The sequence below is a fragment of the Hibiscus syriacus genome, unplaced genomic scaffold (assembly GCF_006381635.1).
Source record: "Hibiscus syriacus cultivar Baekdansim isolate YM2019G1 unplaced genomic scaffold, ASM638163v2 tig00001674_pilon, whole genome shotgun sequence".
In the NCBI taxonomy this organism is placed as follows: domain Eukaryota; kingdom Viridiplantae; phylum Streptophyta; class Magnoliopsida; order Malvales; family Malvaceae; genus Hibiscus; species Hibiscus syriacus.
In genome coordinates, this window is record NW_024061880.1 from 82,717 (window position 1) to 223,984 (window position 141,268).

Sequence of the window (141,268 nt, forward strand, 5' to 3'; positions counted from 1 at the left end):
AGATGATCAAAGAAGCAGCCGATTCATGGAGGAAAGTATTCCGGATGGATGTTGTAGCTGCCAGAAGCATGCTCACCTCGGATTATGAGGAGTGAAGAAGGTTGAGGAAAAATGACAATATTCCAATGCCAGACTATGAGGACACCCGTACCATGGAGGAACATCTCAGGCATGTCCATTCTGAACTCGAGATAGCCAAGACCGAGTTTGAAGCTGTGAATAATGAGCTAAAGCAGAGGATAAGGGAACTTGAAGCTGAACGTTATCAGTGGAAACTTGATGCTGACTCTCAGAAAGACCGGGCAGATAAACTGGAAAAAGAGCTAAAAAGAGTCCGTTTTGAGCTCGAAGACTTGAGAAAAGGGTATCAAGATAAGGTCAAGGATAACTCCAAGTTGAAGGTAACCTCTGAATACTGGAAAGACGAAGTTCATAGCCTGAAAAGGAAGTTCGAGGGGCCTGATGAGAGAGCTTGGAAAGAACAAGCGAAGACTGCCCAAAGACGCTTGGCAGATAGTCAATATCAGAACCAGCGCTTGAGAGTTCGGGTAGCTGACTTAGAGAAACAGTATGAGAAAGATGGTAAGATGATAGCTGAGTTAGAAGCTATTGTAGATGGGTTTAAGAGGCAAGCAAACGAGCTTCAAATGGTGCCCTTCGACGGAGGATTACAATGGTGTTTCCGTTGGGAACAAGCACAGCGAAGGGTGAGGGCCCGAGATGCAACCATCCGAGATTTCCTGGATCAAGTGCAAAAAGCAGCCCGTCATCTTCACGGCCTAGCAAGGGAAGCTGGAGTGGTTCGACAGGGCATTCAACCAGTGACAGATGAAGGCAGAAGACTTGTCAACCTACTTGAAGCTGTTCGGGGTCTAGAGGATTTAGTCCGAATGTACCTTTAATTTGTTTTTATGTCTCTTAAAAGATAAAACATTTTTGTCTGAATAAGGGTTATTTATAATAATGAACACTTTTCTGGATCAATGCCTCCAATTGCATACATCATGCATTGCATTTCTTGCATTTTATATTTCATGTTTGTTTATTTTATATTTTCCATGTTTTTACATTCGTATTAACTAACAGAACATGTCTCAGACACCAAGCTTACCACCGCAAGCTTCAGATACGCATCACCCTCACAACACTCGTGCAAAAAAGAAACAAATGGATGTCAGAATGGAAAAACTCGAGGAGAACATGGCAAGACTTCAAAAGGAATTGGAGGACAATATGGCTCAGAACAGTCAACGTACCATGGAGTCCATAAAGAAAAGCACGGAGTCCCTAGTCGACCAGATCGTGGCTAAGTTATCTGGTTTACAACAACAGACAAGTACATCCGAAGAAGGTGCATCTGAGGGGATAACCATACCACCGACCCCACAAGTGGTTGCCTCATCCGGGACCTTACCTGGACCGCAAGATGACTCATCTGCCGCTAGAGGGAAAGCTGTATCAGCGGCAAATTTACATACTTCTGCGGCAAAGCCTGACAGTCATCTGGACGACTGCCCTATCCCTGATTTTGACGAGGAAGATAAGGCGAAGAAGATGGAAGAAAAGATCAGGATGTTAGAATACCAAATGAAGATGGTCCAGGGAGACCATGATTATTATGGTATTGATGCAATGAAACTAAGCTTGGTTCCCGATTTGGTGCTTCCACCAAAATTTAAGGTTCCTGAGGGAACAGCTGCCCTTCGGCCCATATCACTATGTTCTGTCGGAAGATGACAGGGTACGGGGGAAATGACCAACTCCTGATCCATTGCTTTCAGGAGAGCCTGTCCGGTTCAGCTATTCGGTGGTACAACCAGCTTAGCCGAACTCATATCAAGACGTGGAAAGACTTAGCCAAGTCTTTCTTGGAGCAGTATAAGCATATCAACGATATGAGACCCGACCGGGTCATGTTACAAAGCCTAGAGAAGAAACACAATGAGAATTTCCGACAGTACGCACAGAGATGGAAGGATTTATCTGTACAAGTTCATCCACCCTTGGATGAAAAGGAAACAAGAAAGCTGTTTGTACAGACCTTGAAGACACCTTACTTTGGGCACTTGGTAGCAATGACGTCGGGAAGTTTCTCAGATTTAGTCATGGCGGGTGAAATGATCGAGTTGGCCATTAAACAAGGAAAAGATTGAGGGAGGAGACTCTAGTAAAAAACCTCCCATGAAAAACAAAGAGCGAGAGATCAACAATGTAAACACCTACAGCGTCAGCAAGGGGGTTACGATCTCAAGCTCAAATTCCACAGCAGCTGTACCATCCGGTACTTCTAGACAGAACCAGAGAGAACCAAGAAAGGAAAGGGAAAGGGAGCAGTTCGAACCCATTCCCATGACATATAAAGAATTATATCAACAGCTCTTCGACACTCATGCAGTGTCGCCTTATCCTATTAATCCAATAAATCCCCCTTACCCGAAATGGTATGACGAGAGCGCTCACTGCGAATACCATGGCGGTGTGCAGGGGCATTCGATTGAAAGTTGTCTCGCATTCAAGAGACTTGTGCAACGAATGCGGAACAAGAATTGGATCACTTTCAACTCCGGAGCACCAAACGTCGCCCAGAACCCCTTGTCCAATCATCAGGAGACAGGAATCAATGCCATTACTACTGAAGGGGGCAGGAGAATTAAATTGAGTGTTTCGAAAAATTAAATCTCCTTTGGCTTGGGTATGGAGCCAAATGGTAAAGGCATAATTTCTTTCACCATATCCAGATACGACAGAAAATGAATATGGTAACCATTGTTGTTACCACAACAAAGAAGGGCATAAAGTGCAAGATTGCCCAGAGTTTAGATTGTTAGTCCAGCTCATGATGGACCAGAAAGAGCTGGAGTTTTACAAAGAAATTCAGAATTCTTTGGAAGCAGATGTTTGTGCCACCGGAGAATCATCAGACAGAAGATTTGGTAGGGGTAGTCCTTTGATAATTACCCCTAAGGCAAGCATGACAGTAACAACACCAGCCAAGGTGGTAATCTCAGCACCTCGGCCTTTTCAATATAAGGACAATCGGCAAGTGCCATGGAAGTACGAATGTCAGGTGAGTACTTCCGGAGGATGTAATAGCAAAGTGGGGCAAAGACCACTTGAGCCGTTCAAAGAAGATGTGCTAGTTGTCAATGAACCTATAAAGGAGGAAGAAGCTAAAGAGTTCCTCAAGATCTTGAAGCACAGCGAGTACAACATTGTAGAACAGCTCCGTAACTTACCTACACGTACTTCAATGCTAGCACTATTTTTAAGCTCGGAAGCACACCGAGAAGCGTTTTTGAATGTCCTTAATCAAACGTTCGTGCCACAAGACATACCAGTCAGCAAGATGGATCGACTGGTGAATAATATTCAAGCTGATAATCTCATCTCGTTTTCAGATGATGAGATTCCATCAGGAGGAAGAGGCCGAACAAAGGCGTTACACATTACTACCTAATGTAAGGGGCACGCTTTACCAAGTGTCTTAATCGATAATGGTTCGGCCCTGAACGTGATACCTTTGGTTACATTGAAGAGGCTACCAATAGATACCTCTCATATGAGAGCTTGTCAGAATGTGCTCCGAGCATTTGATGGGACCAAAAGGGAGATAATCGGAAAGATCGAGGTACCATTGACCATCGGACCAGCCACCTATGATGTTGAGTTCCTTGTGATGGATATCATGCCGTCCTATAACTGTCTTTTGGGAAGGCCATGGATTCATCAAGCCGGTGCAGTACCCTCCACGTTGCACCAAAAAGTTAAATTTGTTATTGACGGGGCCTTTGTAATTATCAACGCTGAGGAAGATATCGTGGCAAGCGTGACCACGGAGGCTCCATACATCGAAGTAGACGAAGAAGCGGTAGAATATTCGTTCCGCTCCTTGGAGTTTGTGAATGCCACATTCGTGGCAGAAGGAAAGAAGATTCCAAGACCCCGACTCTCCAAATGCATAAAGATGGAGATCAAGCAAACCTTGGGTCGAGGCGCCAGGACTGGAAGAGGTTTTGGGAAATATTTGCAAGGAATGATTAATCATGTCCTTCCGATTTCAAAATTAGACCAGTTTGGGATCGGTTTCCAGCCCAGTTATCATGAAAAGATAAAGGAGATCCAAAGGAACCGGGAGAGAAGATTGGCCAGGTTGACTGGAAACGAACTCCAATGGAAGCCTATGACATTCCCGCCTCTTTTCAGAACATTCAAGTCAGGTGGTTATGTGTTTGAGACCACCATATCCGAGTTAGAAGTAGCTTTGGAAGATCTGAACATCAATGCCGTGACCACAGAAGATGTTGGCAACGGAGATAGATCCGGGATATGCCCTCTGCCACGTGGGTTCGTGCCTAGCAGTTGGTCGGTGGAAGAACTACCTGTGGTTTACAAGAATCTTTCAGAGTAATATTCGAACTATCCCTATTTGACTATACCCGGGGCAATAAGTGATCTTTTGTAAGGGTGAATAAACATTTTGTTTAAATTTAATAAAAGATGCATTTTTCTTTTCCATGGCAAACAAATTTTTCTTTTATTTTTTGAATTCATTGTCTATCTCCTTCATTCCAGTACTTCATTTTCAGTTACTCTCAAAGTTAGTTCTTGACCGTGTTCTTGACCGTTCCATGTGGGATATTATCCTCTCACACATGCATATTTTTCTCCTTTCAGGTTCCCAGATAACGATAATGTGGGCACTGATGATCCTGATCCGGAGGTGGATTTTGAATCAACCATTTGTCTTGGGGAATTTGATGATTGTGATAATGAAGAGGAGTACAACTTGCCTACCGAATTGTTGAGAATGATAGAAAGAGAAGAAAAACAAATACTACCACATGAGGAGGCGATCGAAATATTAAATTTGGGCACTGAGGAAGATCGAAAGGAGGTTAAAATCGGCACAACTCTTTCGACTGAAGCAAGAAAAAACTTGATAGTCTTACTTCAGGAGTACGGAGATGTGTTCGCTTGGTCGTATCAAGACATGTCAGGACTAGACACAGATATGGTAGTTCACAAACTACTAATCAAACCAGAATTCAAACCTGTGCAGCAAAAACTGAGAAGAATGCGACCAGAAATGCTCCTTAAGATCAAGGAAGAAGTCAAGAAGCAATTTGATGCCGGTTTTCTCCAAGTAGCCAAATACCCGGAGTGGGTGGCCAACATAGTACCTGTGCCGAAAAAGGATGGGAAAGTACGCATGTGTGTCGATTACCGGGACCTTAACAAGGCAAGTCCCAAGGACAACTTTCCTCTGCCACACATAGAGACTCTGGTGGACAATACGGCCGGGAACACCTACTTTTCATTCATGGATGGATTTTCGGGGTACAATCAGATCAAGATGCATCCCGAAGACATGGAGAATACCATTTTCGTCACGATGTGAGGAACTTTCTGTTACAAAGTAATGCCTTTCGGATTAAAGAATGCTGGGGCAACATATCAGAGAGCTATGGTGACCCTGTTCCACGACATGATGCACAAAGAGATCGAGGTTTATGTCGACGACATGATTGTCAAGGCACAGACCTAGAATGAACATGTTGAGAATCTGAGAAAGCTCTTCCAGAGATTGAGGAAATTTCAGTTACGGCTGAACCCCAGTAAGTGTACTTTCGGGGTGACATCCGGGAAGCTATTAGGCTTTGTAGTCAGCAGAAAAGGCATTGAGGTTGATCATGATAAAGTCAAGGCTATCCAGAGTCTACCTCCACCACGAACACAAAAGGAGGTCCGAGGTTTTTTAGGAAGATTGAATTACATAGCTCGGTTTATATCTCAGTTAACCGACAAGTGTGATCCAATCTTTCACCTTCTTCGAAAAAACAGCCCTGGAGCATGGGATGAAAACTGTCAGATTGCATTCGAGAAGGTAAAAGAGTACTTATCTCACACTCCTATCCTGATGTCACCTATCCCAGGCAAACCTCTGTTCTTGTATCTCTCCATATTCGAGAGCTCCATGGGGTATGTCCTGGGTCAACATGACGAGTCCGGAAAGAAGGAAAGAGCCATCTATTATCTAAGTAAGAAATTCACTGATGGCGAGGTCCGGTATCCTCCTATTGAGAAGGTTTGTTGTGCTCTGGTCTGGGCTATAAAAAGACTCCGGCAATACATGTTGTATCACACTACTTGGCTGATTTCCAAGTTAGATCCATTAAAATACATGATGGGTGTACCTGCTCTATCCGGAAGGTTAGCCCGATGGCAGATGCTTTTGTCTGAATTCGACCTCGAATATGTGAGCCAAAAAGCGGTAAAAGGCAGTGCCATATCCAATTTTTTGGCAAGCAGAACTGATGAGAGCTATGAGCCGCTGGACTTTGATTTCCCAGACGAAGACTTAATGGCCATATCTTTAGAAGAAACAAGCATTTCAGCGGATAGTTCCTGGAGAATGCACTTCGATGGGGCATCAAATGCACTAGGACATGGCATCGGGGCAATCTTAATCTCCCCAGAAGGGAATAACTACCCATTTACCAGCAGACTGAACTTCGATTGCACCAATAACATGGCAGAATATGAAGCATGTGTCATGGGAATTCGGGCTGCACTGGGGCAAAATATAAAGACTTTGTGGGTGTATGGAGACTCAGGCTTAGTAATCTATCAGCTCCGAGGAGAGTGGGAAACCAAAGATATAAAGCTGTTAGAGTACCGAAAACTAGTGTTGGATCTGCTCGAAGAGTTCGACGAAGTCACCTTCCACTACGCGCCTAGAGAAGAAAATCAAATGGCTGACGCTTTAGCTACCTTGGCAGCCACATTCAAGGCTGGCGGGGAGTCTGAAATGATGCCAATTAACATGCAGTCGTATGAGTACCCAGCTCATTGTTACCAAATTGAAGAAGTGAAAGACACTAAGCCTTGGTACTACGACATTCTGCAGTATATCAAGCACCGGAGTTATCCAGAAAAAACCACCGAAATCGAGAAGAGAACCCTTAGAAGGTTGGCAGCTGGATATGTCCTTGACGGAGAGGTTTTATACAAGAAAAGCTATAACCAAGTTCTGTTAAGGTGCGTCGATGCTGAAGAGGCAAAAATGATAGTGGAAGAAGTACATGATGGAGTTTGTGGAGCACATGCAAATGGGCATATGATGTCAAGACAAATAATGAGATGCGGATATTTTTGGTCCACACTGGAAAGCGATTGCATCAACTATGCTAGGAGATGTCATAAATGTCAGATTTATGGAGACAAGATAAATGTTCCACCCCATCCACTTCATGTAATGACGTCACCATGGCCTTTCTCTGTGTGGGGCATGGACGTTATCGGGCAAATCCATTCGAAGGCTTCGAATGGTCACCGTTTCATTCTCGTAGCAATTGACTATTTCACGAAATGGGTAGAGGCTGCGTCATATGCCAGTGTCACTCAGTCCACTATATGCAAGTTTCTGAAGAAAGAGATCATATGTCGGTATGGCCTACCTGAAAGGATCATCACCGATAATGCTACAAACTTGAACAACAAAATGATGAAGGCTGCCTGTGAGCAATTTAACATAAAGCATCACAATTCTACTACCTATAGACCAAAGATGAATGGAGCTGTAGAAGCAGCAAACAAGAATATTAAAAAGATAGTGGAGAAGATGACTAAAACCTACAAAGACTGGCATGAGAAGTTGCCTTTTGCTTTGTTCGCCTACCGAACCTCGGTACGAACTTCGACTGGGGCAACTCCATTTTCACTAGCATATGGAATGGAAGCAGTGCTACCCATTGAAGTCGAGATTCCGTCTCTCCGGGTCTTGACAGAAGTCAAACTGGACGATGCAGAGTGGGTACAATCCAGATATGATCAGCTTAATCTGATAGATGAAAAAAGACTGAAAGCCATTCATTATGGTCAAATCTATCAGAAACGAATGATCCGGGCATATGACAAAAAGGTGCGCCCGAGAATATTCCGCGAAGGAGATCTAGTGCTAAAAAGAGTTTGGCCAGTCCAAAAGGATTTCCGAGGAAAATGGACGCCAAATTGGGAAGGACCTTATGTCGTGAAAAAAGCTTTCTCCGGAGGAGCTCTCGTCCTAGCTGAAATGGACGGACCTGAACTGTCGCATCCCATCAACTCGGACGCAGTCAAGAAATACTTCACTTAGGATGAAAATCCGAAAGGGCGTCCTAAGTTGAAAAAAAGGAAAAAAGAAACGTTTAGGGTGAAAACCCGAAAGGGCGCCCTGAATTAAAAAAAAAAAGTGGGTTCAAGATGAAAACCCGCAAAGGGCGTCTTGCAACCAAGGATGGGTCCAAGTTGAAAACCCAGAAAGGGTGATTTGGATATTAACAGTGGAAACACCCCGGCACATGAATCTTCTACGAACTCAACAAATCGGAGAAATGTTGCACTCTCCCAAACGTTATCGCATTTTCAAGGATCCTTTGGGCAAAGGCTGCATTCAAGATCATCAAACGACTTTTCAGCTCAGAAGTACCCACATTATCAAGGTCTAAGACATTCATTTACACATCACCGTGTATTCGTTTTCTAGAATGTTTTCGATGTATTGTTTGTTCTTCTCCTCCCTTATGAATAAAGACCATCTTTCCTCTAATTCCTTTTGAGCATCTTGAATTAGATTTAAACGTAATGATTTATTTATTTTTATGAAAGATAATCGCATATTACTGTACAAAGATTCATTGAAAAGTACAGGTACCCAAAAGCCGATCAAGATCAGAGATCGGAACTTCAAGCTTTCAAAATCAAGAGTCAACAACGACAGGCCACCGGAGATCAAGATTTATCTCCAGAGCCCAGAATAACATATGTTGCCTATACATTTTAGGCATACCTAAGAGCATGACATCCCTAACATCGTATATATGCATATCTTTGCAGGTTTTACCCAGAGTCAATTTCAACTTCACAACGAAGGATATTGGACTCCAGACAACGCAAGTTCAACTTCACGACGAAGGGACCGCTGGTTGTCAACAAACATTTCTCAATTTCAGAGCCAATTTCAACTTCACAACGAAGGTTATTGGACTCCAGACAACGCAAGTTCAACTTCACGACGAAGGGACCGCTGGTTGTCAACAAACATTTCTCAATTTCAGAGCCAATTTCAACTTCCCAACGAAGGATATTGGACTCCAGACAACGCAAGTTCAACTTCACGACGAAGGGACCGCTGGTTGTCAACAAACATTTCTTAATTTCAGAGCCAATTTCAACTTCACAACGAAGGATTTGGACTCCAGACAACGCAAGTTCAACTTCACGATGAAAGGACCGCTGGTTGTCAACAAACATTTCTCAATTTTAGAGCCAATTTCAACTTCACAACGAAGGATATTGGACTCCAGACAACGCAAGTTCAACTTCACGACGAAAAGACCGCTGGTTGTCAACAAATATTTCTCAATTTCAGAGCCAATTTCAACTTCACAACGAAGGATATTGGACTCCAGACAACGCAAGTTCAACTTCACGACGAAAGGACCGCTGGTTGTCAACAAACATTTCTCAATTTTAGAGCCAATTTCAACTTCACAACGAAGGATATTGGACTCCAGACAACGCAAGTTCAACTTCACGACGAAAGGACCGCTGGTTGTCAACAAACATTTCTCAATTTCAGAGCCAATTTCAACTTCACAACGAAGGATATTGGACTCCAGACAACGCAAGTTTAACTTCACGACGAAGGGACCGCTGGTTGTCAACAAACATTTCTCAAATTCAGAGCCAATTTCAACTTCACAACGAAGGATATTGGACTCCAGACAACTCAAGTTCAACTTCACGACGAAGGGACCGCTGGTTGTCAACAAACATTTCTCAATGTCAGAGCCAATTTTAACTTCACAACGAAGGATATTGGACTCGGAACAATACTTGGATTTCAACTTCACGACGAAGGATATCCAATTCTCAAGCTCAACTTCACGACGAATGAGTCATATACAAATTCCAACTTAACAAACAGATTGACTCAACTTCGCGACGAAGGAGTCATCTGTAACACCACAACGCCACAGTCTTCAGATCAAGGGTCACCTTCACGACGAAGTACCTTGAACCAGAAGATGATTCAGAGGCCACTTGCCCAAAGCTCCGAGTTCAATTTCGACTTCACAATGAAGGATTTTCGGGCTCAGTTTGAACTCAACCTCACGACGATGAAGTCATTTTGTGATTGACAAACCAGTCTCAACATCGGATTTCAACTCTACGACAGAGGATATTCGATAAGGACGGAATTCGTGTCTTTTAATCTTTGATCTATTTTCGTTATACGACAATGAGCAAAGAGGGGCAGCTGAAGACACTCAATTTTGACTTTTGTATTAATATTATTATATTATACAATTATACATATATAATTACTAATTTTATTATTTAAATGGTACATGCCCAATACCCCAGAAATAAGCAGGCCCAGCTGTACACAACCCAAACACGTGAGTCCAAACGTGTAGGGTTTCCAGAAACCCTAAACTTATGCTCCCAACCGCCAGTAACTGTGACCGTTGGATCTAGATGAGATCCAACGGTCCACAACAAAAGATGCCTAGGGTTGTCTCAAACCCTAGCCTCATCAGCGCCGCATGGCCGAGAGTCCCACGCCTCCCGACTCTCTCTCCGAGTTTCTCGGTGCACGTCTCTCACCTCCAACAGCTCCGAAGCATCCGGCGAACGAAACCCATTCATCACCAACAAACACAAACAGATTGCATTAGTGTTTTATTCGGTTGTAAATACCTAAAATAGGATTTTTATTCCTATAAATATATGTAATCAGAACCCAAAGGGGGGGATATACACGAAATACGCACAGAAATTCACAATAGCAACCAAAAAGAAGGTCCAAGCACTTGTAGAACATTTCGAAAAGGAAATAAAGGAGGTAGTTTTTTTTTTACCTTGTTCTTTTCTTCTACTCCCTTGCATGTTGTTTTTCATTGTCATTTGGTGCGAATCGAACCCAAAAATCACTTTTTGGCCGATGAACAGGGAGGGCCAACGAGATCTACCTTTTTAGATCTAGCCTTCCCGAGGCCGTTTTTGAAAAGATCTTTCGTGGGGGAAGGAAAAGCTTTTAAAAAAAACCAAAAAATTCAAGGTTCGCCGCCGATGAACGGTGGCCGGTGTGGTGGCCAATGGCCGGTTTCTGGGAATTTCGGCCGTTGTTCTTCATTTCGAAGAACATGGGAGAGAAGCAGAGAGAAAGAGTTTAGCGTTTTTAAAAAAAATGAGAGCAAATGAAAAATCAAAAAATTGTTTGGCTTAAATACTGAAACCATTTGACCTGCGCGACCCGACCCAGTAACTCCCAGGGTCCGCGTGTTTTCATGAAAAGAGAGGAAATTCTGTTTTGGTCGTCATAGTTCCGAAAACTTTTATTTTGGCCCCAATTTCTCTGCAAATCGAACTCTAATTCCGATTTTCTTTCAATTTTGCCACCTAACATTATGTTTCGGCTTTATTTTAGTCTTTCTTTTATATTTGGTATAATTATCGTGTGTTCCTTTATATTTATGTTCAATTCATTTTAGTCCTAAGCTTTATTTAAGGGTTATTTACATTTAGGGTATCTGAATTATTTAACATTTGTGATCTGGCTTTAGTTTATGTTATAATTAATGTTTGATCCTTCTATTTTCTCTTAATACCATTTTAGTCCTTGAATTTCTATTTTTGACATTTGAGTCCTCTATCATTTTTGTTTTTGCTATTTTGATCTTTTACATTTTTATTTATTCATTTATTTATTTCATATATTTTCTTTAATTTTAATATTTTTTATTTCTTTTAAATTTGTTATATATATATATATATATATATAGTTTTTTTTACACTCTTTTATTTTTTTTTAAAAAGACTGAATATTTTTCAATTTTATTTATTTATTTTTATTAACATTTTTATTTATTTTCTCACTTCAAGTTATTTAATATTTATTTATCATTTGTTATCTAGCGTTCTTACTCATTTTTAGAGAAATTTCAACCAATCAGGGGTAAGTTTTGGATCGTTATTTTACCTTTCAATTTAAACTTTCAACTTTCTTATTTAAAGACAATTGGAAATTACATAGTACCGAAAGGGCGGTTCAAGGGTGCTAATCCTTCCTTGACCGTAACCGACTCCCGAATTTGACATATCACTGGTAAGACGCAGATCAGGTAAGAAATAAGGTATCCGATCAACCCACTTTTCGTAAAGTAAATGATCGGTGGCGACTCCCAATCCATTTTTCACGTCGAAGCCCAATTCCGGGGCCCAACCCGAAAGACGGTTGCGACACTCTTCAAACGTCTGAGCGAGCTCTCCTTGGTGCAGACATGGTTTTATTTCTTCAAAGGTCTTCAAACATCTTCAAGAATAATTATAAAATATAGCTATTTATTAAAATAATTTTAAATAATTTAATAAGGTTATTTATTTTAAAATAATTTATTTTGAAATAATTTATTATAAAATAATTTATTTTAAAATAATTTATTATAAAATAATTTATTTTAAAATAAATTATTATAAAATATGGATTGATTTATTTTAAAATAATTTATTTTAAATAATTTATTAGTATGGATTGATTTATGTTAAAATGAATTGATTTATTTTAATAATTTATTAGTATGAATTGATTTATTTTAAACAATTTATTAGTATGGATTGATTTATTTTAAAATATGGATTGATTTATTATTGTAGTTTATGGATTGATTTATTTTAAATAATTTATTATTATGGATTGATTTATTTTAAAATATGGATTGATTTATTTTAAATAATTTATTAGTATATATTGATTTATTTTAAAATATGGATTGATTTATTTTAAATAATTTATTAGTATGGATTGATTTATTTTAAAATATAGATTGATTATTGTAGTTGTATAGTTTGATTTATTTTAAATAATTTATTAGTATGGATTGATTTATTTTAAAATATAGATTGATTTATTTTAAATAATTTATTAGTATTGATTGATTTATTTTAAAATATAGATTGATTTATTTTAAATAATTTATTATTATAGATTGATTTATTTTAAATAATTTATTTATAGATTTATTTATTTTAAAATATAGATGATTTATTATTGTAATTGTATGGATTGATTTATTTTAAATAATTTATTAGTATGGATTGATTTATTTTAAAATATTAATTGATTTATTTTAATAATTTTATTGTAGTTGTATGTATTATTTAAATTTCAGTATTGTAAAACTAAAATTATTTAAATCTCAGTATTGCAAAACTCTTTTAAGTTTAAAAAATCAGTTTATTTATATTTCAGTTCATTTTAACAGTCTGCAAACGTTAAAAAACAAGCAGACGTTAAAAAACAAACAGTCTTCTTCTTGTAGACTGCAGACTTTTGGTCCACCTCTTCTGCTACAGATGCCTACGGATATGACCTGCAGACTGCAGATCTTTTACCTCTACAAAAATAAACACCACCTTAGCTAGGGATGGCAATGGGTCGGGTCGGGTCGGGTTTTTGGGCCACCCGACCCGACCCGAGAAGAAAGGGTTTTTCACCCGTGACCCGACCCGACCCGACGAAATTAAGGTTTCACCCGACCCGACCCGACCCGAATATATGACTTAGAAACCCGACCCGACCCGACCCGACCCGAATAATAATAAAAAATTTATTCAATGAAACAGTGACTTAATTGAAAAAATTATATATGGAGGGATATTATTGTAATTATCCATAAATATATAGGATAAAATTATATATATTTTTCGGGTCGGGTCGGGTCGGATTTTTTTCACCCTAAACCCGACCCGACCCGAACCCGAAATTTTTTAAAAAAATCCGACCCAATCGGATCAGATCGGATCGGAACCCGTCGGATTCAGGTTGAGTTGCCATCCCTAACCTTAGCGTTATCCATCGCCCAATTACGCTTCTGATTAACAGAACAGTATGATATCGACACGTGGAGGTAATCAGATAAACGTCTCTCGCATGTGCTTACGTGTCTCTCCTGGTTTATTCAAAACGAACTTAGAAAATATATTTAAAATAGGATGATTCTATTTTTAAGATATTATAAAATCCAACCTGTAAAGATTTAAATTATAAATGAAAGTGAAATCATACAAATTGTGTTAAGAATCCCTCTCGTGATCCGAAAAATAATCTATCTCAATGATTAAAATAATTATAATTATAATTTTTAAAAATTAAGAGTTTTAACGCTAACAATTATAACATAAAGATTGAATATTTATTATTAAATAATTAAAAATATTTAAAATAAATATTATTTTATAATCATCTTAATTTAATAATAATAATAATAAGTAATCGTTGTCGTGGATCTCTGGGTATTTTTACAATAGATGTATCATATCGCATAGGGAAATGGAAGGTCGAGGAATCAAATCTAGGGAAGAACAAATTGATTTAATATATCCTAGTTGATAGAAACTGTTATAAGTTTTAGTGCGTTGGGCATATATAATTAATATATTTAAAATAGTTAGAATCTAGTTACACGATTTACAAATTTTTTATTTTTATATAAATTTGAAATAATTTGATAGATGAAAATAGATGTCTGTAATTAACTCGTTATTTTTCAATAAATATCTTTTCATTCCTTATGTTAATTTCAATTATATATTTTCACTCATCTAATAATACTTAATCTATATAAAATTAAAAAAGTACACTATGCAATAGAATCATTCTATTTTAAATATATTTTCTAAAATTTAAAAGCGTGGTTATAGTGAAATTAGAATATTTTATTTTAATAGAACTAGCATCTTTATATCAAAAAAATATTTTATAAAGTAATTTTTAACTTATTAAATACAATTTAAAATAAAACGTTTAAAAATAAAAATAAAAAATTAATTAAGTAATTAAAAAATAAAAAATAAAATATTATCTTTTTAATTTTCCAAAAACAACGAATTTTACACACTAATTCATTCTAAATAAAATGTTATAAGCGGCACAGTAATATGTACGACTGTATACCGACACGTAGAGAATTTGTAGAACATCTAGGGATGGCAAATAACATGCCCAATTGACAAATTGCTTCACTTGAGATTCTATGCTATTTTGGATATAGTGTGGAAAATATGGAAACGAAAATGACAGATTAACATCCAACTCAGATTGCCATTAATTTTTTTAACAGAAAATTACGAGTTTGGAATATAATGAATAATCAATTGACAATTTTATAAATTTTAATAGTCGAAGGACTCAACAAAGCATCATTCTATGGTCGAGTTAACATTTTGTAACTTTTAATAATCGAGGAATTCAACAAAGTAATGTCCTATAGTTGGTGACCATTAATATATTCGACTTTTTATTATTAATATAAGATGATTACAAAGTAGTATATGTTATAAATTTTTTTAATTATTTGAAAATAAAAGTTCAAACACCCTCGTAAGTTTTGGTGCTCAAACCTGAGACTTCTAAAATAACAATCATCCTTTTAACTATTGAGGTAATATGATTAATTGTATTATTTATACTACTTGCATCATTATTTTAAGTATTCTTATCTTTGGGAGGAAAGTCGAGAAATTTTTTATAATAAAAAATTTAAAAATTAAAATATATTTTTATTACTATTTTAGTTTATGATTTAAAGTAATGAAATTAAAACATTATCATTTATTGGAGGATTAAAATCAAAATTTACCAATCATGAGGGATCAAGGCTTTTTTCATGATTAAATAATTTAAATTAGTTAACGGGTCAGATTGCTTACTGGTCGAATTAATTATAGATTAAATACATTTTTTAAATATAAAATCAATATTATGATAGAGAATGTTTGCAAGAGTTGAAGGATTGAAGATGTAAATAAACCCAAGTATCAAGTAGAATCACTTAAAAAATCAATGCCATGTGCTTAATATATGAGACTAAATATATTTGATTTTTATTTTTGGAAAAATATAGTACCGTCCTTTTTCTCAACATGTGAGGCCAAGTTAATTATTTCCTGTCCAGCAATAGCCGGTCTTCACGTTTTTTCTGTGTAGAAAGGTCATCATTGTGTAGAAAGGTGTTCACGTTTTTTTCACTCTAATTTTATTGTTTTGATTAATTTAGATCGATTCAGATCGTACATTTGATTTTAGTAGGTAAATCTCTCAGCAGATATTTTCTACATACATAAGAATTCGAATCCAATACATTGCGTAAGCGATATCAAACTGTTTACCACTTAAATCAAACTCATTGATAAAAATAGATAATTTTTTTATAAAATAAACTCGATTTTTTTAGATAAAATTCGAAATCGATCTGACCCGACCCAAAATAATAAAAAAATATTATTTTTATTTAATAAAAACAATTATTTAATTAAAAAAATAATATATAGATAGGTATTATTGTAATTATACCTAAATATATTAGATAACATTATTTTTTTGGGTTAAGTCAGGTATTTTTTACCCTAAAATCAAATCTAACCCAACCCGAACCTAATTAAAAAATCTGACCCGATCGGGTCAGAACTCATCGGCTTCGGGTCCCATGCCCATGCCTAGCGATCGTCACCTAAAAATTTAAAATTACTATATATTTTAGATTTTTAATATATTTTTTTATTAAAAATCTATTTTCACCATCTGAAATTTTATAACTTTAAATTCATCTACTATAATTTTATAAATTCAAATTCACCCCCTTAATATATAAAATTATATGTACGTTCCTTCCTGCTACCCTTGTCATGTTATACATAACTTCGTTTCCGTAAATTAATTTTTCAAACTATAAATGTGAACCCCAAAATTTGCATTTATTTCAAGTTTGATCCAATGGGTCAAGGTTTATTTTTCTTTCTATAATACATATTTCAACTTTATAAACGAAGCATGTAAAAGCCAGCTTTTGCATTAAGTTGTTTTGAGGGTTCCTAATTTTGGAAACATTGCAAGTTGGTCCTTGCTGGAAGGCAAAAGTGGTCCCTAAAGCTCCCATTTGCATTGTCATGCAGTTGGGACCACTGTCCCGTTTACTTTTCAAGGAATGGGGCAATAATCATCATCTAGAAGAGCACTGTGTTTTTTTATTCATGGAAAAATATATAATCATATATAAATCTTAGGTCTTTCTAACCAATAATAATAATAAAACACTTAGAAATAATAAGTACGATATTATGGATCGAAAAAATAATATCATATATAAATCAATTTATTTACGATAAATTATCTGTAGTGTAGGATCTATAAATATGGGGATAAATATTAATATTTTTTATAATAAATGATTTTATTGATGATGTTTATTTTAAAATTATTACAATTAGAATAAATATATAATTGCACCGGTTTAGTACACCCTAAAATTTCCCTTATCTTAATTACTATGACAAAGTTCCTGCCCGAATGTAATAATAGTATTAAACATGTTACACCGATCGGTTTAATGATGAATTTAGTCCTTCCATTATACTGAAATGTGAGATTCAACCTATTCTTTTGTATTTTTTTCATAAATACAATGAATTATTTTGTTTGAAGCATTTTGTCAATAATTTATCTCCATGAATATCACCATCACTTTTGACTTGCTTCATCAAAGCCCTTTAAGGCTGCAAGGCCTCATTTTCGATGCCCCGAAGATGCCACGAGAACACCAACAGCTACAATAAACATAAATAGCATCCCGGAAAGCAATACATATGTTCTCCGCGACGATTTCCGGTATCCTCCGAACAAATTACGCCCCAAAATGTGCTCACAAGTGGAAGTGACTAATACCATCACCAGCAATACATATAAAGATTGATGTCATGTTATGTTCTTTTGCAGTTGTTGTATGGTCTTTAAGATGAGACTACAACTACAAGTACCTGAACAGAATCTGCAGCCGCATACCCTGCCTGGCCTCTCATGAACTAGAGACTGTTCCCGAACCCACACAAAATCCAGGCTAGAAAGGCCCAGCCTCTGCCGTTCCCGTCATTGAGATAAGCCTTGAATGATGATCTCGGTGCACCTAACACGGGGCGGTAGAGGAAGGTGACGTTAAGGATGAGGGCCAGCGCGAAGCAAGACATCGGAAAGTAGAAAAACGCGGTGTAGACAACCAAGTGTGGAACTCCTTTCAAAGTGTGCCATTGATCATTTGTTGCCAAGTTGAAAGCTGGTGAGAAGAGAGAAAAGCAGATACAGGCGAAGAACGTTATCGATAAATCGATTAAAGTGCTCTTCCCGAACACCTAAATGAGGTTCAAACCAATATCAATATATATAATATATGCAAAGTGGCATCTAGAACCTCGAAGGTCCGACCTTCATCGCTCTCCGGTTCTCGAGATCTAAAAGGAATTCTGCGGTGCCGACCTTTGCCTTCTCTGTAGTGCCGTTCCCGGTCTCCAGATTATTTAGTTCTGCTTGCTTAACTAAAGGAGTCTCAGAAAAAGACGTGAGCGGCAAGTAACAAGGCAAAATGCAATAGAGCTTTGTACCCTAATTTGTGTTTGCATCTTTCAAATTTCAATATGGTGGAATATCCAGCCCTGCCAAAGGGACAGATATAACAAAGTACCGTGTATGGTTAGTCGTCAACATTCGAACTTATCGGATGTAGGAAACAATAAGCCAGTCGAAAAGGCAATACCCACTTAAAGTTTTTCTTTATTATCTGTAGCATTGGATGAGTGAACAGCTGATCCGAGATCAACAGCAATCAAGAAGCAACCTACGCCTGGGAAAAGGACTTCAGCTCGATTGATCTTGCCATCCAAGAAGTAATTCAAGGTCGAACCTGTTTAATCAATACAAAGCGACTAAAATCGAGAATTTCAAACATCGAGCTTCGTTAGCAGGCAAAATATGTGGAATAATGTGTTGAAATTTATTTTTGCTCAGATGATGCAGTCGAAGGATTATTTTCCCATTTGGGGCGAATGCTACAGTTTTTCATAGGTCGTCATGTCTTCCAAACGACCTATGTTGGTCGTCATGTGCTCCGAACAACGATTACCTAAATTTCCCTAAGTAACAAATATTACCTACATCGGTAATTAGACTTTCACGCGATTACCTAAATTTTCCTAAGTAACAACGATTACCTACATCGGTAATTAGGTTTTTTAACTACGCTGAAATGAAGGTCGCCATGTATGCCGGGCGACCTTATAGGTCGTCATGTGATGAGATGCCTAATTACCGATATAGGTAATGAAGCAGCTCACCACAGCTCGCAGGGACGGCATGGCGACCTCGTTAGCATAAGATTAACGACACGCTGATTGAAATGCGAACCTATAACAACAGTAATGCTAGCAGTGATCACTTCAGTCACTGATAAACCAACAAAAGCCCATGCTGTGAAGATAAATTACCAACCGAGAGAACCACCCCGCCTCTCAGAGGGTTAGTATTTGATTTCCTCCACTATTAGTTTGAGTTTTTTTTAAGTTTATTCCCATGAGGTGATGATATATCAACATTTTATTATTTAAATAAATCAACTAAAAAATTATTTGTTTATAGAAGAAAAGATAATGTAAACATTAAAAATAGTAGTCATAAAAATGCAACATCAAAATTATATTTTTAAACGATGAATTATCAAAATAAAAACAAAACGTAATATTATATATAGTTTTATTAGTGACTAAATAGAAACACGAAGATAAGTGAGTGATAAAAAAATATAGTTTATCAAATTCAAATTCATATATATATTTAAAAACTAAGATAACATATGATTTAAAAATATATATAATTCATATGAATTATCAAAGTGGTCGATGGTGACTTTTTTTTATCTAAACAAACTCATTATACCATGAAAATATTTTTTTAAAAAAAGATTTCAACAATAATTATAGATATTTACTAGTCGAACTAACTAATACATTATAGTGCAGAACCGAATAGTGCCAAATTCAAATACAATAACTAAATATTCCAAATTTAAAAATAAAGGACCAAAACCAAAATTTGACACTTTTTATTAAACTTAGACCACTTAAATCAACAATAAAAATGGAAAAAAAGTGATTAGACCCTACACTATTTAAATAATATTAGAAATTTCAATTTTAATATTATAACTAAAGTAAAATGAATTAAAAAATTTATCCTTATAATAGATTTTTATAATAATTGATCCAAATTATTGGATTAAAAAATTATGAATAAATCTTATTACATAAAAGAAACTTAGACAAAACAATAGCCTTTAATAATGGGTTTGAACTTTCTATTTATACATATTCTCAAGCAGCTTACTCACTATTAGTGTTTGATCCAAAACCATATTGGCTGCCTGCAAAATAAGATAATATTCATATGCAAATAAATATGTTATTATAATTAAAAAGATATTGATGAGAAAAACAAGTATAAAAAAAAAAACAAATAACAATAACATTTACATGAAAAATTTAAAAAGAAAGAATCACTCGTAAATTAAAAAAAAATCATTATAATGTTGATTATAAAACAATGATAAATTCAATGACTATTTATATACTTTACCTTATTTATAGGATTAGTTATTTGATGTGAAATAATTTAAAAAATGAGTATTTTTCAATCATACCAGTTCATCAACAAGTATGGCATGTGATACGTTATAGGGCCTCAAAATCTGAGGAACGCACACTTTATTAAAATATCATGATTTTGTTTCTAAGAGCGTACGAATGATGATACTTTTAAAATAAATGTCACAATCGTAGAGTTATTGTGTGACATTGTCTTAGTTTAATATGTTTGGTTTTTTATTTTATTTTATAAGAAACAATCGTAGTATAGTAAATTTCGATATTTTACAATTTCTTCTAATTATAAAGTATTTTAAGGGTCTCATTTTGAAACATAGTACAAAGATCCACATTTTTTAGGACGGACATATCTTCAATATAAGTTTCTATTCTTTTTGAATATATCATTGATATCTGATTTATTGATCGACTAATTAAAATTGAGTACTGCAGAGGTGAGTGCCTCCCAATCCAGTTTTTCCTATTCACAAACTTCAAGATTCGAACCCCTCACCTTACTTAAAAAATCTAGTGCTTAGTCCTACTAGACCAACTAGTTGTCAGCACAAATCTTCATTTTTTTTATTTCACCAAATAGGATTATATTAAGATTTTTTTGTATCAAATCAAAATGAAATTTGAGTCACAAACTCTGACGGAATATGTGTTTATGAGAAAACTAAGTGTCAATATAATGGTATAAAAGGGAGCAGACCTTATCACCAAAGAAAATCTTGGTGTTATTAGCAATGGCCTCCGTAAACTTGAGATGGAGAAATTCACGGCTCAGCTTCGATTTGTTCGCTTCAGCTTCTTTCATGGCACTGAAGAAAACGGAAGTGAAGAAGATCGATCCTCGGAGTTATTCGTCGGAGTTTTTTTAATCTCAAAACCAGATTAAAAATCTTAGTCGATCGACGTTTACTTACCGATATAATTCAGCATCTGCTCGACTTTTTTCACGAGCAACGAACATCTGATTCTCGATTTCCTGCAATTTCATGGAACTCTCCCTCTCCACTAACTTGTGTTCCATTAGTATCTTGCTAACAGTAGCATCTTTCTCAGCTTCACTAATAGCCATTATTTTCTGGGTTTCTGATTCTTTCTCAGCCACCTTTTGTCTCTCCATTGATATTAAAACCTACACAATAATAGTACAATTGAATATAATACATGGACTAAAATCATAATTTAACCTAAAAGTACGTGCATGAAAGATAAGAAGAAGAAAAAGACCATGATACCTTGGTGCGTTCTTCTTCCATTTGTTCATAATTTCTTCTGATGCTTTCGGGTATGGTTGGCTTTGTAACCCTAACACTGAGAATTTCAATCCCAGGTGCATACTTTGTGCAATCACCTTGGAGTGCATCTTTCATCTTTTCATCTATCTAAAAGACGAAATAATAATATTTAGGGTAATTATACAGTTAGTATCTAAACTATCAGTTTTGATTCGTTTTAGTACCTAAATTACACAATTAGTATCTACACTATCAGTTTTTGTTGCATTCTAATATCCCGCCATTAAAAATTTTAGTTTTTGTTTCATTTCAGTATCTCGTTCAAAATTTAACGTTAAGGTTTAAAAAGATTGAAAGTTTAGGTACTAAACGCAATAAGTTTTTAAAGAAGATGTACTAAAATGAAATTAAACTAAACATTAAGTATAATTTTGAAAAATTAAAAGTTTAGGTACAACAATGGATCAAAACTGATAGTTTAAGTGTTAAATACGTAATTTACCCGATATTTATAACTTAATTATATATATTAAACTACGAGTAAAGTGATCAATAGTTTATGTCAAATCACACTAATATCAAATTTAATCCTTCAACTTTTAACGGCATACATGTGTGTCTTCATCCTTATTATAGATGTAGTACCTGATCAAATACATCAATGTACACTTGTTGAAGAGTATGTGAGCTGCAAAATTGATTGATCTCGTGATGAATCTTATCGTATATCCATGTGTTGTCGTAATGTACCCCGTAATTGAGCAATGTCTCGTACACGTACTCTTTTCGAAGCTTATTCACGACCTGAAATAATAGATGTAATTAAAATGTCTTCAAAATTTTTTGATGATAAATTATAAAAGAGACGTAAAATATACAAATGGTACCATTTTAATCATACAAAAAATACTAAATGTATATGTATAATGTAAGCAATAAAATTTTAGACACGAGACTTGTACTATGCTACAAGAACTCCATTTTTAATGTACCAATTTTTATGGTCGAACTGAACAAAATTCGAGTACTAATCGTTTACGATTATGAAATAAATAAATAATTAAAAGCCTTAAATACCTCAATCTTTTCAAAGTTGATCATCACGCCCCCTTTTGTCCCACATGGAATATCCCTCACCTGCGATTAATACATATTTCTTTTGATTAGACAAGGTAGAGAATACTCAGCTAAAAACGACAATCAGCATATATTTCATTATAGGGTAAACTATGTATTTAGTACCTAAACTATTAGTTTTGGTATGTTTTAGTACCTTAGCTTTTAATTTTTTCAAAATCATACCTAACGTTTAATTTTTGTTTCATTTTAGTATCATACCGTTAAAAATTTAACGCATTTAGCACATAACCCATCAGTTTTGGCCCATTTAGTACCTAAACTTTTAATTTTTTTAAAAAAAATGTTAAATTTTGAACAATGGTACTAAAATGAAATAAAAACTAAATTTTAGGTATGATTCTAAAAAATTGAAAGTTTAGGTACTAAAATGGACCAGAACTGATAGTTTAGGTACTAAATGCATAGTTTACCCTTCATTATAATAGGAACAATAATTTGTTCATAATTATGGCAAACGAATAGAAAAAGAAACTACCTGATCGGTTTGAAGAGTAACTAGAACAGGCTCATACCGAGTTATCAAAGGCATCTTCAAATGGAAACCTGATTATAGTAAATTAAGAGGACCGAAATGTACTGAATTATATGACATAAGGACTAGACCGTAAATTTAACGGCATATTATTGAATTGTGAAACAAGGATTGGAGCCTAACCTGGCTCGGTTATGGTTTTAAGAAGAGCCCCACCCTTCCAATACACACCAACATGACCTTCAGGGACTTGATGCAAAACGGATAAAGTGTTCTTAGGGTTGCAACATGTCGGAGCCATTGCCTGAAAATTATGGTCTAATTTGTTTAATTTATCCAGTTTAAAGCTAAGAGGGACCTAAAAGAAATTATACCAAAAAATGGGGGCTAACCTAATTCAACTAGTATCAAAACAAAGAATACTTGAAAGAAGAACAATTAAACCCAAAATTTTGGTCCGTACATACCAGGAAATCGATAACCATGAAAATGAAGACGACCACGAACAGGATTGGAAAATAACGGCAGCCTTGAGCTGGAGGAGGAGACGGCGGTGCTGCTCTATGTGGCGGAGGATCCATGGCGGTTGAATATAACGATGTAGTTTTTATTATGTGTATATACATGTGTGTTAATGCACGTATATATATTTATTGATTTATTCCCATTCTTCTAAGGAACGAAGTTTAGAGGAAAGTTCTAATGCAACAACGCAGAAACATGCATTGGGAATTGGTTTTTGACACTGAAATGAAAATTTCAGATCTTAGTTAATTCATGCCGTTAATATTCATCAATTATTTAAGTTATTTTTTATCGCTACATTATTAAATAATTAAGAATATAATAGTATAACAAACGTCATCATTTAAAAAAATAATTTTACACTAAAACTATATTGTTTTTCTCATGTAAACTTTAATTCTATTATTTTTCATTTTTTTTTCTCTTCAACTGCGTTAACGACTATTATTGATCTCAAAATTTTCTCAAACTCTTTCAGTATCCTTCTTCCCCCCCTCTCTCTTCTATGTTCGATGTTTTCTGAGTTTCTTTGATGTCCATTTCAAATCGTTAATCAAATCATCAGACGAATAAGTAACACCGTTGTAATTAAAACCTAAATTTGGATCTAATGATTATCGATGCGGTTGAAATTTGAGTTGGTGTCTACCAGTGGCAGGTCCAAAAATTTAAGAATGATGGCCCAAAATTTTAATTTTTTTTTCTTAAAAATAATGGGTATGCGAAAATTGTAATTTTTTCCCTTAACACATTAAGCTAAATTTAACCATTTTTCCACAATAATGGGGATACACTTGGCCCCTATGGGTCGTAGTGCATCCGCCAATGGTGTCTACGTGAGTAAAAAAAAAGTTAAACCAGGACAAAATGAGATCGATAAACAATAGATGGATTAAAATAGAAATAATCCAAAAAAAAATTTAGTAATTAAATTGAAAATTTAAATTTTAATAATCAAAATAAGATTGAAAATAAAGTTGAATTATAAAAATTTGTAACAAAACCATTAAATTAAGATACATTTTCCGATCTTTATTCAATAAATTGGACAGTCCACATCACAATCGCATGGAAGTAACGTTGTAGAAAATAAAATAGAGTGGTTGCCGAAATGATTTGTCAACCTAACAAAGACTCCTAATATATTTGATTTTCTCTTAAATGGGGCAGGAAACAAATGCATAATGAAATTCAGGGAAATTTCCACCTTTCTATTTCTAATATTTTTGTTTATATACTCGAAAATACAATTAAAACTAGACTTATTTCTTCTTAGGTATTGACCTCAATTTGAGTTAACGTGGTCTACTTAGATTATAACTCTGAATTTATAACTCATCAATTGTCTATTAATAAAGTTAATTGTATCGTTGATGAGTGTTTAAAATCGTTAATCTTTGCTTGTTATTTCTTCGATTTTGTCGAATTATTGCTGATGAATTAGTCGTGTTATACTTGTTTTTGTGCAGATCCTTGCTTTCCAGAATTTGTGACAAAATGGGAGATTTCAGCATTTTTTTTTATTATTTGGTCACTGCTTGAGATATGGGCACGACTCTGGGCACGACGCGGTCTAATGTGGCAGTTTCTAGAAGGTCCACAGTTTCTAGAAGGTCCAGTCAGTGGCAGTTTCTAGAAGACTTCGTCCGCACGCCTTCTGGAAGATTGACGAGCAGAGTTGCATTAGGAGACTAGTTTAAGTTTGAATTTAAATTTAAAAACTATTATTTTTGTATTATTTTATTATTTTCTTTGTTTATCCTTTAGTCATTGAGAGTCTATAAATACCCACTTGGGGTAAGCCTAAACTCATCATTCGGAATACATTCTTCTTTTCTCTTTAGTTTTTATAAAAGTTTTCTCTTTTCCTTTTCAAGTTCTTTTTATTTTATTTTCAAGTTTTATTTTTATGCTAAGTATGACAAAAGTCATGCTTAGCTAAACTTTTCTTAAGCCGAGAGTTATCGTGATGATTCAATTCCAACGGGAGAATTGAAACGGTCCCTTAATATCTTCGGAATATCTCTCTCAATCTTTGCGCTTATTTTTCAAATATCAAAACAGTTTTCAAAATCAAATATTAACTTTGACCAAGAGGTTGTTGCGATTAAACGTGTGGGAGGAAGATTCGGCTTATAGAAAGCAATTCGACTTCCTGGGAACACACTTGGCGAGATAACTTCGCCAAGAGGGAATTAAGATCGGAATTGACGGTTATAGAAACAACAATCCGAGTTGGTCGCCACGAACTTAAACGGTATTTGATCTACGACAATAGATGTTGTTAGAATCAATTACCGAAGCCGGAATCAAAGATTGCCTTGGGTATTCGGTATACAAGATAGAGTCACAAGGATAGTCCTTGTAGACAAAGTAACCGACGTGAATCCCGAAGAGAAAATCTTATTCGATGATCTAAAGGAAATTGAATCAAAGCGAAGCTTGAGGCTACTTTTACCGTATTTATTCACAATCTTCATACTCTTATTTTTATTTAAATTGTTTTTATTTATTTTTACCATTTTAATCTCATATTATAAACCCCCTTTTTACTATTTTCGCCTGGTTAGAACCATTCAAACATTAAATTGTGATTTTCTAAGTTCCTGAGGATTCGACCCTTATTTCTCTATACTACGTATTTCCTTTATTTATTTATTGAGAATAAGGAATTATTTTGACATCGAAACGATAGTTGTCAATCGTATATCCCTGAACTATAACATTCATTTTAAATTGATCCTTAAACTTTTAAATATTATAATAGCATCCCCAAACTATGACTCTTATTCTAAGTTAGTCCTTAAACTTTTGAACATTCTAATTCAATCCCTAAACTATGAGTCTCTTTCTAAACTAGTCCCTAAACTTTTGAATCTTCCAGTTTCATCCAAATATTAATTAGTTTCAACCATAGTTTAACCTAATTTTTTTTCAAACATATAGATTTTATTAACAAGGGATGCGATTAATATACATGTATGGTTTGGGATAAATTTGGAATGTTCAAAAAGTTTAGGGACCAATTCAAAATGAATGTAATTGTTTGGGGATGAAATTGAAATGTTGAAAAGTTCAAAGACCAATTCAAACTTCGTCGGGGGATGGTCGATCACAGAAATTTTTGGAGATATTGTTCGGTCAAGATTAGCCGATGCGATATTTGGAGATATTGTTCGGTCAAGATTAGCCATTGCATCGGCTACACAATTGGCTTCGCGGAGAGTATGGGAGTTTCGTATGTTCCACTGTCATTGAGATCACGAATTCGGCGGGAAAGAGCAGGCTCAAAGCAGTTGTGGTGTAAGATAAGATCGACAGTTTCATTATTGTCTATCTCGACTTCAATGTGTCTAAATCCACAGTTCCAAGCTATATTCAAACCATGAAAGAGAGACCACATCTCTGTATGAAGAGTAGGACACAGGTCAATGCTGCGATAATAGCCAGCTAACCAGTTACGAATATCTCATATATATTAGGCATGAGTGCTGGATACGAATATCTTATACAAATTGTTACAAGTTTTTAATTCTTTAATAATGTTTGATTGCAGCAATCAAGAGTGCAGCAACCAGTTGAAGCTCTAAAGCCTCGGTTCACTAGCACACCGTTGAAAGTGACCGGTACACAACCTCCGCCGCCACCTCCGGTGCAATCAAAATGGTTAAAATCTGATGATAAATAGTTGTACATTTTTATGATTAAACAAATTTCCATTAAAAAAACGAAAAAAGTGGACTCATTATATATACAAAAAAGAAGGAAAAAAGTAGTGGTGGGGGATTGTCATTGCCACTGATAGATGCTCCTCCCATCATGGACCCACAGGCCACACACACCAATGGTTAATACTATTACACAAACCACCCCAAAATCTGATCAAAATCCCCCAAAATATTACCGCCGTCCGATTCAAAGCCAAAGGGTTGTCAATACAACAAAGCAAAGATCAATTGTTGTAGGTGATGAGACCCACAGCATTGCCTGGATCATTGATCCCCGTTGTTGGCCCCAGTGTTGTCCCTGCACCACCAAACTCGGTGGTTGGAGTAGTCCCTGGGATTGTCCCTGTGGTGGTTGAGCCGGAGGTTGTCCCGGTTGGTGTGGTGTGCCTATGGTGTGTGCCCGTGCTACTGCAAAAACAAAAATAAAAAAGTAATAACTTTAGAAAGAAAGATCAAACATGAAAACATCATGGAGAAACTTGCATGAAATTTTATGAAAATGACGAATACCTTGAGGGAAAGCTGCAAGTTGAAGCAATATCTACAAATAAAAAAATGGTCAGGGAAACCCAGAAATGGAATAAGAAGAAGAAAACAAAACAGGGGTTTTGAAGGCACATACTTGGAGGAGGAGTGGCGCTAACAGTAGCGGCGCCTGAGAAATCACAGCTTCCTTGAGCTTGACCTTTCCTTTGGAAATAGCTATTGACAGCGTAGTTGCAGTGATCTTTCAACGTGTCGGGTTAAAGCAACCACCTTTCTGGAGAATAGCAGACAATCAGCTCCAGCTCCACACGCATAATCCAGTGTCTTCTGAAGCATTTGATCGCCAACTCCATCTTTACATAAGCAATAAGTAGCACCTACACAAAAAACCCAACAAAAAAATGTCAAATTTCCGGTAAAAATATGATCTTTAAGATGCTATCTGTGAGTTTTCTCGTAAATCTTTAAGAGAAAAACCCAAATAACTTACTAGAACGGCCAGTCATGGCTAAGAAGAGCACCAGACAAATTAAAAGGCCATGATTTGTGCAAGATTCTGAGGAAATTAAAGAGAAACAGAAGACAGCTAGCTGCAGGAAAGAAGAAAGAGAGCAAATGGAGACTTGTTGTAGACAAATACAAAGGAAGGAAGACGGTGGGTATATAAGCAATAATGTTGTCTTCAAACCACCCCCTGATACTGCTCTCGAGTGTTATGGGAAAATGGGAAACTGAGCAATGTCTTAGAAAAAGGTGGTGTTGGTATGTAATTTGGCCTGTTAAAATATTCACGTAATTGCATTTGCATATGCTTATTATATATCTATGATATTCTCAAACGGTCGTAAACTCGAGTGAAGGGTCAACACTTAACCTGGTTTAGGTTAATAAGAATAAAAAGTGTCATTGTGAAGATGCAGCCCGAGGGTTCTACATTTGGGACCCTTTTACAGATCCTTTATTCGTGCTGTCACCACTCGACCCTTTTATAATTAATTTATTTGATGAGAAATAAATATGTTTTTTTATTAATATAGAGTAAGCGTAATATTATTAAAAATAACTCTTCATTATTTGATATAAATATATATACTCTTGACATTTCGAAGCTAGGACCATGGCGGACCTGAGTCGTGTCATTGGTATCCCAGACAACTAAAAGTCTATGTAGAAACCCCAAAATTAATATAAGTGACACTCTTAATACAAGTGTCACTCCTGTGATTCTTGTAACCCCTGAATTTTTGTCTTGGGTTCACCTCTGGCTATGACATAAAAAAAAATATATTTTTACTACTGATGTCACTTGGTTTGTATTATATAAATTATGACTAAATTTATATAATCAAATTTAAAATTATTTCGTTTCTTGGTTCGATTAGATTTATAGTGACAATTATGTTAGGAGTCATAGTAATTGATGTATCGTTAGTTCTCAGTTATTATGAGACGGTTAGGTGATTAGGAGTTTGTTAGATCACCGACTCAAGGAGCTGCTTTGTATATACAACGTCTGGTCTCGTTTGAGATATTACAAACTTGTTAATGTGTGAGAGTGGTGCCTCTCTTTCCTCTCTTCTTCTTCACTTGTCTGCTTCAGCTATTTTCTACAGAATTATAACATGGTATCAATATATATATTTTGATTTTGATTAATACTAACTCCTAACAATTATTATATTTAATTTTAATTATTATATTTTACTTGTGGAATCAATCAATATATATATATATATATATATTATATATAATTTTAAAACGATAAAATAATTATAAATATTAATATTATTTCTTCTTTTACCCGTTGATGCTCATGGTTGTGCATTGATGGTAGACCATTGGCCTCCATTTTGGTTCCTTAATTCTTTTTGAATAATTTATCATGAAATAAGTCGTAATAAAGTAAAGTTTTAATATTTTTTAATTATCTAAACTATATTCCGAAATACGATTTGATATCTTAGATAATTTTTCGTTAAAAATATATGTCTACTTTTATTAGTTACATTTTTAAATGCCTATCTTTATATTATTTATTTTTTATTTTTTAAATATAAAAATATGTGTGTACATATATATAAACTTTCCCTCCCCGTCCCCTTCCCCATTTCCCTCCCTCTCTTGTCTTGTTTACCCCCACCTCACCTCACTATGCAATTTCTTAAAATCTTGCAAATCACCTATTGCAAATCGTCGAACGGTTTAAATGTCTTTGAATGATTTACAAATTACACTACCGACGATGGGTTTTTGGAATTAGGGCTAGAGATTTGAGGTTAGGGGTTAGAGATTCAAGTTTTGGGATTTATGAATTTAGGGGGATTTTGACAATGGCAAGACCGGTTGGCAGTGAAGGTCTGCAGATGGGTGGGTGACCGTTCGATGGTGGTGAAGACGACCGGTGATGGTTGGCGACGGCCAACGTGGGTTGAAATGAGAAACAATAATATTCTTAATTTTGTAAAAAAAAATGAGAATGACACGTGTCACTTGCACCTAAAAATAACGTTGAAAACAAGACACTTGTTTTTAGCGAAAAATTATTTAAACTCCAACCGTATTTGAGGTATAGTTAAGATATTTATTTTTTTATTAACCCTAAAGTAAATGGTATGACTTAAGAAGTCAAATTTTTAAGGGGAAAAACACTACTACATCGAGTGAATGCGACAGTCCAATATTTAATTAAGTAATTAGAATATGCTTTTAGAATGATGAATTCATTAGGATGCTTTGGCAATGAAATATTGGACCTTATTTCTTGAAACTGTGACATCAGTTTATAGTGTATTACTATTATTTAGAGTGATAATTGATATCATAGATTCAATATTTATCGATATTTAATATTTTGCGAATTTAAATGTTATATTAAAATAATATTCAGATTCAAATATTAGATTGTTACATATTATGTATTCAGAGCATATATAACACACTATCGTATACTTATTATTAGTATTCATAAGGATCAACCTTCACCTTCACCTTCACTCTTAATTTCAAGGATAAATTACGTGTTCAATATCTAAACTATCAGTTTTGGCTCGGGAGTGTTCGGCACGGTTCACGCGCCGGTAAGAGCTGAAAGATGAAGTCCACGCGCGGCTAGGAACTGGCTTCGATGGCTAGAGGCGGCGGCTGCTGACTCTGATATTTTGTAAATCCTAATATGTTTTAGGGTTTTGGGTTGCTGAGTAGGGTTGGGTTGAACCTGGGTCATCCGAGTTTGAATCGGGTTTCCCTCCGGGTCGGGCTCCAGTGGGATGGCATATGGGTTATGCTTGTATTTGGGCTTCAATGTGCACTGGGCCTCGGGTGATGGGTCAACTGGTCTGTTGTAGTTGGGCTTGGGGATTGGCCTGCAAAAAATATAATTTGTATTAATAATAATAATAATTAATAAACATAAACATAATAATTATTAATAATAATTTAATAATATTTTTGTAGACCCAGACACAAATGGGTGTCTACATGTACTAAATACATAATTTACTCTAATTTCAATTGCCACTCATGACTCATTAACTTTTGCTACTTTCAAGTTAGCTAAAGTAGCAAATGCATTATATATATGCTAGAGTGGTGTATATGTTAGAGAAAGAAGATGAAGAACAAGACTGTGTGGGGAAAAGGGGAATGGAAGAAGTATTTGTATGGAAATAGAGTTGGTGGCTTTTAGGCCACCTTTTAATGGGTCTATAAAGGTGTTGATCGGGGGTATTGAGATTCCTTACTCGTTTCAAAATGGAATAATTGAACCACCTCATTGTTACACACTTTCTACCCTATACCTTAGAGGGGTAATTAATACTTGACTAGATTTAAAAATAATTTTTTTTAATTTGTAGTTATTCGAGTCAACTCGAACTATCAATGCGGTTTAATCTTGATATTAACTATACAATTTTTTTTATTATGTATACGAAATGTTAAGAGACGTCAAAGCATGTGATGATATTCTCAAAAGTAATATTTGTGCATTATTTCCCAACTTTTCGTGTCCAAAAATAATGACAAAACATAGCTCGGGTTGTAGTGAAAAAGTTGGCCAAATTAAGCTGTACCCACTAATCGTACAGCTAATTCCCTTTATTGCTTTGTTCTATATATCCGATTTATAACCCTTAAAAAGATGGGTTTAAAGTTTAACTTTAGGTTTTTTTTTGGGGTAAACTATGCATTATTGATCCGTTTTAGTATCTAGACTTTTAATTTTTACAAAATCATGTCTAACGTTTAGTTTTCATTTCATTTTAGTACTCGCTGTTAAAAACTAAACGTGTTTAGTACCTAAACTATTAGTTTTGATCAGGTTTAGTACTTAAATTTTCAATCTTTTCGAAACTTAACATTAAATTTTTAACGAATGTACTAAAATGAAACAAAAACAAAACCTTGGGTGGTTTTGAAAAATTAAAAGTTTAGGTACTAAAACGGATAAAACTATAGTTTAGGCGCTAAACTGAAATTTACCCAATTCTTTTTATTGTACTATGGGTATAGGCCTTGGATGGCAGCCCAAAGTGTTTTTCATCCATGGAATACATATGAGATCCAGCCCAAGAAGAATCTGAAAAAGATAGTTAATTAGTTTTTCAAAGTCCAAGTTTAATCTGAAAAAAAAGTTGGAAATAATTTCACCTACTAGAGAGTGGTTTCAGTTTCTACGACTGCAGAAAGGAATAATTTAAGAGGTGATGGAGGGTGGAAAAGACAAAGAAGATGAACAAGATGGCGTTTCCGTACATTCCCCTTGCAAAGCTCCGCCGTCCTCCGCCTCTTCTCTTCCTAAGTTCTTCGCCGGCGTTCGTCTTTCTCCGTTTTATATAATTATTAATTGTTTTCGTTGATTTTATTTATTTTTTTTTTGTTGATTTAACAGGAGCAACAGGAGGTAGAATTGGAGTTGAGGCTATTGGAAGCACTTGAAATTTATCCTCCCGTCAAATTACGAGGTATATATATATATAATATATATATAGAGAGAGAGAGAGAGAGAAGTAATATTATTGGAAATTTGAATCACTTTGATTCCTTTGATTTTTCTCACTGCTGTGGCGAGAAATGGTAAAGCTATATTTTCAGTTGGCAATTTAATAAATGCCTTTTGTGCTGGTATTTGCAGTGAAAGGTTGCTTTATATTGTGTGTTGTTTTGGTAGTTTTAGAATCTAATGGTGCATTTTCATGTTTATTGTTTATGGATCAATTTGAAGCTTTGAATCCTTTGAGCTTGCTGAAATAACTTATATATGGTAAAGAAATCAGTGCATCTAGCAGTTCATGCACATGTTATGGTAAAACAATTAGGCTTGATTTGGTCTTCAACAGTGTTTGAAAGCATTACTTCGAATCGAATTTACTTCCCTGCAGGCATGCATCGCCACTTTGTACTCTATGGTCTGATGGAATTCCTGCAGAAAAGGTTTGTTCCACCTCCTGTTCTTCGTGCTCCGTATCGATACCCTCTTCTGATCCCAGTGTTGTGGTGGGTCATTGTTTCTTTTGCATTCTCTTATCGTTTGCTAAATGTTGTCGCAGCCTTGACCGGCAATTTTCTCCAGATGAGGTTTTGCAATTGCTTGATCGTTTCTACAACTTAGAAGTGCTGGTAACCTTGTTCAATTTTTTTTCGTTTCGGTTAATACTTTGATATTCCATTGAAGATGAATTTTTGCATTGAATACTGTCTTGGATGTTTCCATGTCTGTATAAATAGACAAAAAATGATAAATGGCTGGCTTGAATTCTATGCGTTCACCCATTGTGGTTGGATAGGGAGACTTGCAAGTCAATCTGGTTCACATGGTGATGATGGATTGGAAACAGAAAAAGTTGTTGCAAATGATTCTTTGTTTCCATTTTCAACATAAGAAATCGATAGCTGTATCGTATACTCTTAGATGAGCAAATCTTTGCTGCCCATACTCTTCATTTTTTTAAAAGTACCCATCTATTTCATGCACTTATGAATAGATCACAAACATCGAAATATATGACAACTTAGTCCATGTCATATCCATGTCCACACCACCCTCGGTCCAGGTAATATAAAAGGATAGTACCTGCTGAAAATTGGACACTATAAACCCTAAATGGTGCTACTGCTTTTTGGTTATCTTGAAAGGTAGTATTCCTGAGCTAATTTTTTTTTTTTTTTTGTAAATTTCAGAAACCAGATGATGAAGAGATTGATATCCTAAATCACGAGGAAGATTTGCTTGCCACAAAGCTATTTTGTCAGGAAGAACCCTAAATCTCTTTTGGGGGATTTGGGGCATGCAAATATCTACACTAGATTTGTTTTTTCTTACTTGAGATCTGATGATATCCAACTGTGAACTCATAATGTTCCTTGATCACGTTGCACAATATTATTGTAAATATTAGTTTGCGATTTTGATGGAAAGTGATTTGTTTGTTGACAGCTTCTTGTTCCTTAGAATTTCCCCTTTTTAAGTAAATTTCTAAAGGACATGCTATATTTTTTTTGGTATTTGACCAATTGATTGACTAATTTGAATTGAAATTACAGAGACTCGTTACGAGATGACTTTTTTTAATAAGTTTCCTGTATATTGCTTTTGCACGAACCAAGAGAACTCAATGGTAAAAAGAATTATTGTTATTCATTGAGGTCATGTCAAGCACCAAAATGTCAAGGGTGTGAGCGATTAATGTCAGAAGATGGAGAATTATCTATGAACAAAGTATTAAATTAGAAATTATAAATTAAGATTTAAATAATGCTTTTAGAACTCAATGGTAAAAGAATTATTGTTATTCATTGAGGTCTCATGTTCAAGCACCAAAATGTCAAGAGTGTGAGCGATTAATGTCAGAAGATGGAGAATTATCTATGAACAAAAGTATTAAATTAGAAAAATTATAAAATTAAGAGATTAAATAATGCTTTTATCCGTTAATTGACGACCCTACGTTTTCGAAAATAGAAGCTTATAAGATGAGACAAAATGTAACCAAAAGGAAACAATATAAAGCAAAAAAATATTCATAGTTTCAAGTTTCAACAAGTAACTTCATATTAGATAGAGAACATTAAATTAAAGCAAAAAAGAAAAATGAAGACAAAAGGTGAACTTAAAGACATGGTTTGGATCAATTGATCAAACTTCATCATCTGGTTTTTGGCAGTACTGCAAAATGATGGTTTAGCATTGTAAAATGGGCTAAACTGGCTGATCCAATCCTATTGTAATAAAGGTTCATAAGAAGCCAATACAGGCAAAGAGCACTTGAAAACACATTGAATTTGCCCCCCCCCCCCCACAAATTCAGGCCTCTCAGATTCTCTCCATCAATTTTTCTGCAAAAACCAATTCATGCTCAAAATTTTGATCAATGTGTTTGAAACATGCCCCACGTCATATATCCAAGTTAACATTTAGTGTACCACATCATATATACCCTGTGGACTCAATTAGCATGTTTCGAAGTTTAGGGACTAATGCAGAATTCAGTCATAATTTGAGGGCATCTACTGCTGTTAAACCAGAAAATAAAAGAAGATGAAACCATGGCATCTGGTAAGCCTTACCTCGGCCTTTGCCTCCGATTTGGATGCTGAGGATTTAGCATCTTCACCTTTTGCGCCGTCTTCACCTGCATCAAATTCATAAAATGTCTAAGACAATGCTTCCCAAAGTTCATATACTTGATATAATATATTCAAAATTTTTAAATAGAATACCTCATCTCAGGCAAATCAGAAGTCCAGAGAGTGAGATTGTCTCTTAGAAGCTGCATAATGAGGGTGCTATCCTTATATGACTCCTCACTCAAAGTGTCCAATTCGGAAATGGCTTCATCAAAGCTTGCTTAGCCAAATGACAGGCCCTGCAAGCTCCCCAACCAATTAGACCATTCAACTAATTACTATAACAGATATAGAGCATATACCTCTCAGGTGAATTCATTATCTATAGTAAAACACAGAAAAGTTAAGGGCGAGGCCGAGACGAATTGGATGAGTTGAAGGAAGATTAGTGTTTGCAGCAGCAGAAGCAGCCTAACAAATTGGAAAAAAAAAGGCAAATTAGGCGTCTGCAGTAAGTGAAGAACACTATGATCAAATTATGGGATCTTTTTGTTATAAATGATAAAAGGGTAAACATTAACTTACCTCATAACCTTTCAATGACTGCTCAGCAGCTTCTTTCCTCTCTTGATCTGTCTTGAACTCGGCAACATACCGGTAGTAATCACCTTTCCTGAATTCAATTACTTGCTACGTAAGTTTGCAATCAGAGAACACTAGTTATCTAATTCGATAAAACTAACAATCTCGGTAGCCAGGGATGGACTGAGAGGTGCTGGAGTTCGGTCAGACACCCAAGAAATTTCAAATTCTCGGTAGTTTCTAAATTCTATTCATAATCTGATTTCGCACCACTGAATTTTTAATATAAATTCTTAATTTCACACCTCTAATGTCATAAAATCATATGTACATCCCTGCCGGCAGCATACAAGTTCTCAGCCGGAGAATACTAGTAGTGAATAATGCTTTATAAATTAACAAATTGCATTCTAGTGTTCGTTCGTTCTTCGTAGTTTGTACCAAATCGATCTGCATTTCAGGTAACATTACTTCAATGGCAGCTTGGAATCAATATACGACCATGGAGAGAGATTTAAATCCATCCGTAGAGGGTAAACATAACTTACATCTTGTAGTAAAAAACAGTGGCTTCACCCGAGGAGGAAGAAGGGATGAGATGCTTATCGATGATGCTCAAAATGTCAGTGCAAATATTGGAAAGCTCTTCTTCTACTTTTCGACGGTTCCCTTTGATCAGCTTAACATTCTCTTCGTTCCCTTTGGATTCCTCTTCTGTTCGATGGAAGACATGATCCGCCACGAAGCTCTCCGTGCACCGATGACGTTCTTGTACCCCACAGAAAGCAGGTTCCTCTCTTCCACGGTGAGTTCGCAGTTGAGTTTTGCCACTTTTTTCATACTCTCCACCATTTCTGCCTCACACCCAGAAACCAAAAACACGGAAGAGAAAAATTCAAACTTAAATCGTCAAAGCTTGTTCAACCTCGAAAGAAATTGAAAACCCATCGTTGGTTTTGCATTACCTTCGTAACGCTCGGCTTGTTCGGCGAGTTTGGCCAAGTAAACATGAGTTTCTCTCTCTTTCTCTGGAGTGGACATTGTTGAGAACGAGAGGAAGAACAGATAGAACAGTGTGTGGCTTTTTCAAAAAGGGAAACAGCCCAGAAAGTAAAATGGCGGAATGGGAGAGAGGAAAGGGGAAAGATGATAACTTATAGAAGAGAGTCACAGGGTGGATCAAAGGTTGAGGGGGAAGCCTTGAAAGGCGAAGCGCGCCATTCGTTTTTTTTGTTCTTTTTTAACTTACCAGGACTTGTTCAATTCCTTTCTATTCGGACTAAGATGCTGACATTTCAAATTTAACATTTCTCTTCCTTTATAAAAATTAGGATAAATTTATTATGTTGCAATTTAACTATTTTTATATATATTTTATCATTTAATTATTTTTTTTAAAATAGTATGGTTTGATTTGATAAAAATAATTATAAAATACACTACAATAATAATTTTAGACTTTAAAATTTACAATTATATCAAATTGATCATAATTTAAAAAAATCTTTAATATTTAATTTCTTTTTTAAATTTGATCGAACATAAAATTTTATAATCTCTTTCTTAAATCCTGATTTTCTCAATATTCATTTTCTGAATATTATATAATCATAATTTATTGATATGATAGAATTATATCCGTCTTTTTTTAAGATAATATTCTATTATTGAGATCAATGACTATTTATAAGCTATTTGTTTCCTATTTATTACTTGGTGAGTTGATGGAACTTGAATCTTATACGCTGTTAATTTATTTGGATTTGAAAACTGTTTTCTAAATGCTAAAACACTTTTCATATGAGAAAATATGGGAAAGTGCTATTTGAATTACCCAAATTTACTTGCAAAGTGTTGTTGAGGCAACAGAGGGGTTGAGCACTTGCTTTGCATGCTACAGGCACAGGGTTGGATTCACTGCAACTCCAAAATATAATTATTTTCAGATTTAAATAAATCTAATAATACTTTTCAAAATCATTTTTTGCACTATACTTTTCAAAAGTCGAACTACAACCCAACTCATATGCATCAAAAAGAATTTCTGATAAGAAAAATGAGGAACAATGGCTCAAGCTTTAAGGCATGAACCTCGCAGATCCAGTAGAGATTAGATGGCTTAATCTATTTGTAATTACCACATTTCATGGCCATTGCACAGCAATAAAATTGATGGTTCGATACAAGGAGTTCGATATCGAAATAATAAAGAGATAAAAAACTCAAAATTAAGACCGAGGCGAAAAAATAATGTGGATGAATGAATTGGCTACATATACCTTGGCAAAGAAAACGAATCACGGTTACTTTTGCAGCAAAACTCGTTTCTAAACTAATCTACAATCCTCCACCATGCTCCTTTGGTCATTAACATCGAACAGCTTGAAACTCCGGAGCATAGCTCGGGTTGTCATGCCACAGACAGTTCATCCTCTGCCAAAACAGCTACATCATCAGTTCTAAGACATGATGCCTAAATATAATCTCTACACAAATGATGCTAGCTAACTTCACGTGGGGTGCAACTTCTGTAAGTGTGAAAGCCTAAAAACCGGTTTGTAAACATTATCACATATACCAACAAAACCTTGAAAGAATTCATGGCATAAAATCCGGTTAGAGTTTTGTTTACCGAGGTCACTTACTACGTGGATATAAAAACCAAAGTCAATCCAGTTCCAATATGAGAAATCAATTAGAGGTTCTCACAAATTGTGCATGGGAGTGATTTTTTTTGGCGGATTAATTGGAAGCTTACCAGATCAAGAAAAGTTTACAATCTGCAGGCTTGAGACCTTTCGGTGCTCAACCAATCATTTCTTCAGGAATGGTTTCTGACAAACAAGTAGGCGCTGATCACTACCGTTCTGAAGGTCGATCACCCTTGCATCCCATCGTAATTGTGTAGCATGTGAACGCGCCAACTCTATAACTCCTAATTTATCAGAGAGCACAACCCAGCCCTGAAAAAACACAAGCTCTGATTATGAATAATTATAACTTCTAATATTCGGTTGCACAAGTAGGCAATAACTATTTCAGAAACAATTAATTAATACAGCACATTCTAGGGCATTCATTAAAAAACCAAATTCTTTTTGTAGGGGGATTATTCAGGAGAATTAGGATGCTATATTTCAAGCACAAACTCTGAAAAAGTACCTCGGGACGAAGAATTCGATCCATCTCTATAAATAATTCCATCAAACCACACCTCTCTGAAGTAAGCAGTGAGAAAAATCCATCTGCATGAAGCATGTCATACGTTCGAGGATATGTTGGGAAGGGTTCGCACCTGTACAGCACCAGATACAAAAGATAAAAATGTTTTTTCAGCATTCAAAATATATATCAGAAATGAGCAAGCTTGAAAAGAATATTTCAATGTTCAACTTGATCTCAAAGAGAGAAAACTGTACATACAGACTCCAAATGTAAATTTTATTCAAAAATAGCAATCATGTATTTACTTGCACCATTGATTTAAGCAAATAAGCCACTTATAATTTAACAACTCAAGGTAGATACAGAAAAATTATAGGCAACAGTATTCAATTTTAAGAACGAATCTGAATTAAAGCAAACTATTTTAATTTTTAACAGAATCTTTATGATCCAAAAATTAAATGTTATCTTAATCTGGGAACACAAAAAAAGTACGACCAGTTAAAAACTTGTGAAGATATTTATTCCCAAACAAGGATGTTAAAACTCAAATTAAACATATTGCGTTGAAGTTGTAAAAAACGAACCAGTCGTGCAAAACACCAAGGAAACCTCGGTCAAGAATGAGAGGAAGTGTATTGCGTGCCCTAACAGGCACCACATTCATCACCCACACCATTTTCTTTTCCTCCAGTAATGCAGCATTCAAGCCCCCATAATGAGCATTCATGTCCATCACATTGCGTACCATATTAAATGGAGGCAAAGGATCTTCATCTCCCGGCCTCTTGGGATGGTCAGAGAAAATCAATGGTGTAAGCAATGACCAATGGTTTTTTAAAGCTAATTTCCAAACTTGCAAGTCTTCAAAGAAATCCTCCTGACTGACTCCTGCAAAGATTAAATTATATCAATATGCTAGCCAACTAAACCATCTACTACATAAACTACAGCGTATTGCAGCCCAATAGCAACATTAAAAAGCATGTGCAGGGAGAAAAATTGAGTTGGAACAAAACTTTCCATGAATTTCAAGCTCCGGTGAGCTCAAATCTAAGCTAGAGGACCTGTTCTGAATAGGAATCCAGCGTTTGCTGGAAGTTCCAGTAATACATGGCACCAAGGCCCGATAATAGGGTGCATCATATCCTTCTTTGCAGAGGGGTACATCATTCTTCCAGCTATATTCAAGAAATAGAAGTTAGAAAAACAAGAGTAAGCAAACCAAATACAACTAATTCAAAGCAAAAAGGTATAACACAACCTAAAAACCATTTTATGAAATCAGAAGCCAGTTCCATTATGCAATTTAACTAAGATTTACCAGCAGAAGAGCAAAAATTATAAATGTCTACTCACTTAGAAGAATAGCAATGTGCATCAACAGTTTTCTGCCAGATGAAAGTATCATCCTGCTGAGCAATAAGACTCCAACAAATTTTCTCCGTAAATTGTTCCAGTGGCGTTAACATGTTTCGTTTCTTCATACTGGTTGAACTTCCACGCGGGTTACTAGTCGGTGAGGTTAAAACAAAATAACCTCCAGGCTTGAGTAACCGATCCATCTCCATAAGGAACATCCCCTCTGTTTAAAAAGTCATAGGTTGACAGCAAAACATACTTAATTTCAGAATAGGGCAGCTACTTGAGGATGAATTTTCAGCGCTCGTATACATTTCATGCATAAAGTCATGCACTTTCAACAAATTTCTATAATGAAACATGACATAATGATTATCACTAAAAATAGTAGGAAAAGAATCGGGGCATAGTCCATTTTCCCAAATAATAATGAAAGCAAAAGAGAAGAGTATCAATGAATAACTGAATCCTATTATTAAACTGAGAAAGTACCTTTCTTGTCCCAAACAATACCGCACTGAGCACAATGAACCATGTCATATGATAATGATGGGTATGGCAGTTGTCTTGATATGAAATTGCCAATCATTGCTGGAAGACCTCTCTCAAGAGCTAGTTGAACTTGACTTCCAGTTGCCTCATATGCGGCAATACAGAGAGTCATTAAATTGAGTGAAACTAAATGAGCTCCAAAACTTCCAATCCACAACCATATCGAGTACAGTGCGCACCTGTAATCAGAGTAGGACATTAAACACTATACAGTGCAGATAGTTTTAGTTCCCCTTAATGACCATACGATATCTTTTATATTTTTAAACAGGACAAGCTAAAATATCAGAAAAATCTTGTTCCAAAACATCATAATCCTAAAGCTCAAGGTACCCCATAATGCTAAAAGTAGTAGAAAATTACGATAAAGTGAAATAAAAGACATACACCAGCTTGAAAAAATTCAGAGTCACTTCCCAGTCCCAACATCTCTGCAATCTGGCGAGAATAATCTTTGACACCATCAAAGATTAAGCCATCCTCGGGATGAAAAGCAATTTGATTCTCTTCTAACAGCATGATTCTACAAAAATCGTCAAAAATACTAATAAGGTAAATCCGAAAGGTGCTTTTGATAACATAAAGAACAATGAAAGAATAATATAAGCAGCTGAAAAAACCAGACACTGGTGAACTGTAAAACGTAAAGTTTGTAAACAATTGATATGGGCCTCCAGATGTATTTAATAAATACCTTTTTGTCATACTTCCAGAAGAAAGGAATTGGTCTTTTGTTATCTTGACATTTCCACTCCATATCACATCCCTACCAGCAGGCCAACGGAGTGGGATCTTATAATCTTTTGGAGAACGAACTAAACACAAGTTTTCTTGCCCAGACACTTCACAATGCCGATCAAACTCCTCTCCATCTTTAAACCCTAATATCGTATTTGCTGTCACATTGTAACAAGGTACATAATTTTCTCTTTCTTTGCTACAAAGACCAAGCTCCCTTTGTCGACTAGCTCCCGACACAATAGTTCTCAACTCAAAATAATCAACTGCTGCTTGCTCCTTTAGCCTTCTATTGTTTGTATAGATCACAGGTACCGGAGTGGAAGATACAGAGTCAAAGGAATTAGAAGAAGACGACCCAAAGACTGCAATCAGCGCAATCACACTGACAAAGCACAATAACAACCAGCTGACAGGTGGTCTAGGACCGAAAATTACACACAGTTTATTGAGCCAGGGGCTTCTCATGTCCAAAATTTCAAACGTTAAAAGACTGGAAAACCACAAAATCACCAACCCCTTTAGTTAAATCTCCAAAAATAGCGAAAACCATAACTATCATCACATACAATACGGCTTCTGTATATGTTACAGTAATATGGATAAGCCCAGCAAGCATCGAAATCCCCTACTCTACACTCCAACTGCAATCTCCAGCTAACCATCACAACCAACAGAGAAAAATATAGAACAAAATCCAAAGTTCACTATAAATCCACCAGAACCAGTATATATAAAAAAATCACAAAAACCAAGCTGAATTTCAATTCCTTATTACGGATCAATGATTCCACCTCCAGAAGTGAATCACACAACTCCTGATCCCAAGCAAAGCAAAAATGTACCGCCGTAAATATTTTACCAGAATCCAAACAGAGCCAACGGAAACTCAATTTTGAGTAATGTCAACCCCTCAGTCTCCGGCAAGTGACCGAATCGCATGAAGCTGCAAATGATCCACTAAAATGAGGACTCAAAGATAAGGGAATCATAATTCTTTAAAGGTGAATTTGGCAGATGAAATGGCTATTGAATCTAACACGAGTTTTCCAACGGAATTTACATCATTGGAAGAAAACGGAAATGCAAAACTTTCCGTTTTTAGAATCCATAAAACGGAAGTCGGGTCTCAAAAAGGAAACAATAACAGATCAAGATCATTAAAAATCAAGCGAAGTAAATCGAACACTGAAAACTAAAATACAAAAAAAGAAACAATTAGGGTTTACGTGGGAGCTTACCGGTGGAGATTCAAAATCTGGAAATTGACAAATGGAGGAGAGAGTGATTGAACAAACAGAAGTTTTAATAAAATAATCAGATCTGAAAGGCAAATGGACAAACAGAGAGCAGAAATGATTTAGCAACATGAAAATGATTTGTTTAACTTGGATTTATGATGATTGGCTGTTTGCCAACTTTTATTATTATTATTTGTTTTATTGCTCGTCAAATTTTGTTTTGGTCCCTCTATTATCTTTAAAATTTAAAATTTAAAATTTAATTTCAATAGTTTAGTTTTCATATAAATATGGAGATTAATGAATTACACGTCAGATTATTTTTGCGGATTTAAAGTTTTTGACATATGTAGAACATTAAAATTTGACTATTAATTTTTAATCTATCTATCAATTTCTTTTGACCAAATAGTCTAAACGTATATTATGAAATGATCATCTTAATCGAATTTATTTCATTCATAATGTTAAATTTTAAATATTTAATATTACTTAAAGGATTTAATACATTGTTCTACTAAATCAATTGATTGTTAATAAGATTAACATATTTTAATTAGTATTTACAATTGCTTTAGAGTTGCTTAATGGTGTTAGAAGCTCTTGCTATATATATATATATATATATATATATATTATATTAACTTTAGAATTTTTTAAAAATTATTATTTTTTAGAAAATTTTCAAACTTTTAATATATATGTATATATAGAATTTACTTTTAAAATTTTGTGATATAATCATAAGCGATGGCAATATCTCACTAAAACTGTTATAATAGAAATTGATCAAATGATTTGATTAATTTAATTTATTGGTTTGACAGTTCATTTGGGTACAAAAGTTTAGGGGTTTAATTATTTGTTTAAAATGTATATACTGGATTCCAAATTTTATAATAAAAGAGGGACTATAACCAGCAATTTGACCTTATTATTAAATGGTGGGGTGTGTTTGGTTTCTTTTTGAAATGTACGCTACCCTCGTGAGAAAAAAGAAAAACCAGAATGACAGGTGGTGATGATGCTGTTACTGATTGGGCGGCTCATGTTCTTTTATTCCGTCTAGTCAAGTAAAATCAACGGTCCTTATTTAGCCGTCAAAAATATTAAGAAGAGGTTTCGTTAGAACCGGACCGATCAGCGAACTGACCGTGTTACCAGTTTACTGATTTAACCGGTTGTAAGAATCGGACGACGATATAATTATTTAAATAATTAAATAAAAATTAAATAAAAAATAAAAAAATTTAGGTTGAACCGGTTCACGGTCCGATCCGGTCCGAAGCCGGTTCGAACGGTTCCTTGCTATTCACTAGAACCGATTCAACCGGGGTATAATAAACCGGACCAGAGAGCGATTCTCGGTTGAACTGACCGGTCCGATCCGATTTTCAAAATAATGGTTAGGAGTGCATTAAACAAATAGTAATTAGTTTAAGTTTTGAATTTTAAAAGTTAGTTAATATCTTAATTTTTAAGTTATTATTTTAAAATAAAAAGTAAAAAAACGAAGTATAAAAAAGAGTAAAGTGCAAAGCTCACTGATTTATGTTCAAATGATTATTTTAGCAGCTACATTTTTAAAAATCATAAATTAATCATTGAATTTATATAACCATTATCGTAGTTAAGAAACTAACCATGGTTGTAAAAAGACTATTCTACTTGTAAGAGATCTTGAGTTCTATCTCGAAGAGGAGCACCTTAAAATGTCAAAGGTTTTTTACGGGAAAGTAAAAAAAAAATGAGTAAAATATGTCAAAAATCATGGAATAATGTGCTTGAATGATCATTTTAGTTATCAAACTTTTAAAAGCTATACAAAATCAATAAATATATCGAACTTTTATAATTATCATACCATCCCAATGATCATTTTGTAACAATTTGATAAATTCAACGATTATTTTATAACTTAAAAAATTAATGATCAGAATAAAATTTTAAACATAGTTTAAGGACCTATAGTGTACTTCACCCAACTTTTTTAAAGATCATAATTGAATTAAAATTTCTCTTATGGAGATTAAAATATAATTTTACCGTTATATTAAAAAAATGAAATTATGTTTAAAGTTAAGGTAAATTACGAGTTTAGTATCTAGCACCTAAACTTTCAAAATTTTCAAAACCATACCTAATGTTTTATTTTTATTTCATTTAAATACTCTTTAGAAACTTTAGTTCTTGTTTCATTTTTATACACCGTTCAAAAAACGTTAAGTTTTGAAAAGATTAAAAGTTTAGGTACTAAAACGGACCAAAATTGATAGTTTATGTACTAAACACGTTAAGTTTTTAACGATTGGGTACTAAAATGAAATAAAAACTAAATGTTAAGTATGATTTAAAAAAAATTGAAAGTTCTATTACTTAAACGACAAAAATTGATAGTTTAGGCACTAAATCCGTAGCTTACCCTTAAAGTTACCATCTAGCATGCCATGCAATACGGAGGATTGTGTTAGAATCCAGGGTTGCATTAGCGGGGAATGAGCTGTGCCCACTGCCATGGCCCCATTAGCAACAAATGAATTTCCAGGGTTCAAAGCCCACCCGAGTTCAAAATTTTAAGACAGGCAAACATTTCCCTTTGTTCCAGCAGATTAGTCCTGTGGATTCAATGATCCATGGTAAAAGTTAACTGTTCCATTTATACTCCATTTTCCTGTCAGTAAAAGCAGAGCATATAGCAGAAAAGGACTCAAGATGATGGGATGATTCCACTTTTACAGTATTGGGACACTTATGACTTCAATGCACCATGAATCGACGTGGGTTTTATTCACGAACCAGAAAACTAACTCCATGACCCGAATAAATTCCGACTTGATTCGATCTTATGAGGTTATATTTTTTAAAATTCGATCTTATGTGGAGTACTCTCTAAAGTCGGGACAGGTAGAGGTCGAGTGGAGGGCATTAACTTTCAGACAAGGGTCGAGGTAGACCTAAAACTCGACCCACCCCACCCGTGCCCATCTCATCTGGATGAGAAGTCTTGACTCTTCATTTTCCCTTGAGTATCCGCTTCTAAAGTAAGTGTTCAATATATATATATATACGGAGATGCAACTTCTAAGGATTCTCCAAATACATGAACTTAAAAAGGTCACCATACCAGTGTAAGATACATACTATCATCCTACACTCACACTTAAGTCCGAATAACATGGGAGAATCATCTGTTCACCACTGCAATAATCGGAACTCGATCAGCAAAACCCTGCAACTTAGCATATTAACAGAATCCTGTAAAGTAAACTGGCCCCTTCATGGCTCTCAATGCCAAGTCCAATAATTCCAAGAGAATCAATAACTGCTCATTAGAGAAAGCAACAAAAAACAAAACATTAATAGTCTTTGACAACAATGATGAAGGGGGTGATCCTATATGGTTCCTAGTTCTCTATTCAGATAATCTACGAACATCCTTTAGCGCTGTCAGCATCAGAAGGCGGAGGTCGCCCACTCAAACTTGTTTGTCCCGTTAACTTGATGAACGTACGCCGTAGTCTACGTAGCTCGGGCAATCCGATAGGTCGGGAAATATCGATACTTGGTAAACCCTGACCGATAGAAATAGCAGTAAGTGGTCCTCCAATGGCTTGGGATTGTGCCTCCACAATAACATTAATCACCTCCTGTGTAGCTTTGTCCATCTCATACAAAGAATTTGCATCTGAAAACCGTGTATTTTGCGTGGCGATTGTCGGTTGCAAACCTTAACATCGCGTGATTTCGAGTCCACTTTTTTCGTCAAATAAGAAACTGCATCCGCAATGGCATCACATGATTTCTCCACGCCATCAATTTGAGGCCTCAACTCGAACAAAGGTGAATCCCATCTGTTTCTTCTATCCGGATTCTCGAACCTTCTAACTAAATCCTCAAATATGACATCATTATATGCAGCCTCTCCTTTCTCCCTACGGTCCTCGTTCCATTTCCTACACTGCATATCCTCAACATTGCAATAAACGACACAATACCGTATCCCCGCGGCGCGAGCCAAACACCATAGCTCATATCGGTAACCCTTGATACTATTCAAGAATCAACTATAATGATATTATCTTTGGACACAGATCTATCAACATCAGACCGGAGAACTCCCCTCAAGTTCTTCTCCGCCGGCATATTAGCATAACTCTGATTGCGGTCAAGATGAAACAAAGCTTCATCAATGATCCTCACCGTCTGTTTGCATTCCGAATCATTCAGAGCTTCAGCCAGACATTTTGCAGCCGTGGATTTCCCACTGCAGGGCTGTCCACAAATTACCACCAATGCCATTTTCTCTTGAATACAAAAACTGGGTTATTGAGAACTTAGCTGCCCAAACAATAAAAACAAATTATTCAGAAGTCAAGATTGTTCATATGACTAGCTAAAACTGTAAATATTCTTCAATATTTTCAGATTAAAAGATGAATACTCTTTACATTCAATTGAATCAAAATCAGCTTCCCTTCATGGAATCATGATTTAAGAAAATTATAATCCAATTAGAAACAGGCCAAGTCAATTACCCGAGATTAAACGGATAGAACTAAGTTCTACATCGTTTTTCAGCAAACCCAGAATCAAGGTAAAACGAAATATAAACACAAAAACAGAAAAAATAAAAACTTATGAAACTAGTGACAAATCAGAACAACGCAAAAACGAAAAGTTCCAAATTGATAATTTAAGGAGGTGGAGATGTTACCTTAGCGTAGATTTGAATCGCAGGTGCCACAGAGAGAGGAAGGGGGCGGGAGGGAAGAGAAGTCTATGATAGGAAAGAATTAAGGGAAAGTGTAAGTATATATATATATATATATATATGGTAAATATACATTTTTGGTATCTAAATTTACCTTCAACTTTTAATTTGGTACCCTAAGTTTTTATTGCTTCAATTAGACACTTAAACTAGATTCCATTATACAAGCAAAGTGCAACTTCGCTAAAAACAATTCAAGAGCTAAGATTCTAATTGGTACCTGAGTTTAATTTACTGGTTAAAATCAGCATTTATAATTTTTTAATTTATTTGCGTTAACAAATCAAATTCATTTATCAATTTAAATTAAGAAGATAAATTCGAGTATCAATTCAATCCTCATCCCTCAAAAAGATAATCTTTTTGTACCACCAATGTTTAAATGTCTACAAACTATGCTTATATCTTAATTCGGGTGACTATTTTATAAATCTCCATAATTGAAGACATAACAAAAGAATATCTTATAATAGAAAACTATTTGTGTAATTTACCCAATTTTTTAAAATATTCAAGTGTATCGTGAACAACAATTGTTTCCAAAATGCCAATTATATTGGATGATCAGATTCAGAAGAAGCATGAAGATCAATATCTTATTCGATAAAACTTGAGTGAGCCAAAAATCCACTGATTTGTGTAACATACATGCTGTTATATTATAGTCCTAGCTAAATTCAATAGTAGTACATCACAAGAACTCAAACGGCGCGACTCGGATTAAGTTCGCATAAACAGCCTCCAAAAGAATCGATGAGTATGTTTTCATCCAGATTATGACCTGCAAAACCCAATAATTTAGTAAAATAAGTTTTTCAAAGGAGAAAAAATAGTTCAGCATGGAGGTAATCGGCTTTAGCTGAGTATATTACCAATAAAAACTATCTGGTTCGTCTTCTTTTCCTCGTTTCTCCATTGGCAGGCCGGAACAATCTCGTATATCTCTCTTACAGCCTGTAGAAATGTTGAACAGCGGATGGTTTGTAAAAGGAATTTGATAGTACCAAAAGCAAAATACTTTCAATGAAGCTAAAAAAATGGCATGTAAGATTACCTGCAAAGTATGTAGATGATTAGAGTCTCGAATACATAAAACCCCTTTGCATCGATATACATGCATGCCATACTTTTTATCCCAAAGAATCTCCTCGATCCATAATCTAACCTACAACGTAAAACCAGGAATTATGGAAAAGTTTAAACCTCTCACCGGTATTCATGTACTTGAAGAAACATAATAACATGGAATGTCAAAGAACCTTACACTTATGTACTTAACGAAGCTCATAAAATATGAAGAGTTACTTTTAGTGATACTGTAATTTTGGAATTTGAGCAACTAAGGCTTAAACTGAGAAATAGACTCCACCAAAATGCAGTAAAATTATTAAAAGAAAAATTACACTCCAGCTATAGGCTTGTCTCAGCCATCTACCAAACAAATGAAACCTCGTGTTTGTGAGCATGATACATGGCTGCAAGTCATCCGTCTAATTACCAGACTTCTCGGGAACCGTTAAAGTACATCGACTTATAAGTGAATGAATCTGATAAACTGTGTCAAGGAGATACCTTTTGTAGATCGACACCCTCTGTCTGCCTAATGCATAATGTGCACACACTGCTATCTTGAAGATCTCTGGAAGATATAGATTTGCTTTCTTCTAAAAGGGCTTCCAAATGAGAGGCGTGCTAGACCCTCAGAGGAATCAAAATGCGTAGTATTAGTTAGAAGAGAGGACAGTGTGCTCTAAGAAAATGTATACTACGATGACTGAGTTTTGTAGGACTAACTGTAGCGTCATATGCCTATCGGTTCAGGATTTGTGACAAGTCTATTTCACACCGAACTGAACGAACGATATTGGCAAGGGAGTTTATGCTACGGATCTCATTCTCCAGCTCCTCAAGAGAACCTCCAGACTCTTGAGAAACCAAATTAACCTTGTTAAGAATCACAACATCCTACAAGAAAGTACAAAACGTTTAGCAGATACAAGTCCTAAAACCCTATGTAAGTAACCGACAAATAGCAAAGGTGGTTCCCATAGGATGTAATACATAAGACGAGATCATAAGTACAGCATATGCAATTTGAAGAAATGCTTCAGGAAACAAGGAAGAATCACGATGCTTGTTTAGCTGAAAATGCAGGTTTTTAGCATCTACAACCTACTCAAGCAGGAAAAAAAATTAGAGACAAGAAGACATAGTGTTGGTTTTTTCAAGTAATCTTTCTTCAGCACATAAAAACTTATCAATAACTCAAGCTTCACAACATCTAATCAGACATAAGCAATCGACTGTTGTGTATATAGGTAGCACGAGCAAAACATACATACAAAAAAATACCTCAAACTAATACGCAACAGATACCACTCAGTTTCCACTAATCAGTCTATGTTACTCACAAAATGTACTCAAATTCACCCGTGTAAAGTTACACGTCATCCTCAACAAGTAATCAACATTCAGCATATTATATAAATACTCGCCATAATACCATATAAGTACATTGATAATGAGAACGATGTCGATGACACTAAAAGTCCAGAAAGAAAAGGACAATATGGAGTCTAAATACCACTCACAGACAACCTAATCAAAGCAATTGAATTTATAACCGAGACCCTAAATGTGCTTAGTTACTTACAGTAACTATGGAATCAAGCTTGACTGAAGATTCCAGTTGATCATCCAACCAAAGAACAGATACCAGGGGAGCAGGGTTGGCTAACCCAGTGGTCTCTAACAATATGTGATCAAGCCTAATAACATAAAAAATCAAAGGTCATCATATAAAAAAAATAACCCAAACATTGTTATTAACCAAAAGGTGAAGTGGGGGTAGTTTATACCTTTTCTTCATTTGAACAAGCTGTTCCAACGGTTGAACCAAACTATGTTTAACAGTGCAACAAAAACACCCATTAGCTAGCTCAACCCATTCTTCAACAAGGGCATCGCTTTCTCCTTCGTTTATCATAGCCCTTTCAACTCCAATCTCTTCACCAAACTCATTCAAAATCACAGCTATCCTTTTCCCATGTTGGGCATTTAATATATAATTAACGAGCTGCAAACAACACCCCCAAAAAAATTAAATGTTACAATTAAGCTATAATCAGGTGAAAACAAGGGAATAAATAAAAAGTTTTGATGAGTTGGCTTGATTACTGTGGATTTGCCAGCACGGAGGTAGCCAATGATGACGGTAACCCCAACTGAAAAGTTTTCGTCTTGAGGTTGCTGCGTAACGCACTGGGGTGGTTCCTCGGCAGTTTGATCAATTCGAATAGCAAGAGGTGGCTCTTCTTGGTCGTCAGCCATTTTTCCTTCGCTGTCTCGGAGACGATGAGACCGCGGATTTTGGGGTTTAATGGGTTTTTGGAGAAACTGGACCTTCAATCCCTTTCTTAATCCAATGATAGTTTTGGGCTTTGAGCTAATTTTACATTTTTACTCTTCAAAATTTTAAAGATAAATTACAAAAAAATATTGAATTTTAGGTTATATCACCATATATGTTAAATGAAGGATCAAAACTAACGACAAAAGATTAAAATATAATTACCTGAAAAGTTTTGACTAAATTTACAAAAAACAAAATAATTTAATGATCAACATATAAAAATAATAATAGTTAGATGACTAATAATGTAGTTTACCCATTTTAAAAATCAATAGTAGGATGAATTGCCCACGGTTAGAAAAGACTTTCCGTTGGAGATTTATATATTTATTTTTCGAGTTTTCCAAGAAACTATGAGAGTGGAGATATGTCTGAAAGGTGATAAGCCCTATCCAGTTGATATTTGTTGCTGTTCAGCCGGGAAAAACAAGGAAGAAAACAATATAATCTGTTATTCCCATCGCCAACAAACAATAAAAACCTGAAAAAAAAAACATCCTTAGAACAAGAAAAAGAACACAATATATACACTTACATGTACATAGATGCAGAAACCAAAGAGAAAATATCCTCTTTATGTTTGAAAGAAACATGCGTACAGGGAAAGGCATTGTTTTTACAATAGCATTATTTGTTCTTGGAATCCACCAGACATGTGGGCTTTCACAGAATATCAGCAGAGGCAGTTTCCCAAAGGGCTTTGTTTTTGGGACTGCCTCTGCTTCATACCAGGTTTTAGTCTTTTTTTAATTTATTTACTTTCTCTATTTTGTTAGTTTTATCTATCCTGAAGTCCACATAGCAAAAAAGGATTTTTTTTTTATAGTTTGATGACTATTTTGTAACTTTTGAAACTTTAATGAACAAAAAGAACCATTTGAACTATGAAATATAATTACTTCAATGATCACTTTGGTTATTTAATTTTCCAGTATGAGGGAGCAGTGAAGGAGGATGGAAGGGGACCAACCATTTGGGATACATTCTCACACTCTACAGGTATTTACATTTATCATTAATTAGCAGTTCTGGTCTATGTTGAACGTATAACCATATTCCATGGCTGCAGGGATAATTCTTGATGGCACTAATGCTGATGTTGCCGTCGATCAATACCACCGTTACGTCGTAAGCCTAGCCAAATGAAACATCTGCAGTTTTCTCATCGAAATGCTCTTTTAGTTTCAATGGCATGTGAGTTTGTTTTCCCAGGAAGATATACAACTCATGAAAGACATGGGGATGGATGCTTATCGGTTTTCGATTACTTGGTCTCGGATATTGCCTAGTAAATTTGTATTGCACCTTTGGTTTATGAAAGAAGTTTGGTGTCGGTTTGGCTTGCAGTCGAAGCTTTAGTATGGAAGAAATGAAAAATGGTAACGATTTTGTTGTTCTTGGAACAGATGGTAGTGGAGAAATCAATCAAGCAGGTCTTGATCATTACAATAATCTCATCAATGCTCTGCTTGCTAAAGGTATTGTTCACCATTGCCTGGAAAAGGAATCTGATATGCGTATGTGTATACAAGTAGAAGCTTTTTTATGGTGTTATGATGAAGGGACTGAACCATATGTGACACTCTACCATTGGGATCTCCCTCAAGCATTGGAGGACAAGTACATTGGATGGCTCGATCGCCAAATTATGTGAACAACGTTCTTTACGCATGAATGATCTTTGAAAATCATCTGCGTATATATATATATATATATATATATATATTATTGTTCTTAATTTTTACTGAGTAATGAACATGGCTCCGCACGTTTGCAGAAAGGACTTTGCTTTGTATGCTGAGATATGCTTTGAGAAATTCGGCGACAGGGTGAAGCATTGGATCACATTTAACGAACCTCATTCGTTCTCCATACAAGGCTATTATACAGGATTCGAAGCACCGAGGCGCTGCTCGATGGGTTCTGCAGGGTCGGAAACTCTTCGACTGAGCCTTACATTGTTGCCCATAACGTCCTCCTCTCCCATGCAGCTGCTGCGGATATTTATAGGAAAAATTACAAGGTAGAAAATTTGGGTTACTTTGGCTGTTCGGCTTCACTTCGGACCGGGAATAAGCAGGCAACATCAGTAGTTTCACATTTTCTGCAACGTACTATGCAGGATAAACAAAATGGATCAATTGGGATATCATTGGATGTTAAATGGTTTGTACCAGCGACAAATGCAACAGAAAACATTGAAGCAACTCAAAGGGCCCAAGATTTTCAGCTTTGGCTGGTAATTACAATCACTTTCATAAGTTTCTTGCAAATTATATCAACTTCTGGTTGTACTTGTATTGATGTTAGGACAAAATCCCCTGCAGGTTTCTAGACCCGTTGATCATCGGAGATTATCCGAGCTCCATGAGAAGCCGAGTTGGAACTCGACTGCCAACTTTTACGGAATCCGAGACAGCACTTCTAAAGTGTTCATTAGATTTTGTTGGCATCAATCATTACAGTACATATTATGCAAGTGAAAATGGAACGAATCCGATCGGCGATCTACTTAACGATGTTGTATCGGATGCCAATGCCTATGCTATACGTACTAAACTGCATTTCATCACTTGAACTGTTCATAGTATTTAGTTGCTATCCTTAATCATTTGACTGAAGATACTGCTTTGTTGCAGCTTTCGATAAAGATGGGAAGCCTATAGGAGATGTGGTATACGATTCGAACTTTCATCTATCATCTCGGGAACTGCTGATTCCGACCGATATTTTACATCAGTTTTACGATCATTTCCGCTTTCATTTAACTTCCATCGAATTGCAGGCAAATTCTATATGGTTATACATTGTGCCCTATGGCATGAGAAGCTTAATGAATTACCTCAAGGAGAAGTATGGAAACCCTGTAGTCATTGTCACAGAAAATGGTATACATACATGCATACACATACATACATACATCTTAAATGGTCCATTTTTATTCACCATTACCAGAAGAGCTAAATTTTCATTAATTTGTTATTTTAATTAGGAATGGATGATCCAAATAGCACATTGATCCCAATTGAAGATGCTTTGAAGGACGAGAAAAGAATCAAATATTACGCTGATTACTTAACTAACCTGCTTGTTGCTATCGAGTACGATAACAATAACCTTTCGTATATGATATGTTATTCGAATTTTTCATTTTTTTTCGAATAGTCCGTAGCCGACGCTTATGTTCGACACATAACATTATGATGCAGGGAAGATGGATGCAATGTTAAAGGTTATTTTGCATGGTCTCTTCTGGATAACTGGGAATGGGCTTTTGGATATACTTCGAGGTTTGGTCTATATTTTGTGGACTATAATGATAACCTCAAGAGATACCCTAAAAACTGTTACGGAAGACGGCTATCGGATATAGCAAAAATGCAACTGATAATTTAAGAAAATAAAAATTAAAGATAAAAGAGACACAAAATTTACGTGGAAAACCCCTAAATAATATACGGTAAAAACCACGGGCAACGGTAGAAGAATTTCACTATGAGAAAAATAGGAATTACAACCTCTCTCGATCTACCAAGGAGAAAACAATGATAATTCTCTCTTGATAAAAAGGAGAAAACAACTCTTCAAGAAACTTTCTAAATTCTCTATAGTATTGGAAGAAAGCTAGAATGCTTTGGGATGGTTTTGAAGCTAAATGAGCTAGGGTATTTATAGTTGAAGCTTAAGGACTAATTTGTAAATACCCTAAATTACAATGACTAAAAGTGAATTTCTACCATTGTTAATTTTCAACACAAAGCCACCCTTTTTGACATTTGTCATTCGGTGGATTAATTAAATCCAACTTTCCACCGAAAGTTGGTTTAATTTTCAACAATCTCCCACTTGTAGATTTAATTAAAACAATCATATCTTCACACCATTCTTTCTACCTTGTACCATCATGTTGCTTAAGTTTCTGACAGGCCACAAGAGGATCGACACCAAGTAAATTTATCGGTATTGATCGCCTTCGTCATGAAATCTGCTATGTTGTCTTTGGTATGGATCTTCTGCATATCTACTGTCCCTTCTTCCACCTTTTCACGAATTAAATGGTATTGAACTCGTATGTGTTTTGTCCTTGAATGAAATGATGGATTCCTTGCTAGATGCAAGGCGCTTTGACTGTCACAAAACAGAGAGACAAACTCTTGATTGTGCCCAAGCTCCTCCAATAGCATCTTCAACCAAATTGCTTCTTTACTGGCTTGTGTAGCTGCTACATATTCTGCCTATGTTGTGGATGTAGCCACAACTGACTGCAATTTTGAAACCCAACTTACAGCTCCACCAGCAATTTTGAACACATATCCTTTAGTAGATTTGCTTTTATCCAAATCCCCTGCATAGTCAGAATCGACATACCCATTTATAAGTAAGTTTGATCCTCCGTAACATAATGCAACATTTGAGGTCCCTTTGATGTATCTTAGGATCATCTTTACAATATTCCAATGCTCTTTGCCTGGAATCACCATGTACCGACTAACCACTCTCACTGCTTGTGCAATGTCTGGTCTTGTGCATATCATAGCGAACATTAAACTTCCCACTACTGATGCATACAGTACTCGAGACATCTCCATCCTCTCTTCTTCACTGCTAGGACTCATACTGGAGGATAATTTGAAGTTAATAGGAATAGGGGTATAAATTGGCTTACAATCTTGCATGCTGAATCGTGACAATATTTTTTTCAAGTAATTCTTTTGTGAAAGCCAAATCTTCCTATTACTTCTGTCTCGGTGAATTTGCATCCCTAGAATCTTGTTTGCTGATCTCAAGTCCTTCATTTCAAATTCCCTAGCCAGTTGTGCCTTCAATTCTTCAATATGATCTTTGTTGGGTCCTGCAACCAACATGTCATCCACATACAACAACAAAATAACAAAATTGTTATCACCAGACCTCTTGAAATAAGCACAAGGGTCTGCATTAAGCCTGTTGTATCCAAGGCACATAATGAAAGAATCAAATCTCTTATACCAACACCTCGGCGCCTGCTTTAGACCGTACAGAGATTTGTTCAACCTGCAAACCAAGTTCTTCTTTTCTTTTTCTTCAAAACCTTCAGGCTGGAGCATATAAATTTCTTTTTCAAGATTTCCATGAAGAAAAGTTGTTTTAACATCTAGCTGCTCTAAATGTAAGTCCAATGTAGCACACATTGCAAAAACTACTCGAACTGTTGTTAGTCGAACCACATGAGAAAATATTTTATTGAAATCAATACCTTCTTTTTGAGCATATCCTTTGACCACCAGTCTTGCACGATACCTCTCAACTTGATCGTCACCATTTCGCTTGATTTTGAAGACCCATTTGTTACCAATTGGCTTCCTTCCTTGTGGTAATGGCACAAGGTCCCATGTATTATTTTTATGAAGGGCTTCAATTTCTTCTTGCATCGCCATCATCCACAGTGAAGCATCTGAGTTGTTTATTGCCTCTTGGTATGTTAATGGCTCACCGTCCTCTGTTAAAAGGCAGTATACAATATTACCTTCTATAGCATAACCTGAGTGCCAATTGGGACGTCTTCTCACACGATCTGATTGACGAGTTGTTGGAGCTTCAGAACTCTCTGGTTCTTGTTCATCTTGTACTGGTTCTGCTTCAGAATAATCTCCTTGTTCAAACTCCTTTTCCACATATATTTGTGTAGTCTCTGACTTTTCAGCGCTATCATCGTCTTCTTTTCTTTGTAGCTTATCTTCTACAAAGATAACATCTCTACTAATGATCACTTTGCGGGAAGTGGGATCCCACAAGCGATACCCCTTTACTCCATCAGTATACCCCAAGAATTTGCATTTCCTTGATTTTGGATCCAGCTTTGAAATTTCTTGGGAGTTGTACATCACGTACACAATACTTCCAAATACATGGAGGTTTGAATAATCAGTTGGTTTACCAGTCCACATTTCCATTGGTGTCTTTAACTCTATTGCAGTTGATGGAGCTCGATTCACCAAATAACAAGCGGTATTGACTGCTTCTACCCATAATGATTTTTCTAGGCCTGCATCCCTCAACATTGCTCTTGTTCTTTCTAACAAGGGTCTGTTCATCCGCTCCACCACTCCATTTTGTTGAGGAGTGTTCGCCACTGTGAACTGTCTTTTGATGTCTTCTTTCCTGCAAAAGTCATCAAATTCTTCACTTGTGTATTCTCCTCCATTATCTATTCTGAAACACTTGATCTTATTTCCAGAATCAAGTTCCACCCGCGATTTGAAGTTTTTGAAAGTTGAAAAATACATCTGACTTCTTCTTAATAGGGTACACCCGACATCTCCTAGAGTAGTCATCAATAAATGAGACAAAGTATTTTGCTCCGCCTAGGGATGTAACTGGTGCTTGCCATGCGTCATAGTGAACCAATTCTAGAACATTTTTGCCTCTAGAATTTGATTTGTTGAATTTCAATCGGTGCTGCTTACTTGTTACGCAATGCTCACACAAAGGAAGTGTTACCTTTGTTAAGCCTGGAAGTAGTTTTTGCTCCACAAGGACTTTCATTCCTTGTTCTGACATGTGTCCAAGTTTCTGATGCCATAACATTGCAGAATCTGAACTACATGAGGCAACAGAGGCTTCTGCTTCTAGCAAAGTCTCTCCCTTCAGTATGTACAAGTTTGCTGCTATCTTTTCGCCTTTCAGCACCACAAGCGCTCCACGGAACACCTTCATGATTCCTTTCAGTGTTTCAATCTTGCTTGCATTATTATCCAACAATCTGTAGGATAATAAATTTTTCTTCAGGCTTTTCATGTGCCGCACATCTCGAACAACTTTAATTGTTCCATCATACATCTTCAATTTGATGGTTCCCACTTCAACGATCTCCAAGGCATGATCATTACAACTATACACAGATCCTCCTGAGACAGGTTCATAATGATGGAACAATTCTCTTCTTGAGGTCATGTGATATGTTGCTCCAGAATCAATGAGCCATATATCTGCAAATCTTTTTCTGCCTTCCACGGTGGTTGACGCTTCACAACATATAGCATCTCCATCATCTGAAGTGTTTGCGGTATTGCCTTGTGGATTGGAGTTTTTATTTAGACTCCAACAATCCTTCTTCAAGTGACCTTTCTTTCCACAGTTGTAGCACTTTAAATTCTTCTTGCTCCTCGACTTCGATCTACCATGTTTGTGACTGCTGCTTTGGCCACGTTCTGTTGATCTTCGTCTCATCGTTGTCATCGTTGTTAATGTTTCTGCTTGTTGCATATTTACTTGTCTGTCTTCCTTGTTCTTGCGCCTATTTTCTTCTTGTAGAATAGCAGCTACAACGTCATCGAAGACTAGACTCGTGATATTACTGTTTGTCAAGTTGATAATGAGTTGATCATACGAATCCGGTAGACTTTGATGTAGAAGTTCAGCACGTTCTTGTTCTCCTATTTTACAACTTAAGGATGTAAGCTGAGAAAATAAAGTGATCAGTGTATTTAAGTATTCCGTCACTGAAGTAGATTCTGGCATACGGAGAGTGTACAATTTTCTCTTAAGAAAAATTTTATTGTGCAGCGATGTGGCCTCGTACAGTTTGGTGAGATGATCTCATATCTCCTTAGTTGTCTTCTTCTCCTCGATACTTGACAATACTTCATCTGCTAATGCTAGATGAAAGTTTGCCATAGCATTTCCGTCCATTTCGATCCATTTGTTGTCGTCTGTGAAATCTACTGTCTTTCGCTGATAGCTGCTAGACAACCGTCTTTCCTCAGGATAGCCTTCATCTTCAATTTTCACAATGAGAAATTTCTCCCATTGAACTTTTTAATATCAAATTTCGTTGCCATTGCTTCGTTTACGGATAGCTCCCACTATTTCACTATCGTGAATAATTCTCTGGAACCTTCAAAGAATGGGTAATAACTTCTTACTTTCTTATGTTGGAGGATCCACCTTTTGGTGGCAACCACAAAGACAATAAGCAGATATTACACACTCTAATCTAGCTCTGATACCAATTGTTGCGGAAGACAGCTATCGGATAGAGAAAAAATGCAACTGATAATTTGAGAAAATAAAAATTGAAGATAAAAGAGACACAAAATTTACGTGGAAAACCCCTAAATAATATAGGGTAAAAACCACGGGCAACGGTAGAAGAATTTCACTATGAGAAAAATAAGAATTACAACCTCTCTCGATCTACCAAGGAGAAAACAATGATAATTTTCTCTTGATAAAAAGGAGAAAACAATTCTTCAAGAAACTCTCTAAATTCTCTATAGTATTGGAAGAAAGCTAGAATGCTTTGGGATGGTTTTGAAGCTAAATGAGCTAGGGTATTTATAGTTGAAGCTTAAGGACTAATTTGTAAATACCCTAAATTATAATGACTAAAAGTGCATTTCTACCATTGTTAATTTTCAACACAAAGCCACCCTTTTTGACATTTTCCATTCGGTGGATTAATTAAATCCAACTTTCCACCGAAAGTTGGTTTAATTTTTAACAAAAACTCCGTTAAATGGTTCAAGAACTTCCTGGCATATGCTTGATCATAATATATATATCGAACATGATTCGAACATGAATATATATATATAGTTTTCTTTTGTTGATGTAAAGTTTACGTAAATGAAATTGTCAAGAGTTTAAGTGATGACAACATAGGCATAGGAGCCGATTTGGCATCGCCCAAATTCATGTTTATTGATTCTCAATCTCAGTACACTATGCTATTTCAATTAGTGTTTACGGATCTTTGGGGACCTCTGCATGTGTCCTCCAATGGATTTAAATATTATGTGTCATTTGTGGATGTTTACTCTTGTTATACTTGGGTTTTTTTATTATGTGTTAAATCTCAAACGTTGCAAATGTTTCTTCAGTTTCAACGAATGGTGCATGTTTAATCTAATGTGTCCATTAAAGCTGTTCAAAGTGATTGGGGTGACGAATATTAGACGTTGTCAAGTTCTTCAAGATAGTAGAATACTTCATCGTATCAGTTGTCCTCATACATCTCAACAAAATGGTATTGTTGAGCGTAGACATCGACATGTTATTGATATGGCTTTAACTTTATTGGCTCAAACTTCGTTACCTTTGCGGTTTTGGTCTTATGCGGTTGTTACTATGGTTCATGTCATTAATCGGTTGTTCACCAAGGTTCTTCATGGTGTATTGGTGTATCTCCTTATGAGAAGTTGTTTGACGAAGTGCCTAAGCAAGATCACTTGTTGGTGTTTGGTTGTCGATGGTTTCCGTGCATGTGCCCATTTTAATCACAAAAGTTTACATTTCGTTCTCTACCTTGCACGTTACTGGTTATAGCTCTCAACACAAAGGGTACTTTTGCTTGACAAAAGATGGAAAGGTGTACTTGTCCCTACATGTGGTCTTTGATGAGTGGGTGTTTCCTTTTACTTCCGATGGTGATGATGGTTCTACTTCTAAGAAGACTTTCTGCCCTAGTAAGGATATTTTTGTTGTCCCAGGTGCTGTTCCTCTGTTGTGCTCTATGCGTGGTTGTGAAGGTGATCCAAGTTCTATTGTGGAGCTCACTCATGGACGTAGTACGGAAATGGTTCGTGGTGATACTCCAAATGTTTCGGTGGATATGCATGGCGCTTTACATTCTCGGATGCAGATTGGGCTAGTAATTCGGATGATTGAAGATTTGTATCAGGGTATTGTGTGTATATTGGTGGTAATTTAATTTGTTGGTGTTCTAGAAAACAACAATCTGTTTCTCGCTCTACAACAGAGACCGAGTATCGTGGGATAGCCGATGTGGTGTCTGAACTTATGTGGTTGCAAACTTAACGTTGTTAGCAGCGTTAATTCTTGAATTTTGACTAAGATGAGAAAATGTTGGTATAAAGTTTACGTAACGAAATTGTTGAGCGTTTGTTGTGCCGAGTAATCTGTTGTGGTGAGCGATTGTTAGTTGTTGCCAGCTGGAAGGTGGTTATTAGAGGCGTGGGTTGCGTGGCCTTGTAGCGTAGACTTTTATGAATAATAATAATAATAATAAAGAATGTTTAGAAAGTCGATATCGTTTAACGTGTATATGCATGTAGCTGATGCTTGTGAAATTCGGATATAACACATATTCTTTGCTTTTCCTTGTAATCACATACGAAAACGAGAGGAGAATCAAAACCTAACTACTTGCCGGCATGATAATGAAAATACTTTCTTCTTTGCATGTAGGCCACGTTTCAAATGACGTCGATGAACTTGTTTCTCAGCATGCTTTTGCGTCGCTTCGAAGTTTAAGCAAGCCCTGCTTATAAGATAATTATTACAAGCACCCCAATAAAAAAATAGAACATGTCACTAAATACACAAGGGTTTGTTTAATTAAATGTTGTTTTCGATATCATCTGACGAGTATATATATATATATAAACAAAAAGGCCTTCGTTTTCATGCTAACTTACCAAATCGCATGAAACAACTAAACAACGTGAAGGAACGTGGGTGACTTCTTGTTCTCAGTTTTATTTGATTGTGATTTTCGAACATGATGATGTAATTTTACATCCCGGACTTTCTGTTATGAAAAATTGTTAATATGCTAATTAATTTTAAATTCAAAGAAACTAGCTAGACGTAATAGCATGATGAATCCTCCTATAAGAATATAAATAATTACGAACCAACTTACCTCAGTGGTTAAAAGAATTATTGTTGTTCCTAGATGTCACATGTTTGAGCACCAGCAGCTGCAATAGGGTGATTGAACGTTCATTGTCAAATGATTGAGAGTATTTAAAACAAATACTATTTCGTAATCACCTTAGTTTAATAAAAAATATGTAAAATAAAAAAAGACAAAAAAGTTAAAAAAATATTGAACAAAGAGAGAAATTGATGAAAAAAATAAAAAGAATTGACGATTGACTTTTTTTTATAGAAGCCATTAATTTTATTTAAAAAAATAATTTAAATTATAATCGAGATTTACAATCATAATCGTAAATTAAGCATGTAACTTGGACATTTTACTAAAATTATTGTCACAAATGAGCAACTTAAGATCGCCTCAATACCTTACAAAGAAAGATTAAAAAATCTAACCAAAACTCAAACCATGATAGACAGAAACAAATCTGATCGTATTGGCAAATGAACAACAGAAGGGGATCAAACTATTAAAAGATCACCGATAAAACCACAAATCAGAGTTAAACGACATGAAAAAACTATCCACAAACGCAAATCAATATCCAAATCCAATTCAAAGGTTTATAGTAAGGGATGTCATCATAATAACAAATAAGCAACGTCATATTGATAAGTCGTGACGATGATCAATATGACGTTGCTGAAGCAACCCTTAAAACAGATAAATAAAAAATAACGATCAAGTGACCGGAAACGTGGCATAAAGGTAGACTTATTGAAACATAAAAATAAGATAAAAAATAAAGACGTGATATAAAAAATTAAATGACAATAAAAAAAAACCGACGATCGACAATCAACATCAAAGTTGATTCCACCGCCGATCAATAAAAATGAAAAAAAGAAATATGAATGGTACATAAGAAAGTTTATTAAATTATTTTGAATTAGATTCAAATTTATGAATTTTAAGCTATTGACCTTTAAACCTATGTCAATATATAATATCTAGTTAAAATTATTAATTTTAGCTTATTTATAAAGTTTAACATCCATTCATATCTGATCTAACTTAACCATATAAAAAACGAATGTCCATATTCACAAGATATTTGCCCGTTGACCAGTATTATGGTGTAGGCAACACAACTATTGGTTAGTTGGAAAAGCAATTATCCAAAACGTAAGAGATAATGTGTAATTGTTTTCGTGCCTAAAGAATTTAAGAATAAGTGTATACAATTTTCAACATTACTTTTATGTGATTGGATCGTAATGACTACGTCTGTAAATGAATCGGACGAACACGAATGAGGGTATGTTCATGTTCGTTCGTTTAACTTTAACAAAACAAATGAACAAACATGAACATAAACAAACACATAATTTCTTGTTCGTGTTTGTTCGTTAAAGAATGTAGCTTGTTCGTGTTCGTCCATTTAAATTATAAACGAACACAAATGAACGAATATAAACGAACGGATGTAAACAAATACAAACGAACAAAAGTAAACGAACATAAATGAACATAAACCACAAAAATAATAATCACATAAAATTCATTAGTATAAGTTGCAACTTCATATTTAATTTGTATTTAATTGTTTTGATCTTTTTTTATTTGTATTTAAAATTAATGGAATTTTAAAATATTAATGGGTGTCAAGTTAAAATTTATTGGGTCTTAATATTTTAACGAATGAAAGTAAACGAATATAAACAAACGAACATAAATGAACATAAGAGAAAACATTAATCACTTATTTTTAACAAAAAATTCTTTAAAAACTAAAACGTATTTCAAAGCATAATTTAAATACTTATTTTTTGTATTAAACCTTCTATCTATGATAAACATCAATTCTATTATCACTTATCCACTATATGTATATATTTAGATTCTATGATTATCCTACGTAGTAACATCAAATGTATTTTATTTATGATAAACATCAATTCTATTAATTAAACCTTCTATCTATGATAAACATCAATTCTATTATCACTTATCCACTATATATATTTAGATTATATGGTTATCCTACGTAATAACATCAAATGTATTTTATTTATGCACAATATGATGGTAAAATCTGTGTGTTTGTTATAAATCTTTATTTTCATATATTTATTAAAATATTATATCCCATATAAGGTATGAAGTGATATCATTTAAATACATGAAGAATGCACGTGTCAAATAAATACTGGTATTCAAAATTTTATAGATTAGAACAATATAATTTAAAATTTTCAGTTTTTTTTTTTCAGAATGTCGAACGAAATATGATTAGGTGTGTCCAATTCATAATTTTTTAAAATAAAAAGGTCGGTGATTAAATTGAAATTGTTTAAACCTTAGTGACTAAAACATGATTAATAAGAAAGTTGAGTGATGTAATTTGTAGTTTATCATATATGGAATACGGATTTAGAGAAATCCAAAACAGAAGCAAAAGGAAGCTAATTAAGCATCAATTTATCACCCGCTAATCTCATGAACACAACACGTGTGAACACAGGACTTTAGATTCTGCTCATTTTGGTGCAGACATTTCCTTTCTCTCGATCCAACTCTTCACTATAAATAATAAACCCCAAACCCAGATCTCCCCACCTGCATTGATCTCTCAACAACCCTCTCATCCCAAAGCTTCAATCTTTGGCTGAAAAAAGAGGGAAAAACAAGCATGGTGTTGCTTAGAAAGGGCATTGCTTTTGCTATAATTTCAGTGATGGCTTTGGGGTTAATCCAAGCTGGATTTTCCCAGAATTTTAGCAGAGCCAGTTTCCCTAAAGGCTTCATTTTCGGAACAGCCTCCTCTGCCTTCCAGGTTGGTTCTAAGCTTTCTTCTCCGGTTAAATCTATCCATTCAAGTTTCAGTCTTTCGATTTACTTTTCGTGTTTTGTCATTATTATTGCTTTGTATTAAGGATAAATTACAACCTCGGATTAAAAGTATTTACGGATACAAAAATATTTTTAGAGTAGACAGCGGTGAAAGGAGTAATTAATGGAAAAAAAATCAGATTTCAATGCGTAAAAAATATTTCAGAATGAACATAATCAGTAAAATAAGTAAATAATAAAAAGATTCGGATTTTTGGGTGTACACAAACGGTGGCTCCGCCGCTGACTATAAGGACTGGAAAGTGATGAAATTTGAGCATCGATTTCCGGTTCAGGATTATGTTATATATATATATATTAATGGGATACGTCTTTAGAGGTTGATGATGGTTTATGGCGAGCTTTTTCCGTCGAAGAGATAGAGTAGTTAACAGTTACTGTAGGTTCCGTTATTTTTAATCCTCGACTATTTTGGTCTAATTCGGCATTTGGTCCCTCCCCCATGCTCTTTTAATACGTCCTTAATTAGTTCAAGTAATTAACAATGGGGATGGATACGGGGCGGTTTTTTGTTCAAGAACCCGAACCGAATCGAAAATTGAAAACTTTCTCTCAATCTTCCCCACCCCAACAGTGGTCTTTCACCTGTCCCGAATTTGTTCTGAATTTTTGGGTAAAAAATTATTTTAAATTTCCCAAATATTTTCCTTATTCAAAATATGAAGATATTAAAAAAAATATGTATAGAAAGATATTATTATAATTATTCATAATTATATATAGAAAAATATTATAGTAATTATCCGAGTTAACTCGAATCTAATTTTTTTTATTCTAAATTGATTTTATCCAATCTCGATTCTCTCCTCTACAAAATCCACCTCAACTTATTAGGAACCCAAAGTTCAATTAAATTTAGGTATTTTAAATATCCCTAATCGACATTATTAGCAATTAATTTGGAAGACATGATCGAATTTTATTCTAAATTAAAATATTTGGACTATATTTATATTTGAACAAAGTGAGGGACCAACACCATAATTTGATTGGTAATTTGTCAAACGCCCTCTACTTATTTAATTTTGGTTTCTGACTCCATTGACTTTTGCTTTTATTTTGCAAGCTTCTTCTGTCAATATTGATGGTAATTGTCTCTATTTTGTCTTCTTCATAAATAATAATAATTAGTATAAGCAATAATTTAGTACTTATCTATTTCTACGCTACAATGGTATAAACCCGAAAAAGGAAAAGAAATGGTCAAAATAGGCTATTAGTCCTTGTCCTTCGGCATGATTTGAAATTTAGTTATTGTATTTAAGAAGTAAAAAATGTGACCCATTAAATAAATCTTTATTTTCAAATATTTATTGAAATATTTATATCCCATATAAGGTATGAAGTGATACCATTTAAATACGTGAAGAATACACGTGTCGAATAAATACTGGTATTGAAAACTATTCTGGATTAGAACAATATAATTTAAAATTCCACTTTTTTTCCTTTCCAGAAAGACAAACAAAGTATGATTCGGTGTGTCGTCCAATTCATGTGATTCTTTCAAGATGTCATTATTACGAATTTTTGAATAAATTCTTTTCTTGTGTGAAAAGGAATTAAACAGCAGCAAATTAAGAGGGTCCTCCTTGCAATTATGACTTTGCTGGAAAATGACAACCCAAACAGGAGAATTTTCTAGGAAAAATCTAGGGAAAACGACAAAGTATTTGCTGTTAACATCAATTTATTCCCATCATGACGGATGGTCATCCAAAACAATAATTCATCTGCTGTGCTGTGTGAAATGTCTTAACATGACAGTTTGTCATCCAAAATGCTTTGATTATTAAAATTTTAGAAGTTATAAAATAGTTATGGAATTTATTGAATAATTATATTAAAATTATAATAAGTGTGAAATTTTGATAGTTAATAACTATTTTGTAACAGCTAAATAAAACTTAATGATCATTTTGAAATAGTTCAATAAAATTTAATGGTTATTTTATAATAATATGATAAATTTGATGATTAGTATGTATCTTTTAAAATTTCAATGACCAAAATGGTCATTTGAGCATAGCTTAGGATCTCCGTTGTACTTTACTCATATTTGTTTATTAATTTTTATTTTTATTACTTTCTTAATATAAAAAAATCAGTTTGAAGGAGCAGTAAAGGAGGATGGAAGGGGACCAACTATTTGGGACACATTCTCACATACTTCTGGTAATAATTTCTTTTTATGTATATGTGTATGTATTGTTGTATATGTGTACTATCGTTAAGCATTTCACCTTATGTTTCAGGGAAGATACTTGATCGCAGTAATGCAGATGTTGCTGTGGATCAGTACCACCGCTTTTCGGTAAGTGACGATCTTCGTCGGAGACTCCGTTTTTTTATTCCGATGACTTTTCGTGTTCCTAAAATACGAACGGCACGTAATCGGTTTCGTTTTCCGGAGACAGGAAGACATACAACTCATGAAAGACATGGGAATGGATGCTTATAGGTTTTCAATAGCTTGGTCAAGGATATTCCCTAGTGAGTTTCACATTGCTGACACCATTGTTTCATAGCCTTTTCTTCAAGCTGATTCGGTTTCTCGATCTCACTCATTTTGGCTTGAAACAGATGGTTCAGGCGCGATAAATCAGGCCGGTGTCAATCATTACAACGATTTCATTAATGCTTTGCTTGCAGCAGGTATCCGGTGTTCTGGTTTACCGTAACACGGTTCAACCGTAGATCGAAACGTTGTTTAACTGCATCTGATATATGATTCAGCAGTCGAGGTGAAATCCCGTATATGTTCGTATGTAGTAGCGATTTGAAATGCGTGTTTCGTATGCAGGAATCGAGCCCTTTGTGACCCTTTACCACTGGGATCTTCCCCAAGCTTTGGAGGACAAATACAATGGATGGCTTGATCCCCAAGTCATGTAAATGGAATCCGCATTGTTATGTAAATGATTTCATTATTATTTCTTTCTCAGCGTAGTGATAAATACCGCAATACCGCGTCTTTGTTCGTTTGCAGAAAGGACTTTGCCATGTATGCTGAGACATGCTTCAAGTTATTTGGTGACAGAGTGAAACATTGGACAACTTTCAATGAACCCGATACGTTTACCGTACAAGGTTACGATGTAGGTCTCCAAGCACCGGGACGCTGCTCGATCGTTCTTCGTTTGTTCTGCAAGGCCGGAGACTCTTCAACCGAGCCTTACATTGTTGCCCACAATGTTCTCCTTTCTCATGCAACTGCAGTGGATATTTACAGGAAAAAGTACGAGGTAAAATCCGGGATACTGTCGGGTTACGTTTGCGAAAATTGGAATCAAAATAAGCAGAGTTATGAATTTTGGACTTTAGACTTGGTTCACATTACAAAACGAGCCGGCATCTAAGAGCAATTTGTTGCTATGCAGGCAAAGCAGCATGGACAGGTTGGGGTATCATTTAATGTGATTTGGTATGAACCAGAGACTAATAAAACTGAAGACATTGAAGCAGCTAAAAGAGCACAAGATTTTCAGCTTGGCTGGTAACTTTAAGTCCGCAATCATCCTGAATTTTTCGCATCCCTTAATCGGGGTTCGGTTACACTTGTAAAAAAGAACTGATCGTGCATGCTGATCATGCTATCATACTATCTTCTCATAGTATTCAAGATATTTTACCCTGGGGTGATGTAATGCTTTGATATCTGCAGGTTTTTGGACCCATTGATATTCGGCGATTATCCAAGTTCGATGATAACCAGAGTAGGAAGCCGGTTGCCAAGGTTTACTAAAGCTGAATCCGCTCTTCTCAAGGGGTCTTTGGATTTTGTTGGCATTAACCATTACACCACCTGGTATGCAAGAGAAAACAAAACTAATCTGATCGGCAATTTACTACACGACACCGTTTCCGATTCCGGTACCTTTACGTCACGTAAGTAAACATCCTTTAGTTCTAATTGTTTATTGTGTCGAAACGCTAGTAACTAACCGACTTCACACCTTTGTTCGTAATGAATGCAGCTTTCAGAAATGGGAAAGCTATAGGAAAAAAGGTACACAAGCTGGATTTTAGTTCTTTTCATTCTTGTACCTAATTATCCTTCTGTCATATTGCAGGCAAATTCTATATGGATATACGTAGTACCTAGTGGTATGAGAAGTTTAATGAAATACGTCAAGGAAAAATACGGAAATCCTCCAGTTATCGTTACGGAAAATGGTAATCGAGTTAGTTCCATTCTTGGATTGCCTTCAAATAACAAGACCTTAACATTACCTTCTTTGTGAACGTTTATGACAGGTTACGATGACCCAAACAGCCCATTCATCTCCACTAAAAATGCTCTCAAGGACGAGAAAAGAATCCGATACCACAACGATTACTTGACTAACCTGCTAGCTGCTATCAAGTATATAACGATCCCTTATCAATGTCACTATTACATAATTGCATACATATGCTGTGATCATGTATTGAGGTGTAATGAATAACAAACTCTGCAGGGAAGATGGTTGCAATGTTAAAGGGTATTTCGTGTGGGCGCTGCTCGATAACTGGGAGTGGGGAGCCGGCTACACCACGAGATTCGGTCTATATTTCGTGGACTATAAAGACGATCTCAAGAGGTACCCCAAGGACTCTGTCAAATGGTTCAAGAACTTCTTGCATCAGCTTAAAAACGAATTGTAGCTGTACATCCTTAGGACGACACCCTGTTGCTGGCTGTAACATATAGAATAGTTGTGTGGAAATTATTCTTTTACAATGAACATATTAATTGTTGTTGAACAAGATGTAAGAATATTAAAACTTGCATTGTAAACAGTTTCGATTCCCGGTGTTTCGGAAGTTTAGATTGTAATATTAGTTATTCAATCCATTACAATTGTAGTGAACATGTAGTTGTACATTGCCTTAGATATAAAATTGTTTCCCTTCATAGACACCACCGAATTGCCAATCAGACAGTGCGACGTGTCGGACTCCACCATTCTACCGTCGCTTGTAGCCACCTGAAACGACAAGCTTTGACGATAAGATTAGCCGAAGTTTGCCAATTCTGGCCCCAATTCCGCCACATCTGAATCCAATCCGTACTTGAACCCTTCATCTTAACGTCTATAACATCACCAGATCCCGCCACATTGTATACCAACACCAGTATCCACCATTGGTTCCCCTTGATTTTGAACTTACACCGCCCGTTCTCACGTATGGGACGCGAATAAATGACCGGAACAATGCCGGCTTGATAAATAGCAATCTGTCAGAACATCGGTTGGGATAGACCGATAGATCGAAGTGTCTCAACGGTGGATTGCACCAATTTCCTTCTGGTTTACTGTAGTTCGGAGGACAGAGTTGGTGGCGGTCACGACGATGGTCGCGTTTAGGCACCACTGTCTCGAGTTAAAGCATCGGATTTCAAAACAGGCGCCGCAGGTTAGACCGTCGTTGAAGAGAGCTGTACTTGTGGCCGTCGTTTCTAGACCATAACCTTGCTTTATAAGATCACCATAGCCACAAGCCCCATCTGTCAAAATACCTCAAGCAATCAAAACACAACATACATACATACATCTCCAAATTACACATTGTTTCGGTCCCATTCATGTCACCATAAAAGGTTGCATGGGCTGCTCTCCAATATTCATCATTCGACTGCGAACCAGCAATCCCAACGATCAAGAACAAGCTCAAGAGCTTAACCACGAAGATGAACCCCCAAGTATTATTTACAGCCATTTTACGTTCCTCTCCAGCTCTGTATTAGCGATTTGCTGTTTCATAATTTGCCTAAGAACAAGATTAGTGTGATTAAATAGTGTGGGAGGGGAGGGAATCTTAAATATTAATTTGTAAACAAACTAACTGATAGTTATCAATGTGTAAGCCATGCATGTGTTTGAATCAGCATGTAATTAATTTTTTATGTGGCTTGACTTATTGATTATTTATTTTTTTAGATTGTGTTTTTTGTATAATTAATGTAGGACATGCAAAAAATTAATCCTAGGGCAAATTACGTGTTGTATACCTAAACCATCAATTTTGATCCATTTTAGTACCTAAACTTTCAATTTTTTTCAAAACCATACCTAAAGTTTAGTTTTTTATTTCATTTTAGTATCCCGCCGTTAAAAACTTTAGTTTTTGTTTTATTTTAGTAACCTGTGAAAAATTTAATGTTAAGTTTTGAAAAGATCGAAAGTTGAAGTACTAAAACGAACCAAAACTGATAATTTAGGTACTAATCGCGTTAAGTTTTTAGCGACTGGTATTGAAATGAAATGAAACTAAACATAGGTATGATTTTGAAAAAATTGAAGGTTTAATAATTAAAACAGACCAAAATTGATAGTTTAGGTACTAAATGTGTTGTTTACCCTTAATTCTAATTAATAAGTTAATAAACTAGAAAAATTAGAGAGTCAAGAATTAATTTTATTAGAAACTAAAAAGACATCTAATTTAAAAAAATTAGGGGATTGTTGTTTATCTGAAATAAATTTGAGTATTATATCCTCAACGTATCGCCTGATTTAATTTAATCTGGGTCTAGAGAGGTTTCATTCGATTTAAAATCTGATCTAATTTTAAGAGGTAAAAATTCGCACTGTACCTACCTGACATAAATATATATAATTATCAATTTTATTCAATGGATAGAGACTTACTGAAAAAATATAGAGAAAGAAATATTGTTACAACTATTCCTAGCTATATAATAGATAATTACATTATTATATCTAGTGGGATCATGTCAAAGAATTTTCTCTTTAAATCGAAACTCGATCCAAACCTTATTTTTTTTAAATAATTCAATCCTATGAGATCAAGTCCAATTAAAACTCAATTTTATACGATTATTCTTAAATATATAAGATACAATTACATTATGATATTTGGTAGAATTTAACCACAGACCTGTTACCCTAAATCTGAATTTAATCCAAATCTAAATTTTCTTAAAAAATCAATCTAATAAAATTAAATCAAATCAAAACTAATTAAATCTGAATTTCATATCCATTCCAACTCATAATCCTTCACTTTCATGGCATATTACTTGAAAAGAGGTTTAAACAAGGTACACTAGCTTTGTTGTTAGGCCCCAAATCAATTTCAAGTGCATTATTTATTGGAGAGACCAACATTACAATTTTCCATTTGTTTAAAGGCTAAAAAGAACTAAATTATATATATATATATATATATATATATAAGAAAGAATAAAACCCCAAGCAATATTACATTAAAAACTCCCATTAATTATTTTTTAACAATAACCCTTAATAAATTTTTAGAAAAATACCCCAAACTGCACACGTAAGATTATCTCGTGTCCTATTCAGCGAGAGAACGCGTCTCGTTATCCACAAGGCACGAGGAACGTCCGACGTGGACAACCTTTTCAGATGACATAATTTAATATTGGTATTTAATACCTCACGTTTTTTGTAAAGCAAGGTTCTCGAGAAAATGAATCACCGTGAGAAATTTATCGCGAGTGGTATTGAATGCGTAGCACTCTAAATTACGGGTTAGTAGTTTCGAGTTTACCCTAGAGGTAATGAACATGTGAAATTCTAAATTAAGTTGTTGGGCTTAATTGGGATGACTTTGAGGTCATATTAGTCATAAAAAAGGGATTTTTGAATACAAGATGAAATGCAAATGACCAAAAGTTTAGATCCAATCGGATTTAGGGTGTTACAAAATATACCTCACGTTTAGACCAAAAATCAGTTGCAATACTACACTTATACTCTTAGAAATTATGCAATTTTTTAGATTGACTACTAGGAAAAAAACATCGAATATGTCTACCCAACCATTTTGTCATTTCCTTAATGAACAAAATAAACTTTGGAATCATTTTCAATCGATTTTCAACCAGCTTGCGATATCTCATATATCTCTATATTTGTCTCAACTAAAAGAAAAAAATCAATACTATGCCTCTAATCTATTAATTGTCCAAAATTTCAAGATTAAATACTCGTCGAACATGCCCCCTGAACATGCATATTAACACATGGGATTTGTAATGGAAAACAAAGATCTCGCGCTTTGAAAACGTGAGATACCTTAATACACTCGCGATAATTTTTTGTGGCGGTTCATTTTCTCGAAAACCTTGCTTTACGCAAAACGTGAGGTACTAAATATCAATATTAAATTACATCCTATGAAAATGTCGTTCAGTCGGACGTTCACGTTGGACGTTCCTTTATGGATAGATAGACACGTTCTCGCGCTGAATAGGACGCGAGATATCATACGTGTGCAATTTGAAAGTATTTATTTAACGAATCTGTTAAGGGGTTACTATTCAAATAAAATAATTAATGGGGTTTTTAATATAATATTGCCAAAACCCAAGCAATTAGACCACTTAACCAAGAGATCAAAGTCTCTCCAACACTTGATTGCACCCCTGACCTCGAATCTTAGAAAAGCAACGTTGGGAGAAATTGAGGAAGAAGGTAGAGGGTAAACGAACATTTTACTCTTTAGTCCCTTAAGCACTCGTACAATTATAATCTAATCCAATGGAAATATTGCACTTAGGCCCAAAACATTTATAAATTCGTTCTTCCACCTTTTTTCTATTAATTTGGGTAAGTACAAGGCGATATATGTTAAAAGATAACTTTCAATCATTTGACATTGAACGCTCAGACCTTGCCATTCTGATGCTCGAACTCGGGACCTCAAAGAACGACAACAATTCATTTACTAACGAGATAGTTTGGTTCATGCAATATGAAAAATAATATTTTCTTGTTCTAACTATAACTGCAATTGCAAACCATATATGCTAACAAATGAAATGAATTGATATATTATGTGAAAGTAATTTTAAAAATTATAAGAATATAATAAATGAAAATTTTATAAATAAATGATTGGTCGTGAACTTATAAATAAGATGGATTGATCTCTTTAAATACATACAAAAACAAACACCAGATTTGAGGTTAAGGTATGATTTTTAAAAAAATTATATTAGAAATTAATATGTGTAAAATTACAAAATTCCATGATGTGAATTCGATCATCAATAGCAAATACCGATATATATAAATTATATGTGAATTTAAAATTTTTAGGTATACAACTATCTCAGTACTCCTATCCATATAACTAAAGTAATACTAATCAACTCGTAAATATGTTTTAATTAAATAATTTTATATTTAAAAGATATATAAAATATACTATAAATTATTGAACTATATAAATTATCTTTAGTCAAGCATCTATTAAATGTTATAAAATAATCATTGAAAGGAATTTCACGTAACGTTGAAATAGTAATAAATTTAGATAAATTTAAGGATTGTTTTGTAATAGTTTGATAATTAAAAGATAATTTTGTAAATGTTTACGACTTTTTTTGTAATCATTTAAAAAGTTTAATGGTTAATTTATAATAATTGGAAGGTTGTTGACCAAACAAATCATTTTTACAAAGTTTAATAACCTATAGTGTAGTTTATCCAGAAGAAAATGCAATATTGGCCATGAAAATGGGATGCAGTCACCCGAACGTTAGTTGAATATAGTATATAAACAGTGGGGAGGTAATCAGATTTCCTCATTCTTCGCCTGAAGAACTTTTCCCACTTCTATTCCAAGATTTTCTGTTCCCTTTTCTTCTTAATCTTTTTTCTTTGATCGAATAGCTGAAACCTCATAAAGGTAATTTAATTTCAAATTTTTTAATTTTCTGGTTTCTTTTTAACTGCTGGATCTATCGTTGTTTTCCATCGCTGTCCGTTTACTGCAGTTATGGCCTCCTGTTAATTGATTGCCTTGTTTTTAGCCTGTTATAGTCCTCTAATTTGTTTTTGTTTTTCATTTTGAGAACCACGGATTCATCGATGTTCGTCTTGCATTGTAGCTTAGATATCAGTATTTGTTAATGTAGATGTTCAATCGATTACTTGTTTCAGGAGCTGTTCTTTTTTGTATTAGAAAATGGTGAAAATCTGTTGCGTCGGAGCTGGATATGTCGGCGGTCCGACCATGGCGGTCATTGCGCTGAAATGTCCCAACATTCAAGTGGCTGTCGTGGACATATCTGTAGCTAGAATCAATGCCTGGAACAGTGATACACTCCCCATCTACGAGCCAGGCCTCGACGATGTGGTGAAGAAATGCAGGGGCAAAAACCTTTCCTTTAGCACCGATGTCGAGAAACATGTCTCCGAGGCCGATATCGTATTTGTCTCAGTCAACACACCGACGAAAACCCAAGGTCTCGGGGCGGGGAAAGCCGCTGATTTGACCTACTGGGAGAGTGCTGCTAGAATGATCGCCGATGTAGCCAAATCCAACAAGATCGTGGTCGAGAAATCGACCGTCCCTGTTAAAACAGCCGAGGCGATCGAGAAGATTTTGACGCACAATAGCAAAGGGATCAACTTTCAGATCCTGTCCAACCCTGAATTCCTTGCTGAAGGGACTGCGATTTCGGATTTGTTCAACCCTGACCGTGTTCTTATCGGTGGCAGGGAGACCCCAGAAGGAAAAAAGGCTATTGAAACATTGAGGGACGTTTATGCACATTGGGTCCCCGTGGACCGAATCATATGCACCAATCTCTGGTCTGCTGAGCTTTCCAAGCTCGCTGCCAATGCCTTCTTGGCTCAGAGAATCTCTTCGGTTAATTCTATGTCGGCCTTGTGCGAGGCGACTGGGGCCGATGTGAGCCAAGTGTCTCATGCCGTCGGGAAGGATATGAGAATAGGACCCAAGTTCTTGAATGCCAGTGTTGGTTTTGGTGGATCTTGTTTCCAAAAGGACATTCTGAATTTGGTCTATATCTGTGAGTGCAACGGCCTGCCTGAGGTGGCCAATTACTGGAAACAAGTCATTAAGGTGAACGACTACCAGAAAACCCGGTTCGTTAACCGGATTGTTTCCTCGATGTTCAACACCGTCTCCGGAAAGAAGATTGCCATCCTTGGATTTGCCTTCAAGAAAGACACCGGCGACACTAGAGAGACACCGGCAATCGATGTGTGCAAAGGGCTGATAGGTGACAAGGCTAAACTGAGCATATATGACCCTCAAGTTCGCCAAGACCAGATTCAGAGGGATCTTTCGATGGAGAAGTTTGACTGGGACCATCCGGTTCATCTTCAGCCGATGAGTCCTACCTCGATCACGGATGTTAGTGTCGTTTCGGATGCATATACTGCAACAAAGGATGCTCATGGACTCTGCATTCTCACGGAGTGGGATGAGTTTCAAAAGCTTGATTTCCAAAAGATTTTTGATAACATGCAAAAGCCTGCATTCGTGTTCGACGGTCGGCACGTCGTCGATGTAGAGAAGCTGAGGAAAATCGGGTTTATCGTCTACTCCATTGGGAAGCCATTGGATGACTGGCTCAAGGACATGCCGGCAGTTGTATAGGGCATTTTCTGGCTCAAGGACATGCCAGCAGTGGCATAGGGCATTTGATTTGCTTCTAGTTTTAAGATTTTGTTTATTTTATCTATCGGAGACTGTTATTGTCTCGGGATCTGCTTCTTTTAGCCGGTAGAATCTCTGATTTGTATTGGCTTTTCTAATGTAATAAAATATATACCATTAAAAAAAATATAGGAATAAATATCTATTTAGGCCTTTAAATTTTATTTATTTTATTTTTCCCCTCTTTTTCTATTGTTAATTATACTTTGCCCCTTGAACTAAAATCATGATTCAGTCCCTCTTCGTGACTAAGGAGATCAAAATAAAATTTTATGTGCGATTAATTGTAGTGATAAATGATTTACCAAATACAGGTGAAAGGATTACCAAAATTAAAGCAATTAATTGTAATAAAGTACCATATATCATTACTGTTTTCACCTAATTTTGGGCAGCAAGATGGATTGGCAGCCAAAACTGCCTGGAATGAAGGGCAGTTGAAACCGAATTTAACTGGAAAAAATTAAATTAATATCTTATATATATAATTTAATTTAAAATAATTCAAATTATAATTGAATTATCGAAAAAAATTGAGTAGTTCAAAGTATCTAACATATTAAATTTAATTATTTTAACGTGTGCATGGGTATTAGTGATATTTTAAGTTTGATTCATATATGTATTAAATAATTATTTATATTAAATAAATAATAAATTATTGGGACGAACAAATGGTATAATATAAAGGTATATATACACTCAATAATTGATAAAGAGGGGTTTCAATTTCATATTCAAATTTGAATTCAAAATAAAAAGTTAAAATTATTTTTAAAATATGCTTAATATCTAGTGAGTCTTGCACTTTAGATTAATTTTCATTTTACTTATTGTTTTTCTTAGTTATCTTTGTCTACTATCATTTTGTTCATTTATTCTCAGAATTATTATTTTGTTTTTTTCTGTTATTTCTGTGTATTTTTAGAATAAAAATGATTTTTTAAATATAAAAATAGAATCTATAATTTTCAGAATTTATAGTTTTAAAATTATATTCTCTTAAATTTGTAATTATAAAGACAAAATGGATATCAACTACAATATTGGGACAATGAGATATTATGACTAGGGTTGTAAACGAGCCGAGTCGAGCTCGAATATTGCCAAGCTCGACTAAACTCGAAAACTTTAAATGTAAGCTTGACTCAAAAACTCGCGAGTCTAAAATTTTCAAACTCGACTCGAACTCAAAAGATAATATTGAAACTCGACTCAAACTCAAAAAAAATTCAAGGACCAAAGCTCGAGACTCGAGCTCGATTGAAGCTCAATTCAAGCTCGTTTGAAGCTCGAAGACGGGTTAATTTCAATTGTTCAAACCCACCCCTTTTATACACTCCTTTACCCCTTATTCCCAAAAACCACCGATATGGATATGAACTGCTTTTAAACAGCTCGGCAACAACACACGAATGGGGTTGTCCAAATTCACACCCCACCAGCCCACCTTCAACTCCGATCCCCATCTCCATCTCCAGATCAAGGTTGCAGTAAAAAAGGAGAAAGAGATAGTAATCTATTTTCAAAACCAAAAACTCCTAAGGCCTAACTCGGTTCATCACTCACTAGCCCGAAGATCCAAAACAAAAAATGTTAGCTAAGTAAAAGGGTATAATAATAGTTTACAAAAGGATGGATTGAAGCTTTCATGAACTGATAACATCGTCTTCTTCATCTTCCATGATACTCTCCAATGAAGGCCTCCAAAAACCTATAAGCATGTCATCGGCGATTTTGGCTCTCTCTGCAGATCTGGATTTGTTTTCCATTTTAAAGACAATTATTTTCAACTGCTGGCTTCCACGTCACAAAGTCATCACATTGATTAAACACACCTCCAAAGTGAAAAAAAAAGTATTCAGCTAGCATTTCACAGATTAATACATAACCTTAATAAGAGTGATTGAAGACCCCATAAGAAAATGTGCCTAAATTATTGCACAGGAATGCCAATTGTCCAGAAAACAGAAGATAACAGGACCTGTTCATGAAACATGGTAACAAGAATAAGAAGAGTAACCTCCAGTTGTAACATATGCAGCGGTTCCAGGAGTCACTGTGTCACCAACCCCATCATTTCCAGCTCTTGATTGAGTTATTACAGGATACTCACCGGGGCCATCCGACGCAATCACAGCATAACCATCCTGCAATGCAACAGAAGTCTCATCAACTGTTTTCTTCCTTCTTAAACAAAGGGAAAATGTTTTAGAACAGAATTGAAACCTCATCAACTGTTCCTAATTCCCAGTCAAGGAAGTTTCAAACTACATCCAAATGAAAAACCAAATTGCAAAGCCATCTAATTAATCAATCATTATCTATCTATATATATGTGAAGCAGCAAAATTGCAAGATGAAAATCAAAGATCCTAATCGCAAGTTAGAAACCCGTATTGTTTGAAATTTCAAACAAAATTTCCTTCAATGGCTTCCATCATTATACCAATATTCATCTTCTTTTTCTTGCTGTTTTGTTTTACTGCTATTTCTGTTTTGTTTGAAGTGCTCATGTTACATATAAAACAAAACTGAACTGTTATTAGCTAGCTTGATTTCTTGCATTAAACCAAACTCTTTGATGTTTCACGAACCCCTCGAACTATTTCTTGAAAAGTTATTGCTCGTGGGAATAACACCAAGTAATGACGAGTATATTAGAGTATAATAAATGTAATTCTTCTATGTAATGTGTTTATTATGTATAGAATTAGTCGTAATGTCGATCAAGTTTTAAGAAATAAAATATTATATGAAATGTATTTCAAGTATATTTTTAAAATATTAATAATTTTGTAACAAAGGAAATGTTGTTTTTCATAAAGTTTTGAGTTTAAATAAATGTATATGTAGGATGTGTGAGCATTATTAATTGATTAAGAAAATTTTAAACATATATTACTTTATAACTATCCCAAATTCTACTTCCATTCTAAAACGCTTTAATTGTTTATAATTATATATATCATAATTCTATCATGTATTACTGACTATTATATGATTCAAACTCGTATTTTCATTAAAAAATTAGTGATTGTATGAAATTGATGTTAACATGTTGACTAGGGTATGATAAAATATAATCACATTGTTTTAGTTGTATTTGTACATCAAATCTCCGTTTACATTATGTCGTCGAGTCAGTTTTTGAAATATTATGTTGGTGAGTCAGTGCTTTAAAGCAATGATGGTGTCGATAGTCATCATTAAGATATGATAAAATCATTTCTCAATCACCAAGTTATGTATATTTATTTTGCATGTTGATATGTTTATGTATAAGTATGTGAATGATTTATTTAATAGTCACATAACATCATTTTTCATAATTTATATGTTACCTTTATGTGCATAACTTAATCATTATCATATAATCAGATTTAGGTTTAGGGATTGAGTTTATGATTTAGGTTTAAGATTTATGTTTTAGAGTTTATTGTTTAGGTTTTAAGGTTTAGGGTTAATTACAAATACATTAATTAATAGATTTAGGATCGATTTATGATGCAAGTACATAGTATCTTGATATTAAATGCATTACAATATGATTTGGTTGTATTATAGAATTTTTAATATATTTTTAAATTTTATAATTATCAATAATGTATTTTTAATATATTTTAATAATGTAATTTTAAAAATTCTAAAATTATAATATAACATTTTTTTCGAGCTGCTCACGAGCTTTTCGAGTCGAATATAGAATAGCTCGTTTTGGTTCGTTAAGAACTCGAGTCGAGTATTTATCGAGCCTTGATCGAGTCGATCTAGATAACTCGCGATCTATTTCGTCTCATTTACAACCCTAATTATGACATTAAAGTACTTTTTTTACGTTCAATTCTTGTTCTTCCCTTTCGATTGATCTCCTTTTCTGCCCCGACTGTTGATATTACGTGTTTCTAGGGTTAGGGTTCTTCAATCTCTTCGATCGAGCCCTTTTTACCATCAATTTCTCATGGGTTTTCCTTTTATTGTCTATCCATGTTGATTTCTCCCTTTGGTTTGGTCTAATTCTGTTCAGGTTTCTCGATTCGTTTTCCTTCTAGGGGTTGTATTTGTTCCTCATGTTAGGGTTCGTTTCCATCTGAAATTCTTAGAGGGTTTCGGTGTTTTAAGCTGTGGCGTGATTTTTCGGAGGAGTTCTCTGTCGTGATTCTGTTGTTTTCTCAGCGAAATAGGAATTTAGGGTTAGGGCTTTCTTCAAAATTTGGGGATTCTCCAAGTAGTCCAAATTAATTAGGGAAAACGCGTCTTTCCGTAGTTAAATCAAATTTAGTACGACAGTAACTACTGGTCTCATCTCAATTGAGGCTTCCGGCGTATAAATCAAGACAATTTAGAGGTAATTGACTTTAATAATTAAAAATTATTCAATTTTCTGTGTTTAGTGTCTTAATTCTTGCTTTGATGGCATTGTTATTAACCTTCTACTAAAGTAAAACCTTTTTTTTGTTAGGTGGTGAAATACCATTTATCTTAGTTGCGCTTGTAGAATGAAATGACATGTGCATTGTAATTAATATTTTTAGTGTTATATCAAAATCTCTTGGTTATGTCAAACAATGTTTACTGTTCAGTTTCCTTTTACCTAAGCTTATTCTGAAAGTGATGTATTTTTGTCTTACTATGCGTCACTGTGCATTTGCTGTTGTGCTACTGACTTGCATTAGTTGCGTCTCCATCTTTATCCCTCATTAAAATTATTATTATACCTTCTCTTATAATTAATTGTGTGTCCCACAGGTGTTAAATGGGATTTAAGAGGCCTTTTGAAGATGAGGAGCTGCAAGAACTTCCTTTCAAGAATTGGAGACAATTTGGCTATAATGACAAGCCGACTCGGTGTGCCGTACTATTCCTCATAGTTATAGTCCTTCAAAACCTCATATTTCAGGTAAAGGGTGGCTGTTATTCTTGTTTTATGCGAATGATTCATATTCTTCTGCAGTTGAAGTTGAGGGTGGATTTTGTAAACACCAGTGGTATGAAGAGGATTCCGAGACTACTGCTCCCATATCTTTGGTCACTAGCACTTCTAGTGAGGAAGATACAGGCACTGGTGTAGCAGCTATTTCACCTGTTCGTCTGAATATTTTGACTCTGGTTTCCAGCAAAGAACATTTTCTCCTGTTGAGGATGACTATTATTTACTTTTGGATCGGTCTCCTCGAAAACAAGTTCCACTTGGGCCTAATCATCAAGCCACTGTTCCATCGTGAAGAATAATAAGTTTGCCCAGAATGACTCAGAAACGGCACATAATGACAGTGAAGATATTAGGATGGGAACATGTATCATTCAATGCCGACTCGGATTTGTCTGCTAACCAAAGTGGTAATGTTGCTGCTGGCAGAACTGATTGTAGCTGCCTGGATAGGGGCTCTTCAAGATGTGTGCAACAGCATGTTATGGAGGCATGGAAACTATTACGGGAATCCCTTGGGCATGAAAATTTGTGAAAATGGGGTTTTATAACATGGGAGAGATGTAGCATACAAATGGAGTGAAGAAGATGAAGAGACATTTCACGAGGTTGTTTACAATAATCCAGTATCATTGGGTAAGAAATTTTGGAAGCAGTTGTCAGTGGTTTTCCCATCACGATCCAACAGAGAGCTTGTCAGCTATTAGTTCAATGTCTTTATCCTTCAGAGGCGAGCTATTCAAAACAGATCCAGTAGTCTGGACATTGATAGCGATGATGAGTTTTATGGAAATCAACAGCCTTACAAAGTTCAAGCTCTAGAAGAAGATGAAGACTCTATTGAATCCCTTGCTGATCAGGAAGACAATAACAACGGGGATGATGATAGCGGCAACTCCTATGGTGATAATGGTGTCGAATATTATAGCAGGGCTGCAACAAGGGAGGATTATGGTACAACCCTTCCGTTCAAAGGACATGCTACGAAGTCATTTGATGCTAGCAGGTTCGATTCTGTTTTCCAACAAACGGACAAGGGTTTCAGAATAATGGAGGATATCAATGTACAGTATGACCCATGTATGTCTTTCGAGTTTCAGCCAAACATGATTGACGCTCATAATCTGATTGACACAAAGGCTAACTTGCATGTTAGTGGAACGAAGAGCGACCTCAGCAAGTCTTTGCAGCAAGGTAAACTAGATGAAGCTAGTGAGCTGGTGAAATGTTTATTTATTGGATACATGTGATGCCAAAATCTGGGACACTAGGTATTCTACATCTTCGACAAAAGGCATAGATCTCCTGCCGACATCCAACATAATCGAAGAGATTTTCGGACAAGACACATGAGATAAAGAAATAGATAGTTTGCTCTTGAATTGTCCAGAATCTTCTCGTTAGATAAGGCCAAGGTTTTGGTTCTTAAACATTTTTTTCCTTGTAAATCATCTACCAACTGTATTTTGCTTCAGCAAATGGGATCCTTTTTGCTTTTGTATATGATATTTGACTTTAATACAAGGCTGGTGATAGCTATCATAAAAGTACCTTGCTATTGCATTGATGAATTCAACCAAAATTTTTCTCCGGTTTGTTTTATTCTTTTATCTCTATATTAGCATTGCGTGCTATATGGGATTGCATTGTGTCAACTAAGCACGTCCAAGTTTTTAGTAGGAAAACAACAAAGTTGTCATCTTGAATACAACCCTAACTATTATCTAATGTCAATGAAATGACAATATAGTGGCATTATCATTTAGCGATGATAATGTTCGAACATAAATGAATCAGATACACCTTTGTTTGTATTCGTTCTTTTATTAAATTAACATAAAATTTTTGTTCTTAATCATTTATTTAGCTTAATCAACAAACAGTTCACGACATGTTCGAAATAACTTCTCATAAACTTGTTTTCCAATATAGGATCAAAGTACTTCTTCCTATGATCTAAGTGCATTCTCAAAAATCAAGTCAAAGTGAATTGCACGGTGTAGACATCAATTTTTTTTTATTTTAAAATTTATTATTATTATTATTATTATTATTATTATTATTATTTATTAATATTACAAAACCCAAATCGAGGCCCAATTACAAACTTGGTAGCCCAGATCCAGAAGCCCATAACAAACCCTAAACCCAATTTAGGGTTTGTATCATCCAGCCGCCTCTTCAACTACCACGCGGCGCCTCCTCTGCTGCCAACACCACTGCCGACGCTCCACCAGTGCCACGCCTCCGATGAAGACTCCAGAAGACTCAGAGCAGCCGCACACGTTGAAGTCTAGAGTGAGTCACCACTATAGTTTGGTGACTCACTAAACTTTGCCCTATTATCCGGTCCGAAGAAGACTCTGTGGTGGCTATAAAAGCCACCACCGAACCTGCAAAAAAAGGAGGAGAGGAAGGACCGGAGATAACAAACAACAACAAGCCAAACAAAACCCATAGCAACAAATCAAAAAGCAAAGAGAGAATAGAGTGAGAAAACTTACCACCGAGGAAGCTACGCCATAGTCAGAACCTTCGCACGCCGCAAAAGAAATTGAAATACCGAGAGTATTTCTGTAGATCTAGGTAACTACAAGGCTTTTTAGAGAAAAAGGACACCGGATTCGTCTTTAGGACATTCGGATCTTTATTTTGGGAAATTTTGAAATTTTCCTGCCACCGGCAGCGGTGGCCGGTGGTGATTGCCGACGCCGTAGCACGGCTGCCGGGCGGTGGCCTCTCTCTCAGTTTTAGAGAGAGGCGAGAGAATTCTAGTTCTCTCTCAGTATTGAGAGAGAAGGGAGAAAAGAGAATGAGAGAGCTGGCCCTTCGGGCCAGCCATTTGGGGAATTTATACCCCTTCCCGAACGACGTCGTTTTGAGAAGGGGTATATGCGTAATTTACATGTATGGCTAAACCCTTTCCGTAGCCATCCGAGTTTTGTAATCATTCATTTTAGTCACTAAAACTAACTTCTGAATGTTCTAATTCAGTCTTCGAATTTTATTTTATTATGTTTTAATCCTTACCAGTATTAAATAATATATTTAGGATAAATATCATATTTAGTCCCTATTAATTTTAATATTTCTATTTTAATCACTGATTAAATAAATAATGGTTAATTACACTACTAGTATTTATATTTTATGATAATTCTAATCATGTCTCTTAAATATTTATATTTTATAATTTGATCATTAAATTTTATATAATCTTAATTTTAACCATAAGTTTTATTATTTTTAAATTTTTAAGTTCATATATTTATAAATATGATCCATTAGTTTTTAATATTATTACTTTTAATTTTTTAATTTTAATTATTGTTATTTTATTTTATTATTACGTTTGATATATGTTTAAATTATTATCTTCATGATAATTTTATTATTATTATTAAGTTATATAAATATATTTATATAATATTTATTTATTTATTCTATTTGTTTATTCAATAAAAATCTTATTTATAAATTTAATTTTATAAATTACTTTTAAGAAAAATAAACATATTTTGATATGTATTTATTATTTAATATCTAAGAAAAGAGCTGTCTTAAAATACCTAGAAGTCTTTTCTGATATTCTTAAATAAATAAATGTCTTACTTTTATAAATTGTATATATTAATCTATTTTTTAGATAAATGTTTTAATATTTATTTATTTTTTAATATCAAAGGAAAGAACTGTCTTAAAACACCTAGAAGCTATTTTCTGATATTTCTAAATAAATAAACATCTTATTTATATAAATTAATAAATTTACTTAAAATTATAGTAATAAATTTAAATTAAATATATTTTGAATTTTTAATTTTTAATAATAGAGACAATTTATAATTAAAAAGTACCAATTTTGGGCGTTGTAGGGGTGCTAATCCTTCCCTAAACGTAACCGACCACGAATCCCTTTTTATTATTAAAAAGAACGAATTTTTGGTTAAAACACAGATCAGTTTATCTTTTAATTGATGTTTTCTTAAAAACTCTTTTAAAAGATATTTTTTAGGTATTCGACCTACCTGACCCAAAAGGCCGATGGCGACTCCCAAATTATTTTCAAAACCATTTATTCACATCACTTTTCCCGTCAAGTAAATATTTCGTACCCGGACGAAAACCGGTTACGACACACGGAATTGGATTATCAACTTTCTTTATGTGTACATAACTTAGATTAATACAATAAAAGGATGATTACCGAGTTAAGTAGTAAGGAATTTATTGATATTTTAAGAAGCCGATTCGATTCATCTCTGTATATAATCGAAATATGTAAAAGAAAAAAACAAAGAAAATGGGGGCCAAACACAATTTGACATACTGGCACATATACAGAACTGATCTCTTTTAGTGGAGGCAAAGGTACGATGAATTGGAGATTCTGCCCTTACAAGCAAGACAAAAGCTAAGGCATTGTTTGGATGTTGCAACAGAAGAACTCCTCACTCGTCGGGGATCCTTAAAACAAATCTCGACCGTTCAATTCCTATCACCGGATGGTTCTCACTTGAATACACGTGCTGCCTATCTTTTTAATTTTCCCTTTTAATCTCTTTGCTTACATGCATGGAATTCTCCTCCAAATACAATACAAAAACGAAGGGTATATACAGAGAGAGGAAATGAAAGTCATGGGTTTATTTCTTCCTTCTTCTTCTTCTTGTAAGCCTGATCATTGCCTTCATTAGCGACCCATCACCTTTAAAAGTTTGATTTTTCAAATTCAAAAGGATTTTGTTGTTGGTTTCACTGGAATAAGGTGTTTGGGATGAGATGAAAATGAGATTTTAAAGATTGTATCTTTTGGGTCGGATCTCTTTTGTTGTACTTGAAACAGAAACTGTCACATCTCATTGCCAATTCTCGTTTTGATCATCATCATCATCTCCACTGAAACGGAAGCAATCAACTTTGTAATCTGTTTTTCTTTTTCTTCTTTTCCTCTACCCCTTGATCTAGATTTTGATTCTTTGTTCCTGGTGAGAGCAAAGATCATTGAAAAAAATGCAATCTTTTTGAAGATTTGAGATAAGAAATGAGTCATTGTTCTTGTTTGATTTACCGGGCATTTTCAGTTTTCCAGTGATCATTCTCTAATGGAACAAAATAGAGAGAAGAAGTTTGTTTGCAAGTATTGCAACAAAAGGTACCCTTGTGGTAAGTCCTTAGGGGGTCACATGAGGACTCATATGAACAATGAGAATCGTGCTGAAGCAGAGGGAAGAGCTGAAATCTCCTCCATAAACAAGTTTCTTTCCACATCTAATGCAACTTATGATCTGAGGGGAAACCCCAAGAAAAGCAAGAGATTTTCTGATGAATCAGGCAATGGCACTTTGCTCAGAGAGATGATGATTTGCAAAGAATGTGGTAAGGGTTTCCAGTCATTGAAAGCACTCTGTGGTCACATGGTTTGTCACTCTGAGAAAGAGAGGGTCTTCCAGAGATTTGAGGATCATTGTGATGATCAATCAGACACTGAAAAATCAGCAAGTAGGATGAGGAGATCCAAAAGAACAAGGTTAAAAAATTGTACCTGTTCAATTTCTATACCAAATGGTTCATCATCTGTTTCAGGGATTGAGGATCAGCAAGAACAAGAAGAGGTTGCTGTGTGTTTGATGATGCTTTCAAGGGACTCTTCTGGTTGTAACAAAGGATTGAACTCGGTTGCTTATTCTTCAGATAACAACTCGGTTGTTTTGGAGGCTAAATCATCTGTTAAGAAACAAAGGGAAACCAAGCTGAAATCTACCGAGACTGGACCCAAGAAAATGAAGTCAAGAATAGGAGCTGAAGATGTGAGTAAATTCAAGTGTTCATCGAATGGCAAAGCTGAGAAGAAGTTAGGGTCAAAGAGGAAGAAAGGGCACGAGTGCCCTTTCTGTTTCAGGGTTTTCAAGTCAGGCCAAGCTTTGGGAGGTCACAAAAGGTCACATTTTGTTGGAGATCCAGAGGACACAACATTGCTCATCAAACAAGACTCACCAGAGATGCCATTGCCACCTCTAATTGACCTTAACCTTCCAGCTCCTGGTGAAGAAGATGCAATTTACAGTGTATAAAATGAACAAATTTTACTTCTTTTTTATCCTTCTGCTATAAGGTAAATGACATGCCCCTCATCATTCTTAATGCTCTCCTTTTGTCTCTAACAAAGATAAGTTTATCCACCGCTACGTCTCTTGAGTCAAGTAATAAAAAGTTCGATTTTTTTTTTATAGAAAAATGTTGGAAGATTTTAATCTCTTGTTCTAAAATTCTTTTCAGCTCGAATCTGAATATCAAAAGTTTCTCAATCTTAAGTGACCTTTGTTTATCAGTTATCACAATGTTCTCCCCCATTGAACAAATAGTTCAAGAACTTAGGTCAACCTTCATTACCAAGCCAAGCTTGTAAAGTAGGTAAAGCTTAGTTCAGTTTTGTGAAATTAAAATATTACCCTTTCTTTGAGCCATGGAGATGGCATTGAAACATTGGAAGATACATGGAGTCTTTTTTCTAATAGTACGAGAGATTATAATACAGTATTTATTTATAATATTTATTGATTATTGACAACACATGTATACTATATAGACGTAATTATTCGAACTTTAGGAAAACGAAAAGTAATGCTCTTAATAATCTATGTCAATAATCTATGACATGAGAGAACAACGATGAACATTTGGTACATTTTGGCATTTAATTTGACAGGTGGTATACACTTGTTTATCTTTATTATATAATTATTACAGCACGCCATGTCCCTTTTGTTTCGTTGATCATTTATTATATTCTCTCATCCTTTGATAGCGTCTACTTGAGAAGGACGTTAATTGATCTGTTTGCTGCTTGAATGGGCTTCGATTTTTGTTGTGCTTTTAAAGCTGAATCATGGTGGTGGAGTGAGATTTAGGGCATTGAATTTGGGGTTTTCTTTCAATCATAAAGGAGCCCGTTAGGAAATGGTGGAAAATCCTAATTGGGCTCAAAATGCTTGTTATTATTTTATCTTCGTAGAAACTTGCTGGGTATGTGAGCTTTTGGACCACACCAAACCAAGACTTTCATATATGAGTATGGTTGTTGTCTGATTTGATTCGTGTTTATCTTTGTGTACATATATATCTTCAACGCATACTATATATGTTTATTCTTTTTGGATAAAATTCATATGACTTTCCATATTTTTAACATATTTTTTTCTTTCATTTTCATTTTAATCGACTTTTGTCGGTTAAAAGAGTTTCTTATTAAAATTCATTTCGAAATAAATTGACGTGCTTTTATCATAAACTTCAATCATTTTTCATTTGTATTTTTAAATTTTCAATTTGTTTGACAATTAAAATCCAATTATCAACTTTGTTTATTGACTATAGTTAAATTTGAATATCCATTAATAAAGTAAGTATTATTAAAACCTTATATTTATTTACTAGAAGGACTTGATTGGATTACATAAAAATTAGCTGACCCTTATTCCCATATGTAATGGGGTAAGGAGAGGTAGGATAGTAGGCTGCCTCCAACGTCAGATTGAAAGCAGCTTCCGTAGAATACCTCCGAATTATGAAATGATTACATCTTTCTTCTAAATGAGTGGAAAGTGGACACATCCCAGAAGAAGAAGAAAAGTCAATAAGCTTGATCTTTATCGGTATGGTAAAAAATTGAAATCAACAAGTTTTAATCTGATTTGATTTAATAGATTTTTTTTTCAAAATCAAATTATAAGATATGATATTTTTTATTTGGGTTAATAATACAGATGATCACTTATGATTGTGTTTTGTTTATTTTTTGCCATTGATCTCAAAATACATAAGATATGATCACTTTCGTTCTTATTTAATTAAGATGTGATCATCACGAGTTAACTGTCATTAAATATTTTGGTATAATCGCAAATTTAGATGTTGTTATTTACATACTCTCTCAATGTAGTCATGCTACTAATAAATTAAAATAAACTTAATCCTCTAATCGAGTGATGTCATATGTCATTGGTGTCACGTGTCGTGTCACGTGTCACTATTTGGTTGTAGGACTAACATTATTTTAATTTAACAAGCAAACCAAATTTGTGAAAAATAAATATACTAAATTAAAATAGAGTTAGTCATGCAACCAAATTGTGACACATGACACCAATGACACGTGACATCATTCGATTGGATGAATACATTTATTTTAATTTATTAAAAATATGACTAAATTGAGAGAATATGTAGATAATAGGGATCAAATGTGTGATTCTACCAAAATGTCACGTAACTTAATCCGTTAACGACAATTAACCTATAGTGACCAGGTCTTAAATAAATAAAAATAAAAATGATCATATCTTAATTAAATAAAAACGATAGTAACAATATCTTATGTATTTTGTAATCATAATCAAAAGCGAACAAAACACAAACATAAGTGATCATTTGTGTATTTAACCTTTTTTTTATTGTTAGGGTACGATAAAAATCGAGGTTACATTTAGACAAAACATAAAAACTAGAAAAGGCAAAAATTCGCTCCTTATTGCCTCATTAGGTTACCATATCTTTTTTGGGTACATATTAGGTTACCATCTTTAATCTATCTAGATCTTGAATTGAGAACTTATAGGTATATAAATAACATTAGAACTTCAAATAAAATCGAAATTAGTTTAACCTTAAATTGATTGAGTTCTATGTAACCATTAAACATCGTAAATCTAGGAGAAAAAGCCAAAACAAAAAATTTAACTAAAAGGGAGAATTTCGGGGGAAAAAAAGGTTTAAAATAATAGAAAAAGTAGAGGGGCCGAGGAAGATTAAATGTATTCACGGAATGTAAGATTATCAATACGAATAAAAGATTATCAGAGAATAAGATTACTTGAAATATTATATTTTGTGTTTGATTGGTTTAGCAGGAATGTAAGATTACCGTGTTTGGTTAAATGAATAAATGATTATTGGAATGTATATTTGATCAAATTGTCCTTATTATATATTTATTTTTTTAACAAATTTAAAAATATTTATATATTTTCTTTAAAAAATTTAAATTCATAAAATTTATATAATTTTTTTACAAAATTAAAAATTTAAAAATGTTTAATGAAAGGGTAAATTTTTATTTTAACCCCTGAACTTCATATAAAATTTTAATTATAGATTTTTTTTTGTAAATCTAAAATAGTTTAAGGATAAATTTATAATTTAACCTTCGTAGAATTTTTATTATTCAATGAAAGATTAAGAATATTTTTGAAAGAAAAAAAATTTTAAGGGCATTTTAGTTTAAAACGTCGGTAATCCAACAATACCTAAAGAAAGTGAGGTGATGACATTCTCGGTAATATATCCCAAAAAATCTAATATTAGTAATGTAAGATTACCGGAAATGACATTCCCGGCCAACCAAACGAAAAAATATGAATTTCATTCTCATGAAAATATCACGTTCCTCCAACCAAACACACCCTAAAACAACATTGAAATTCACGCAACTGAGCCATTAAAAACAAGTGGCGCCCATTAAGCCAAAAAAAGAAGAAAGAAAGTGGCACCCAATTATTAGCATTTATTCATTATTATTTACCGATTTCTGCACTTCACAGTCACGTACGAAATCGTGATGAGATCCAAAGTTAATATCGATAACAGCGCAACAGATCCAATACATAAAAGGTAGTGTAACATACACAAACCTATATATACACACATGGTTTTAATATTTCCTCATTAAGCTTAGAATTAATTAATATTAAACTCTCCTTTTAGAACAAAATATTGATTATCAGTGTATGGAGTAGCGCAAGTCAGAACCTAGTGGCTCTAAAAACCAGTATTAGAGCTAAAAAAAATGTGAACTGTTGTACCTAACCTCTTGCATTTAAACCTAATAGTAAACAGGAATTTCAAGATATATCCGCATGCATAAGCATCAAATATTAGATTTATACATACATATATTCATATGCATGTATTACATGCGAAGGGTTTAGGTTAGATAAATCTTCCCATTACGAGAATGAACTCATCATGTGAGCAAAATACTATCGAGAAAGGAATTGTATTTTCTGGTAGAAAACTCACTTTTATCTTGAAACAAACAAAGAATTGCCTTGGTTTGGCACTTGCAGGCTCTTTAGCTGATCCTTAGGGCAAGATCAGTGACCTTCAGTACTTCATCTACCAAATCGGTGGATATAACCTGTATTTGGAAAGAAAGAAAAAAGAACTAAGAACAGGGTTAGTGTCAAATGAATAAAAGAACTGTATAACCTAGCTATATACCCTAAATTCTTATGGCATATTAGTTATTACTATATGGATCGGATTAATGTTCTCCACTTGATTTTTATGCTTTTTATTCCAAAACCGACAGGCACACACACTTCAAAGTTCAACTCCAACCAGATTTTCATATATCCTTTGACGTGTCTAGAAAAAAAAAATAGTACCAATCATTCTGCTTTTTCTTCATCTTTCATCACCTCCACAAGCGTTGAACAAAGACCTAATCCCGCTTTCTGTCTTTCCGCTTTTTTTTTCACTCTTCTTGTAGGTCTGGTAAACAGACACGTTTCCCAAATGGTATGAACCAGAAGTTATTCTTTTCTTTGTTCAACACTCACTAACCAACTCACCAACCAACATTAGAGTTCCAGTCCCATCAATAATAAGGGGCGGATGGTAACGACAACCAGAGGGGTCTTGCCCCGAAGTTTAAAAATTTACATTTTATTACTCAAAATCTTTTTAAAACTTTTACTATACCCTCTCAATATTTTTAAAAATTCTTAAAATCTTTTTTTTTAATATTTTTAATCAGGTTCTCTCAAAATTAAAAGTACAGTTCTAATTTTTATTTTTATTTTTAAAAATAATCACATTCTCAACTTCTTTAGAAAAATCTTATTAAACCCCTAAAAATTTCAAAAACTTTGATAAGACTTCCAAAAAAAATTAAAATATTTGATTAGACCCTTCCAAATTATCTCCACAAGGTTCGCCACTGTCAATAATCTATGTAGTTTTGTTGGTTGAACATTCATTAGCATTTTAGTAAACATTAGAGTTTGAGTCTCACTAATAATATATTTGGTGAGTAATTTATAAGTAGTACTTTTAATCTTTTATGAAGGTGAAGATATATTCTGATTCTGGACTAGAGCAGCTTTACCTCAACTTTTTTTATCACAAAGAGAAGGAAAGCAAAAAAAGAATTGTTCTATTTCCTCCTATAATGATCAATCAGCATAATCATGATGATAGGGATGTTCTATATAAAAGAAGGCCCTCCCTTTCCAAGACAGAACAATATTTGGTGCAATCTAGAAAAACCCAGAATCAAGGAATCCTTGTATAATAGACTTAGTTCCATATTCAAGACATCTTTATATCACACCACAGCAAATTAATATATAAGATGACACAGAATAATTGGAACCAAATTCTTGGTCAAAACATAAGAAGCCTTTGAATATATTTTAACTTCACTAATCTCTTAAAACAATCTAAACCACATATAATAAGCTAAGACTTCATGAAATCTCTTGCCGACGCATATAGATGATGACTAGATAGGCCATTTAGGATCCTTGATTAAGCTTAATAAAGCTGGCATCATCAAGATAAAATAGAGCAGTCCAGAAAACTAAATAGCCGATGAAAACTGCGATTCTATGAACCTTATAATGTGTATTGCTGGGAGGGAGAGGGAACAAGTAAATTACAAAGATAACCGTGAACTAATCTTGCTGCGAGGGAACAAGTAAATTACAAAGATGACCGTCACCCTATCTACCATATCATTGTACATATATCACAATATATGTATATCCATCAATGTTAAAGGTCGCAGTCGATTAGTGCTACAGTACAATATCATTCCAAGATAGATTAGGACTGGTCAAAAAATGTCAAAGGGGGTTCTATATATATCTCATCCTTGTGGTGTTAAATAGCCAAATATTAATCACAGTGGTCCATTAGAATCGTACTAGCTAAGAAGCTATGTAGTTTTGTGACGGCCTTGTGACCAATGGGAGGCTGAATCTTATCAATAACTAAGTTGAAGCCCTAACTAGTAAAATGCTCGGTGTTTCAGGCATTCTTCATCTCCCTTACCTTTTTCTTGGCTCAGCCAGACTGTAATTTATTGACTTGGAAACGGTACTTACAACAGTTCAACCTAGAGATTCTTCCAGGGTTAAACCATAGAACATAAAACATCAGACCAGGGTTATGCCACCGTTCATCAAGTTATAACTTAACACAAAGTAATCACTAGTTCCTCTTTGAGTTAAAAACAAAAAAAACTTTTGAAACTATAGTCCTTTCAACTTCCTATGCTCAATAGTCAACATACAAGAAGCAAACATAGACAAGAGAACAAACACACAAAATTCATGCAGATTAAGTGCGTCAAAGAGTTATAGCATGGCAGTCTGAGACTGAGAGTATGTAAACTTGGTTCAAGGAAGATATGCATACCATATTTTTTTCCTCATCTGTTACGCATTCCAGGAGGCACAATATCCCCAAGTAACCCTTCATCTTTGGAGAACTGTGGGGTGGGTTCTGGAAGCTCACGAGATTCTCTTACTTCAATAAATACTTGGTGCGACTGTGTTGTGCTTGGAGGGATTTCCCTATGTAACTGTATCCCATGTGGATGATAAAATTGAGAGATTGCAGGAGTAAATTGATGGGCAAAGGCAACTTCATGGTTGATGAGAACACCACGGGGGAAACCGACACTATGATGACAGTGTTGACCTTCATATGTAGTAATGACAATTGTGGGATCTTCAGAGGATCGTTCTACCCTCTTTTTCACTGTACATTTGCTATTTGTGCAGCGATAGTAGCTCCTGTGAAATTAACTAAGTTTCTCATGTTTAGCACAAAGATTCTGAAGAGTTTTACTTCAATTAATGAATGATTTTAAGCATGAAGTCATAATTTCACTACCCAAAACATAAGGAGCCTATCAAGGCTTTTTGCAACTCTACATACTTCATAACTTTGACCTCACTTTAGAAAATGCATGCATATTGTGCATATTCTTACATAAAATACGACTGAATAAGGAAATTATTTATGCAGTATTTGAAAAATAAAGATTAGTCAAATTAATAATCAAAAGGATAGTGGAACTAACATTCTAAGAAAATCTTCATATGCCATAGACACTTCTTATAAATCATATAGACATGAACCGAGGGAATCTCATGCTATGACCTAGTGGTTTAATAATCTATATATTCAACTTTGTTGAAGAAAGGTATCATTTAGTGCTAGTTTGTAACCCTTTGATTTCGGATATCTTTTTGTCAATGAACTGATGAATCTCCCTCCTATTATAACAAGGATCAAAGAAGGTTTAAAACTCATCGAAACACACTTTTGAAAAGAAAATTCATTATAATATTGGAAAATATATATGATTTACAATGTTTCAAGTTGAAGTTTATTTTGTTGAATAGAAAAAAGGCATGCATTGAATCAATTCAAAAGATGAATAATATAGAAATAGCAACAGACCTAGGAAATGGACTATTTTTAACAGCTTTTTGTCCATATTTCCGCCATCTGTATCCGTCTTCAAGATGGTCAACTTCACTCTTGGTCATGAAAGCAACACGTGGCTGCCGAATTCGCTTTTGCCCTTTCTTCCTCACCTTACTCCTACCAAAAAAAAAATCCACCTACAACTATCAACATGGAGGAGAAAAATGAATCCTAAGCATTAAATATTTTGCTAAAAAGAAGGTTAATGCATGTGTTTCAGTTTTCAAGTTATTCAATTGAAAGAGATTAAAAACTGAAGAACATATATTCAATGTAATGTAAAAAAATATTTGAATCACATACTTCATATATATATATATATATACTGCAATGAGATGAAAATCAAGTTTCCAAGTAATACAAAGAATTTTCTTATAATATGGAAGAAATTCATGATATAATGAGATGTCTGATCAAATCCCTTTTATAGCAAAAAACATTTTATGAACCTTAAATGCTACTAAATGTTCATAAATAAAGGTATAGTTTCTCTCTTTAAAAAATTAAATGAATGCATTTCAAAAGCCAGTAAGTGAAACCATAAAGAGCATTTCCCAATTCATAAAAAATGGAAGTCCACCTCAGAAGTAACACTAAAACCTATATATTTAACTTTTACCGGAGGGGATGAACGTGGAAAAACTGACAGACGCTTCAAAAAAAATTATGGAAGATGGTCCTAAATTATTCTAATTTGCAGTATCTATTATTTTTGTTACCGAAAGGGGAATTTCCCAGAAGCTATATTCCCGCTTTTTGACTTAATTAAAACAGAACAAAAAAGAAAAATCTGAAAGCAAAGCACGGCATTTCCTCCGCAGTAACGGCGGTGAAGACGGCCACTTCGTTAATAGCCAAAATGTAACTTTTAATTTTTGGCCTTCAATTTGACTTAATCGGACCTATTATTTCTCTAAATTTACGAATCTACCTAAGCCCCTTCCTCCCCCAACTTGCATGAAACAACAAGGTTGTTATCCGGGTTTCAAATCATGATCGCGTTTTCGGTTATTTTAAATTTATCGTGATTGTGACCGTCGCGGGCGCTATTAAGACCATCGCGATCGCTATTACGGTCTTCACGAGTAACTCGGACGATGACGAAACCACTATATCACGGCCGAAATCGCGATCGCCGTTTTTTAAAACCAGTTGTTATCTTCTTTTTCCAGTTTCAGTGTACGGACACCGAAAATTGCACCTTCTCGGACTCGGAGATTCTCTCTGATTTAAGCATGCCTTTTCGATGCCATGGCTTTTATTACCACCTGTTGTTTTTGCCCTCCGAAATTGGAATTAATTACGACTCAGTCCCACGAAATAACACAAAAAATGCTGAAGGATAAAAGTTCTTTTCTTTTTCATTCTCATTGTTGGTTAACTAATACTCACGGTATCTCAGGCTGTTTCCCGCCGATGTCCGTTGATTTCTCCAGCTGATCCTCGCTGGAGCTCGAAGACACCGACGGATTCGGTGTCGGTACTTCAGCTGACCTGCCCGGATTCGACGCCGTCCCTGAACACGAACCACCAGTCGCACCACAGCTCTTCGATGAGCCACTAAAATTTCCCGCCAAATCTGGCCTGGTGTTGGTCTGGTCTAGTTCACTAAACCTTCCGAACTCATCGGCGTGGTCCGGTTGTAAAATATTCCAACCGAATTCACTCAGTATACTGCTTTCCCTATCGAAGAAGTAATTGACGCTATCCGAGACCGAGTCAGGTCCAGCGAGTGTCCAGCTCGAGGTCGAATCGGATTTAAACTCGGTCCCAGCTGGATCAAGGCCCTCTTTATTTTCCATCCTCTAAACCTCGCGCCAAAAGAATAACAAAGAAAATCAAAGGATTCAAAGCATCAAAATAAAATCTAAAAGAAACGTAGATGGACCATGAGACAAAGAAACGAAGGAGAGAGATAGAGAGCTAGGGTTTTTGGCTAGTTTCCTAGTCCCGTCATCCAAACAGAAAAGGGAAATGGAAAGTTGGAGAATGAAAAGCACGCGCGAGTCAGAGAAGCTGGGGGGATAGGGAAAAGATAAGTTTTAAAAAATCGGCGTCAACCGAAAATAGTTACGGGAGGTTGATATTTAAGCTAGAGAGGAGGAGCGGGCGAGGCGGGTATGTGTGGGTCCCACGCGCATGAATGATGATGCAAATGGAAAAGAGATACTTCCCGACACGAAGAAGCAGCGCCATGTTTTATTTCCTCACTTGTTAATTGGGATTTCTTTTAATTATTTTATTTTTAATCATCCAATGAGTTTTTTTTCACTTTTATTTATACCCAATTAAGTTGCCTTTTAACATTTTTAATGATATTATCGATTTTTAATTTATTGATCGATTAATCAAAATTATATATCGTAAAGAGAGGATGAATTTTTCAAATCTAGTTTGCTTTGTTTAAGTTGTTAATATTTAAATTTCTAATCTTATTTAATGATTCTGAAGGATCGAAACCACCTCTCTGGATCAACTAATAATTGATTCTTTTCATAATCTTTAGTTTTAGTTTTATTATTTATATAATATGTGAATATCTACGTGCTTGAGTTTGTATATATAAAAAATATTTTATCATTTATACACACCATCATCTATGACATTTCTTATACATTTTTATTATCTATCGGTAAACAGTTTATTATCATATTTATATTATTTGTATTATCCGATCTATATTAGTCAGTTAAAAGATCATATAATTAACATTGACTACAAACCAAGCGAAACTTCATTCACAAATTTGTAAAACATTCTTGAGCAGATGCTGTTCAAGGGCCATGGCCTAACTCCTTCAAGTCTTTAAGTACATTGAGATATAAATTTATCAAATTTCCTATAACATAAATTATAGTATAATAAATAAAAAGATAAAATAAGTAAATAAATTCTAAATGATAAAGTACTTTTTAAAATCCCTTAATTATGAATTGTTGGACGAAAACAAAGTGTAAAAATTAAAAGATAAATATGTTATGCTAATTTTATTAAATGTAATGTCAATAACCTTAATTTTTAGATATTAAAAATAATTTGTTATTTCTAAAGTGAGGCTCTTTTGTAACCTTTCATAGGCCGATGACTCAATAAAAAATATTCAATAATTGGTAGATTATTTATATATTATAATTTTTTTATATAAATTTGATAAATTTATATCGTATTAAAATTATCAAATAGTGAGAACCCGTTGTATAAGCGTAGTGACAAAAGAGGGTGTTGTTCTCTTTTGTTGTCTCAAAATTGAGTAATTGTGTCTGTATAATGTATGTCCATTGTTAATAATTATGAAAAATTAAATCAATTTTTCGCTCAACTCGATTGACTGCTCACTTTAAAATACAATAAATATTTCATATAAAATATTCTATATAATATATTTTATATTTAATATTAGATATCAGACCTACCTAAATCATTTGGCTTTATATATTAAGAAATTTGAAAGAAAATAAGATTTATCACAATGGGAAAAAAACGAGACTACAGCTTTTGGATTTTAATGGACTATAAAAAAAACAATGTGATTTTGTTATTAAATAAAATCTAAATTTGATTAAATGTTTAAAAAATATTTAATAAAATTAACAATTATGATTTAAAAATTAATTATTAGGTTTATCATGTCGGCAACTTGAGTTTTTTCTTATTTTATATTAAATTTTATTTTTCTTTAAAAATTTGTTTTGACATTTGAATTGATCTCTTGTCCCATGGGTCAATCAAGCAAATATTAAGTCAATAATTAATAATTAATAATTAAAATTGATGGTATTACGTTTGATCAGAGCATACATAAATCCATATAATTATTTCATTTGATAAGGCTTTGGTTCGCTTGTGCTTTCATCTTCAACATCCAAATCGATGGTACGATTATAAACAAATTCATAATTGTAATTATTAATAATGTATACATTTTTTTTTCTTTCCAGTTCCAAGGTTTCGTATTGACTAATTTAAACTGACATGTGTCGTACACCTGATTTTGGTGGATAAGTCTCCCAACAGGAATTTTTTGCATACACAATGACTCGAACTCGAGACATTAATTAAGTGATAACAAGTTGCTTACTACTTTATACCAACCCATGTTGGTGTTAATAATGTATACTTAAAATAGGGTCACTCAAAAAAGTTTTTTGACCCATCTTAACTCGATCTAAGTATAATACTTTTTCATATATCATTTGATCTGATATAAATTTATAAAAATTTCATTTGATTTAAAATTGTACTTAAATTTTTTAAGATAAAATCTTGCACTCAATTTGACAAACACATATAAATTCTCGTTTTTATTAAATGAAATAAGGACTTAATTGTAAAAATATGAGGGATATTATAGAAACTATATTGAAGTATATAAAAATCAATTATACTATTATTCTCTAATTGAATTAAATATTTATTACCATAAATCTCAATCCACCATAATCTTGTATTTCAAAAAAAATCTTATAAGACTAGGTTGGAAGGATAAACCTCGTAATATTTCTACAAGATTCGATCCAATTTAACCAACCATGGATCAAATACATGTAATACTAGCAAAAGTAATATGTATTTTAGGGTAAATTATTCATTTAGTATCTAAATTGTCAGTTTTAATCCGTTTTAGTATTTAAACTTTCAATTTTTCAAACCCATGCCTGACACTTAGTTTTCATTTCATTTTAGTACCTTCCGTTAAAAACTTAACGCATTTAGTACCTAACTATCGGTTTTGATCCGTTTTAGTACATATACTTTCAATCTTTTCAAAACTTAATGTTAAATTTTGAATGAGATACTAAAATGAAACAAAAAAAATAAAGTTTTTAACAACGGGTACTAAAATGAAACAAAAACTAAACTTTAGGTATAAGTTTGGGGGGAAATGAAAGTTTAGGTACTAAATGGAACAAAACTAATAGCTTAAGTACTAAACACGTAATTTATCAATATATTTTAAAAGATTGTTTGATAATTGGATTTATGAATTCAGAATATATTTATGGAAATTATGTATAATTCACATAGAGTGAAATTAGAACATTAAAATTCAAATCCCTAGTATTTCAACTTTATCATCAAACTAATTTATTTTTGGTTATATTAATTTAGAGTTGGAATTTATGAAGAGATTTTATTGGGTTTGATACGAATCACTAAAATTCTTTCTTCTATTTAAAATATATTAAAAATAATAAATTTTAAAAGTCTATTTTTTTGGCTCGGCAAAATATAATAATTTATTAAAGACGAACCGAACCAAATTGATTGTCTCGTTAAAAACCTCCCTAAACCAATCCAATCTAAATTATTAGTAATTTTTTATCATTTATATTTATTGTCTGCTTTCGAGCTTAAAACTTGATATTAAATAAAACTTATTTTGAAACAAAATCTTTTTATCAATGCACAACGGAATAAACATTATTTAATTGTTAATAAATGGATTTTCAATGTGAAAATGAATTCATTTAGGGTTTCTTAATCAGTTCAGTTTTTAATGGTAAACTAGTAATTAAACTATAAGTTTTGATCCGTTTTAGTATATAAATTTTCAATTTTTTTAAAACCATACCTAATATTTAAATTTTGTTTCATTTTATTACCCCGCCATTAAAAACTTAATGCGTTTAGTGCCTAACTATCAGTTTTAGTATGTTTTAGTATCCAAACTTTCAGCTTTTACCAAAACTTAACATTAAATTTGAACAGTGATACTAAAATGAAATAAAAACTAAACTTTAGATATGATTTTAAAGTAATTAAAAGTTTAAGTACGAAAACAAATAAAAACTGATAATTTATGTACTAAAAGTGTAATTTACTCTTTTTTATCATTTCTGCAACTTCTTTAAACCCTAGTTTTTGCAAGCAGCAGGGGAATTCATGAATACAAAAACCAGAAAACTCACTCTTCTTTTCTCTAAATGAAAATATCTTATAGATGTTGAAGGAAAATACATAATTTTATGTGTGTGTGTATATATATATTGGAGTCACATTCAGGGGTCGAGGACCACTTTTTCTCTCTCGTTTTCCGAGTTGCCAATCGCGTTGCAGATTAGCCACTGGATCACTTCATCATCTGATCATGAGCTCATCAAAGTTTTCAAGCAGTATAAATATAAATTACAGATGTTGTAATATGAGTGGACCAAACTTATCTCCCTTTCCTTTTCTATTTATGGTTCAGTTTCGCTTTCATGAAATGATAGCTATCACAACCCTAATCCTATTGCAGATTCCTTGTTTATATATATGTGTCGACAATATTATTAATAATTAGGGTAAACTACGAGTTTAGTATGTAAACTATTAATTTTGATCCGTTTTAGTATCCAAACTTTTAATTTTTTCAAAATCATACTTAACGTTTAGTTGTTGTTTTATTTGAGTATCCTCATTGAAAACTTAACGTTAATATTTGAAAAAAGTGAAAGTTTAGGTACTAAAAATGGATAAAACTAATAATTTAGGAACTAAGCGCGTCAAGTTTTTAAAGGCATGATACTAAAATAAAATAAAAACCAAATGTTAAGTATGATTTTGAAAAAATAGCTAATATGAGATTTAAAGCATTAAATCTGGGATTTAGGTTCTTTTGATCTAATGAAATGTATTGATATTATCTGAGATAAATAATTTGTTTTATTGTATTAATTTTAAAAGTTAATGGAATGTATTAAAGTATGCGCATTTTAAGTGAATTTGTTCGTAATGATTCGATATTTTTCACATATTAGTCTTGATCTTTGTCTGGATATGTTGTGAATTTAGCGATTGGTTTTGTTGTGGAGGGGATAGTGCCCGCTTTGATGTTTTTCATTTGTGTAAGTGTCAATGGTCTTTTACTGTGTACCTTGTTAAGAGTACTTTTTTCCTCCGTCTAAGTTTAGGGAGGTTTTTAATGAGACTCTTAATTTATGTTTGGTTTATTAATAAAATTCATATTGCCGAGAAAAAAAACCAAAGAAAACTATAGGTAGTAGCTTGCTCATCTCACGGCTAACGAGAGTATTCTTATCTAGGGGTGTAAATGAACCGAGTGATTCGATAAACCGTTTGTAAATCTTTCATATAACAGTAGTTTGTGTTCGTTTATTAACCTGATTAAATAAATAAGTATGAATAAATTTTTTATGTTTATTAGATAAAAGATAGAATACAAACATAAATGTGTTCAGGTCGTTTATGTTCACGAACAAACTCGTCGGTTATTGGCTCGTTGATGTGATTCTCCTTTTTCTTATATTTTTTTATATTTTAAATATTGATGAATGTAGGGATTAAATTGAACACAAGGTGAATTTTAGAGTTCAAACTACAAAACCTAAGCGCTTAAGGAGTAGTTGTGTAATTTCATCATTTTTTTAACACGTAAAGGAACATGTTCGTGAACATTGAACTAATCGAATACGAACACCTTCAAAAATTAATAAATATATATGAATATGATATTACCAAACACGAACGGAACGTAAATACCTAAAAAAACAGACGAATATAGATATAACCTTATTCGATTAAGCTCTCATTTACAATCCAATCTTATCCAAAAGGATTCACGTAGACAGATACTGCACGACCATCACGACAAGATGCATACTTCAACACTTATATCCTACAATGATCATACGATGAAGCAAGTGGGCCAAACGGGGATTGTACCAAAACCAGAAGCATTGAATCTGGAAAAAGAAAAGGGAAAAAAAACAGCAGTACCCATCATAAATATATTTTTCTCTTTATTAGGAAATTTGATCTCTCTCTCTCTCTCTCTATATATATATATATATATAATCATAATTATTACATACATAGTGGTGGGCAAAGGCAGGATGGGAATGCCATGATTCTTTCAAACAACCATTACATGGCTCTATACACATGTGAAAGTAAAAGCCCTTTGTGTATATGAAAGTGACACTCACTGCAATCCCAATTTGATGCAAAAATACAAGAGAGTTTTGTTTCACATAATCTCAACCCACACTAGGGTTAAAGACAAGTGATAGCGAACATTATCCATATATGGAGTTGCATGCATGAACCTAAACGCATGCTTGAGTATCTAAAGTTCAATTTTGATCCTTATATAAATTTCTGATTTCTCTCTTGACCCGAATTAAACCGACTCGAATAAATAATTCAAAGCGATATAATTTCGAGATATCCAACTCGAAATACCTAATCGCCTTTATCGGACCACTTCAAACCCTGCCTGTGATGATGTTGAAAGGTCCCTTTCACCTGGTTTTTAAATGAAGTCGAATGAGATCAATGGACAAGTAAAACTATATAATATTTGATTATGAAATCTATGATGTTATAATATATATATATATATATATATATATGGTAAAGCTTGGAAAACAATTCTATATGTGGCCCTTGACTTCACTTTCTGCATGCTTACATTTCTTGGTGGGGTGGAAATAGGCCTAATTTTTGGCAATGAAAAAGGAGAAAGGATATCGGTGTTCTTGTGTCAAATGATAGAGAAGTTTAATGTTTTGGAAATAAAACTGGTTTGAATAAAATTAATTAAAAAATTATATTCTTTATTTATAAATTTAATTCGAATACAATCGAGAATTTTGATTATGGGATATATATAATGTTATATTAAAGGATGAGAAAGAGAAAAGGAAGGGTAAAGAATTGATTGAGAGGAAATATTTTGGGAGCATCTAACTAATTAATTAAAGTTAAGCACTCTGCACTTTTCATCTGCTGAATAAAGTGGTGTTAGTTGCATTGCCTAGACTTTTAGAGACTCTAGGTTGTAGGTGACTTGATTAAACCCAAAGCAACTTTTCAAAGTCGGAGGAGTTATTCTATATTTTTAGTTTGTGTAGTCATAATTATATATACTTATAGTATTATCGGTATTAGATATATTGATCGATTGATTTATATCGATTTATATAGGTATTTGTGTAAGTAATTTTTTCGATTCAATTTGTGACTTGAAAAGTTTGTAACTTATAAGCAACAACTTATCACAAAACAAATTATTTGAGCTTTGTGTTCGATAAAATTGAATATCAAGGACCAAATCTTGAAAAATTAAGATAGAGAAATTAAATCATCAAATTTATTAAAGTAAAGGGATGAAATTTGCAAGTAGACCAATTTACTAAGCACCACGTTTAGAGGGGACCATGGACATAAAAAAAAAGTGTAAAGAACATGCAGGCAAGTAAGTCTAATCCCTTTCGAAGCTTGCATGTCGCATTTTGCGGTTAGAATTGTTTAATGAAGCAAATCAAACAGGCTTTAAGTCTCTGTCAAAATGTCTTATAATTCAAAAGTAGATTCTCTTGATGCATCTGGTCTGGTCTCCCGTGTAAGAGAGACATCAAATCATCAACTGAAAGTAATTGGTTTGGTATATAATGAGCAAAACCCTTCAAGAAAGAATTAGGGTTCATGATGGTGGTGGTGATGATCATGTAGTTGTCAGATGATCATTGGTTTGGTATGCTACTGATTCTTTGTTATTATTTTGCGATCGTTTAGTTGTCATTATCCGTAATAAACTGTCGTACGAGAAGGTCTCGATTCTAACCCAGAAAAGCACACCATACGGTGAAGAATTGTTGCAACGTTGGTGGACATCTAATGAGGACAATCCCTGCGGCTACAGATAAAAATTGGTGTTTGATGATCATTGGTTTGTATGCTCATGTAAAACTTTGTTATTATTTTGCGGTCATTTAATCGTCGTTATCCGTAATAAACTCTCGTACGAGAAGGCCTCGACTCGAACCCGGAAAGGCACACCATAGGATGAAGATTCCTTACAATGTTGGTGGACATCTAATGAGGACAATAATTGCAGCTGCAAATATAAAAAATGGGAGAAACAGGAGGGCGTATGTGTATTAACTGGGCAAACACTTGGGGTTCACCAGTAATCATGATTCATGGCAGCACAACATGATCGATCCCCCATATGTCCCTGGCATATTCATGTATTGTACGGTCACTGCTGAACTTGTAAGAGCCAGCCGTGTTCAATATCGACATTTTCGTCCATCTCTGTTAGAAAAATATATACGAATGATGAATTGAATTCGAGTTCGAATAACATTGAACATGATAAATATTGTTGTCACAAAGTCTATCTTGCATCCCAAGACAGCATATGCAAGAGTTACCTTTTGGTCTCTGTATGCCTCATCAACCTTTTCTTGGCACTGGATGTAACTCGGAAAATCTTTTCCGACGAGGAATCGACACGGCCGTAACCTTCGCTTCCTTCCAAGGATATCATCAATTCTTCATAGTTGTAGGGACAAAAAACACCGGATCTTACGTATGCCTTCACTTCCTCAAACCTTGGGTCTGGCACAAACTGTGATAAGAGATCAAACAAAATATTAGATTCTTTGTTATGCCACATTCTCATCTTTGCAAAATAGAAAACTAGAGGCTCACCTTTCCCTCAGCTATTTCTTTCCTTAGCCCAGCGATTTCATGAGCCTCGGCACCAAAGAGGAAGAAGTGAAACTTCATGTTGCTGGTTCCACTAGCCTCCATGCCGGCCGTGCTAAGCAATTGAAACAAATTGTTAGCCAGAGAACAATATTAATCAACCTGCAGGGGACTTATTATCAATTGCTTGTAATTGTATGTTGTTCACCGTCATCGGTCGGATTCGAAAGTACGAACCCTTTCCCTAGCAGCTTCCAAGTTCAATTGCTTGATGTTTAGATTAAACACAGCTTCACATAGGAAGAGGAAAGAAGCCGAATGTACCTTATATGCTGAGACATCTCACTACCGGGAATAAGCATTTCGGCCACACTTACATTGTAATCAGGAACAAACACAACCTGATAAACACGGAGAACAAGATCATGATTACAAACGAGGATCATTTCCAACATCAAGCAAGCATAAAAGGTTGTTAGTTTTAGGTATGAACAGAAAATATGGCCGATATAGAAACCGAATAACTCGGATCTAAAAAGAGTTCACCATATACAATACCTTGAGAAGATCTCCTATTTCAGGATCGTGGTTCACAGTATTCCCAACATCTGTGATGAATTTCACTATCCTTTTGGCTTGGACGTACGTAGCAAAAGCTTTTCCTCCAAATATGTATACTCGCGGAACGTAGCTTGCTTTTCTTTCCTCATGGCTCATTTCTTTTATTTTCTTATAGCGGTAAACTATCCCCATGATGTTCAATAACTGCCTCTTGTATTCATGGATGCGCTTTATCCGCAATTACATTCATTAGGTATACTCTTGGTTTATACTGTTGTATTCATTACTAGAACTATCCCCACTCAACACTTGTAGCTACATATCACACATATTTAGACATGGATATAGGGATATGTAGATACAAAAGAGTGCAGAAAAGAAATAGTATTAACTAGGAGGAAATAACCTGCACATCGAACATTGAATCGAGATTGACAATGTAGCCAGTTTTTTCTCTGAGGAAAGATGCAACCTTGACCTTGTTTCTTCTCTTTGCTTCCCTCCATTCAGATTGAAGATCCTTGTTATCAGCAAACTGTGGACAATTCTCGTCAGTCCTCAACTATATGAATGTGAACTCTATTAATTGACTGACAATATAGCTGGATCAAAGTGCATGGCTTTTCCCTTTGTAGCAGAAACTTTCATGTAAAGAAACGATATGAATTGGATTCTATAGTTGATGTACTGAAGCATTCGATCAAGTTAGAGTTTGGATATGCATATACCTTACGAAGTTTCGCCAATTTCTCTGTATTTACAACCCAATCTTCTGATCCAGTCCACTTAGTTATAATTTTGCTCAAATCTGGATTGCAGAAACGGATCCATCGTCTTGGTGTTATCCCATTTGTTTTGTTCTGAAATTTCTCAGGCCACAACTGCCAAAAAGCAATATATATGTATATCAGAAGTCCCAGAACAAAACCATTGGTTCATTATATAAAAATACAGTGAATGGGAGAGGAACATTTTGGATGGCAACCTGATAGAATTCATTGAAAACCTCATTTTTAACTATTTCACTATGAATCTCAGCAACACCATTCACTGCATAGCCACCAGCAAAGCATAGGTTAGCCATTCGGACCATCTTGGGAAGTTTTGGATTCGGTTCAATAATCGGTGGCAGTGGCACCTCATTTATCTCCTCCATGTCCTCCTCTTCCTCAAGTTGGTCCTCCTCGGCTGTAGGTTCGGTTTCTTCATCAGGAACATCATCCTCTTCAGTTGATTCTACGGCCTCAACTGAGCTTTTTTCTGGTTTTACAAACAATTCAACTACTGACTCAGGCAACTCAATGTTATCTAGAATTTTCATTTGTTTACATTTTTTCTTGCAACAGATCGAGGTCCTCTGTTCCGTACTCATCAATAATGGTTTGAATAAGCTTATACACAGAGTAGAAACAGATGTCAGATTATGTGGAAAAGAATATGTGGTCTTAAAGAGGAGAATTTCACAGGATTGCCTACAAAGCTACCTCCTCATCGATCATTCTAATGATCTCAATATGTCGAGGAAGCAATTCCTGCATCAGCTCCAGACTCCATTTCTCCAATGCCTCAGGTAGAACTGTATGGTTTGTGTATGCAACAGTTCTGGTAGAACAGGTCACCATTAATATAAATACAATCTACTATAACCAGAATCCGATTTAGTAGAGCAGTTCTTTCTCAATATGTTATTTGTTTTTAAGGATGTTAAACTCCATTATAGTTATGTAAAATCGATATTCGGAACAGAATAATGATTTATAACATGCAAGTCCACGAGAGTAAGTACCTCTGAGTGATATTCCAGGCTTGTTCCCAGCTCAAACCCTTGACATCGATCAATATTCATATCATCTCTGGAATGCATAGTGTTGGGTGAGTATCATTCATCTGAACTGCAACCTTTTCAGGGAAATTTTCCCAATTTACAGGCTCTCCCGATCTCCTTTCGTAACGTGCAATAATGTCTTGGAGAGAGCCAGAGCATAATGTATATTGCTGCTTCAGTCGAAGAGTCTTCCCTTCAAGTGACTCATCACCAGGGTATAATATGTAGCAAATATAGTCATACTAAGAGATTATGGCATCATGTAAGAGTTAGAATGACTGTAACTTGGATGTCTCCCCTTCATCAACAAGTGTATCGGGATTCGATTGTCATCCCACATATGCCTACATCGAAGTTATTGTCGTCTTTGAAACCTGCCCTCAAAGCTGTCACTCAAATGCGAGCTCCCTTTCATTCAGATTAAGAACATCTCCTTAAGAGGCCTGGTAACAAAGCCTTTAAAGAGCTGCCGGTGTCCAAAGAAGACAATTTGTTTAATGTAAGCATATACAAGGTCGCAACTGTTGGTTTTTTTGGCAAAGTCTCACATTGGTTGTGTATAAAGAGGAGGGGAAATTCTTTTGTTATAAATAGAGTCATCCTCCTCCTTAGTTAAGTATCCCACAAATAAGCCTTCTTCACTATTAAATGTTATTTGTACTATTTCTTTCTCTTTGTAATATTTCATTTATTAGTGAAATATTATTTTAGTAGTGTTCGAGGAGATAGACATAATTTTAGTCTAACCTCGTTAAATTTTGGTGTTCTCTTTATGTTTATTTAATAGTTATTGTCGAGTATAGTTGTTGTTAATTATTGTCCTATTAAAATTACTTGTCTTGGTAGTTCTGTCTAAGGAAAGTGGATTTTAAGAGGGATCATTGCGACCCCTCCTCTTTCCTGGGAATCTACATTGGGGTGATTTTTAGTACAATCGTTTTCACACTAGTCATCTAGACAATAGTTTTCAAGGTGAATCTGTTATTATTGGTGGAAATTAACCTGAATTCCACAGCAATTGGTATCAGAGCTCTTGGTTTATTTTAGTATGTTTTGTGGTTGCGACTTAGGCTGATCTTCCACATTAGAAAAAATTTCCTTGGGATAATTGGAATTCCGCATTGACAGCTATTAAATAGAATTTGTAGCAGAAATAACAGGCGCAACAAAAATATCCACATCATCGTCAACAGCTGTGACAAATGTTAGATTTGCAGTGGAGATTTTTGATGGCACCGGTCATTTCGGCATGTGGCAAAGTGAGGTTCTAGATGCCCTATTTCAGCAGGGTCTAGACATTGCTATTAAAGGAGAGAAACCAGATGATGTTGGGGAGAAAGAATGGAAGAGGATCAATAGATTAACATGTGGTACTATTCGATCGTGTCTTTCTAGAGAGCAGAAGTATGCATTTTATAAGGAAACTTCTGCAAGTAAATTGTGGAAGGCACTGGAGGAGAAATTTTTGAAGAAAAGCGGTTAGAACAAGCTCTACATGAAAAAGAGATTGTTCCGCTTCAACTATGTACCAGATACCACTATGAATGATCACATTACTAGCTTTAATCAGCCGGTGACTGATCTGATGAATATGGACGTGACTTTTGAAGATGAATATCTGGCTCTGATGTTGATGGGATCACTTCCTGATGAGTTTGAGTATCTTGAAACTACTCTACTTCATGGGAAAGTTTGATGTGTGTCTCAGTGAAGTAACTGTTGTCTTGTATAGTTATGAATTGAGAAAGAAAGACAAACAAGAAAACACAAGTGTCGAAGAAGAAGCTCTTGTTGTTAGAGGTCGTTCAAAGAGTCAGAATAAAGGAAGGAGAGGGAGATCAAAGTCAAAGTCCAGATTGAGCAAAGATGAATGTGCCTTTTGTTGAGAAAAAGGGCACTGGAAGAAAGAATGTCCCAGGCTAAAGAACAAAGGCAAATCTGAAAGGGGAAAGGTTGTCTCAGAATCAAATGTGGTCGAGTATGATGATACAGATTCAGATTTCGCATTCGCTGCTACGCCATCAACCAACTGTTCCAGTTCATGGCAGTTAGATTCAGCTTGTAGCCACCATATGACCCCCAATAGAGAATGGTTTTTTGATTTTAAAGAACTTAATGGTGGAATTGTCTACACATCAAATAATTCCCCTCTTGACACACTTGGGATTGGTTCAATTCGCTTAAGGAATCAGGATGGATCAATCAGAACCTTAACATGTGTCCATTACGTACCAGATTTAATGAGAAATCTCATCTCTGTGGGAACCTTAGAGTTAAAAGGTTTAGAAGTGAGGGCAAAAAATGGGAATATGAGAATTATATCTGGTGCACTGGTGATAATGAAGGGAATCCAGAAAAGAAACAATGTGTATTACATTCTGGGTAGTACAATTGTTGGGACAGTAGCAGTGGCAGCTTCTATTGATGAACAGGAGTCAGAAGCAACCAGGTTATGGCATATGCGCTTGGGGTATGTTGGTGAAAAATCCTTGAAATTACTGATAGATCAAGAATTATTGAAGGGTGCTCGGGCTTGCAAATTAGCTTTTTGTGAGCATTGTATCAAAGGGAAGAAGACGAGGGTGAAATTTGGAACATCAATCCATGATACTAAAGGTATTTTGGATTATGTTCATTCAGATGTATGGGGGCCTTTCAAGACAACTTCATTGGGAGGAAGACACTATTATGTCACCTTTGTTGATGATTTTTCCCAGAGAGTTTGGGTGTATACAATGAAGACAAAGAATGAGGTGCTAGGAGTTTTCCTTAAATGGAAAAATATGGTGGAGACTCAAACAGGCAGAAAAATCAAACGTCTCCCGTACAGACAATGGTGGAGAGTACAAAAATGATCCATTTCTGAAAGTCTGTGAAGAAGAAAGTATTGTCAGACACTTCACTGTCAGAAGTGCACCACAACAGAATGGTGTGGCAGAACGTATGAACCAAACATTAGTGGAGAAGGTTCGGTGTATGTTGTCTAATGCTGGGTTAGGCAAAGAATTTTGGGCTGAGGCTTTGGTCTATGCTTGTCACCTTGTCAACCACTTACCATCGACTGCTATTGGTGGTAAAACACCATTAGAGAAATGGTTTAGAGTACCTACTACAGATTATTATTCCTTCTATGTGTTTGGTTCCACTGCATACTACCATGTCAAGGAGTCAGAGCTAGATCCAAAAGCAAAGAAGGTGATCTTTATGGGGATCACCTCTGGTGTTAAAGGCTATCATCTTTGGTGTCCAGAAACAAAGAAAATAATCTTTAGCAGGGATGTTACCTTTGATGAATCTACTATGTTGAGAAAGGTGACTTCAGAAAAATTGGAGCAGACAGATGGAACTCCCAAACAGGTAGAGTTTGAAGGAAGAAAAATTGACCCAGCCAGTAAAGAAACTGATGTTGACTCTCCTATGGTAGAAGAAGAGTCAGATGAAGAAGAGGTTCATACCCAAGAACCTCTACAGCAACATGAATCAATTGCACTCAGAAAGGGAAAGAGGATCATTAGACAACTTGCTCGTTATACTGATATGATCTCTTTTGCATCACCAATTACAATTGATGACGTTCCTGCCACTTTTAATGAAGCAATCCAAAGTTCAGAATATAAAAAGTGGAGGATCGCCATGAATGAAGAAATGCAATCCCTTCAAAAGAATCAGCCGTGGAAACTATCTAGTCTTTCGAAGGGAAATAAGATAATTGGGTGCAAGTGGGTATATGCAAAGAAAGATGGATTTCCTGACAAGAATAACATCCGCTACAAAGCAAGATTGGTGGCTAAAGGCTACGCTCAAACGGAGGGAGTTGATTATAATGAAGTATTTTCTCCAGTTGTAAAACATTCCTCCTTCAAAATTTTGTTGGCTTTGGTAGCACAGTTGGATTTGGAACTAGTTCAGATGGATGTAAAAACTGCATTTTTACATGGAGACTTGGATGAGGAAATCTACATGACTCAGCCAAATGGATTCAAAGTTGCTGAAAAAGAAGAGATGGTGTGCAAATTAGAAAAATGGCTATACGGATTGAAGCAATCTCCAAGGCAGTGGAACAAGCGATTTGACAAGTTTATGATAGGGCAGAAGTACACAAGAAGTAAATATGATCATTGTGTGTATTTACGCAAGCTACAAGACGGATCCTATATATATCTTCTTCTTTATGTTGATGATATGCTGATAGCTTCCAAGAGTCAGACAGAAATTACGAAACTAAAGACTCAACTGAACAGGAAGTTTGAGATGAAGGATCTTGGTGAAGCAAAGAAGATTCTAGGCATGGAGATATCAAGGGATAAGAAATTGGGGAGGCTTTGTTTGTCTCAGAAAGAATATCTGAGGAAGGTACTAAAACGTTTTGGCATGAATGAGAAGTCAAAACCAGTTAGTACACCTCTTGCTCCTTATTTCAAGCTCGGTGCATCCATGTCACCTAAGGATGATGCAGAACGGGAATACATGTCAAAGGTTCCATATGTAAGTGCTGTTGGTAGCTTGATGTATGCAATGGTGTGTATGAGACCCGATATTTCATAGGCAGTTGGGGTTGTGAGCAGGTATATGCATGATCCTGGAAAGGAGCATTGCAAGCTGTGAAATGGATTCTGCGGGATATTCTGAACACCGTAGATGTTGGTTTGGTCTTTCAACAGGACAAACAAAATGGTCAGTGTGTAGTTGGGTATTGTGATTCAGACTATGCAGGTGATTTGGACAAGCGTCGATCAACTACTGGTTATGTGTTTACTTTTGTAAAGGCACCAGTCAGTTGGGAGTCCACCTTACAGTCAACAGTGGCTTTGTCTACTACAGAGGCAGAGTATATGGAAGTTTCAGAGGCTGTGAAGGAGGCAATTTGGCTTCAAGGGTTGCTTGGTGAATTGGGAATGGAACAGAAGCACATCAAAGTGCATTGTGACAGTCAGAGTGTTATTCATTTAGCAAAAAACCAGGTTTACCATGCAAGGACGAAGCACATCGATGTTCGATATCACTTTATACGAGAGATTCTAGAAGAATGTGGAGTCATAATCCAGAAGATTCGGACCACTGAGAATCCTGCTGATATGTTGATAAAAGTGGTAATTGCGGTCAAGTTTAAACATTGTTTAGACTTTGTCAATATTGTTACAAATTGAAAGATGAATTTGCAGACACTCTGAAGATTGAATTTTTGAGAGATGTGTGTGGAATTTGCCAAGGTAGAGATTTGTTGGTTTTTTGGCAAAGTCCCACATTGATTGTGTATAAGGAGGAGGGGAAATTCTTTTGTTATAAATAGAGCCATCTTCCTTCTTAGTTAAGTATCCCACAAATAAGCCTTCTTCACTATTAAAGACTATTTGTACTCTTTCTTTCTCTTTGTAATATTTCCTCTATTAGTGAAATATTATTTTAGTAGTGTTCGAGGATGTAGGCATAATTTTAGCCTAACCTCGTTAAATTTTGGTGTTCTTTTTATGTCTATTTAATAGCTATTGTCGGGTATAGTTGTTGTTAATTATTGTCCTATTAAAATTACTAGTCTTGGTAGTTCTGTCTAAGGAAAGTGGATTTTAAGTGGGATCATTGTGACCTCTCCACTTTCCTGGAAATCTACCTTGGGGTGATTTTTAGTACAATCGTTTTCACACTAGTCACCTAGATAATAATTATCAAGGTGAATCTGTTATTGTTGATGGGAATTAACCCGAATTCCACAACAACCAAATCTCGAAAGTACAGTGACGCAAACCAGACTTCCGAATCTCCACGACTACGTCAATTTCTCAACTTTGAAGCGCATCAAAAGAATGCACGAAATGACTTGGACATTGTTCTGTAAGGTTTTTATAAACTAATATGGAAAAGGATGGTCTAATTAAACTCCAAATGAATGTAAATTCAAACCTTTTCAGCATTCTTCATTGCTAAATAAGCTTTGGCATGATCCCCAGCATTGAAAGCACTTAAGTCAAACTTTTCTGGTGCAACTTTAGTAGACCACAGTCGGAGGTTAATCGTTGTTTTAGTTTTATATCCCGGAATCGGGACATCATAAGCAACGGCGGTTATATCTTCTCCTCCAACCCATTCTTTAGTTCCTTCCGGGCCTGAAATGATTTCACCATAGAATTTTATAGGGTATGACACATCATTTCTCAAGAGTTCCCATGGATTTCCCATCTGCAATAATAACCAAGAAATGATGATTAACACTCAGTTTTTGAAAATTCACCGTCTTATTTCTAAGAAAACAAGAAAATTTCCTAATGAGACCCGTATCGAACATGTGTGTAAAACTGTACCTCGAGCCAATTTTCTGCAACTTCCTCCTGACCATCTTTTGTAATCTGCTGCTTGAACAATCCATACCTGTACCTAAGTCCATATCCCCAAGCAGGGTAATTTAATGTTGCTAAAGAGTCCAGAAAGCATGAAGCTAAACGTCCAAGGCCGCTATTTCCAAGTGCAGCATCTGGTTCCTGGTCAGCAATAAATAAAGAAAAAAAATGAGCAGATCTTGATGAATTTCCCATTTTAAGCAATTTAATTATGCTATAAGCTCTTTTAGAATCATGTAAGGATCTAACCTCCCTAGCTATATCTTCTAAATTGTGCCCCAGTTTCTTCAAAGCTTCTGCATAAGCTCCTGTAAGCTCTAAATTACCAATGGCATTCAACAAAGCTCTACCCTGCATGAAGTGAAGACTGAGAACATTCAACAAAAATTTGGCAAAGTAAATTTGTTTCCAAAAAGCAAATCATTAGCATGAAGCTGTACATAAATTTAATGTCAACTTAACCTGTAGATACTCCATAGAAAGATCTTGCTTAACATTTATTTTCTCATAGTAATCATAAGTAGCATTCCAGTTTATAATAAGCGAATCGCGAACACTTTCTGCCGTTGCATAGAACGCCTTGGGGAGCTCAAAACGGTCCGGAGAGAAAGACGGCGTGAACTCGGCGTGGTATTTGATACTCGATGCAATGGATGCAGAATCAGGAGCAAAGGTATCTAAAGAAGCTGCAAATCACAGCAAAACGTATAACATGAATGATTCAAATGACCCAAAAAAAAGATGAACAATTCATCATGTTCAACTGCTATGAAATTTACAGCAAGTTGTTTAAAAAAATTTGGAAGTTACCTTCTCCAGTGACTTGAGCTTCATCTTTGAGGTCCTGCTTTTGGTCACCAGCAACACTTTTAACAAAGAATTTTCTCCTCGAGAAAGTGAAATTTGAGCCTTGTCTGATGAAGAAAAGGTTTGGGTTTTTTGCTTTATAGTTAAAACCAATGAAAGTGGAGTGAAAACTGGTTGCAGAGAAAGGTAGAGACGCCATTGTTGTTGGTTTCAGTTTTCACTACCCTTTCTGTTCAGTGGTAGAAAGAGTGGGAAAACTCTCCGTGTGATAATAATAAAAGAAAGAGAAACGAAATGAGTGGAAAGAGAGAGTGTTGCTTTTGTCTTCTTATCTTCAAACTTGTTGCTTCTTCTTCTTAGTCTCATGTTATACACGAGGGAAATTTTGAAACTATATAAGATTATCCATGATTATATGTTATTCCAGTGAATAAACTGATATTTAGATCGTAATTTTCCAGGTGCAATTATCATCTTGCTTGCAGTCAGAAGCATTTGATGTTAGTAATGATGATGGTAATGAACAAATGAGGGCCATTAGTGGAGATTATAACTTTATAAGCATGTTTAAAATCAGATATTTTCTGGCAAAAACTATAAGGTTGTGTTGAGATTAAGAAAAAAAAAACAGGAGATTTTGGTCACATGGCGTAGTTGAAGAGGGGACCATCTCAACTGGTGGCTAAGCCTTGTCCTAATGTAAGATATTTTGCTGAAAAAGGGAGGCAAAAGAAAGAAAAGTTGTGATAGCTTCTTAAGAGAGACTTTCACACAATCCGTCCATGTTTTTTTTTAGATAACTTGAATTCATTATATCCAAAGAATGCAGCAAAGCTGCTACATCAAACCCGAGTGCCAAACAAAAACAAAGGAGCTCACCCAAAGAATGCAGCAAAGCTGCTACATCAAACCGAGCACCAAACAAAAACAAAGAGCTCACTCAAGAATACTCCAAGCTGTACAAAGTAAAGAATTTATCCCATCTACTCTATCTATACATTTACCCTTGGCCTTAATTCTAACAATCTCTCTAATAGACTTAAAAACATTATCCTCACTAATCACACAATGACCAAAGATTCTGCCATTTCTTTCAAGCCAAACAAAGTGAATAAGATCATTCCAAGCAATCTTTAAAATGAAGGTAATCGGGGACTTACCTTTCAAATTCTTAACAGCCCATCACAACTCAAAATCCTAATTTTCAACAGGTCTTTGCAAGCCACAAGTATATAAGAACCTCCTCCAAATCGAGCTAGATAAAGAACAACCAAAGAAAAGGTGACCCCTTGTCTCAACACCACCACCACAAAACACGCACATCTCATCAACCATCATGTCAAATAGAATGAGGTGATCTCTTGTGGTAAGCCTCCCAAAATGGCAAACCAAACAATGGTAGCATACTTCGGCACATGGAATGGAAATCAAACCAGCCTGTGCCAAGAAACTCTATCCCTCTTGAATCTAATATCCATCCAGAATCTCCTAGTACTCAAAATATCCGGTTAGTAAAAGCAAGAAAAATAGGACGAGCCTCATCACGCAAAGAGAACAGCTTTCGCAAACACCAACTCATATATCCCTTAGGCACCATACACCAAAAGTCGTGGCCCTTCAAAACATAAGCATGCACCCATGCAACCCACAAAGAGCCCTTATTCTTTAGGATCTTCTTGATCAACTGGAAATGACAAGCTTTATTCCAGCTTCCCAGCTCCTTCAAACCAAGACCATCTTCAGCTCTAAAAAAAACAAACAAAATGCCAAGAACCTTAGCACATGCAGTAGGGATATCTAAACCCTTCCAAAAAAACGCATACAAATTTGATCAAGTCTTTTCATCAAAGTTTTAGGAAGAATAAAGTGTCTGCACCAGTCATTTGTAATGCTGAACAGGATTGAACGAATCAACTCCAGCCTACTAGCAAAACTCAAATTTCTTATTAGCCCAATTCCCCAATTTTCCGCTCACCTTGGCCAAAAGACGATGACAATTTTTTTCTATCAATTTCCTAGTAACCAAAGGTACCCCAAATATCTCACAGGGAGGGGACCAATCTTGAACCCTGAAGCGTGCTTAATAACCTCTAAGTCCACTGGAGGGATACTCGATGAAAATAATTCACTCTTCTCAGCATTTAACCGCAAACCAGACATAACATAAAATTTATCCAAGACACATTGTATACCAATAATTGAGTCAATGGTCCCCTTGGAAAAAAATAAGAAGGTCATCATCAAAGCAAAGGTGAGTGAGATTACCTTCTTACATTTCGGATGAAATTGAAATATACCATTTCCAGCAGCAACGTCCAACATCCTTGACAAAATATTCATCGCCATGACAAACAAGTAAGGAGACAGGGGGTCCCCCTGTCTAATCCTCTTAGCTCCACGAAAATAACCCACAAGGCTTCCATTAAAAGTAATAGAAAAATTTGTTGTGGTCAAGCAACACTAAATCCGACCTTTAAAATTTTCATGTAGTCCCATGGCTCCAAAAAGCCAAGATAAAACCCCAGTCCATGCTATCAAAAGCCTTCTGCAAATCCACCTTCAATGCGCACCTAGAAGACAAAGATCGACGAGCATAACCCTTAATCACCTCCTGGGCTAACAAGACATTATCCACGATACTTCTTCTCTTAACAAATGTGGACTGATTAGGAGACACCATGCTAGGAAAATAGGTAGCCAGCCTATCAACAAGATTACCCTATACACCACTGAGCAACACGAAATTGACTTAAAGTCTTTCATCACATCAGGATTCAAAGTCTTTGGCATTAATACCATAGATGTAGAATTGAAAGCGGGAAGGAGAAAAGATGTATCAAAGAAAAATCTGATGGCCGATACAAAATCAGCACCCACAATGGGCCAAGCCTCCTTAAAAAATAAAGCTGTGAAATCATCCGGACCTAGGGCCTTGTCATTACCCTGATTAAAAATGGCTACCCGAATCTCCTCAATCGAGACCTCACGAACCAGACCCTCAGCATCACCCTCAGGGATAACATACTGCACCAGCTCACGCAACAGACTAACACTACATCCTTCTACCCTCTCATCAGTTGTACCAATCAAACCCTTAAAAAAACTTAACAGCTTCAGTCGACATCGTCTCAAAGGAATCCAGCTTTTCCCCACGATGATTATGAAGAACCCGAATGATATCCATTTTCTTCTTAATAGCCACAGTGGAATGAAAGAATTTTGTACCTAAGTCACCCTCCTTTAACCAAGTGACCTTAATCTTTTTTTATATATAAAATAAAGCCTTAGCCTTCTCCAGCTCAATTAGCTCACCTTTCAATCGAGTTTTACAGCAGACACTTTCAGTGCACCTAATAACAGAAATATTTAAGAGTTCATGTTGCTCCAGCCTCTGCTTCAATTCACAAACCTTAGTTGAAATATTATCATAGTGCTGCTGATTAAATGTCCTCAAGATCTGTTCAATCGATTCATTTTCAGAAAGAGAACTTGCATAGGATTACCCCTAACAGAAAAGCAAAATCAGTCAATTAAACATTAATATTACAATGGTACTACGTTGAACATAATCTTTTACTAAAATTAGAAAGCAAAAAAGTACCTTTTTTTCTTCTCAAAATGGGAAAATCCAACAGAAATTCAAACTCCAACGGTTTAAAACAAAGAGATTTCCTACAGTTTTGGGGATTATTGCAAGGGGGGAAGGATTGCTCTGTTTTTTTCCGGGACGCCTACCATTTATTTGATCAAAGATGGAGCAGATAACAAATAAATGGTAATTCAAAGTTGACAAAATGAATTCTCACACTAACACTCTTCTCCTTTTCCAGATAATTCCTTACACAAAAACCTTTTTTTGTTTGTTTGTTGGGTTTGTGTGTATATTTTGTTTCCTCTCCATTTTTTTTGTTCAATTCCAAGTTTTTCTCAGGTACCCTTTTGTTTAATCTGCTTTTATTTGTGTTTTTTGTTGATCCCATTGCTTTGAATGTGATGAATCGCTCATAGTTGAATTCTGGGTGCACGAAATATATTCCTTGTAGTTATTAATATTTGTTTTCCTTTTGTTATGAAACAATTGCTTGTTTATTTCAGGTACCATTTGTTGAATAAATCACTAGTGCACAGACAAATTTCACTCTTGACAAAATGTTTGGGTTTATGAAATCTAAGGAAAAGCCGGCTGATGCCGAGGACAACCAGGACGCGATGTCGCCTGCTAGAAGGACTTCCTCTGATCCCGTGCTGTTAGCGGATTCCATGGAAGATGACACTGGCAAGGGAAAGAAAAAGCAAAGTTCGGCATCCACTAGGCCATCGCCGGCAAGGAATCGCGATAAATACAAGGACGATTTCCGTGACTCCGGCGGGCTACAAGCCCAGAACTCGAAGGTTACGCCGTCTACAAGGCCGAGGAGGCAACGAGTACTGTCAATAACTGCTTGAGGATTGCTGAGAACATCCGAGAGGATGCTTCAAAGACTCTTGATACTTTGCACCAGCAAGGAGAACAAATCGAAAGGACTAGTCAAATGGCTGTTGGCATGGATAAGGATTTGAGTAAGGTAAGCTCTATGTAGCATGTCTTTTGCACGATACTCCGTATTGTTAGCTCCACTGCTTTCCCGATATAATCGCTTCTGTAGGGAATAGCATTTTCCATCATTACTATTGACAGAGTGTTGATAATCGAAAACCGGTATCTGCATTCTGCAATATTCTTGTGGTCTTTTGGATCATATAATGTTATTTGATTTCCTTGTACAAGAAGGCAACTTCTTTGTAGCTCTCATTCTCCTACTTAGAGGTCACGTTTCCAATATCAGGGTGAGAAGCTTTTGAATAATCTAGGGGGTGTGTTTTCTATGCCCTGGAAACCAAAGAAGACTCGAGACATTACCGGTCCGGTGATCACCACAGGTTTAAATTCCTCTCTTCAATGCAATTGATTTATTCGAATACTTTGGATTTTGCATTGAATTGTGGTATGATTGGATTGTTCATTGCATTGGTTTGGTAGATGATCACAAGAAAGACAAGGCCCGGAAGGAGCAGAGAGAAAAGTTGGGTCTGGCTCCTGCACCTAAGAAGGGTGGAAGTAAGACTACTTCGGAACCGGAACCGACCGATGCCATGCAGAAAGTCGAGGTAAGTACCATGACATGCCTGCAAATTTTAGTAAAATTCGATGATTGCGTTATGGTTAATCCGTTGTCTAACTCCAGCTCGAGAAGAGAAAGCAAGACGATTCACTTTCTGATTTAGATATCTTGGGTGATCTAAAGGGCATGGCTGTTGAAATGGGAACTGAACTTGATAGGTCTGTTATCTTTGCTCTTAATCACATCGGCTTTACGCTACTATAAAAATTTGTATTTCTCATATTCTTATATGAAATTGGTGATTGCAGACAAAACAAAGCTCTTGATCATCTAGTTGATGATGTGGATGAACTGAATAGCCGAGTGAAAGGTGCCAATCAACGTGCAAAAAATTGCTCAACTAAAAACAGTTGCAGAGCTTACCAAATTTACTTTCACATACCTGTATTAAAGATGTTTTAACATTTCCTTTTCGTCCCGCCCATTCGAGGATGAAAATTTTGCCGGTTACTTTCTCGTATATGAATCACTGAACGATGATTAAACTTGTATTAAATAGTAATGATTTATTCCCCCATCAGACACAAACATTTGTCGTCACCGATTTACTCGATTGGTTTTCGTGGAATAAAACGAGTTGTTGCTTTTCCCTTTCTTTCACATACAATGCTTAAGAATCATGAAGAGATTGTAAACTACGGGAGTTTGGAGTTACATCAAGACACATACCCTGTAAATAGCATGAAAGCACTGTAAGTCTATAATGGCATTGCAAATAGATTTGAAAATTTGAAGCGCACAGTGTATCTTTAGCTCTTCATGTCTCTTGAGTTTTCAGCGAAGTCCAGTGACTTCCCGGTCTCCGAGCATGTGAAACAAAACCGAGAACATAGCCGACAAAAACCCCCGAGCACCAAGACACTGCCACCCCAGAGATAATGTGAAAATGAGTAATGTTTTGCGTCAACCTTATGGAATGCACCAACCTCTCGTACCGATGGACATGGCTCCACAATACATGGGTCACCTTGTTTTTCACCAACAAAGGTTCCAAGTGCTCGAGCATTCTTTCTCCCCATGGGGCATCTTTACTTTCAAAACTTGTAGTGTACATCGGTCTATGCCCTTGAAATACGAAAAAAGGGGTCTTCATCCGATCAACCGACCCGAGATCACGCTTCAGAAAGTTATATTGGTTGCTTCCTGGAAGGAAATTGGTTTCAGTTGACATGCAGACAAAATGAACGGGCCCCATATCAAATGATTAGTAAAGGTTTCGGGTAGCTGGAGCACGGGTTCCAGTTGGTTCTTAAGAGCTGCCAGGCATATTGAATCTAAGGCTATAGGGAACACCACATTCACCGCCCCATCAGTTCCGTAAATTGAATTGGCCCAGTCAGGCTTCCAAGGCTGTGAAGGCCAATCATATTCATGGTTACCAATGCACACATGATACGGCACCTTGGAGGCAACAGGCTCGATTAGGTTGAAAAATTCATCCCACAACCATGAGTAGCCTCTTGCATAGCTGATATCCCCGATATGGGAAACAAAAGTCGGCTTGTCGCCAAGAGCCTCAATGTCACGCAGTATCCACTTCACAGTCGATATACTTTCGTCTTGTGTACGACTGAAGGTTATGTACGGTGTAGCAGTCCCCATGTCACCAAATAGAAAAGCTACCGTTTCGTTCGAATTTTTGTCTAATGACACAAAGCTCCGTGTCGTGCTCCAAACTTTAGACTCGCTTCCAACCTTGTAGAATGAGAAAAGCAAAGGTAAATTAAGTATTGAAGTTGATTTGAGAGTACACCATGCCTTCAGGATACATGAAACCAACAGGATAAAACTATATGAACCACACACATAAGATGTACATATGAATTAACTCGAATTGGAAAATTTTATTCAACTGTCAACATTGCAGTGACCATTTTATAACAGTTCAATAAATTTAATGGTCATTTTATAACTTTTGAAAGTGCGGTGACTAAAACAATCATTTTAGTATAATTTAGTGACACTATTGTGTATTTTAAAGTTGAAAGAACAGAAGCTAGTTCTAGACTTCTAGTTCGACTTTTAACAAATTTAGCATATATGCCTAGATTACTTGATAATAGTATTTCATCCCACCCTTTAAACCCGAAACAACGGCGTCAAATATCCAACCGGGATCCCTCAACCCGATGCTCGCATTCGCCGACGCGTGACACGTATCCTACCTCTCAAACCTCCCTGTACGCGCCACCGCCACGTCACTTCCCCACTCCTCTTCCTTATCTCCGTACCTCACGTACCTCTCCTCTGAATCCTCCGCAACGAACGGCTAAATTACATAACTGATACCGTTTGCTTTAAATTTTTTATTTCTAACATTGTTTGACCAATATTTCTAAAAGTAGCACCTTTTCTGTTGAGTTGGCAAAGACGCGTCCCCGGGGACGCATTTTACCCGCGTTTTCGCTGAGTTGGATGCCACGTGTGGAAGGCGCGTCCCCGGGGACGCGCCTTTGCCAACTCAGCAGACACGTATTTTGTTTTATAATAAATAGTTTATTTTTATTATTATTATAAATTAATAATATATTATGTAAAATGTTTCGATTATAATGTAAGAATTATCAAATGTATTTTGTTAATGTGTGTTAAAGGTGGAGTGAATTATCTACATTAATATGATATAACAATATATGAAAACCAGTTTTGACTTTATTGTAGTTATAGGAAAAATGTATGAAATTATAATATTACACATATGGTTATTATTATTTTTGATTTTGATTATCGATCTATTAATTTTATCAGTTAATTATTTAAATGTTATCAATCTAGTCATCTCATATCAATATTTAACGAAAATATTGATGCATAAGTTAATAAATTAGTATAATTACATATTTAATCTTCAAGACTTACATATTTTATAAAATTAGTCTTATTGAAAATTTAATTTAATAAATTTAATCCTCCAATCAGAACATGAAATGTGTCATCGTATACATAAATTTTTTAATAACTTTTAATTTGTTTAATTTAATATTTTTCTCTACTTAGAAGGTGGAATTATTATTATATTTTAAAAAAAATTATAACTAATAATATTATTATATTAAATAAATATATTAAATATATTTATGTATTTAAAAGTTAAAAAAAATTATTTAGGTGTACATACATTGACAAATTATATAAATGCAATAACATTAAATTATTAGAAACAAAAACATTCATTTAAATACAATATTAATTACATAAGAGTTAACGGTTATATGATGATAACAGAGCTGGACATTTTTTTCTATTGTGCCCGATGTTTCTACAATGCCCACATCGTTTTTGTTCTGTTGACTTCTCCCGAATATCCATATCACAATGTATTCTAGTAGATTTTGGACGACCAGAGTCCCTCAATAGCAATGGATCTGGTACAATTGTAAGCCAAGTTTGAATCTCATTTGGGTCTCTTTCGTTTCTTATGGGCGGAAACTCAAATTCATATACCTTGAATACTTGTGAAAGTTGGTATACGGGATCAACATAATTTTTGTAGTCCAAATGCGAATGTGAGCAAGCAGCAATGACATGAGAGCATGGATATTTGAGTGCTTGAAAGAAACCACATGAGAGCAAGCAGCAATGACATAATTTTTGTAATCCAAATACGTTTTAATATATATGTTAATGATAAAATCATATGTATGGATAAATTTAATTTCAATTTAAGTATTGTGTACTATAATTGGAATATAACTTTTAATTTCGAATACAATTGGAATATTAAGTTGAAATTTAATGTTAAATTTTGAATACTATAATTTATATTTTAAATTTAAATTTGAATAATATTATTTTTATTTTTATTTTAAATTTAAATTTCGAATAATATAATTTGTATTTTAAAAACATTTATCAAACATTTAATGTTAAATGTGAATAAAAAATAACATTAAAAAATATGTATGTAACAACCATGAAACATTTAAATAACATAACCAAATTACATAAAATTCTGAAATATAATTATTTAAATAACATTAAATATAACTAGATCACCGATGTCGTCTTCTCGAATGAGTTCCACATAGCGGTGGTTGTCTATTTCGTGGAGGATTTCTTCGTGGAACTTGTTCTTCAGTCTCCTCATCTTCACTATCATCATGAAATGTGTATTCTACGAATAATTGGAGGAATATTGATGCCCGACAAATCTCGCAACTAGGTGCATTGTATGTGGTTGCGGCATCTGATCGATTTTGATGAAGCTGGAAGATATAGTTGGGGTGCTGCAGTTTTGGCATTTCTCTTTAGAGAAATGTGTCGGGCGACGAATTATAAGAAAACTGCTATCGGTAGATGTCTTCTGCTTCTACAATCATGGGCGTGGTTCCGCATGCCTTTCTTATGTCCGATCGTGAATGAACCATACGTATTCCCCTTATTGTTGAGGTAATTTTCGAACTAAATTTTGATTTAAATATTTTCAATTAAATAGGGTGATATTTAGTTTATATTATATTTCATAGGTGGTCGATGAAAAGAAAGGACCATAAAAGTATACCTACTGGGTTAGAGGAAATTCGTTTACTTATTGATACGAAAGCTGGGTCTGAGGTATGTTTTTAAATTTGTTTAATTATTAATATTTTAATTTAAAATGTTAGATATAATTAGAATATTTTATTTATTTGAATTGTATATTTATATTTCAGTTTCAGTGGATACCTTATGCGAGCGATGAAGTGAAAGCTTGCATCTCACCCCACCTTAGTGGGTCATTAGAGGTATGGATATCGGTTATACCTCTTATATGTTATGCTATTATTGAGTGGCATCCAGTTGATCGCGTGCTCCGTCAGTATGGTTGTACGCAATATATTCCTGGAGCTCCTAGGAATTTAGACGACGTGCATAACATAGATAGACGAGAAAAGAAATATGTTAACTGGGTGGTGAGACACAGAGATTGGATTGCGCTTTGGGAGAACCGATATACACTGTTGGCCCCTCAACAATATTACACTGAAACTGGTCATATGGTTACGGATAACTATATGGACTGGTTTAATGAAAATGGGAAGCCGTTTCTACTTTCGGCGGAAGCACGAGGGGTTAACATTCCTAGGCGCCGAGAAAGACGTCAACCGTCTCAATATCATCGTCCCCCGACGCATGGACGGAGAGAAGGCGCTATCGGTTCTGCATCAGTCCCACCACAACATCTTTATTCGTCGATGCCGCAGGAGTACATGCCCAACCCTCCACTTCATATGCCAAGCCCACCAGTTTATATGCCATCTCCGCAGGGTTACATTCCGAGCCCGCAGGGTTACATTCCTAGCCCGCCAGGTTACATGCATTTATGACATTTAATGGAAGGCGCGTCCCTGGGGATGCGCTTTCCACACGTGTCTGCTGATATGACAAAGGCGCGTCCCCGGGGACGCGCCTTCCACACGTGGCATCCAACTCAGCGAAAATACGGGTAAAGCGCGTCCCCGGAGACGCGCCTTTGCCAACTCAGCAGAAAGGGTGTTACTTCTGGAAATATTGGTCAAACGGTGTCAGAAAGGAAAAATAAAAAAAAAATGATGTCAGTTATGTAATTTAGCCGCAACGAACATCACCCGTATCTCCCCATCCCGACCAGTCAACTCCAAGTGGATCTGCTCTGGTCCACGACCCGACTCGAAGCCCACGACGTCGGATGGAGGATTTATAATTTTTGGATCGTGTTGGGTGGATCAAAAATCATAAAAATAATACTCATCTATATATTATTTTGCCTTATTTATTTGAGATAATTACAATAATACTCATCTATATATTATTTTCTTTCAATCATAAAAATAATATTTTTTAATAAATATATTGTTTCGGGTTGGGTTGAGTTAGGTCGGATGGAGGATTTATAATTTTTGGATCGTGTTGGGTGGATCAAAAATCTGACCCGACTCGACACATGCTCATCCCTCATCAAAACTGACCGTTTAAATTCTAAACACTTTAAGTTTTGAACGGTATGATATAAAATGAAATAAAAACTAAACATTTGATATGATTTTGAGAAAATTGAAAATTTAGATAATAAAACGGATCAAAATTGATAATTTATTTAGTATATAGTATTGTGTATAATGTTATTCGAATATAGGGATGATAATTTAATTTAAAATTGGATAGTGTTAATATGGATTTATAGTTTTAGAGATGGATTTTTTTAAAAAGAAAATCTTGTTCGAGTAGGATTTTTTATATTTTATAGCCTTATTTATATTTTTATTAAAATATTATTCCAATAAGGAATGGATCACTTTATTTCTTGATATAGAAGCTTAGCATATCAAAATAGGTATAAACCAAATGTTATCTGAACAATACAAGACTCTTCTCAAACCTCTTGCCTTCCGGGACAAGAAACATTCTTAAAAATGCTTATAATATCAAATTATACGTATGTATAGTCACTAATTAACAGTTAAAATCAGAAGGAAATAATACGTTTCTTAAGAATATACAAACCAAGCTTTGCATGCAATGCAAAGCATATTTACCCAAAGCTTGTCTTCTTCCCATGACCAAACCATCCAATCCTTTTGAAGTCATCGGAAACAATGGAGAATTTGGAGAAGCAGACGAGGTCAATTCTATTTTCCTTTTCGATGGTTCGTTTCCATGCACTGTCCTATAGGAATCTGCAGAGTATAAGATTTTTGAAATCCTAAGGAATCTGCTTCCATTTGACTGATCATTTGCGCCAGGGGGAGATTTTCCGGTGCCGGACGTGGCAAAACAGAAGAGTCGATCAGAAACCAAAGGATCCCACCTCAAAAAACTCAATCATTCAAACGAGGTAAAAGTAACACTGATCTCCCCAACTATTTTTCTAACCTGAAGATGAAGAAGTTTAGATCATGTTCCTTCTGCATCATTGTTTTTAAGATAGAAAGATGTACAGGTGGAAGCAACGACGACCGGCCTTGATTTTGGCTTTTGCAGAGAAGAGAACCCAGAACTGGTTTCGAAGACCATTTTCGGGCAAGACGATGAGTTCGAATGATGATTCGGACCATAAACCAGAGCAAGTAGTTGCAGTTGCAGCTGCAGCTGCTACATATGTGATTACCTCAATTGCAAAACCAAGCACCCAAGATCAGAAAAAGAGCAGTTCAAGTCTTGATCCCTCGTTGATCAAGGATAAGAGCAGAAAGGAAGATAAGTCATCTTCAATATCGGAAGCTGGCGCTATATCCGAACAACTCTCAGGTAAAGATCCAAAGCATGAGAAATGGGAACTTGTAGTTTCTGATACTGCTCAACCAAACGAAATTAACTGGTGAAGAAGGGTCGAGAAAAGGTTCAGCAGGTGCAAAGCGCAAGGTGCCAGCAACTGATGGCAATGATGAGAAGGAACTTAAACGTGCTCCGTTTAGAAAATCTCTTACCCTAGCCGATCATTTGGGCATGACTAGCATTATAGAACCGAGAAGCTCCTCTAAGCCTGACATGCTTTCCGGCCAAACAGAAAGCACAGCACCAAAAACCCATCATCCTGCCATTAAACCACAGATAGAGCAGACGAAAGCGGAGGCTTGTGGGAAGGACGAGATGGCCAAGATCAAAGAACGGTAAATGAAACATTCATTGCCTGCTTATGGTGTGGTATCGAATAGTACTAACCAGTTGTACCAATTACATTAAAGCCAAAACGAAATGCAACCACATTGAAACGACAAAGTAAATAGTAGCGTAAACTGCAACAATGGTCACTAATATTTGATTAAGTTTTCGTTTTTTCCACTCAAGTTTCAAAAGTAACAAATTGATCAATAACATTTTCGATTTGTAACAAAATAGCCACTCCACCGTTACCTTTGTTAAACTGATGACATGACAACGTTAATAAAAAAGTAAATATTTAGTTTTACCCCTGAATTTTTGCTAAAACATCAAATAAGTCCTCAAACAATGATTTTATATCTAATTTATACCAAAAACTTTTTAATTTATAATTTTTTTTCAAACACCCCACCACCACAACTATATCCAAATCACCTTCCTTACAAAATAAAAACCACATCGTATAGATAAATGGAGTTTTACATTAAAGACAAATACATGAATATTTAAAATCATATATTCAATTAATGGAGTATATCGAACAAGCTGTGGAAGAAGCAAGAGCACGGGCAGAAAGAAATGATGAAGTTAAAGCGAAGGAAAAGGCAAATATAATCAGAACAACAGGAGGCATTCCCAGGACCTGCATCTGCTGCCGAGTATAAAAGATATTGTACCAATATGGTTATTAAATAATTTTAAATATGATTCTAAAAGAAATTGACCGAAATAAAAAAAATATGTTAGTACCAAATCAGTAATTACCCAAAATTTTATCACATGGTAAACTTTCCATTAACTACATAGGGGAGCAGTGCCGTTTCTTAAAAGAACCAAATTTATTCATCAATGCGTTTCTCAGCACTGCAATTTTGTTGTTGTCCTTCCTTCTTCCTTGGGAATCCAAAATTTCTCGTTGGTAAGAGTGCTATTCTTAGTTGGTCATGTTTGCTTTATAAATTTATTATCCAATGTTAATATATTGTAAATTATTATATCATATGTAATTGAACTTTTATTTAGCTAGTTTACCCAAGTTTAAAAGTAGTTGAAGCTGATCATGGTGGTTACCCATGCTGGGTGAGTATAAGTACTCTCCTCCCCCCCCCCCAACTATTGAACTCCACTGCATAGGAAACACAGATCTTCAGCATTTTCAATTTCAAGTCTCTTTTTGCTATAATAATAATGTCTCTTCATGTTGCTTTGCTCCCAAGCTCCGGCATGGGTCATCTTCAACCAATGCTTAGACTTGCTGCCTCTCTTATCCGCCACCAATGTTCAGTCACTTTAATCACTTCTCACCCTATTGTCTCTTCGGCTGAATCTCAGCTTGTCTCCAATTTCCTCTCTGCATTTCCTCAGGTTAACGAGAAGAAGATCACTCTCACCCCCATCGATCCCATCACTGTTAATACCACCGACCCTTATTCAATCCAATGGGCCACCATTTGCCACTCTGCTCACCTGTTTTCTCCCATCCTCTCTTCATTGTCTCCTCCACTCTCGTTCGTCGTCACCGATATAACATTGTTGTCGTCCGTGATCGAAATCACTGAAAATCTCCGTCTACCTAACTATATTCTCTCCATTTCGTCGGCTCGGATGTTTTCACTCGTCTCTTCTTTTCCTTCTATCCCTTCATCGATCCCGAAGACATCGATTCCTCCGCCGCTTCTGGACTCGAACAGCTACTTCGCAAAGAACTTCTCAGACGCCAGCAAGAGCATCAAGCGTTTCGATGGCGTTCTGATCAATTCATTCGAAGGGCTCGAAAAGGAATGCTTTGAGATGCTTGCTGCTGCAGAGTTAACAGACGGGCTGCCGCCAGCTTTCCCCCTTGGACCGTTTCTGCCATTGCCATTCGAGGGGGGATCTTCGTCTTCGTCTTCACCATTCATGAAGTGGCTGGACAACCAGAAGGAAAGCTCGGTGGTTTTCGCCAGCTTCGGCAGTAAGTATCCGATGTCTAAAGAGCAAATAAAGGAGTTAGGCAATGGACTAATACTAAGTGGATATAAGTTTCTGTGGGTGGTGAGGACTAAATTTGTTGAAAAACAAGAAGAAAGAGACGACTTGGACGAGATTGTAGGACACCAAGTGATGAACCAAGTGAAGAACAGTAATGCTTTTGTTGTGAAAGAGTGGGTGGATCAATGGCGGATACTGAGTCACAAAGCGGTGGGTTTGTTCCTAAGCCATTGTGGATGGAACTCGGTGGTGGAAACATCTTGGCATGGGATCCCAGTCCTCGGATGGCCACATTGGGGAGACCACATGATCGCTGGGGAGGTTATGGAGGCAGCTGGGTGGGGGGTTTGCAGGAAGAACTGGGGATGGGGAATCAATAACTATTTGGTGGAAGGAGAAGAGATTGGGAGTAAAATCAAGGAGATTATGAAGGATCAAACGGTGAGAATGAAAGCTAAAAGAATGGGTGAAGTGGCCAAGAAAACAACCGAGGCTGGTGGAAGGTGCGATGATGTGATGAAGAAGCTTTTGCAGAGCTTGAAGAAGAACTAAACAAGGGGAAGACTCGGTTCAAGTGTGTTCAATTCTATTTCGTCCGTGTTTTGTGTCATTGTCTGTTCAGTCTTTGCTACTTTAAAAGTTCGTATAGTTGAGGTGTGTTTTTATGGAAGTGTTTGCTGTATGTGTTTACGAATAAATTATTACATGGAAACTTTTTATTACATCATTAATGGTATTAAATAATTAAAATTTTATATTAATATTTTTTCATATTATTTATACGCAAAATGTGTCTGTTCTGAGCTCAACTTTGAGAACTTAAAATGTTAAATGTTTTGGGTCCTAACTCGATGTACCTTCATGGCACATAAATACTGCACTTATGACAAATAAGCTCATTTTCTCCCATATTTTTTTATGTTCGTCGTCTCTTTTAATAGCATACTTGATAGAAGTCCAGGGTTTAAAACACTTAAGGATGTGTTTGGTATAAGGATTGTGGGATTCTTATGGGATGGGAATACCACATTCTCATGTTTGGTTGGCCGGAAATCTTTTTTCCGGTAATGTTTTATTATCAATAGTAGATTTTTTAGGGTATATTACCGGGAATGTCATTACTTCTCTTCCCTTAAGTATTGTAACATTACCGGCGTTTTGGACTAAAATGCCATTAAATTTATTTTTCTTCAAAAATATCCTTCTTCTGTCATTGAATAATAAAAATTCTATGAAGTTTAAATTACAAATTTATCCTTAAATTATTTTAGATTTATAAAAAAAAAGTCTATAATTAAAAATTTTTATGAAGTTCATGGATTAAAATTTTTTTTACCCTTTCATTAAACCTTTTTTATATTTTTAATTTTGTAAAAAAATTATATAAATATTATGAATTTAAGTTTTTAAAGAAAATATATAAATATTTTACAATTTGTAATATTATACAAATATATAATAAGGGCAATTTGGTCAAATATACATTCCAATAATATTTTATTCATTACCAAACATGGTAATCTTACATTCATGCTAAACCAACCAAACACAAAATACAACATTCACAATAATCCTATACCCTGGTAATTTTTTATTTCTACTGATAATCTTACATTCCGTAAACTAAACGCACCCTAAATGTACAAATGACTCGAATGATATGGCACAAAACTTTTGTTCTCCCATGGTAGTTGCTCTTTCACAGTTTATGATTATTTCGTTTATGACGTTGGATTCTCCTATATGAGGTTTTTAACATGAAATTGTTAAAATTTCCAAGTAAACTTTTATTTATAAACGATGTTTCTTTAATAAATCGATTAGGAAGAAACCGATGGAGTAAGAGAAAGAATATTGTTTCTCCATTAGGAAAAGAAACAATGGAGTAAGAGAAAGAATATTGTTTTGATTGAGAAGAGAAGGATATTAAGAAAGATTCTAAAAATAATTTTTAAATTTAAGTTTAATTTTATTTAATTTACTTGATTATTATAAACCCACCATTCTTTTTAGTTTTTTTGTTTTACAAATTCTTTGGTTAAAGATCAATTCATATTGATATTAAAAATGTATGAATTCTTGTAAATCGATATCCTTCTTCTCTATACTACGTTCTTAGCATAATTATCCGAGAAAAATAATTAACTATTTGACAATTACGATACTTGTCATCGTGTATATGGATATTAAGAATAAATGTGATTTTTTTATGAATGCATACGGAGCTTTTTGGAAACAATAAATTCAACATATATAAGGTAGTGACGAATCTATAAATTTAGAAATGAGGATCATAAATTTTAATATTATTTTTTAATATAATGGGTATGTAATTTTTTTTTCTTCTTTTTTAATATATTAAATAATATTTAATATATAATCTAAAATAATAAGTATGTCTTTAGCCTCTGGACCATATGTATCCACGCCTAACGTAAGATTGAACAATAAAAATTATTTAAACGAAATTATATTATTTTAATATAAATTAATAAATATTTACGCACTATATTAGGGGTGGAAATCAACTGAAATGACATTCATTTGATATAATACGACTGAGATATAGGATATTACACTCAATAATTGGAGATGGCCACGTCTTGTTTTTGTTTTTTCTTCTTTGGGATCTTTATCTCTCCATGGTGAAAGTGATATTACACTCGATAAATGTATTGAATTCTATAAATATTTCATTTTTTATATAAATATATAGTCGTATTTTTTTGTAAAATTAATATATAAAAATAAATTTATGATATTTTATATTATAAATAATATTTTGTTTTTCTAAAATACTTTATAAATAATATTTTAAAATTATATTATAAATATTAGGGGGGCATATGAACTAAGCTTGAAAGAACAATATTTTTATTTATGTTCATTTGTTTATTTTTAGAAGTTCTTGTATTCAGTTTATATTCATTTGGATTTTTTAATATTTTGTTTCGTTTTATTTATTTTTAATGTATTTGTTTTTATTCGTTTAACGTTCGCGAATATCCTCATTTGTAAGTTAAAATGATAAAATTTAGTACATACATTCACTAATATCTAAAATGTATAGAAAAAATAAACAAGCTTGTTCATGGACATAAACGAACGAGTCGACAAATGAACTTATTCGTGAACATAAATAAATTGAACACACATATGTTCTTTCCGTTCATTTAATAAATAGACATGAAAAATGATTTACACTAGTTTATTTAGCTTAACGAACGAACGTAAATGAACAATTCACGAATAATTCATCGAATGATCTATTCATTTATGGTCTTTCGATAGGTTAATCATTTGTTGTTGTTCAGTTATCGATGCAATTAAATATATTTGTATTTATCTTTTATTAGGTTTTTTATATTAATGTTTTACATTTTTTGTGTACAGTCCTTTTAATCTTTAGTGCCTAATTTTTTATATCAATTATTATAAAAACATTTTAGTTATATGTTTAATTCACGTTTATAATAATAAAATTTTATTATAGTTTTCAAAATTTTAAAAATGAATATATCAACTAAGAGTTTTTAACTATCAACTCGAAAGATTACATAAAAATTATAAAATTTTATTTACTATATTTACTTTATTTTAAGTTATATTATAAAGGACCGACACTCATTATTTGGATTCGAAAATGGTCTCATTCCTAGTCACATCCCTATAAAAGAACAGATTTGTTAATCACATATTTCGGATGAGAAGTCTCGTGGGCGTTATTATATATATATATATTTATTTAGGGGTGTATTCGGTTAGGTTCGGTTTAATTTTTTATTAAAAATTAAACCGAATCGAAATAAACGGTTTTTCAAAATTTAAACCAAAATCTAATGGTTAAAGAATCGAAAAAACCGAAATTGATTTTTTCGATTCGATTTATCGGTTTTTCAATGAAAACATTATTTGAAACTATAATTTTTTAAAAACAATTACATATTCGGTTCAATATAGAACAAATGAGTTCCATATAAAAAACTCAAACCAAACCGTTTTACTTAATTCATATCGATTTTTCGATTTTCTTAATTTCATTGCTCAGCCTATATTCATTAGTTAGAAAAAAATACTCCCAATCAATCGTTAATCGAAAAACAATATATCCTTAAACTGTTGACCTATTACTTCACGTTATGTAAAACGTGTTTGAAAGGACATCGTTTTTTTTTTCAAAACAAAAGATTCAATACTAAATTTGAGAAAAGATTTAGTGCAATGCATAACACGAAATCAAAGAGAAATTGAGTTTCTCGTTATGTTATATCAAAATAAACTCGTTTTCTACACACACAAAAATGAGTTTCATTGACAACCCATATGTAAAGAACATCTAAAAAATGCACTTTAATTAAATTTGACAAAATAATATTAAACCTGTAAACGAATCAAACTTTAACCGAACAAATACGAACAACTAAACGAAATAAATTTATTTTCCGTGTTCGTTCATTAAGAAATTTAGTTTGTTTCTGTTCGTTCATATTTACTCGTATAAATGATAAACAAACACAAACGAACAGACATAAACGAACATAAATAAACATAAATGAATAAACATAACTTTTTTTTGGATAATTTGATTTTATTACCCAAAAGAAGAAAAGAACGTTCAACAATCAATACAAACTACCAAAATACAATAAAGCACCAACCCCTACTAGCAGCCTAATAACAACCATACCAAACATACATCCAAAATAAACAAATAAAAGAGCAAGCAGCCAAGCTCCCCATGGAGCAATCACCCATGGCCTGCACGCATCAACACATGAATAACCAAGATCCCTCAACAATTCAACAAACACCAGCAGCTAGCCAATGCTTCATTCCAGACAAAGCTGAAGATTAACACTATCAACCTTGTTTATACTGCATCCATGAAGCCTAGCACCGACAGATCTCCTAATACATTCAAATATATCGTCAGTTATCCTAGAGCAGCCTTTAAAACACCTGAAGTTACGTTCTCTCCACACAGAGTATAACCAACAAATCCAAGCTAATTTCAGAATACAGATCAGCAAGGATTTACCCCTGAAGTTGGCTACTGCCCAAGCCAGAGAATTACTCAAACACATCTTCCTGCAAGGAATTCTGCAAGCCTACAGCACCTTGCTCCAAATTCTCATATTAAAAGCACAGTCATTGAAAAGGTGGTCCCTGTCTTCAAACCCAGCATTGCAAAGGACACAACCGTTGTCCAACTCCATTCTCATATTGGCAAGTCTGTCCTTAGTAGGGAGCCGATTCAAAACAACCATCCAAGCAACAATTGACATTCTTGGGACATGCAGGGGAAACCAAAAAAGATGTTCCCATCGAACATTTTCCCTCTTATCTCTTACCTTCTCCCAACCCCACTTACTTTTAACCAAGTTCCAGTCCACTGTACTACCAAATAAGGCTACAGCTTCATTCCTAAGCTTAAACAGTTTTCTCAGTATCCAACTAAATTGAGGCTTAGGACTGGCTTCCCAGAAAGTAGTCCCTTTCAGAGCATATTCCTTAATCCAGGCCACCCAAAGCGACCCTGCATTTGCTAAGATGTTCTTGATGAGCAAGAAACAACATACCTTATTCCAACAACCAAGACTCTTCAAACCCAGACCACCCTCTGATTTTAACCAACACATTTGCAACCAACTAACTCTAGCCCCCCTAGCAGGGGTGTCACCACCATTCCAAAAAAATCTCATACAAAGCTGCTCAACCTGCCTAATGAACTCATTGGGCAGAACCAGCTGCCTACACCAGTAGTTTGAGATACTAAAAAGGACAGATTGAATAAGTTGCAACCTACCACCATAGCTCAGCTTCAATTTAGACCACATGTTTAATTTGCTTCTAATCTTATCAATCAGTGGAATACAGTCCTTGACAGCTAATTTTATGGTGAATAAAGGCACCCCAAGGTATCTAACAGGAAATCTTCCCAATTTAAAACCAGTTACTGCCAGTAACCTACTTAAAATATCATTTTGCACCCCACAAGAGAACAGTTCAGATTTACTAGCATTCAGCTGTAGACCAGACAACTCATAAAATACCTCCAATACCCCAACAACACCCAAAATAGAGCTCTCGTCCCCATGACAGAAAATAAACAAGTCATCAGCAAAGCTAAGATGGGTGAGAGAAACACGTTTGCATTTGGGATAGAACTGAATTAGGCCATTACTAACAGCAACATTAAGCAAATGAGAAAGAACATTCATAACCATTACAAAGAGATAAGGGGACAGTGGATCCCCCTGCCTAATTTCCCTTCTCCCTTTGAAAAACCCCACTAAGCTCCCATTGAATGCCACAGAGAACCTTGCACCAGTGAAACAAGCCCTGATCCAAACTCTGAATACCTCAGAAAGCCCCAAAGCAGCAAGAACTTTCAACAAAAAATCCCAGCATACAGAGTCAAAAGCCTTCCTAAGGTCAATTTTAAGAGCACATCTAGGAGACAGAGAGCTGCGAGAATATCCCCTAACTATTTCCTGAGCTAATAAAGTATTATCAACTATGCTACGCCCCTTAATGAATGCAGACTGATTAGATAAAATCATGTCTGGAAAGAAGTTAGCCAAACGGTTGACAATGATGCTAGTAACAGTTTTATAAACAACCGAGCAGCAAGAAATAGGGCGAAAGTCCTTAGCCATACCTGCATTAGGAGTCTTAGGCATAAGGACAATGGCAGTAACATTGAAGGCATGCAGCATGACACCAGTCTGGAAAAACTCTCTAATAGCAGCCAAAAAATCTGCTTGAACAATAACCCATACCACCTTAAAGAAATATGCAGTATACCCATCAGGCCCAGGACTCTTCTCATTTCCTTGCTTAAATAGGGAAGCTTTGATTTCCTCATTAGAGACCTCCTTCAATAGGGAGACAGCAGCAGCACAAGGGAGTTCATACCCCAACAGGTCCTTAAGAACATCTACATCACAACTTTTAACACAAGTGTCCTCAATGCCAAGAAGCTCTGTATAAAACCTCACCATCTCAGCAGACATGGTCTCAAAGGTATCCAACCGAGAGCCATCCTCAGTATAGAGCAGTCTAACTGTGTTCTTCTTTTTCTTCCTCATCACAGCAGAGTGGAAAAATTTAGTATTCCTATCACCCTCCCTAAGCCAGTGGACTTTGGCTTTCTGTTTGTAGAAAGAAGCTTCAGCTACTTCAAGTTCGCGAAGCTCTTTTTGAAGGCTCTTCTCATCAACAATGTAGCAGCCAGCATGTGAAAGATTTACAAGTTGCACTTGCTCAAGCTGCTCCCTCTTGTCCTTAACCCTTGTGGAAATGTCCTCAAAATGGCATTTGTTAAGCTCCTTCAATCTCAGTTTGAGCATTTTCAACTTAGTAAACAAATAACACATGGCAAAGCCAGATACCTCAGTATGCCAAGACTCTTTAACTGTACTCAAAAACTCCTCGTGCCTAGCGAAGCAGTTGAAGAACTTGAAAGGCTTGGGTCTGTCAGCATGATTTTCCTTAAAAAAGGAAATCAATGCAGGGCAATGGTTTGATACTCCTTGAGCTTTAAACTCAACAAAAGAACTAGGAAAATCCTCAAGCCACCGAGAATTAGTAAGAACTCTATCAAGCTTATGAGCTAGGAAGTTCCTGTCCTGCTTATTGGACCAAGTGAACAAAGGCCCCACAAATGGGTGATCAATGAGCTCTAAGGAAGACAAGCAATTCTTGAGAGCCTCCATGTCAGCAGAGTCATAGGGACCTAAACTCTCAAAATCAGAACTTTCATAAGCATTTGCAAAGATGTTGAAGTCACCCCAATAAGCCAAGGGGACTCGCCCACCATACATTTCACCTCTTCTAACTGTCCCTAGAGATGCAACCTTTCAGCCCCATTATTACTAGCGTAGACAGCTGTAATGACATAACTGCGGCCACCAACCTCACCAACTAAAGACAATGATTGGTCAAAGGCTTTTAAAAGATAAAATTTGAGACATTTCCTCTAAAAAATCCACAATCTACCATTTTTCGAGGACTCAAGATTAGAATAGCTATCACAGTCCAAGGAATAACAATCAATAACTCTATTAATATTGGCAGTCCTCACCCTAGTCTCCATAAGGCAAATAACATCCACATTCAGCTTGACAAGCCTCGAGAACACCTGCACTTGTTTCAGAGGGCTATTGAACCCCCTGACATTCCAAAAACATGCAATCATTGAGCAGGTAAAAACTCCCCCCCAACGGCTCCAACAACAGGTCCCATATGCTCTTTCTTTTTATTTTTCATTTCATTCAAAAGGGAAGCAACACCCATAGAAGCAACTCGAGGCTTCCTAACATATTCCATACCAGCAGCTACTACTAGGACCTCAAAACGATTGGAGGAACCCACAAGTTGCTTCTTATCTTTATCTCTCCCCTTAGCCTTCTTCTTCTGGGAAGAGACTTGTAGAACAGGCAAATCCACTACTAAAGGCAAAGGAGCAGACCCATCAGGTAAATCAATAGCACTAATGGTCTTAACCTCAGCAACCATGTCCTCAACCAGTTCCTCAACTTGAGGATTCACCCATTTATCCAGATCTTCCCTGACAGGATGGACAGGCTCCTATAGAGCCTCAATTTTACCAACAACAACTACCTCAAATCTTTTATCCTCATCTTTCTTCCTTCAGACCTGAACCATATGAGGTTGAGACTTAGACTACTCAGCACAAACTTTCTCACTATGCCCAAAGGCATTGCACTTGAGGCAACAAGGGGGAATCCAAGGGACCACAACACGAATCGAAATGGCAAGCCCATCTTGCAACACAACATCAATATACTTAGGAATCGAATCCCTTACCCCAATTTCAACGCAGACCTTAGCATACTCCAACCTAGACTTTGAAGCAGTCACAGAGTCCATAGACAGTGGGGTGCCTAAAGCACTTGCAACATAGCTTAGCCCAACACGAGAATAAAGCTCCAAAGGTGCATTGTAGAGCTGAATCCAAACAGGAATACGAGACAAATCAAAATCTAAGCGCTTCATATTCATTTCCCATCTACGCAAAATCAATGGCTTGTTCTGAACATGCCATGGCCCGTTTTCCAGAACCCAATTACAAGCAGATTCAAAGCTAAATGAGAAAACAAACAAATTACTACCAGCAACACTAACCTTAACCCCCGAACCCATAAGCGTCGACTTCCACAAGGTATCAACGATTCGTTTCAAGGAAACTAACGGCGGTGAAGGCCCAAGAAATTGCCCTACCAAGGATAATTTCCATTCAGAAATGCCAGCTTCAAAAACCTCCTGATGCGGTTGAACAGAAGGAACCGGAGATCCTTCGCGAATTACTGGAGGAAAATACTCCAACGTTTGTTCAGAAGCACTTCCAAAGAGCTTCCTCCAATCCATCAAACCAACATTCATAGCAAACAAAAACCAGAAAAGAGATCAAGACGAGAGAATCTAATCAAGAATCCTCAAAGAACCATCAAAGACGCGCCGGAAAAACTCAGATCTCGTTAGCCCTGCTAACGTGCACCCAGAGAAAAACAGTTTTAATTTCCACCCATCTTTTAATAAACATAAAATTAATTGGGTTTATATTTGAGAATTTTTTTGTATTTATATTTTCTTTAATTAATTTGAGTATTTTTTATATGGGTTTTAAATTAATTGAGTTGAAAATGAGTATAATGTCAAAATTTATTAAGTCTTTATATTTCAAATAGATCTGAAGAACATAAACGAACATAAACAAGTGAACATATATGGACATAAATGAACAAATATAAACAAATGAATTATCAAACATTCACGAACGTAAATGAACGAATGAGCCATTTGTTCGTATTTGTTCATTTAATTAAACGAACATAAAAACTTGTTCATATTTGTTCGTTTAATAAATAAACGAACATAAACAAACTTCCCGCCAGAGGGGTTCACAGACGATTCGTTGAACGTTCAGTTCGCTTATAGGCCTAAATAATACTATAGGGACTATATATGTAAATTAATACACTTTAGCTCTATGAGTTGAAAGGCCTATCAGTGTGAATTTATATAGACATAGTGGAGTGTTTAGTAATGTGAGAATAAAGCTAACATGAGTTCTTCTACCTTTCTCTCATGTAATTTTTAATTTTTTTTACTTTTAATTAATCCATTAAATTTTATTGTTAAATTATATATGAATTAAAATTAAATATTTTGATAAATTTATTTTTATTAATATATATATATATATAATAATAAAATTAAATATTTTTATAGATTTATTTTTATTAAAATTTAATTTTTATTAACATCAAATATTTGAGAAAAATCCATGAAAGAATTTACCAAAATATGCCAAAATTTTTATTAACATAAATTTTGATAAATTCTATCATGAAATTTTATTGCATATTTAATATTAATAAAATTAACTTTTAACAAGAATAAATTTATCAAAATATTTAATTTTAGTTCATATGTGGGTTAAGTAAAAGTAAAAAATAAAAAAATACATAAGAAAAAGGTAGAAGAACTCGTATTAGCTTTTATCTCACATTAAAAATAGCCTAACCACTCTACTATGTCTATATAAACTACCATCATTATGATTTTTATTTCATGAAGCTAAAATGTATTAAATTACATCTTTAGTCCTTATAGTATTATTTTTGTCAAATTTGATTAAAGCGTATTTTTTTAGATGTGTTGCAATGTCAACAGAACTCACTTTTTGCATAAAGTTAGTTTGTTTTGATATAGCCGATAAATTTAATTTTTCATTGACCTCACGTTTTGCATAACACGAGGTCTTTTTCCTAAATTTAATATTGGATCTCGTGTTTTGTAGAAAGCGAGATCTTTTAATCGTAATTTGCAAAAAGTGAGGTAAATCTACGTGGACAGTTAAGGGGTATTTTTCCAAATAATAGCATATGGATATATTTTTCTAACTAATGAATAAAATAATGTGGGTATAGTGCTTAAGATCAATTTAGGACCTTGTTATGATTTTAGCCAAAATAATATATATGTTAATTTGAGGTTGTGATTAACTTAATTTATTTAATGATATAACATTGTAAATTTTATTCATAATTTATTTTTATAAAAAAATGTATTATTTAATATATTGATTTTATTTAAAATACAAACTAAACTTAGAATCCTACAAATCTAAGCATGATATAACTTACCTCAGTAGTTAAAGGAATCGTTGTTGTTTCTAGAAGGCACGAGTTCGAGTAACAACAGCTGCAGTAGGGTGATTGAGTATTCATTGTCAAATGTTTAAGAGAGTATATAGAATAAATACTACTTTGTAACGACCTTAGCTTAATAAAAAATCCTACAAATCTCAAAATTCATTTAAAATTTTAAAATTTTCATTAAAATCTTTAAACTAAAAAGGGAAAAAAATCAAATCAGATCTCAATCTTGATCACAAATAGAATGAAAAAATATTAATAGAATGAAAACAAATATTAATTTAATAGTTGATATACCTTGTAATTTAGTATAATTCAATAAATAAAACGAAAACAAAGAAATCCAGCAATTCAAAAGCAGACATAATGGAAAATGTATGTTGTAATAAACAAATAGCTCACATTTTAAAATAAACAAATAACTCACATTTTAAACTAAAATGATCTTCAATTTCTTGAATACTCGATATATAAATATAGAACA

The 141,268-nt window shown here is 34.9% G+C and overlaps 7 protein-coding genes and 11 pseudogenes across 9 annotated transcripts; 9 read left to right on the plus strand and 9 right to left on the minus strand.

Annotated features, from left to right (window-relative positions):
- Positions 1–17,547: 17,547 nt before the first annotated feature.
- Positions 17,548–23,882, minus strand: LOC120130463 (annotated as a pseudogene).
- Positions 23,883–27,568: 3,686 nt separating this feature from the next.
- Positions 27,569–30,211, minus strand: LOC120130472 (annotated as a pseudogene).
- Positions 30,212–32,718: 2,507 nt separating this feature from the next.
- On the plus strand, positions 32,719–34,379 carry LOC120130620. Its single transcript, XM_039147829.1, has 5 exons — positions 32,719–32,902; positions 32,992–33,064; positions 33,482–33,533; positions 33,650–33,719; positions 34,281–34,379. Exons 1-5 carry the CDS (start codon positions 32,807–32,809, stop codon positions 34,362–34,364), a joined length of 375 nt encoding a protein of 124 aa, XP_039003760.1. The 5' UTR covers positions 32,719–32,806; the 3' UTR covers positions 34,365–34,379.
- Positions 34,380–35,990: 1,611 nt separating this feature from the next.
- On the minus strand, positions 35,991–37,375 carry LOC120130926 (annotated as a pseudogene).
- A 1,094-nt stretch (positions 37,376–38,469) lies between these two features.
- LOC120130853 lies at positions 38,470–43,399 on the minus strand (annotated as a pseudogene).
- Positions 43,400–46,610: 3,211 nt separating this feature from the next.
- Positions 46,611–48,102, minus strand: LOC120130915 (annotated as a pseudogene).
- Positions 48,103–48,724: 622 nt separating this feature from the next.
- Positions 48,725–51,444, minus strand: LOC120130904 (annotated as a pseudogene).
- Positions 51,445–52,080: 636 nt separating this feature from the next.
- Positions 52,081–59,110, plus strand: LOC120130895 (annotated as a pseudogene).
- On the plus strand, positions 52,162–69,906 carry LOC120130864 (beta-glucosidase 40-like). Of its 2 annotated transcripts, none has more exons than XM_039148025.1 (13): positions 52,162–52,221; positions 67,114–67,180; positions 67,261–67,319; positions 67,423–67,498; positions 67,589–67,660; positions 67,809–67,896; positions 67,995–68,250; positions 68,386–68,501; positions 68,670–68,893; positions 68,983–69,014; positions 69,079–69,181; positions 69,263–69,371; positions 69,466–69,906. In XM_039148025.1, the coding sequence occupies exons 4-13, from the start codon at positions 67,438–67,440 to the stop codon at positions 69,650–69,652; spliced, it is 1,248 nt and encodes a 415-aa protein (XP_039003956.1). In that variant the 5' UTR covers positions 52,162–52,221; positions 67,114–67,180; positions 67,261–67,319; positions 67,423–67,437; the 3' UTR covers positions 69,653–69,906. The 2 variants fall into 2 exon arrangements, with proteins under 2 accessions (XP_039003956.1, XP_039003951.1); XM_039148020.1 differs by lacking the exon at positions 52,162–52,221 and adding an exon at positions 64,710–64,928.
- A 4,641-nt stretch (positions 69,907–74,547) lies between these two features.
- Positions 74,548–76,511, plus strand: LOC120130880 (UDP-glucose 6-dehydrogenase 2-like). Of its 2 annotated transcripts, none has more exons than XM_039148033.1 (2): positions 74,548–74,671; positions 74,926–76,511. In XM_039148033.1, the coding sequence occupies exon 2, from the start codon at positions 74,951–74,953 to the stop codon at positions 76,391–76,393; it is 1,443 nt and encodes a 480-aa protein (XP_039003964.1). In that variant the 5' UTR covers positions 74,548–74,671; positions 74,926–74,950; the 3' UTR covers positions 76,394–76,511. The 2 variants fall into 2 exon arrangements, with proteins under 2 accessions (XP_039003964.1, XP_039003971.1); XM_039148040.1 differs by having other exon boundaries at positions 74,948–76,510.
- Positions 76,512–80,297: 3,786 nt separating this feature from the next.
- LOC120130476 lies at positions 80,298–82,912 on the plus strand (annotated as a pseudogene).
- A 3,564-nt stretch (positions 82,913–86,476) lies between these two features.
- LOC120130630 (zinc finger protein ZAT4-like) lies at positions 86,477–87,502 on the plus strand. The gene has a single exon (XM_039147835.1). It carries the CDS (start codon positions 86,489–86,491, stop codon positions 87,455–87,457), a length of 969 nt encoding a protein of 322 aa, XP_039003766.1. The 5' UTR covers positions 86,477–86,488; the 3' UTR covers positions 87,458–87,502.
- Positions 87,503–93,875: 6,373 nt separating this feature from the next.
- LOC120130937 (probable WRKY transcription factor 57) lies at positions 93,876–96,839 on the minus strand. Its single transcript, XM_039148083.1, has 3 exons — positions 96,336–96,839; positions 94,917–95,060; positions 93,876–94,243 (listed from the first exon to the last, which is right to left on the minus strand). Exons 1-3 carry the CDS (start codon positions 96,743–96,745, stop codon positions 93,877–93,879), a joined length of 921 nt encoding a protein of 306 aa, XP_039004014.1. The 5' UTR covers positions 96,746–96,839; the 3' UTR covers position 93,876.
- Positions 96,840–104,867: 8,028 nt separating this feature from the next.
- On the minus strand, positions 104,868–115,241 carry LOC120130946 (annotated as a pseudogene).
- A 3,566-nt stretch (positions 115,242–118,807) lies between these two features.
- Positions 118,808–120,480, plus strand: LOC120130985 (annotated as a pseudogene).
- LOC120130974 lies at positions 120,479–125,710 on the minus strand (annotated as a pseudogene).
- Positions 125,711–126,621: 911 nt separating this feature from the next.
- LOC120130485 lies at positions 126,622–127,639 on the plus strand. Its single transcript, XM_039147726.1, has 4 exons — positions 126,622–126,647; positions 126,769–126,860; positions 126,950–127,273; positions 127,350–127,639. Exons 1-4 carry the CDS (start codon positions 126,622–126,624, stop codon positions 127,637–127,639), a joined length of 732 nt encoding a protein of 243 aa, XP_039003657.1.
- A 1,121-nt stretch (positions 127,640–128,760) lies between these two features.
- LOC120130956 (UDP-glycosyltransferase 13-like) lies at positions 128,761–130,300 on the plus strand. The gene has a single exon (XM_039148101.1). It carries the CDS (start codon positions 128,816–128,818, stop codon positions 130,148–130,150), a length of 1,335 nt encoding a protein of 444 aa, XP_039004032.1. The 5' UTR covers positions 128,761–128,815; the 3' UTR covers positions 130,151–130,300.
- The last annotated feature ends 10,968 nt before the right edge of the window (positions 130,301–141,268 follow it).

What these genes read in the sequence shown, in the direction of transcription:
- LOC120130630 (XM_039147835.1), top strand. Translation starts at nt 86,489, where the DNA reads ATGGAACAAAATAGAGAGAAGAAGTTTGTTTGCAAGTATTGCAACAAA.
- LOC120130880 (XM_039148033.1), top strand. Translation starts at nt 74,951, where the DNA reads ATGGTGAAAATCTGTTGCGTCGGAGCTGGATATGTCGGCGGTCCGACC.
- LOC120130864 (XM_039148020.1), top strand. Translation starts at nt 64,785, where the DNA reads ATGGTGTTGCTTAGAAAGGGCATTGCTTTTGCTATAATTTCAGTGATG. An exon ending in TGGCTTGATCCCCAAGTCAT is followed by an intron (nt 67,897 to 67,994) that starts GTAAATGGAATC and finishes GTTCGTTTGCAG; the next exon opens with AAAGGACTTTGCCATGTATG. An exon ending in CAAGATTTTCAGCTTGGCTG is followed by an intron (nt 68,502 to 68,669) that starts GTAACTTTAAGT and finishes TGATATCTGCAG; the next exon opens with GTTTTTGGACCCATTGATAT.
- LOC120130620 (XM_039147829.1), top strand. Translation starts at nt 32,807, where the DNA reads ATGGAGGGTGGAAAAGACAAAGAAGATGAACAAGATGGCGTTTCCGTA. An exon ending in CCGCCTCTTCTCTTCCTAAG is followed by an intron (nt 32,903 to 32,991) that starts TTCTTCGCCGGC and finishes TTGATTTAACAG; the next exon opens with GAGCAACAGGAGGTAGAATT. An exon ending in ATGGAATTCCTGCAGAAAAG is followed by an intron (nt 33,534 to 33,649) that starts GTTTGTTCCACC and finishes ATGTTGTCGCAG; the next exon opens with CCTTGACCGGCAATTTTCTC.
- LOC120130937 (XM_039148083.1), bottom strand. Translation starts at nt 96,745, where the DNA reads ATGGAAAATAAAGAGGGCCTTGATCCAGCTGGGACCGAGTTTAAATCC. An exon ending in GGGAAACAGCCTGAGATACC is followed by an intron (nt 95,061 to 96,335) that starts GTGAGTATTAGT and finishes TTTTTTTGGTAG; the next exon opens with GAGTAAGGTGAGGAAGAAAG. An exon ending in AAAAATAGTCCATTTCCTAG is followed by an intron (nt 94,244 to 94,916) that starts GTCTGTTGCTAT and finishes TTAATTTCACAG; the next exon opens with GAGCTACTATCGCTGCACAA.
- LOC120130956 (XM_039148101.1), top strand. Translation starts at nt 128,816, where the DNA reads ATGTCTCTTCATGTTGCTTTGCTCCCAAGCTCCGGCATGGGTCATCTT.
- LOC120130485 (XM_039147726.1), top strand. Translation starts at nt 126,622, where the DNA reads ATGGAGAATTTGGAGAAGCAGACGAG. An exon ending in AATTTGGAGAAGCAGACGAG is followed by an intron (nt 126,648 to 126,768) that starts GTCAATTCTATT and finishes CATTTGCGCCAG; the next exon opens with GGGGAGATTTTCCGGTGCCG. An exon ending in AACTCAATCATTCAAACGAG is followed by an intron (nt 126,861 to 126,949) that starts GTAAAAGTAACA and finishes ATTGTTTTTAAG; the next exon opens with ATAGAAAGATGTACAGGTGG.